General features: G+C 48.1%; 3 protein-coding genes and 1 pseudogene across 4 annotated transcripts; all 4 read left to right on the plus strand.

Moving 5' to 3' along the window:
* Window positions 1–51047: 51047 nt before the first annotated feature.
* Window positions 51048–52282, plus strand: LOC149334082 (uncharacterized; annotated as a pseudogene).
* Window positions 52283–60700: 8418 nt separating this feature from the next.
* LOC149334083 (uncharacterized) lies at window positions 60701–70498 on the plus strand. Of its 2 annotated transcripts, none has more exons than XM_089555008.1 (2): window positions 60701–62526; window positions 68391–70498. In XM_089555008.1, the coding sequence occupies exon 1, from the start codon at window positions 61844–61846 to the stop codon at window positions 62504–62506; it is 663 nt and encodes a 220-aa protein (XP_089411134.1). In that variant the 5' UTR covers window positions 60701–61843; the 3' UTR covers window positions 62507–62526; window positions 68391–70498. The 2 variants fall into 2 exon arrangements, with proteins under 2 accessions (XP_089411134.1, XP_089411133.1); XM_089555007.1 differs by having other exon boundaries at window positions 60701–62443.
* A 6117-nt stretch (window positions 70499–76615) lies between these two features.
* On the plus strand, window positions 76616–91081 carry LOC149334084 (dermonecrotic toxin SPH-like). The gene is made up of 3 exons (XM_089557857.1): window positions 76616–76849; window positions 85082–85322; window positions 89282–91081. The coding sequence occupies exons 1-3, from the start codon at window positions 76654–76656 to the stop codon at window positions 89406–89408; spliced, it is 564 nt and encodes a 187-aa protein (XP_089413983.1). The 5' UTR covers window positions 76616–76653; the 3' UTR covers window positions 89409–91081.
* A 2118-nt stretch (window positions 91082–93199) lies between these two features.
* On the plus strand, window positions 93200–107214 carry LOC149334085 (dermonecrotic toxin SPH-like). Its single transcript, XM_089557858.1, has 5 exons — window positions 93200–93238; window positions 94745–94940; window positions 96860–96985; window positions 98777–99017; window positions 107088–107214. Exons 1-5 carry the CDS (start codon window positions 93200–93202, stop codon window positions 107212–107214), a joined length of 729 nt encoding a protein of 242 aa, XP_089413984.1.
* Window positions 107215–144179: the final 36965 nt, after the last annotated feature.

A 144179-nucleotide genomic window follows, 5' to 3' on the forward strand; every position in this document is an offset into this window, starting at 1 on the left:
ACCCTCCCTTCGACAATATTATCATTACCTCGCTTCTCTTTGCCTGACGTCTTCTGCTCCCTTTTTGTCTGCTAACGTTGACTTTTTCGTTTCATTTTTAAAAGGCATTCTGGGCTGCCCTCAACATAGTTCCAAGACTGTGCGTTAGCCTCAATGTTCCCGCCCTATATTTAAACACCAGGATTATAAAACTGCTGTATATTTACTTCGTGGTGAATACTCGTCAGTAGCGTTTCGTTAGCTAGGGTGGACGAAGGATCATGCAGATGTACTGTAAAATTCTTTTAGGGCAAAATTCTTTTAGAGCAAAATTCTTTTTGGGATTCCATAGTGACCGCCGTGCTCAACAGTGAAGGTGTTGAAATCTCAACTAGAAAGTACGTCATGCATGCAGACATAACCTCACCACGAATATTAAGTATGCGTTAGCGTGCACGGTCCAGATACATTGGTTTGGAATAGACAAATACATAGGGTCGAAAGTTCATTCAGAATACAGCAGTCTCCGATTTTAATATGACGTTGCGTTCCTAGGTGGCCAGCAACAAAAATGGCAGACAAAGAGCGAGGGTGACCTGATGAGCTAGTTATGAAAATCAATAAGGAAATATTTGTGTGCCTCAATTCTGCATGAAGTATTCATTCGAAATATTGAAGAGCTGGTAGCGAACGGCCCATTTTTTGATCCGGTACATTTTAGGTTTGTGTATTTTTAACAGCAAACAAAAAGTTTTCTAGGCTAAAAAATTGGCATGTAAGTGCAAGTTGCCCCGTCGTGATGTTAAGACGTCTCCAGCACAGATTTCAGAAACTCAGTTACGGCAAGCTGCTATAAAGAGGCTACTGGCTAATCCTGCGGTGCAGGATAGTCCCTTAACCTTAGCTTCTTGAAAATTAGCGTGCCGTAGCAGGATCCAAGACCACGCGGTTCAACTTAGTCTTATCGTCATCGTTTGCCTTCAAAACACATAAAATTTATTGATGTTCCACCTACCACGAAGCATTCTAACGTGCATACACCCTCCTAGCGTTCAGAAGCACCGCTGCTTTTCGTCCCGCATCGTTTCCGTGTGGCCTTTCGCGCGCCATGCACTGGGCTACTTCAAGTGTTAGTGACGCAGACACACCGTTCAGAAAATTTCCTCTTACGGTAACTATAAACACGAGTAGACATAGTCCTTATACTGTATGCCAAAATATGCAGAATGACATTCCCTCATTGGCATAGTGTGAATTTGCACAGACCTTATATGCTTTGAAGGCACACTTTTAACCTGAACGTTGTAAATACCATGGTTGTATTGTAGAAAAAATACGAAGCTTCGACATGGGTGGTGTTGTTAAGTAGGGCGTAATTGACATGCATGAACTTACCTATCAGCTGTGACCATCCGCAACACTGCTTGCCAGAAGCAGTGTGTGTTCTACTTGCTTGCAGGAAGACGTGACGTACGACTCGCGTGGCAGTGCGGCGTGTAAACATTATAAACCTAGTGTAAATGAAATTAGGGACATACATTCTCAAAAACCATTTTTTTATTTGATATGCATTCACCCTATTCAGGAGAATGCTAGCAGGGCTGTCAAGGTAGATTCGGAAACGCCACGCGCACTTCGCATTCACAGGAGGCGGTAAAACGCTACGAAAGGTAAGCGCGAAGAATTTGAATTCTGTCTTTTCATCTTCTCAGTTACACTTCGATAGAATAAATCTAGTGCCGCCGCGGTGGCTCAGCGGTTATGGTGCTCGGCTGCTGACCCGAAAGACGCGGGTTCGATCCCGGCCGCGGCGGCTGGAATTTCTTTGGAGGAAAAATTCTAGAGGCCCGTGTACTGTGCGATGTCAGTGCACGTTAAAGAACCCCAGGTGGTCGAAATTTCCGGAGCCCTTCACTACGGCGTCTCTCATAGCCTCAGTCGCTTTGGGACGTTAAACCGCATAAACCAAACCAAACCAGAATAAATCTCAGCCATGCCTGTGCACATTACGTAGCAGCTTTCGCCAACCTGCTTTAGGGGCGGCTCGTCATTACATGAATGGTATTCTGGAGCTCCATTCCCGCACTTTCTTCCAAAACCGTCTGCGTCTACCAGCATGTAGCTTTATAGAATGTCATATTGGTGCAACACCCCCCACCCCCTCCTTTCGGACTTGTTATCTTGCAGCAACGTGAGTCAGGGAGTGATTTGAAGAGGGAAGAGGGAAGGCACGCGCTTGTCTACTGGTGGTTAACCACCACGCCCACTGCCGGCGTACCGGTAGAAGTAGTGAGGGGAGGGGGAGAAGTGAGAGGCTAGAAGAGGAGCGCGCCGCCACATCGAGAATGTCTCTTGACACACGCCGACCCCTCAGACCTGGAAACGGTCGTGGAGACCAGGCACCTCCATATAGGTCAGTAGGACCTGGAGAATTTTTGTGGAATGGTATCCTCTGAGGAAAAGATCTTGCCTCGAGGAGCATGGTAGTCCCAGGAGGCGGAGGGCTCCCGTCAAGTTGATTGTTTGTGAAGAAAAGGCCGGGCACTCACACAGAAGATGCTCCAAGGTCTCCTGAGGACTGTTGCAGTAGCTGCAGGCCGGAGAAGGGGCGAGGTCCAGGCCGTGAAGTAGTGATCCCGTGTTGGTAGTGCCCACTCGTAGATTCAAGAGGATGATCCTCTCCTGGCAGCTGCCACCGGAAGAAGGGAGTGGTCGTGGTGGGTGCCCCCCAGCGACCCTCGGGTCCGGGTGGTCAAAAAGTAGGTGGTGGTCGATGATGAACCTGGCCAGGTCTAGGGGACACGGTGCCATTGAGAGTGGCGTAAAGGGGCTGTGCCCTTCCTGTGCAAGGGCATCTGCTGGCTCGTTGCCTGGTATTCCGGTGTGGTCTCGGACCGAGCAGAGTTGGATGGTGGTCCCTCTACGGACGATGGCATCCGGCCTGGCTGCGAGCCGCTTCGCGATTGGTGTTCCCCTGCTCTCTGCTAGAGTTGGAGGGCCATTCTGGTGTCCGACCAGACTGCTGCCACACGGACTTCAGGTCTGTCCTCCAGGATATCGGCAGCCAGGTCAATGCCTGCCAGTTCAGCTCTTGTGGAAGAAGCCACGAAGCGCAGCCTGGAATTTCTACTGCTGCGGAGGGAGGGTGCAGCGCAGGCTGCTGCGGCAGATGGAGAGGACCCAGACAGCATAAAAGCCATATTTGTTAGGTGTACTGCTCCGGCGAACTGGTCGCGCTGGAGCGCGGCCGCTTCTTGACGGAGGCCGGCGGCTGGGGTGCTCTGTCTGGTACGGAATCTAGGGAGGGAGAGCTGTAGCTTGTAAAGATGGCCCTGGTCTGGACGGGATGGGGGAGGGGAGGGATACTGCCTCGGGTTGTCTCCCTACCAGTTCGAAGTTCCCGGCCACCTGGCTCATGCGGGAACGCTGCCTGCTGAGGAAGCGGTCAAGGCCCGGGCGACCATCTGTAGCATTGTTGAGGCGCTCGACATGATGCAAAGCCCTTGTGCCTAGAGAGGAGTTTCATGGACCAGGAGCCGGCCTCTGCCAGGTTGGTAGCCACAGGTGAAGTGCGGGGGAGTCCAGGCAGAGGCGGATAGTGGCCCGCTGCTTCCTCTCAATGGCCAGGTAGTGGGCCTCAGTGATCTGGACAATTGAGAGGGCATACTGCGCAGTCGATGGTAATCACAATTTATACTCCTCACCGACAAATGCGTCTGCAGGTTATGTTGAGGTCTGTCCGCTCCCTGCAAAAAATGTCTCGTTGACGCCACGCACCAAGGAGTGCGCCTTTAGTGCGGTGGTATTAATGTCTTGTTCTCAAAAAATCTGCCGTCCGTCTGGCTGGCCGTGTCAGGGAAGTTTCCCATAAATCACAGTGGCCCACGGTGATTGACTTGGTGAGGTCCGGTGATATTCTGACGTCATCGCAACCAGCTCACCATGGCAGGAGGCAACCTTGCAGCCTGATGGTGTCAAACCTGCCAATCGCGCAAAGTGGTAATTAAACTGATGATGGTCTAGAAGGGTTTCATGAAATTGTGAAGTCGGCCCAGTTGATGGTTGGGAGGTCGAGATGTAATCACAACATGCCTCCCGTCGCAGGCGTCAAAAGGCCCGCTCTTTTATGGGCACCTACTCAGACCCTTAGGGTAGGCTGGCGAAAAAAATAATTTATATACATTGAAACAATTTCGGCGAAAAGAAAAGAGTACTCTACACAATCACCATTTCCGTATATGTGGGTGTGTAAGCAGATTTTAGGCGAGAGAAGGGGAGAATTTGTGCGAGAGAGAGATCTAGTCCGACCATGTTGTGCGCTGGAGTGTAGATAAAGCGTCACCCATGTTTTTTTTCTCCATAATGATGCTGGTATCAGCATGAAATCGGGAATGCAATGTTTACTCCACAAAAAGCAGTATAGTAATCGGGATGCTCCATTCTTCTTTGTAGCAGCAGCTCACGTTTTCTCGTTATAAATATGGGTGCTGAATATCTTTTCGAGTTCGACCTTCCAGCTCTCTAATGTCTGCAAAGTTCTTAGTAATTGTGGCAGACATACTAACCTTTTTGACGGAAAGAATACCTTCCTCAGCTTTTCACTCTTCTCTCAAGAGCTCATAGTCGCGCCCGTTGTGAACGACCCCATCCATTCTCAAGCGTTTTCGAAGAGAACGCAGTGGTAGATATAGGGCTCACAGTGCTGTTGGAGCAGTATTGGAGAGGGCGCGTCAAGCGACTTCACATACGGGGCAATGATAGTTTACTGTGAAGTACCTGCTCCAGATGTCACGAATGAAGGACAGCACAGCCTGGAAGAAAGACGGCGGTAATAGCCATGTTTACGTCAACATGATAGCTGTCTCTTCGCTTCGCGTCACGATATCTTTCCAGCGCATCACATTCACATCAACGAAAAGCGTACCCAACGTAATCGCGGGAAGTTTTATTTCTCAAGGTCGCGTTCCACTAACGTGCGAAAGGGAATTACCTCTGATTACCAAGCATACAGCGTAAGTACTGTGCCCAGGGTGGCACAAGACAAATTTCGGCTGCTGGGTGCAGAGTAGCAATGACAACATTATTTGGCACCAGTGCTACGCAGTACGTGACACAGGTGCCCGGCATCATATCACCCTTATAGGTAGCGTTTTGCCTCAGATCTTCTCATTCAGCCGACTCCCAATAATGTCTGAATCGACGACGTCATTATGTGGCAAGGAAAGGTAGCACACGACAGGAAAAACGTTCATGTGTATGCTCCAGCAGATAGGGTGAGGCCTAAATATTTTGCTCACTCTTCTTTCTTACGATCGCCGCACAAGTCCTCAGCCATGAAATAAAATGCGTTAGACTGAGCGCGCTGCGCCGACATAATTTATGATATTCCCTTGAAGGAAAGACTGTATCAAAAGGTGACCTTATTATCAAACTTGATGCCCTAAACGGACTCGAAACTTGTTTTTGCATTCCCCTTTCATCTCAAAAATGTGTGCTGTCTCATTATAATTTTCTTGCAGGAAATGTGCAAGGGATCACTTTTTCTATTCGCTCTTTACGCCATTGGAGCACAGGCTCGTATGAGCAGTGAAGACTACAATCCGGTCGAACCGGACAGTGATCCCAAATACTCCAGGATGGCAGATTTCGCTCTTATAAAAGAACCCCAAAGTGTCGGCGGAACATACCTCACCGTGCTTAGGTTGGAGTACGTCCAAGAGCAGGTATTTGCTTCCAACGATTTCGAAAGCTTTGTTTCCCTGTTACAAAACCTACTGCCGCGGTGGAGCTATATTGTAATTTTATGAGTGAATTTCGCCGGAAATGCTGGCAGCACAATCCAAACGGTTTCCTAAATCCGCTCTAGAGCGTTTACAAGAAAGTTTACTCTAGAAGTTTACAAGAAATGAAGTTAATGTAGTGATCTGTCGTGGCTAATTGAAATGTTCTGAGATTAATTTAGGAATGCAAAAAACAAAATGCGGAAAACCTGGTCGCTGGTTTATGATTTCAGAGGTACGAATGGAAACACATATGACACTACCTATATTTGCGTACATTTCGGCGCTGATCCTTTAGTACTGCTGATTCATTCAACAAGTACATTTGCCAGGTGTCAGGCATCGCTCCAATATGAGTACCAGCCACGAAATCCTTCGGAGAATATTCGGAATAATCGGAGAATGTCTACACTTTTTACCATCAAATACAGCACGTCAACAGGCATTGACCGCATTTCTGCTCCTAAGCTTTGTCTGCGATAGGTCCGCAATTATTCATTGTTTATGTTAATGATAGCTATAAAGCCGTATAAAACCATAAGCATCATCATCATCATCAGCCTGACTGCCCCCATATTTTTTATTGGCCCTGTCGTTTGCCAGCTGCGACCACTGTATCCCCTCAAAGTTTTTAATTTCATTCGACCAGCTAACTTTCTGGCACCCCCTGCTACACTTGCCTTCTCTTGGAATCCACTCCTTTATAGTTAAGGATGAGCGCTTATCTTGCCCTTGCATGGCATGCACGCCGAAGCTCATTTGTTCCTTTTCATTTCGACTAGAATGTCAAAAACCCGCGTTTGTTCTCCTACGCACTCCGCCCTTCCGACCCCGTAACGTTACAAATATCATATTACTTTCAATAGCTCGCTGCGTTGCCCTTAACATAAGCTGAACCCGTTTCGTTAGACTCCACTTTTGTGCCCCATACGTGAGCAAAGCTAAGATCTTTTGTGTACTTTTCTCTTGAGGGATATTGGTAAACTGCCATTCATGACCTGAGAGAACCAACTATGTGCGCCTCACCCCATTCTTATTCTTCTAGTTAATTTCCGCTTATGACAAAGATCAGCGGCCACTACCTTCCCTAAGCAGACATACCACTTACACACATCGCACCCACTACATACTCTTACCACTTCAAGCTCCTCGCTATCTGCTGTGAACTGCTATTCCCTTGCTATACTGTTGAACATTGCTGCCATTTTTGAGTACCATTCTTTCAGTATGCTAATCATAGTTTTTCGCGTGCATCAAATTAATTCGATAAAATGTACCTCTGCAACCTGCGGCGTTGAAAATATATGTTGGTTCAAAGCTGATCACACTGTTTTTCCATGCGCCAAAATATTTCAAGGCAATGTCCGATCTGCAATCTGCCGTGTTAAAAATATAGATTGGTTGAAAGGTATGCTAATAGATCTAAATAAGGCTGCTTGTTTTCGTGCACGTGGGCCATGACAGGAATCTACTGGCGGCATACCCTTCATGAAAAGATACACAAAGGTAGCAGCGCATCGATCTCAGTATGTCTCAATGGAGCATCGGTTTATCTTTTGTTTACAAGATTGGACGTTGCAAAGCGACTCAGGCTGTAAGGACCTCCGCAGTGGAGGGCTCCAGATAACTCTAACCACCTGACGTTTTTTAACGTGCATTGACATGGTATAGTGCACTGGCCTCTAGCATTCTGCGTCATTGAAATATGACCGCCGCTACGGGGCCCAACCTCTCAATTCGGGACAGCAGCCGAGAACATTTAGTGAGCCGCCGCACCTGCCTTACAAATGTATCGTTGGATCACTCGGCTAATGTGTGACGCACACATGACTGTGGGCGCATTGTCTTGTAGGCGTAGAGCATGAGATGCAGTAAAAATGCTATTAAAATGGTTTGGTTTTGGAGGGTTTCGCGCACAAAAGGTACTCAGGCTATGAGGGACGTCGTAGTGGAGGGCGGTGTAAATTTCGCCCACCTGGGGTTCTTTACCGTGCACTGACATCGCGCAGTACACGGGCCTCTAGAATTTTGCCCCCGTCGAAATTCGCCTGCCGCGGCCGGAATCGACCCGCGTCTCTAGGGTTAGCAGCCGAGCGCCATAACCACTGAGCCACCACGGCGGCTGTTAAGATATGAATTCTGGACAATATTGCTGCTTGTTTGCAGCTAAAATGCTTCGTTCAAAAAAAGCAAATTGCCCGTTCAGTTTAAAGCAGGTGGAAAAAAGCGATCAGAGGGCCATAGTCATAAGAGAGTTTACTTTTGTATCAAGTGGTTAAATGGAATTCGGCAGTCGCATTTGGATGAAGGCGAAACGCAACAGGGGCCTGTGTTCTCTGCACTATAAGTGCATGTGAAAGGTCCCCGCGTTGTCGAAATTATTCCGGAACACTCCGCTACTGCTCCTGTTTCTTCGTTTCTTCTTTCACTCCAAACTTTCATCCTTCCATTACGGAGCCGTTAGGGCGTCCACCGTGGTGGTAGGCACTTACTGCCCCGTTCCTTTTGCCTAAACCTGTTTTCTTTCTCGTGCCATAAACGCCCAGTGGTTAAAAGTTGAATACTATTCAAAAACTACCAGCAAATCAGTAAGTCATCAAAAGCTTAATGGCGGCAATGCTCCCTTTGACGCATACCTAGAGTCACCGAGAGCTTTAATAGTATTGAAAAACGACTTTGATATGTATATGACTAGTAATGAAAAAAATTCGGGGGGGGGGGGCACTTTTTTGACCTATAGTGCGGTGAGGCAAAAGCCTTAAGCGCGGTGTTGCTGCTTGTGTCACTAATGCGCTGTTAGGCTTCGGCTCTAAAAGTTTAACGCGACAGCGTCTTGAAACGCTGCCAGGGAGTTCATACAACGCCATCGCCCATTCGGTTCTACGCCTTGCTCGTCGGTAAATGGGTTTTTGAGGAAAGGAAATTTATTTGTCTCGCATATCTCGGTGGACACCTAAACCTCGCCGTAACGGGAAGGGAGGAAGATGGGAGTGAACGCAGAAACCGTATTCACTAGACGCGCCTTTGTTCATTCGAAACCATCGTGCTGGCATGGCGGAGTGGTTACGTTGCTTGTCTCGCACTGCAGAGACCCTGGTTCGATTCCCCGACTGGACCAATTTCTTCCTCGGTTTTATTTGTTTTTCTGGTCTTGGTAGAAAGGTTGGTTAGGCTAATTGGTTAATTTAGTAACTCAGTAAACTCAGTCCCACTTACTTGGAGCACCACTATACCATCCCTTTAATTGGTTGCATGGTTACTAGCCAAAGTACAATTGGCCCTGTTTGAAATTCGCGCACTGTGACATCATGACTATTTCGACCAATTGAAAAGCGTAACATTGCTGTCGACAACTCCTGCTTACAACGATGAGGCATTAAAGGCTTCCGCCTTAAAAAGAGAGGTAACATCTCCCATCAAATCAAATAGGCCACCATGCTTGGCACTGCTATAGCTGGAAGCCACCTCCGGCTGTTATTTTTGGTAGAAAATTTTAGTTAACAGTTAACACGAACGCTTTAGATATATGTATAAACTCTGCCGAATCATAAATTTACATTACGTGTTTCTTCTCTGCACTAATAAAAGCATAAACAGAAAAACAAACGCGATGGCTTTTCTACTCGCCATATTCGTTTATAGCTGCACGAATGTTGAAGTCCTTGGCGAATTTTCTCTGAGGAACCCTACGCCCATGATGAGACCACTGCGTTGGCAGTTAATGAAAATTATTGAAATTACGTGAAAGGTTCTCTTTAGCAAATTACTCCACACCGCACATGGTGCATCAATCAAATGAAGCATGTTCATTGATCTACACGTGAAAATTGTCAATGTTCTGTGAGCTTGCCGCAAAGAAACAATTATTCTGGTGTGTTTCGCCAGTGACTACGGTCTATGTTCCGCAACATATTCGCCAGCATACTGAAGTAGACTGCTGCTAGCAGCATAAATCGACATATCTCCAGTGATTTCTACAAATTAAGAGGTTGTGGTGGTGGCGCTGCTACAGTGGCCGGCGCGGCGAAGATGACGACGGTGTGGAGTGCACGTGGTGTGTAGGGGGACGTGGCAGTGTGTTCGAACGCCACGGTTGTGACTGGGTCGGCTGCGGGAGACCCGTGTGTGCGTGTGTGGTGTGCCGCAGTGATGTGACGGCTTCGGGCCGCCATCTCGCCAGTGCCAGCCTTGGCGAGGTGCAGCGACGCGACGACATCGGTTCGCCACCTTCGTGACCACCGCCTCGCTTGGGCAATCACCGTCCAGTGTCGCCGGGCAGAGCAGCGCTCCGGACCAGCGACTCTGCCGTGTCCTTGGACCCACTTCGAACCGTGAGTGGCACAGGACATTTGTGGCCGAGCAGGCTTTGGGCCATTGACTGGAACGCCGTCGTGCTCCGTACGAGTCCCGCCTGCCTGTGTGCACACTCATCGGGGTTTGGGTGTTGATGCGCAGCGACATATAAAGGTGTCATATCTAACGGGCACATTGGTGCCTTCTTTGACGGGCGCGGCGAACCACCATAGAGGTGCAGTTAAACTTCTAGCCTCACGCTTGAAACATGGCAGCGACTGTTCACCCGCATCAGAGGTTCACCCGTATCTCTTCAACGAATTGATATTGCTGTAATCCTAAAGAAAACTAGATTAATAGTAGCTGTGTTCTAAGTGACATAAGTTATCGATATCCACTCACAAAGTGAACAAGGCAGAGAAAAGCCTCAAGGTGGCTCGCTGAGCGACTTCGTGTAGCATATCTTCAACAATCAGCGCTAGAAGACATGGACTGAGAAAAGGGGACACAGAACAGTGCAGTGTGTGTGTGTTCCTTGCTTTAAGTGCATGTATTTTAGCGCTGGTGTTTGAAGATAGCCTCGGGGTTCTTGCCAATGTTTCAACAAGAGCACGTCTTCTAATGCATAGAGAACAACGCCAAGGACATATCGCGAAATTCCTGAGGCCCTATATCTTGCACAAAAAAGTGCAGCTTTACAGAATTTAGACCATAAATTACAGTTCAGTTGAGTTTATATCTCTTTCAAAAATGATAGAGGGAAGTATGACAAATGGCGGTAGGCCTGACGAGGTCACAGTTCACTAGTACAGTTTACAGCAGTGCGCAACGCAGAAAATTAATGCTAACAGGGCATTATAGCAAAAACGACATACCACAACATACAACATTGTTGCATAAGAGATAATACAAGTATGAATATAAAGTAATTTGTATAGTTACGCCGAACTGTAAACATGGCCAAAAAAGACAAAAGAATCATGACATCAATCTGAGATGACAACCAACGCATTCTCTAAAACCTAAAGAAATGGGGCATTTTTTTTTTGTTTTAGCGTGTATTAATTGCTTTTTCATATTTATTTTTTTTATTTGCTCATACAGAGACGAAACACGAAACATAGTGACGGGTTGCTGAGAGCAGCGGGAATCTGGTAATTGAGCTTTGCTTCTTGGAAATTGCCTGGTTTTAGGGACCCGAATTCTGTGTTGCCTGGGGGAGGGGGGGGGGTGTGGAGGTATTTAGTAGCAGGTATTTAGTGCGCCTAGAGTCTAGCGCACCGGTACGCCGCTGCGGGTAGGCGCTCACAGCCAGCGCCTTGGTGTCTGCTGTCAAGTCGAAAAAAATGGAAGTGAGTGGCGCGTTCTTTGTTCTAAGCATGGGCACGGTCAGTTAATTTGCAAATGCATGCCGAGGTGCTTCTCGCTTCTTTGCGCTCCGTTTCCACCCTGTGATGCCCGCCAGGAGCGGCTCCACCTGAGAGATGACTGACCACAGCAATTTATGCCAGCAGGTGACCTTGCTATATCTGCTTGGTAGCGAACTCTGCGCTAGCCCATCAGTACGTGCGTGGTCATTGTCACCAGGTCGTTTCTTTTTCTCCAGGTTGTTGAAGGAACGAAATACCAGGTGCAATTCGAAGCAGCTTTGACTAACTGTACTGATTATTACACTCCTTCTAAATGTCCGGCGATAACTAACCAGGTAAGTTATGGCTAAGCACAAGAAAAGTTTGTAAAGCCTCCTTGAAGCCTCCAGAGTTCTCAGTCAGATTGTTTGTTGGCATATTTGCCGCTTTTCAGCAATCAACGGGATTATGTGGATGGCAAATTCACATAATTTGGTTGTTTTTCAGCGTTTGCTTTCAGTTTATATCTCCTAACATGTCAAGACGGAGACTAAGGTTGCGCATTTTGCAATAAATATCAATTTTAGCGAAGAATCAAGCGGCATCCACACGCAAGAGGCGAAAATACGAGGTGAAAATACGCGCTCGCAAAAAAATGAAGAGAAGATACACACAGCCATAAAAATAAGACAGCTTTAATTGATTCCGAGCGAGTTGAGCACTCTGCTTAACCCTCTGCGCTAATCAGCTATCCATTATATGCGGGAGTATTTTGGGCTTCCCAAATTGTGGTGACACTAGGCAACTTGAGGAAAGCCGTGCCAGGGATTGCAGCGCGAATATCTATTACAACGAGAAGAAAAAAAAATTGCAGGTCGCTTGTGAAGGAAGCGTAACCATAACACCGCAGTTGTCCAAGATTACGCGAGATAGCAGAGCGAGGAATATTTTGCAATAGGATTAAGTACGAATATTGTCTGGACTTCCAACGTTGTTCACTAACTTATCGGCAATTATTATTTTGCTTATTCTATAATTAGGTCCTGTTCGCGCTCTCTTCTTTAAAAGATATGCATAGCACATTAATGCTGACCATTGTAATTTGTAGGGTTTTTAGGGCGCAACGACTACCTCATTACAAAATCTCAAGAACCAGGACGTGCTTAACATTCAAATAAATAAATTTTAAGATGGGGCTTTATTCAAAGGGACTGGGAAGACAGAAGCAGTGGCGAAAACAGTCTGAGTTCAGCCTGGTTCCGGTCGGACATACGTTGCGATAGCAATACGGCTGTAGAGGAGGGCCAGCCACGTCTTTGCCATGAGTGCGCGTCTTCTTCTTTACAATCACCCCACAAGGAGAAGAGGGGTCATCCTGGCGGCTTATGCCGACGGTAAGATGGCGGGGTTGGAGTAAGGCTTGAGGCGCTGGACACGAACCGTCTCGCGGCCGCGGCGGCGGAGATAGGAAGGCGGCATGTGGGGTTGTCAGATCCGGATCATGAGAGGGAAATAACTAGAAGAATAAGAATGGGGTGGAGCGCATATGGCAGGTTCTCTCAGATCATTAATGGCAGGTTACAAGTATCCCCCAAGACAAAAGTATGCAACAGCTGTATCTTACCGGTACTCACCTATGGGGCAGAAACGTGGTGGCTAACAAAGAGGGTTCAGCTTAAGAACAACGCAGCGAGCTATGGAAATAGAAATGATGGGTGTAACGTTTATAGATCGGAAGCGGTGGAGTGGGTGAGGGAACAAACGCGGGTTAATGATATCCTAGTTGAAATCAAGAGGAAGAAATGGGCTTGGGCAGCGCATGTAATGCGAAGGCCAGATAAGCGCTGGTCCTTAAGGGTAACGGAGTGGATTCGAAGAGAAGGTAAGCGTAGTTATGGACGGCAGAAAGTTAGGTGGGTGGATGAGACTAAGAAGTTTGTGGGGATACAGTGGCCGCAAATGGCAAAGGACAGGGTTAATTGGAAAGCCATGGGAGAGGCCTTTGCCCTGCAGTGGGCGTAGTCAGGCTGATGATGACGATGATTATTATGATGATGAGGGGTTTTAGCAGTAAATAATACACAAAGACAGTTCCGGGGTTCGATGACGTAATTAACAGGAGGTGTGAGCTCCAGGACGCGGTAGGGGCTGCGATTCTGGGTGGCGAGACGTTTTGAGGACAGGCCAGGAGTACTCACATTCCATTGGATTGTGGTATCCAGAGCCACGAAAAAATGCCACGAGAGAAGGGCGAAGTTGTGCGAGCCTCGTAGTGGCGAATTTTATGGCGAGACGGGTTGTCAGTCGTGAGTTAGCGGGCAATTTGGCAACAATCTTCTCTGTGATGCGCGGATTCGGAAGCAGAGGTACATTCGAAGACGTCAGACTGGTAGGGCAGAATTGTATCTATTGTAGCAGACGGATGTCGGTCGTAAAGAAGAAAGGAGAGAAGCCGGCAGAGGACTATTCAGCAGTATTATATGCATAAGTCACACAATGAAGGACAAGACCACAATTTGAGTGGAGGAATGCGACGTATATAGAGAGCACGTCCACGTGGGTGCAGTTAAATCGTTCGGTGAGGCCGTTGTTTTGCAGATGATAGGCGGAGGAGCTTCGATGAGATATGTTGCATTGGCAGAGCAGCGCTTTGACGACATTGGAGAAAAAGGCGCGTCCGCGGTCGCTAAGCAGTTCGCGAGGTGCACCGTAACGAAGGACGAACCACTGTAAAAGAAAGGAGGCAACGTCTGCCGCTATGGCAGACGGAAGGGCAACGCTTTATGATCCACAGCAACGACTGCAAAACGGCTGCGGCCGCAGTGTACGGAAGTGTGCCGTAAAAATCAACGCCGATGCGGTCGTAAGGGGTGGTGGGCAAATGAGCGGCCGCAAGTCTCCAAAAGAACAATGAGATGCCTTTCGACGTCGACAGGAAAGGCACGAGCGTAGGTATTTAAGTACGAAGGTGTACATGCCGTGCCAGTAGTAGCGGGTGTATGTCTTGAAATCTGCAGCGTGACCGCACTGTGGTACGGCGTGGAAATCGGCGCATACTGGCGCACGCAAGCGGCGAGGAATAACGAGAAACGACTTGCGGCCGTTTGACCCGCAGTTCCGGCGATATATGAGATTTTCACGAACCGCGAAGTCGGAAGCATGGCGGCGGAGAGAACGTGATTGAGGATCAGTCGTGCAGATATAGACAAAATCAAATAAGGGATCCAGGGGTCGATACGTTGCTCTGCGGGAATATCGCTTCTGTCAAGCGGCGGCGGGGAGGCGTTAGTGGTGGAAAGGCTGGCGATATCGGCTGGAATGCGGCAGCGGGAGAGGGCAGCAGCGTCTTGATGCTTACGGCCAGAGCGATAGATCACGCGGGTGTTGTATTCCTGCAGACGAAGAGCCCACCGGCGAAGGCGGCCGGATGGGTGTTTCAAGGAGGAAAGCCAACAAAAGGCACGATGGTCCGCTACAATGTCAATAGAGCGGCCGTAGAGGTAAGGGCGGAATTTGGCAAAAGCCCATACGATGGCCAAGCACTCTTTTCCAGTGACGGGGTAATCAGATTCAGCCTTCGTAAGTAAGCGGCTGGCATAGCCAACGATGTACTCATAATAACCAGAGATGTGCAGGACGAGTACGGCGCCGAAGCCTGCACCACTGGCGTCCATGTGAACCTTGGTAGGAGCGGTCGAGTCAAATTGCCACAGTATAGGCGGTACTTTGAAGCGGCGGCGCAAGGTGTTATAGGCATCCTCGCACGCCGGACACCACAACAATAAATCGGAACTTCGGATACGTGTGTTGGATGGGTAGCAATGGAGCCATAGTCGCGAAACCGCCGAAATTAAGAGCACTGACCTACGAAGCTGTGCAGGTCTTTGATAGAAAGATTTGGAAAGGCAGCCACTGCACGACGTTTGGCGGCCTCGGGACAAACGCCTCCCTTGGAGACAACGTGGCCAAAGATAAACAGCTGACGCGCAGCAAAACGTCATTTCTTGACATTGAGTTGCAGGCTGGCGTCAGAGAGGCAGGTCAAAACGTGCTTCATGCGGATTATATGTTTGTCACAATCGGGGGAAAAGACGACAATGACGTCGAGGTAACATAGGCACATCCTCCACTTGATGCCAAAAAATGGTGTCCGTCATCCCTTCGAAGGTTGCAGTGGCATTACAAAGGCCGAACGGCATCGCGGTAAATTCATACAATTCGTTGGTGGTCACAAAAGCCGTTTTGGGTATATCAGCCACGTCCATGAAAACCTGCCAGTACCCAGAACGTAACTCGAGAGGGGAAAAGTGCTCTGCGCGTTGCAAACAGTCCAGAGCGTCGACTATGGCTGAGAGCGGGTAGACATCCTTCCCCGTAATCTTATTAAGACAGCAGTAATCGACATAGAAGCGTATGGAGCCATACTTCTTTTTCAAGAAGGCAACAGGCGCTGCCCGAAGGCTACTTGAGGGTTAAATGACGCCGTTTCGAGGCACTTGGTCCAACTGCTCCTCAAGAGTCTGGCATTCTGTTGCAGACACACGACAGGGGCGCTGCCACAGTGGCGCGTGGGCGCCAGTGTCGATGCGAAGGGTTACAGTAGTTCGGCCCAAGGAAGTGGGGTAAGCGTGGAATGAAAAGTGGAACCGATAAGGTAGATTCAGAAGCTATGTTCTGCGCGGCTGAGGTAGGTTGGCGTTGATGAACCGTAAAAACGATTTGGTAGAAGAGGGATCGGGCGTACAGGCAGGTGAGCTGGACGCGTTCATGGCGAGGTGCGGCGTATCGTCGGTCTCCTCGCTTATGGGCAGGGATGCAATGGGCTGCACACTGCAGAGCCATTCACCAAGGCGCAGAGCGTTAGGGTAAGAAAACTGGTTAGAGGCCAAAAGTGTCCAAGTACCACTTGCGCTGCAAATAAGTATGGGCTAGTCTAAAGGGGATAGTATCGGCGCTTAGAGAGTCGAAATACAGGGGAACAAGAACGGAAGAGCATGGGGGAATGTCGATGTCTTCGGCGGCGAAGGCTTTAAGAAAGGAAGCGGAAGAAGTAGCGTCCAGTAACAGGTTAGGTAGAGAAGAAAACCTGACTTCCGCTCGAGCATAGTCGATTATAGCTAGATGGAGGACGGGAAATCGCAGCCCGAAATAACAGCATGCGAGCAGGAAGGTAGAACGACGAATTCTGTCGGGCACAGGGAGTCCTGAATCACCACTCAAGCGGCACACGCTGCGGACGGCTTGAGGCGCTCAGCGCTGGGAGTGCGCAGTGCGACTGCAGCAATCGGCGTCGTTATCTTCTTCAACGAGGGACAAAAGTTTTCATCCATAACATAAATCTCAGAACCGGTGTTCACAAGCGCTATGTCAGACATGCTCTGGACAGAAACTTCGATCAGGTTAGCAGGTGATATGTGAGGCCCTGTGAAGTTCGACGGGGATGCAGTTCTCCGCCTCAGGAACTGCGGCACCTAGTTTTCTTCCTGAGGAGTATTGCGGCGACGTCGCTTAGGAGAGACGGAGCGGACCCTCAGCGTAGGTGAACGGTGCCTTGAAAGGGGCGAACTGACAGGAGAAAAAGAATGAGTGGATAGCGGCTCAGCAGGCCCGGTGTATTGACACTTGGAAGGCCAGTACGCGGCAGCCTGAGAAGGGGGAGCGTAGACTGGGAGATGACGACGGCAAAGTCGTGCCACATGACCAGGCAAGCCGCAAGTGTAGCAAATAAGTTGTCGATGGTGCGCCAGGGCACGCTTATTCGCGGATCCCGTCGAAGAGTAGGAACCGCGATCTCGCGCAAGTACTGGATGCAAAGGATAGGCAGGCGGTCTAGGGCCAGCGACGACATCCGGGTAAATAAGCGGAGCGGCGACAGGTGGCGGCAGATAGCCGACGACATCGGCGTATGGCGGTGTAGCGAGAACAGAGGGTGGCGGATGGGCTGGCGGAAGAGCCTCGGAAACCTGCTCTTAGCATGTCGAAAGGTGGGAGCCAAATATGGAGCTCGCTAGAAGAAAGAGCTGACGCGCCATTTCATCACGAACAGCCGCCGCGGTGGCTCAGTTGTTATGGCGCTCGGCTGCTGATCCGAAAGACACGGGTTCGATCCAGGCCGTGGTGGTTAAAATTCGGTGGATGCGAAATTTTAGAGGCCCGTTTACTGTGCGAGGTCAGTGACGTTAAAGGGACCCTGAAAAGCTCTTTGCCAAGGTTAGCAAAAGCCCACGAGAGATCGGTATTCCATCACTTGTCGCCGCACCGCAAAAATTGTTAAGCGAACTCCATCAACACCGAAGATATCGCCGATTAAAAATGATGTTCCTCCTCTCCCCCACATACCACCCTCAACTCATACACGCTGGGCTCGCTCCGAAAAAAAAAAAGAAAAGACGGGCCGATGCTCCGCCCATGCATACGTCAGGCAATGGCGCTCTGCTTGTTTACTTCCGGTGGTCGCAGACACATGTGCGAAAGTGAGTGCGATTCACTGCGGTGCGCTGTTGCGAACGGCGTCGCAACGTCCGATCGCAGCTCGTCGCCTGCGTGCAACTTGCTAGATGTCAACGACGAGCCGCGCGCGGCAGACGCAACGACGGGAAGCGGGAGCCAAAGCGAGCACGGAGAGCGGCAGCGTCGTGATGACGTACAGCGCGCTCCTCAGGGCGCTCGGGGCCGAGCCACACCGGGCCGGCCTGCCAGCCTTGATGCCGGCCGCCGGCGAGTGAAAAACGCGCTAGTATTGTTTGTTCACGTTTATAGCAAGCCCTGGGATAGATGCATGTCAAAAATGCATCACTTCTGACGGTCGTTGGCCAATACCGAGCTGATCGTACAAGTGATGAATGCGATACTAGCAAATTTCATCCCATATCCGCTTTGGCGCTGCTGCGGCGCTTCGCCTGCCGCCTGCTAGCTCCGTTGCTGAAGGCGTCGTGGAAATCGAATATATATTCTATTATGGGACGAGTTTGCAGTAAAGCGATGTGAAGAGTAGGCCTTTTGATATAGCGCAAGCGACTTCCGAAGCGCCGTCAGCGATGCGAAACCATTAGGCCTAGCGACGACTAGGGCAGCCTGGGACCAGCGCGCAGTTCGTCGCCCGGCGTTGCCGCAGTCGGTGTCGTTGCCGAAAGATCCACTTTTTAACAGACATGTTGTCATTGCTCGAATCTAGAAAGCATCATCTCTGGTAGAATGGCTGTTTTGTATTTCCTTGTGCGAATGTCAAGTACACCGAGCATGCCGGCCGGCCGACCGGCCTGGATCAGGTCTGCCGGCGTCATAAAAAATGAGCTAAAGAGTGTTGTTGACGTAAATAATAAACCCTAGGCAAGAAATGTGAAAATGTGTCATTTTTGAGGATCGCTGACCAATACTGAGCTGCTGGTAAAGGTAACAACTGTGATACGAGCAAATTTCTGGCCACAACCGCCTTGCAACTGCCGCTGGCCTGACGTTGGGGTCCGGCTCGCCTGGCGCCCGCTCGCTTCGCGGCTGAAGGCGTCGCGAAAAGTGACCATACTATTACTTTATTGTAAGATGATGCTGTTGACTGTAAAGCGATGTGTACAGTAAGCCTTTTATTATAGCTCAGGCGACTTCCGAAGCGCCGGCCGCTGCCTCTTCGACGCGAAACGAGCTGTAGGCCTAGCGACGACCACGACAGCCAGGCAGCAGCAGAGCTCGTCGCTCGGAGAGCCCGCGAGCGGTGCCGTTGCCGAAAGCTCCCAACATAAGCAGGCATGCTTTGTCGCTGCTCGAGTATAGCTGGCAGTCTTTCTGATGACGATCGGTGCCGCGCCGTTCAAGTTTTCGCACATCTGTCTCCTGATTGCTGCTCGAACAGCATGGATCCGGAGCTCGAAGCGCGGCTGCGTGCAGCCAGCGCTGAGATGGGCTTCGAGCCTTTCAGTACACGCCATACCGAGACCCACAAGGCGACGACAGCAGCGATATATATAATTCTAGTACACTATAGCAGCGACTCGTCGGCGCAGCTAGGAAACTCGCAAAGGCGGGCGCCAAGATTCGACGAAAACACATGCTTTTGTGAGCAGACGGATTTCCTTCTTTACCGGAAGTACCACATTAATTTCAAGAAATGCGCTGGATTCTTACGTCTGTATACGTCTGCTTTAAAAAAAAATAATAAGCAATCAATAAAATAATATTTCAAGGAGCATCAGTGCTCAGTTTCAAGTGAAATGTTGCAAAAATTGCGCGTGACGTCAATTGGCAGAGCCAATGAGAAGGGTCGCCCAGTCCATGGCCAAGGCTGCCCAGTTTACGTCAAGTGGTAGGGGCGGGTAAAAACGCGCGGTGAGGTGTCGCCCTAATCGGCTGTGAGCGGCAAGTTTGAAAAATTGTTTGTAAATTATTGGTTCCACGCGCAGCTTTCTGAATCAGACTAGAATACTCGCAGAGACCACCTCTACAGAGTTGTTGCAATAAAATATGATCGAAGAAACCATTTCAGGGTCCCTTTAAATAACCCCAGATGGTCGTAATTTTCGGACCGCGTCACTACGGCGTCTCTCATAGGCTGAGTCGCTTTGGGACGTTAAACCCCATAAACCGAACCAACTTCCATGCACTCATTCGTTTTCGAAAGTTGGTTTTTGTGAGAATTATCCTTTCTTTTTCCATCCCTACAACGCTGGTCTAACCAAGACATCAGCGATGCCATAGTTCTATGCAAAGATTACACACTGCCACACTGGGCCAGGATCATTGGTGAAACACCTGGAGTAGGCGTTTTCCGAAGCTCTTTGCTGCAGTATAAGTAAAGCTCTATCTCCGATCGGCCTGATTAACTGCAGTTGCGAGGCAGTCGCTCTCTTTTCATCTTACCCGACGCTTAGCGAATGCCAACACGAACCAGTAATGAACGTCAGACTTCAAAAGAAAGCATCAGTGTTGGTGTGGTTTATGGGTGTTTCATGTCCCAAAGCAGCTCACGCTATGAGTGACGCCGTAGTGGAGGGCTCCGGAAATTTCGACCACCTGGGGTTCTTTAACGTGCACTGACGTCGCACAGTACACAGGCCTCTATAATTCCGCCTTTTATAGAAATTCGATTGCCGCCACCGGTATCGAGCACAATTAATTGCTAGTATGGTGGCAATGAAAAAGCATTAGAAATAGTGGAGCCTTGAACGGTATCGACTGGTGGCGCTTTGGAGATTCAAGTCACTCTTCTTGAAAGCCGCCTGCTTCCTGCCGTGATTTGAAGAAGGTTATCATTAACGCACAATGCTTGGTGCCATTATTTCGCTCAAGTCAGTGGTCATTAACCGGGCTAGTTACGTCACTGCCCGTCTGGTGACGTCTCATACTTCTAGCCAACGGGATTTTTCCGCTCTCTTAGTGGCACTGATGATGTCACTGCCCGTCAGCCAACCAGGAGCTTTTTGCATGACGCCGAGTTTTTGCTCTGGTGAAGGGTTTTTGCTGTAGCGTGAAATTTTTTTTCCCGTCAGGGGCAAATGAATTTAGTATTCTACGTTTTGGTCAGATCGAGGTAAAAATAAAAGTGACGCATCTGTGAAGGGCGAATGTGTATTCCATGTGTGACCGAGGAGTTGTATTTTTTTCTGTTTTTCAGCCCCAAAAAGTTTGCACTGCGTATATCTATGAAGAGCTCATGAGCGATAACTGGGAATTGACTAACCTCCTATGCTTTGGAGTAGTTCCAGTTGACGAAAGCGATATTGACTTTTCCTGAAATTGTTCAAGCTATTATCTGCTCTTTGGGAACAGCCTACCCTCCGATGATTCAATTCTGGAATGAATAAATTGTCGCTTGAAAAAGTGAGAAATGGTTGCGCTTTTCTCTTTGATGCCAAAACGTAGTTGTAGCTCTAGGTTTGTGCTACATAACGAACTCCCGTACTTGATATCGCGCCGCCAATCCGACGCACTAAAGAGTAGTGCCGCGGTCCTTCATCTCCCACCACGTGGTGTAGCAAATCCGAAATGCTACCCTCCGCTCTGTCTCTCTGCATTCTTTCTCAACACTTGTCAACCCATGTCTCAATTCCACATGTGCTCTCTCGCACCTGCCACTTCATTCATCCTCCCCCTCAACCAGTAAAATTCATACTCTCCTGCGACCGTCACACTTTTTGAGAACTCTACGGTATGTGGACATCTATGTAAACGCCGCTAGTCCTCTTCCACAGCAGCGACCCGGAAAGGTCGCTGCTGTGGAAGCCCATTCAAAACAACCGGTTCTTGAGTATATACGAGGAGTTGCGAGCACACTGAATTATTCATTGCACGACGCATCAGATATTCCAGGATAACTTGCACTAACCCTGTTACCACTACGTTTATCAAAACACTTCACTTCCAGCTGCAGTAAAGGCATATGATCTCGTGTAAGACGTTTCTAAGGTGCCTTAAAGGGGAAGAAATTTTCTCTCTAGAGCGTATCTCTAGAGGAAGCAAACCTCTATCCCTTTTTCACAACTATCGCCTGTCAACCGGCTGCCTGGCGCAAACCGCTGAGGCACAGGAGCCGCTTTACGCTTCCCTGTGGCCTAAAAGGGAGCGTCGGACATCATTTATTTGTTAAGGTAGGTCAGCCCGTGCGTGGTGCACGTGTATCGGTGCGTAGGTCACTGAGAAGGGACTCAAGGGTTTGATGGCTTAAAACAAGTATTTACTTAAAGGCAGAGACAAACACAAAAAGATAAAAACGAACAGCAGGAGTAGCAAAAACAACTGTACATAACACGAAGCACAAGCAGGAGACGGACAATACAAAAATAAACTTATCCAACTATAGCGAACAGCAATAAGGCGCACAGTGCATTAAAGGAAAGAATATACAAATTGTTAAAGGTAGGAAAAGGAGAAACTCCGGCGGACAATTCACATACGGGGGTCGTGGCGCTGACTCCGGTTCGGGTGGCTGTCGATGCGGCGATGGCTTGACGGCGGCGGGCCTTACGCGATGGAACGCGTATGCCTCGGCGCGGTAATTCGGCCCTCCACGCCATCAGGCACACCACCCTACCTCTTTTGCTGCCGGTTTCCTCCCGACTCCTCAGCTCCCTACAACCCGGACGGGCCGGCAGATAGCACACTTTCTTTCTTCCCCTCATCATCGGGACACTTTTCTCAGCTCGGCTACGACGGGGCAGAGGGGACGCATTAACCCGCGAAGCTTCCTCGGAGCGTCCCGCGGTACAGGAGGGAACGCTAAAGGCTTATGTCTGCCCTGACAGCCGTCGCAGAGTCGGCAGGCCCTCATTCTCCACTTTCAAAAAAACAGCGCACCCGCACCTCCGCCCTTGATTTTTCCACGCTTCCTGGAACTCCAGTGTCGGCTTCGTTCGCCGATGGCCGAGCTCCGAGAGAGACCTTGACGGACCCCCAGCAACAGCCGTGCTACAAGCCTGTTACTGCGCTGTCTGAACGCCCCCCTCTGCTCTCTCCTGATGAGACACATGCCGCTGGTCTGTGACACCCTTCCTTCCAACATCTACGCGATCAAGGTAGCAGTAGCCGAACCGATCTTCCAGAAAAAGTCTTCGGCTGGCACACTGACACGTAAGGATCTAGGTGTGGCTGGGCAATCAAGGAGCGTCACATGCCCGAGGGAGTTACTCTGAACAACTATTCTGACTGATATGTGCACGAAGACTATGTGAAAGACGTAATGAAGTGAAAACGCCGCGCAGGAGCTCTTGACAGCTACTGTAGTTGGACAATGGAGGACCACACAGATCGTGCTACTTCCAGGGTCATGTAGTAATAATGCTTCTCGACTGAATTCCGTACCCAGCGTAATTGTTCGACATCGAGCCTAGAAAATTCCACGTTTTAGAGGCTCTGAGGGAGGCGCTCGGTGGCATTACGAACGAAGGCGCGTTTGATCTGGCGCACACGTAGCTGCAAGATTGAAGTCAGGAACTTTTTTCTTCAGGAATCAAGCCAACCGTGATGTGGAGACAAACCTGCGGTAAAATGCTAAGAACGCGCGATTAATAGTCGTAAAGATCTGCATTTATTACGCTGTCAACAGTATGAATGCATTAGGCAGAAATGCCGAGGGGGTCCTTTGCATGGCAGGAGAGTGAGGCCTCCGGCTCCTACAGGGAGCCGAGCTTCTAGAACCGCCCCCAGGTCAGAGCCAGGTGGACAATCTGCATCGAAAAAGGCGGAGTTGCGGGTGCAGTGACACTCTAGAACAAGCGGCGAGTTCGGAGAGATAAATAGTGCGCTGACAATTAAAAAGTGCCAGAAGATCAAATAATGGAGACCGCTGAATCAGCTGATCAACGCTGGGCCCCAGATTATGCAAAACATTTATAATGCAAGAAACGTTAATATTAGAGAGATCACTACCGAGACATTAAAGCCAGCGAAAATGTGCGTGCGTGCGTGCGCGCGCGCGTGTGCGTGTGTGCGTGCGTGCGTGTGTGTGTGTGTGTGTGTGTGTGTGTGTGTCTGTGTGTTTGTGTGTGTGCGTGTATGTGTGTGTGTGTGAGAGAGAGAGAGAGAGAGACTTCTTTCATGGCGCAAGGGCATCTTCTCTTCTCAAGTTTATCCAAACACCCATTTACAGCCATTTCACCCTGATAAAGCCGAGAGCCAGGCAGGGGAAAGCTTTTTTTAGAAAGAGGACACTCCATATGTCGATGGAACCGTACCATCAGGCCTGTGGTGCTGCCTGATCTCGCTTAATAGAACCGACAACAAACTTCCTCACCAGAGCAGGAATTGGCCTCCCTGGTGTAGTACTTGTCCGCGACCTTCTATGAACAAACCAATTAACCCTCGGCCCTCAGTCCCCAGCGGCTGCGGAGCAGCTGACTGGGAAGGCAGTCAGACCCCTGACGCAGCGGAGGGTGCTAAGAATCGTTGGGTCCAGACAGGCCGCCATTGGAAGCTGAACCTAGCAAAGTTCAACGCGAGAACATCCAGTGACGCTAGTTTAGCTGTGCTGTTGGAGGAATTAGCGGGTATTAATTGGGATGTCATAGGGCTTAGTGAGGTTAGGAGGACAGATGAGGCGTATACAAAAGTAAAGGGTGGGCACGTACTGTGCTATCATGGATTAGGAGACAGACGAGAACTAGGCGTGGGATTCCTCATCAATCTGGATATGGCTGGCAATGTAGAGAAGTTTTATAGTATTAACGAGAGGGTGGCAGCTATCGTACTTAGGATTAATAAGAGGTATAAGCTGAAGGTGGTGCAGGCCTACGCGCTTACATCAAGCCATGATGACCAGATCGTTGACGCCTTTTATGAAGACGTGGAATCGGCGATGACCAAAGTAAAATCACAGTACACTGTACTGATGGGTGACCTCATTGCGATGGTTGGCAAGAAGCAAGCTGGAGACCAGGCGGTAGGTGACTATGGCATAGGTTCAAGGAATAGCAGGGGAGAGTTTGCTGGAGTTCGCAGAAAGAAATAATTTACGGATAATGAATACCTTCCGCCGCAAACGAGCCAACAGGAAGAGGACGTGGAAGAGCCCCAATGGTGAGACTAAATATGAAGCTGACTTCATACTGTGCGCTAACCCTGGCGTCGTGCAGGATGTGGAGGTCCTCGAAGAATGGTAAGGTCTGGTATTAGCTTAGATTTTAAAAGGAAAGCGAGGAACCTAGTGAAGCGGAAGGCTGTTAACGAGTTAGCATTAAGAGGGAAAGTAGAGGAATTCAGGATTTTGCTGCAAAAAAGATTTTCTGCTTTAACTGAAGATGACGACCATAATGTTGAAACAATGAACGAGCGTCTCACAGATATCATTACGGAGTGCGCCGTAGAATTAGGCGGTAGGATAGTTCGACGGGATACCAGGAAACTATCGCAGGAAACTAAAGATCTGATTAAGAAACGGCAAAACAGGAGGACGTCTAACTCCATAGACTGAATACTCGTAGAGCTGTCGATGTTAAGAAATAACGGCGAAGGTAGCCGGCATCAGGAAGTTTAACATGGAGAAAATCGAGCATGCTGTAAAGAGCGGAGGTAGCCTGAAAGCAGCGCAGAGAAAACTAGGCATAGGTAAAAACGAGATTTATGCGATAAGAGACAAAGAGGGGAATGTCATTAGCAGTATGGACAAGATACGTAAAGTAGCCGAAAAGTTTTACACAAATATATACAGTAGCGATTGCAATCAGAATGTTACTGAGAGAGGCTGTAGAGTGCAGCAATAGGACATAATGCCAGTAACGAAGGAGGAAGTACAGAAAGGCCTAAGAGCAATGCAAAAGGGGAAAGCAGCTGGTTAGAATCAGATAACAGCAGATTTGTTGAAGGATGGAGGAGAGATCGTGCTCAAAAAAACTAGCCACACTGAATAGGCAATGCCCTGTGACCTCGAGCGTACCTAGAGCTTCGAAAAACGCTCACGCTATTTTAATTCATTAGAAAGGAGACGTCATGGACTTGAAGAATTACAGGCCCACCAGCTTATTGTATGCTGCCTACAAGGTATTTAGTAAGGTAATCGCTAATATGGTCAGGACAACCTTAGACTTCAATCAGCTAAATTATCAGGCAGGCTTTCGTGAAGGATACTCGACAACAGACCATATTCATGCTATTATTTAGGTGATAGAGAAATGCGCAGAATATAACCAGCCTCTCTATATAGCGCTCATTCATTACGAGAAAGCATTCGACTCAGTAGAAACCTCAACAGTCATGCAGGCATTGAGTAATCATGGTGTAGAAGAGTGTTCCGTGAAAATATTTGAAGATATTAATTACTACTCCACAGCTACCATAGTTCTCCATAAAGTCAGCAATAAAATTCCAATAACGAAAGGTGTCCAGCAGGCAGACACGATCTAGCCTATGGCATTCACTGCCTGTTTACAGGAGGTATTCCAGGGCCTGAAATGGGAGAAGTTGGGGATAAAAGTTCATGGAGAATACCTAAGTAATCGGCGATTCGGTGATGACATTTTCTTGCTAAGTCACTCTGTACATGAACTGCAAAGCTTGACCAATGAATTAGACAGACAGAGCAAAACGGTGGGGCTAAAAATTAACATGCAGAAAACCAAAGTTATGTTCAACAGTTTAGCAAGAGAACAGCAGTTCGCGATTAATGGCGCGATGCTGGAAATAGTAAGAGAATATGTTTATTTAGGGCAAGTAGTGACCGCTGACCCAGATCATGAAATAACTACAAGAATAAAAATGGAGTAGAGCGCATATGGCAGGTTCTCTCAGATCATGAATACCAGTTTACCAATATCTCTCAAGATAAAATATACAACCCCTGTACCTTAGCGGTACTCACCTATGGGGCAGAAACGAGGAGGCTAACAAAGAGGATCCAGCTTAAGTTAAGGACAACGCAGCGAGCTATGGGAAAAAAATGATAGGTGTTACGCTAAGAGATCGGAAGCGGATGGACTGGGTGAGAAAACAAACGTGGGTTAATGACATCCTAGTTGAAATCAAGACGAAGAAGTGGGCTTGGGCAGGGCATTTAATACGAAAGCAAGATAACGGCTGGTCCTTAAAGGTAAATGAGTAGATTCCAAGAGAAGGTAAGCGTAGCAGCGGGCGGCAGAAAGTTAGGTGTGCGGATGTGATTAAGAAATTTGCGGCAATACGGTGGCCGCAACTGGCGAAGTAAAGGGTTAATTGGAGAGGGGAGAGGCCTTTTCTCTGCAATGGGCGTAGTCAGGCTGATGATGATGATTATGATGATAATACACTACAGTTTGTTATATCCGTGCTGGACATTCAGGTTCGTGGTGACTGAGATCAACACACTTGGTTCGCTGCAACCGAGGTACGGACACGAAATTACGTTATATCTCACATAGCATATTTTGTTTCGTTATATGAGAGGGAACACACGAAAGATCATTATATCAGGGGTTGGTTATATTTGAGGTAGCATACTTAGGTTCAGTGTATCCCAGATTCACACACTCAAGTTCATTATATCTGAGGTGGCATACTAAGGTTAGCAATGTCTGAAGTTAACACGCCAAACGTCGTTATACCGTCGTTACAGAAGGTCCGTAGTCAGTAAAACGATACAGTCACCGTCTTAAACAGGAGAGGAAGATGAAAAGTAGATGTAGGTCGCAACTTCAGGTGCTTGACTGAGTGCTGGGTATCACTGTTTCTGCAGAAAAGGTGGGGATAGCTGGACGACACTTGAGGCACAATCGATAACGGGCGAATGGTCTGGAAGAGAGTCGACCGAGAAGATGAGGCAGTGATATCAAAGGCCAACGCCTGCAAATAAAATAGAAGTATGTCGGCCGGCCATAAGGAGACTTGGCAGACTGGCGGCCTATGTTAGAGTATTCTTAATGAGGGTTCAACAGCGCAAACACACACAGACCAAGAAGGCGACAAGACACAGACACCAGCATTAGGAGATTGTTCCCATTGCCCATGTGCGGTGTTTTTTCATGTGTGTATATTGTGACGTGCTTCTTCCTAATGAAAAATCAATTGTAAGTCAGCGCTTTGTGTGTTTATCTGGTCTCCTTCTTGGTCTGTGCGCGTTTGCGCTGTTGAACCATCATTATGAATCTACACCAATAACCCCAATCTGCATTTCTTCTAGAGAATTCTTGTCACGCGACAGCCTCTGTTAAGGAAATGGTCAGGAGGACCTCAGCTGCGAGCGGCTGCAGGGCAGCGGGATCAATGACCTCCGTTCTGGGGGGACGAGTCGCATCATGAGGTGAAGTGGCGGGACGGCACGGTTTGCTGTATCTTCGCACGAAGACATGGCATCTCCATTTGCGAGCCGCATGAAATATGGCGTAGTGCGGCTTTTGACCTGTTCGAAGGGTCGGCTTTCCTTTGTTATAGATTAAACCGCCGTCTTGTTGACGAGGAGGTTAAAGCTGCCTTTGGCACTGCGTATGAGGAAGCGGCCAACCTTATCGTTCTCAGACATGTAGTCGTCAACGTTGACTCAGAGACCACGAAGTTTTTGAACGGTGAGCTCTTCCTTCCAAGCGGGTTGGGCCGACTTTTTTCCACCAAAAGTCGAGGTGTTTCTGCTGCTGTCGTCCCAGCTTGTTAGTTTGTCTTAGTGTGTATCAGTCCATACGGCATCCACGCCCTTGGGTTCTGGACAGTTTCAAAGATGAAAATTTATGCAAAGCACAAAAATCTCTTTTGAAGGAATGCTTTCATGGCCACTACCTTCGTGCACAGTCACGAGTAAAAAAAATGACACGAATGTCTGGCGACCGGAGCTGTGTTGTCTGACCACACGGCGCTGCGCTTCGCCCACCTGCCTATCGGGCCGTTCGCATGCTTGCAGGACAGGGGAGATGACCGGAAGTAACCTTAATTAAGCATGTCAACTCTTCAGCGTCGAAGAGCCGGCCTAACGTCCATGTTTACCTCGGTCATCATAAGCAAAGATGGCTTGTTTTTTTAATGTTTTTTTATGCCCGTGATGTCTTGTCAGAAGAAAGTCGAGGGAACAATAGATGGAACAATAGAGGGAACAGCTCTGCTTTTAGCCAGTATTAAACAAGCTTGGTTTGGTTCATAAGGTTTACCGTCCCAAAGAAATTCAGGCTATGAGGGACGCCGTAGCAAAGGAGGCTCCGGAAATTTCGACCACCTCGGGTTATTTTAGTTGCGCTTCCATCACGTATTTTAGGTATTTTAGTTCCATCACGCAGTCGACAGGCCTTCAGCAATTCGCCTCCATTGAAATGCGAGCGCAGCGACCGGCATCGAACCCACGTCTTTCTTACCAGGATCCGAGCACCATAACCACTGGGCCACCGCGGCGGCCTATTAAACAACCTCGACACACACGCAGAGCTTATTATTTCGACGTAACTAATTCACGCAAGTCACTTTGTTAGGAAGGTGTAGCAAGAAAATTAACAGGAGCGCAGTCCCGTCATTTCGGGAAAAGAAGTCAGTGCGATAGCAGGACCACTATAAAAAAAACAGTTCGAGCCGTCTCTCTGTTATGCGACCGCAAGCACTTCGTTGCAATAATGGCGAGCATAGGCCCCATCGACCCTCACGAGGTTTTGAAAGCGCTCAGGCTAGGAGTAAGGCACGGTGCTTGCTTTGTCAGTAAGCGCCTGGAGCCTGCTCCGTTCCTCTTGAACCGCCTTCCGAAACACATTTCGCGATAATCCGGGCAGCTGCGTTTTAATTAGTCGCATATTAATGATCCTCCAGATATTATCATTGATGTGAAAATCTGCTCCTTTAGGAGGCTGTTGGGCTTGACGCGCCGTCTGCAGCGACGACAGTGGCGCCAGCGGGACTGGGCTACGTGAATAACGGCCGGTTTCAGCACGCTGAGTGTGTGTGTGTATTTGTGTACGCGTTTGCTTGCGGTGTCCCGTTCTGGGAATTGTTTTGGTCGCGCACACGTGCGCCCGCCGGTGGCTCCTTACCCTCTCCTTCGAGGTCGAGAAACGGCCGTCGCCCCCTCCTTCACGGCCGAGAGACACTGCTGGCTAACCTTTGCGGCAGCCTTTGTCGGCGGCTGCTGCGGGGGGGAAGCGTGGCGGCGCAACCAGGGGACGGAGGCCCCTAAATCGGTTGTCGGCGGAAACGCGTCTGTTTGGATTCTCAAGTTCGCTCAAAACCGACAGCGGACCGACAACGAAAGGGAGTCCATCATGGTGCGAAACGGCTCCGACTTGACAGCAAGAATGTGTATATCACCTTAGTTGCCGCCAAAGGACTCCTAATTCCACGGAACGATGGGTGAATAAAATACACAAATCGACCATCTGTGCGTGGGAGGACCGGCGAGAGTGTGAATGTCCCGCCTTTTTGTCACGGGTGGAGGATCGGCGAGAGGGTGATGTTCCGCCCTTTTGTGGGCGGGTTTCGTCAAGAAATGTGATTGGCGATGTTCGAACAACCAAGTTTCCCCAGATAGGTACCTGGGGAATTGAAAATGTATAAAATGTGGCTTCAGTGTGCTTCTAAGGGGGGAGACTCCTGATAACCTGCTATGTAAATAAAATCGTCTATCTTGTCTGGCAGTAACCGGCTGCATCTTATTCCGCACGTTGCTGGAGAGAAGAACAACTTCGGAGACCATCCCGAGGTAAGAACCACAGGCTATGGCAGCGTCTGGATGTAGAGCTCTTCAAGCAGCTGCCGCCAACGCGTGAAAAAAAAAACTGCTATTACACCCTGCAAGCAAGCATTCGTGTTTGCATTAAGGTAATAAAAATGAATAAAGCGCTGCAGAAAATGTAATAAAGCATGCGGATTAATTCTGTCCGTTTTAATGCCTTTTTTACCATAAAATTGCATCAAAACCATTGGCCAGTTCGAAAACGTGACTTTTATTCCTTTTTAGCGCATTGTCAAATTAGATGGAAAGGTTCATATAGGAACAACACACGGTTATTACTTCAGCAAAATTGGAATGAGGGCTAATATGCTGGCGGTATGTTCTCTATTGCTGCTCAGAAGACGACGAGCAACAACTTACGCGTGCGTGCGCGCAGAAAGGATACGGCCATAGAGCTAATATACCAACTCTAGAGTGAAAGCGGCGGCAGCACACCCAAGTAAACCCTCTCCACTTTTTTTATCCGCATGGTAAGACTAAGAAAGGTTCGTTTGAAATTTCAAAGAAAACAGGTGTGTTGAAAGGGCTGTTGCGGCTTCGTTTTTAAAGCAATAATCATGGCGGGAATATCTGTTCTTCAGCGGAATTGTCGCTCTATCTCATCGTCTTTCCCCGATTTACAGCAGCTTATACTTAAACATAGTCCACACATCATTTCAATACAAGAGTCGTGGCTCAATCCTAATCGCCCATTCGAAATTAAAAATTTCTCCGTTTTTAGAAATGATCGCCCCAGCGGCAGGGGTGGGAGCTTACTAACATTGATTTCAACGAAACTGTTTCATCGTGCTAAAGTGTCTCACAAAATTATGCGACCTGATTGTGAGATACTTGCAGTTCAAATCATTATTCCGCAGTGCGCCCCTGTTACGGCGGCAAATATCTACTTCCCCGCAGGTGTCCATAGGACGGATGGGCTCGATGCGTTACTGCGCAACAACAGAAGAGTAGTTCAAGCTGGGGACTTCAATTCACATCATGTTATTTGGGGTTTCAGAACAGACTTTAGCGTGCATTTACTTTGGTCTTGGTCAGCAAACGATGTGTGCTGTTACAATACTCACGCCATAACTTACATGAGGGCAAACTCTCGATCAGCTATTGATTTCACGTTAGCTGTTAATGGTACAGCTGTATGTTCCTGGTGTACAGTTGACTGCGGTGCGTCAAGTGACCACTACGCAATCACTTTCACTATTTCGTGCAGTCCAGTCAGGGCGACTGGTTCGGCACAAAAATTTATCAATACTACACTGTTCAAGAACCTTCTTGGTGAGGCCCTCTCGTCTGTTGCCCCCTCCGATAAATATGACGGAAGTCATCAAGTATTAAATTCCGTGTTAGACGCCACTCGGCGAGCAGTCTTTACAGTCCGGTAAAGCGTTAAAAATAAGACTCCTTCGAGCTGGTGGAATGACGACTGCGAAAAAAGCCTATCGTCAAAGGAAAGCCGCACGGAAGAGTCTAGCGCATAACCAGTGCCCAAAGAACTGGATAAATTACAAATTCTTTGCAGCCTCTTTTAAAACAACAATATCTAAGGCTAAGGATGATTACAATGCCAGCCTGAACACTTATTTGTCTAACCCAGTCAACCGGAAGTCTCTCTATAGATTCATGGAACGTACTAATGTGCTGCCCTCTTCTCATATCTCTCAGTCCACAGTATTGCCACCTCGGGACGAAAAAGATCTACTAGAGTCCATAGCTCAAGGCCTTGCTGTGCGTTTTCGTGCTGGCACTACCTTTCCATCAACCCTGTTTCATTTGGTTGGAGACTTCTCTAAGGTATTTTTATCTGATTTAGCGTCCGTAGTTAATTGCCTGCAATCTGCTGCCCCTCGGATTGACGGAGTAACAGTTGGCATGCAGAAAATCCTAATGCAAGACTTTGCCCCGTACCTCTGGCAGATTGTGAACTGGTCTTTGAAAAAAGCCTGGATTCCACAAACTTGGAAAACAGCGAAAATTATTTTATTGCTGAAAGAGCAGGGGAAGGGTTTTGATCTCGACAATATTCGGCCGATTGCTCTCACATCAAATTTCGGTAAGCTTGTAGAGCGGGTAGTTTTCAGCCGCCTCACGAGTCATATTCTGAGTCTTCAAGGATTTAGCGAGGCTCAGATTGGTTTCCGCCGGGGGTGTTCGATTTGGATCGCGCACATAGACTTGAGAGCCGTATTAAGGTTGCTATGAGGCAAAATGAGGTATCTGCTCAGGTTACTTTAGATATTGCAAAGGCTTACGAGAGCGTTGGGCACAGCATTTTGCTTCATAAACTGGCTAATGTACAACATCCTTTGTACCTCTTTGCGTGGATAAGAGAGTTATTAAGGAATAGAGCATTCTTTTGTACTAATGGTACGTTAACTTCTACAACATATGCCCAGACTAGAGGTGTCCCACAAGGCTCCGTTCTTTCACCGTTATTGTTTAACATACTAATTCGTGATAACCCTATTCACCCAGCCGTCAAAGCCTATGTGTATGCGGATGATATTGCTTTTTTCGCTTCTGCCAAAGACATTCATATCCTGTACCACTTACTGCAAGAGTATTTAAATGCTCTGGAAGTTTGGCTAGACAGCCTAAAGAAAACTTTAAATGTCAACAAGTGTGCCTTCCTTGTTTTCCCACAGGCAACCCCTCTTTACTTCTCTCTGTCGTATCACTCTATCGTGATCCCGCATGTTGATTCAACAAAATACTTGGGTATAATATATGACCCACATTTAGACTGGCGGCCACACATTAGAAGCATTACGCTTAAGGGTGAGCGTGCCCTTGGCCGGTTGGTCAGGATCAGCAACAAAAAATTCGGTATGCGACGAGACACTCTACTACTTCTTTATAAGACATATGTACGACCAATCCTTGAATTCGGCTCCGTTCTCTTTTCTGGGTGTCCCAAGTACAAGCGTGAACCCCTGTTTGTTATGGTGCGACGCGCTCTGCGCCTTTGCCTAGGTCTGCCTAGATCAGTAGCTAATGCTGTGTTGTACATGGAGGCGCGGATACTTGATCTCAATTCCCAGTTTGAGCTCATCACTGTGCGGACATTTTTAAGGTCTTTGGAGCCTGTTCCTGGATTGGCTAATCCTATATTTACAACGAACCCAACTCTCTTCTTTGGTACTCCCTGGCCTCGGTATAAGCTCCCTCAGGTGGTGTTCACTAATTCCATGCTGTCAAATATTTCTGTATCAATGAGACCTTTAGTACTAGTCAACCACAGGCGGGCTGATACGGAAGTCTTCTTTGACAACACCCTCCCAAGGAATGCTAAGAACCTGCCACCAATATGTTAAATGGGCTCATAGAGGAGTACCTAGAGAGTTCTCCTAACCATATTGCCGTTTATACAGATGCCTCCTAGCAAAATGAAAAGGCAGCTATTCGCATTTACTCAAGGGCTCTTGATTGGAGCTACTCATTTCGGGCCCCTGACTATACCCCTATTCTTGTAGCTGAGTTTCTGGCCATTGAGTTGGCCTTAATAAGGATTCCCCGCAGTATCACTCGGGTTATTATACTCGCAGACAACCTTTCTGTTTTGGCAGCGCTCGAAAACTCGAGGGATACTCCTATGAGCCGTTCCCTTCAATTTTTATTCCTCCACATGTTACAGAAGTACGCTTTCACTGGGTACCTGGGCACAGTGGCATTGTTTCTAATGAGAGGGCTGATTTTTTAGAAAAGTCTGCCCTTGATGGACCTATTGTCCCTTTCGTCTCAAATACTGTTTACTTGACTCTAGAACGCTTTCAGCGATTCCTGCGTCTCCAAATCTTTAGCCTGGAATACCTGGAATTTCCTTGGAGCGTGCGGATCTGCAGTTCGAGGCAATGTGAGGTGTCCATGACCCTTTTTCGCTGCACGGCTACCACGGCTAAATCTTTATTTATGCCAATCGGGGTGTTCGACATCCAACCTTTGTGAATCTTGTGGCGAAATTGAGTCTATAGAACATTTTTTCCTCTCTTGCCGGCGGCTCGCTGCTCTCCGTAGAATTTACTTGGAGATCCCTCTCGCTCGGCTTGGGCTTCCTCTATCTATTCTGATTCTCTTATCCTTCGGGGCAAGCGCCAAGTGATATGCCCTGAAACCAGTTTGCGATTATATTCCCGATTATATAATTTCATCTGGTAGATTCTTTTTCTAGAATGTGAATTCACAACTTTTCCTTCTCCGTATTTTTGGTGTGTAGAAATTCTCGCTCTGCGTCCCCAAAATTTTAAATATACTCCATTCCCTGTACATGAGAGCGTTTGTATCCGCTATGTACCCTGGCCAATCCCCCGCCGTGGGTATGTGCCATTAAGCCTGATGACATCATCATCATCATCATCATCATCATCGATGCTGGTTGGTTGGTGGGTTATTGGGGTTTAACGTCCCAAAGTGACTCAGGCTATGAGGGACGCCGTAGTGAAGGGCTCCGGAAATCTCGAACACCTGGGGTTCTTTAACGTGCACTGACATCTCACAGCACACGGACCTCTATGCATCCAGAATTGCAGTAGGCGCCGTTCTCGAGCACCACGTCTCTAGTTTTGCAGCCTCTAGGCTTTTTATGCGAAGCATATTGCTAGAGCTACCACTAGCGCCGTCGCCATGGGACCCCCACGTGACACCGTGACGTCACACCACGTGACATCGGATGAGAGAGCCGGCCTCCACCTCGCGCCGTCGCCGTGGGACCCCTAGCCGTCACACCCGCGCATTCCCGCGCATTTCGAACGCGCGTTCACACTCGGTGTAGGTGAAACGCTCGCTCCACCGGGCACGCAGACGCGGCTTCCGTGGCAATCCAGGCGCTCACCCAACGCGCGTCTCGGGGTTAGTCGGCGTTCCGCTGTAGCCATGCCGTTGTCTTCCCCCACGACGAACGCTTCTAGTGGTTGTATTAAATTGACCAAGTATTCAACCAAGGAAAGCCATGTATTACCAAGCCTAGCCACTAATATGCTTCGCATTCCCCAGGCTTAGCCATGCTGAGCCTCAGCAATTTTTTTCTCACAGAAACTGAACCTACCTGTGGTTAAATACAGTACCTTCGGTCGAGAACTCGTCGCGGTGTACCTCGCTATCAAGCAATTTGGCCACTACCTGGAGGGCCGGCACTTTGACCTCGTCACAGGCCATAAGCCCTTGGGGTTTGCCTTACAACGCAATCACAGCGTCTACACTGCACGCGGGATCCGCCATCTGTCTTATCACCGAGTTTGCAATATATCTCCTTCACGTTCATTAGCGGCAGAATGCTACTGCAAATGCACTTTCCCGTGTCGGTGCCATGGCGTCCGCATCAGCAGTGTATAGTCGGTGACAAAAGTCTCCGGACCACGTGTTCTTCAAACGAAGCTTATAGCTCCACTATCACACAGCGGCTGGAGACCGCACTTGTGGACATGAAAGAACAAAAATTTAAATTTTAACTTCACAAGTGTAGTTATTCTCCAGCCGCCTACTAATAACAAAGTTATCGACTTCGTTAGAGGAACACGTCGTCCTAAGACTTTTGTCCGCGACTGTACATGGAGGGGCTAGCGGCTGCACTTGCGGAGCGACCTATAGCTGCATCACCTTCGATCCTTACACACGTCCCTGTCCTTCGTTGAATATCCGCTGCCGTTTTCCTCTAGCTTCACTACCTGCGAGACACCCACTGGTGCCTCGCGCCCATGCATACCTTCGGATTCCGTCGCGCCTTTTTTTGAAAAACTGCACAACATGAGCCACCCTGGTGTTCGTGCGGCGTAGAAGCTGGTCATATCTCGCTTTCGTTGGCCAAACTTCAATGCCGATATCCCTGGCTGAGCACAAACCTGCCTTCATTGCCAGCGTGTTCACCGGTATACCGCCACGCCTGCCTCTCCTTTTCGGTCTTCCGAAGTGAGATTTTCTCACGTCCACGTAGACCTTGTCGGACTGCTCCCGTCATCACATAGGGCCTCTTATCTGCTCACATGCGCGGACCATTTCACCCGCTAGCCATAGGCATTGCCCGTTGCTGACACTACGGCAGAGACAGTTGTTTCGGCCCTCATGGCTGGCTGGCTATCTCATTTCGGTTGCTCGTTTGTCCTCACCACCGACCGCGCCAGCCAGTTTCAATCGGCCCTGCTCACCGCCCTTCCAAGCGTACTGGGCGGCCGCCACATCCATACGACCGCCTACCTTCGTTCGGCTGATGGCATCGTGGAAGGCCTTTATCGCCCACTGAAGGCCGCCTTTATCACTCATCAGCCAAGGAACACTGGCCTGACCACCTTTCCCTCGTCCCCCTAGGCACACGCTCAGGATTGACGGTTGACCTAGGTTGCTCTTCTGCTGAAGCTAGTCTATGGTGGTCTCCTGCGCCTCCCTAGGGAATTCTCTCCTGCGTCCTTCTCGTGCATTAAGTATGCTTCCATCTACCTCCGTGGCTTGCGCAACGAATTTCGACACATTACTCCTCCTCTCCCTGCTGCCCGTAACCTTCAGTCCTTGTTTGTCAGCCAGGATCGGGACTCCTCAAGCCGTGTCTTCGTCCGCGGTGACCCCGTCCGTCGCGCGCTCTCTCTCCGGGCATTTCCCACGGGACCCGACGCCGACCAGGACACTGATTTCAATCCGATTTGTAGCGCCACCGCTTCGGCACGCGGAAGACGACGAAGCGGTGGGCACGCGCAGGAGAACGCCGGCTCGCGCAGAAGAGAACGCTCTGGAGATTGCATTTGATAACATTTTCCCATCGAATGCCAAGCTCCAGCCCTTTCCTCTCCTTCTCGGTTTGTTACAGGACCACCTAAGATCCTTTCCTTTTCATATTCTCATTGCTACCGATGCCTCGCAGGATCGTGAAAAGGCAGGTGTGGGCATTTTTTCACCTGCATTGGGATGGTCCTTTTCTCTCCGTCTCCCTGACTTCACTCCAATTTATCTGGCCGAATTATTAGCTGTCATTCTAGCCTTACGTAAATTAGATCCTGCCGTTTCCAAAGTCATGGTTATGACGGACTCTCTATCTATTTGCTTTTCATTATCATCACCCTCTGAGTCTCGGGCATTACGCCTCTTTAAGCAGCTGATCCCGCTTCATCTAAATTCGGTGAGGTTGCTTTGGGTACCGGGTCACGTGGGCATTCAGTTAAATGAGGTTGCTGATTCATTAGCAAGGGCCTCTCTCTGTGGCCCAATAATTGCTGTCGTGCCAACCTGCGCATATACAGCTGCGGTGAGGTTTCGCAGTTACACAATATTTCAGGAATTTTCAGCCTCGGCGCTTACTTCATCCCCCGAATACAAGCATCTTCTGCACCCTTGGAGCAGCAAAGACTGGAGTTCGCGCAGACTGGAGGTCTCTTTCACGCGTTTGCGATGCCGAGTTCCTCTGCTTAATTTCTACCTTCACAGATCTGTTCTGGCGGTTTCTCCACTGTGTCCATTTTGTGCCGAGCCTGAGACAGTGGATCACTTCCTGCTGTTCTGCCGCCGATTCTGTTCTTTGAGGAGGCGCCTATTAGAAAATCCGTTTCACCAGCTGGGTCTGCCTGTGTCCACTGAGGTTGTTCTTTCCTTTGGCGCTACTTCGCTTGGACGAAGCAACAGGAGTGCGCGCTGTGCAGTTCAAAAATTTCTTTTAGAAACACAGCGACTCCCATGCTAATATTATATTTTTTTTTCTATTTGTTTTCATTTTTCTGATTATCAAACTTTTAATTTATTATTATTATCATTATTATTTTTTCTGTCTCAAATTTGCACATAATGCCGTCCTCCCATCTTCGATCTCCCTGCTAACAGGTCCCCTTTCGTTGCGTCGTCCAATCTGTCAGCCTATACCCTATTAATACTCCTTTACCTCTAAAACTCTTAATCATTCAAACAGTTCACCGCCTGTGTCTTGGCCACTCCCCCGTAGTGGTTATGTGCCATTCTACTTGAGGCCAACCAACCAACCAACTTCGGCCTCGCCGGACGCTGCCGCCGCTGCTTTGTCGCTACCTCTTCTCAGGCAGCCTCAAATAAACGTGGCCGTGGTCGCCTCCTGGGCGACCTCAACACTGGCCTCCACATCGTGGTGACCCGGAGAGCCGCGCCTTCTATCCCAGCGGCGTCCCAGCATGGCAGGCTGGTAAGACCTGGATTTCAACCCCCCGCTTCCAGCGTTCCGGCCTGCAGGCGTCGGCGGGTGGTTCGCCCAACTGGAGGCTGCGATGTACTTGAACGGCATTACCATCCAGCCGTTTAAACACGCAGTCCTTTGCGACATTCTCCCGCCTGACCTTCTCTGCCGACTCGCCTGCCCTGCCTCGAGATGCCGGCCCTACGACGAGTTGCGCGCTGCCGTCCTCGTCTACTACGGCGCATCATACTACCCGCTGCCGCTCCATCATGAGGCGGACTCACTTTCGCCACCGCCAGCGCCTGCGCCCGCACTGCGCCCGCAAACAGCACGCCGCAACCGTCACTGGCCAGTACTCTTCCGCCCCAGTCCAGCGTCTCCGGCCCAGTTGCTTTAACAACGACCGCACCATCGAATTCCTGCCCTCTCGCCAAAGACCTGGCTCAAGACGAGTGGCAGCCACCCGAGCTTCTCGACCCTTCACGTCTGCGGCTGTGGCCGTTCCGCCCGCACAGCCCTGTAGTTTGGTTTCTGGAAGTGGACGCTCAGCTACACGTGAACGGCGTCCGATCACAGATCTGGCGGTACCTCCTCGTGAAAAGCGAGTTGCCCACCGATCTCTTTTCCCAGCTTGACCTTCCGCCGCCGGGTGAATACCCTTACGACGACTTGAGGGACGCCTTCTTCAAGTTTTTCGGCGCAAACCTTCCCCGTTCTGCATCCCACATGGTACAACAAGCTTCGGCTCTAGTCGCCGATCCACGTGCGAGCACCCGTCCCACGGCTCCTGCCCAGCCCTGCTTGCCAGCTGTGGTGCCTGCCTTGGGACCACCACCAGAAGAGGTCTCTCTCGACACGTACCCCACCTCTTCGGAAAGTAACCCGACCTGCGGCGCAGCCCCGCTCCTCGATACATGTTCGCCTGTCCCCTCATACCTCTCCCCGGTGAGCCCATCTGTCCTTCCTGTCGCGGGGCACGCATGCACGCCACACCAGGACCCTGTCGCTGCTAGTGCGCAACCCGCAATGCTTCCGACGGCTCTCTGGTCATCTGGCGGCTTCGCAAGTGACTCTGCCTCTGCGACAAACGAGACAGTCGCCGAAGGTGGCATGCATGCGACATGGACGCGCCTCAGCGGGCCCCCTCCAGCACCGCCTGTCGTAGCAGCACCAGCGCACCCCGTTCCTTCCGACGCTCACGTGCCGGATTTGCGCCCTAATCCTCCATCCACCGCTGCCACTACCCAAGCAGCCCCGGCTTTCAAATCAGATGGCAGCCGCCCGTTGCTCGCTCCGCCTACGCCTGCCTTGCCGTTTCTTCGCCGCCTCGAGCGCCTGCGCCGTCGCCTCCGCTACTACCGCTGCTGTTGCCACAGGCGGCATCGTCTACCACACCCGCTGCGGCGACGCACTAAACACGCTTCCAAATCTGAACGCTGGTGTATCTTCAGGCCATCATCGAGCGCGCTGTCAGCCCTACCACTTGCCCCCAAGACTTGTTCCCGGCCATCCCATGGACGTATCTTGGATTACTTTTCATGTCTGCTGCCCCTGTCCTCACCATCCGCTTTCTGGCTCCCTCGCCCGTTGCGGAGCAGCCAGACTCGACCGCCTGAGCTTTGTTCTCCAGCCTGACTGCCTTCCCGGACTACCGACCTGAACTCACCGGCCTTTCGTTCCCAGTTTATATTTTTCTTTTGTTCCACCCTCTCCTCTCGTGTTTTCTGTCCCTTTCGCACAAACCGGACGTTCGTGGTGAGTGGGGGCCTCTGTAGCGCCACCGCTTCGGCACGCGGAAGACGACGAAGCGGTGGGCACGCGCAGGAGAACGCCGGCCCGCGCAGAAGAGAACGCTCTGGACTTCGGCCTCGCCGGACGCTGCCGCCGCTGCTCTGTCGCTGCCTCTTCTCAGGCAGCCTCAAATAAACGTGGCCGTGGTCGCCTCCTGGGCGACCTCAACACTGGCCTCCACAGATTTATACTTTTGAAGAAATATGCGAGTATTACAAATCCACGTACCAAACTCTTCCCACCCCGTGCAAAGGGCGGGGGAAGGCCATCGAGCGGGTGCTCCTGCGCCTGCTCACTAACACGATGTTGTGCCCGGCAATTCTACAACATTTCGATCCTCAATTCGACGGGCGGTGCTCGCACTGTGGGGAGGTGTCTGACACTTACCACATGGTGTGGGCCGGCCAGCAGAACCCATCCCTACCCCCTATCCCAAACCCCACCCGAGAGGACTGGGAGGCGAACCAGTCCGGTTGCTGCACCCTCGAGGCCAAAAGGGCCTTAACGCAGCGCGCCCGGGCTGCGGCAAACGCCAATGGGGTACCTGACTAGGCATCCCACCTAATGGTAAGGGCGTGACCCTTCAAGTCACGACCCCCAACACCTCTCTCTATGATTTAATAAATGTTTTCACCACCACCACTAACGCCGGCCTACGATGGATCGTTCCACGTGCTCTATCGTGCCACAAAGACCTTTACTCTCGTCAGTAACGTCCGCGAAGACGTCGTGTCTGCTGACAGACTAAAACCAGCCTACATTGCCGCTTCTCCACCCGTGGTCTCTTCAATCACTCTCGCTTCGTCTGTGCCCCACAGAAGTGCGGCATCCTTTTAACGTGTCCGCTGCGCACACCCTGTGGCGTCCGCTCTACAGGGGGGGTTGCAGGCCACGGCACAGCGCCGGACCAGGAAGAAGGGTTCGCGCTAGGCCACCGCACTATGAGCAGCGAAATAAAAAAATTGGCAGTGGCTTAGGTCAGCTATGCAAGGATATACGTAGAGAAAGCTAAGGCGCGCTGTTCGCCTTTTTCCTGGGCGGTTTGTTGCCTCTTCATATCGTACCGATGTCGATTTCGTGTCTCCTTCGGCGTAACAGACTTGTCGCCGTCCATACTGCCGCCTCAACTGCATCTATGGTTGCGGCGCACGCGAGCTCTCCTTTTCAATCCTCCGACATGTTACCAGGCATGCGACACAGCTGGCGAAGCGAGCGGAGGCGAGCGCAACGACGAGGCAAGCGGTGAGACGTCAAACTAAAAGGCGGCGGCGGCTCCGCAGCGAGGATCGCGGTGTGACGTCATGCCAGATGGCGCGGTGAGCGCGCGGCGTCCGCCGCCTGCGGCGATTGCTAGGCAACGGCTCAAGGTAGGTCTCTGTGCCTCCTTGGAGCATCGCCACAGCGAAATCGCAAGTTCGTGGCCAATGTAGCTTTCGGTACAAAAACTTCCGACGATTACGTAACTCCCTCATGCGAAATTTGAGCGCAGCTAATCAGCTGTTCCAGCTTTTCGATAGAGTGAGGCAGAGAATTCGAGCAAGACATTTGTCGACAATTACAGACAACTTGTTGTTTTTCACACATATTCATTCTTCAAGAAACACTCCACTAACAGTTCTTGACTGTCATGAAGGAAGCTTTGTGGTCGGAGAAATAGATGGATATATGCTCGACCTGCCGCACAAATGGCTGGTTCTCAAAGTCGAGGTCTATGCAAGGATTTCGTAAGGTTGTCACAGCCATGGGCGTCGTTACGAGCGAGAGAAACGGGATGTTCTCCCCCATAAGTGGTAAAAAATTCCGGTTAGTCTTTATATGTATATTGAAGTCCCCACCCATCGTGCCACCCTGGCAGGGGGCAGTTAATGGTTGATCGGCATAGTTCTCTCACCGTTGTCAGCGCTAACGCATGCAGCCCACATCTCTCTCCCATCATCCCACGTACCTATAAGCACGATTCAGGAGTCAACTGACCCAGGGAGCCAGTTATTCTCACGTCCTTTACTTAAAATGGTCGGAGTGCAAAACGTTGTCCACGCGAACGACAATGAACGCAATAAACGCCGAATGTCTATGGCTTCAGCGCCGCGTTTCTGGCACAACGGTGTCAATGCCAACGCAAGCAGCGCACATTTTTTACCACCGCCACGTAGCTTAAAGCACGATTGAAGTGTCCACTGTTCCAAGAGGGCAGTATATGCGCCTTCCCTCTGCTTTCCAAGCTCCTCCCCCATTGGTTTCGCTGCTTAAAATGCGACTAATACCCCTGTCAAGCGGGCAAGTTAAGTGTACTTACGGGGAGTGCGCTTTGGCATCCCGAGTGACACTTTGGGCTACGCGGTGCTAAACGAGAAAGCAAAGTGCACTCAGTAAAAAAAATAATTGTGATAGAAAATGAGCGGAATTTCTGAACAGGCCGATGGAAAATAAAAATACTCATAATATTTGATTGCTTAACGTGATAGCGCAAATAAAACGAGGCTCAACAGTTTTTAACGATGAAAAAAAAAATGAAAATAGCAGAAAAGTCAAGACCAGCCCAGACTATCCAGAATTTCGACAACAAACAAGATGGCGGCGGGCAGCGATGTTGCATCTGATCACGTTTACTTGCTTTGTTGCTTCGCTTGTAGCTATAACCAACGAATTTTTTCTGAAAACAGTGTTATAACACGTAAAATAAAGTTGTGAGTATTTTTATGCATTATAAATTTTGTACCATTGAAACCGCTGGCGTCGAGGCTACGCACTCGGCCAGCAAAGTGTGGTCCGTGAACGCACTCCTAGCGGAGTGCACTTTCCCGCGAGTGACACTCCACTTGCGTCGTTTAGATGCGGCAAAGTGTACTTACAGCGAAGTACACTCTCCGTAAGTGCACTTAACTTTCCCGCTTGACAGGGGTATAAGGTGTCCACTGCTGGTTACAAGGGACAACGCCGACGGCGACGCCGCGAAACGCAGAAAAGGACGCCAAATAACTGAGCTCTAAAAGAGCTCAACACTCAACTCAGTCGGTGCTGGTTCTTCCTCCACTTAGCTGAAGCACTCCAGTCCATCTTTTGTAGGCATGATCATGTCTGCTGATGTTGTAATCATGGAAATCTGGAAAGATTTCGTTGTCTTTCATACCGGCGTACAAGGAAGTCTCAGTTGCAGTATTCACTATCCTGAGGAAAGGAATAGAGGACATCAGAAAATGAATGCTAGAGCGTTGGATAGCAGAAGTAAGAGTATGCATTGCCTAGGTACAGTGAGACTAAAGTGATCGAATCAGGATGTGGTCATACGTGTATGGTTGTTTGTCCAATCGATGTTTACGAAACGCCACTTAAAAGGACCTTAATTCTGACTTTGCAGACTGGGTTAGCTGCCTTGTAGGTTCGTGTGTGAGAGGAGAAAAATCGTCGCTTATTCAACACTAAAATCTGTCAATTTTCGCCCATTTAAAATGATGTTCTGTTTGTGTATAAAGAATGTTGCCTGCTGTATGGTTGGTCTGTGCCTATCAGATATAAATCTCCCTTGTCTATGAACCTTTTAAAATTAGGAAGTACCAATAGAAAATTTTAACGGTTCTCAACAAAGCGCGATGATTTTTCCTGATTTGTGCATCGATGACTTGTACATCGTCGATGCCAAACAAAAGACAGTTATTTCGGCGCAATCTTTTTTCACCGTCACCCCACCTTGAGTAAATGGAAGGAAGCTAGGAAGAAATATCTCGCCTTTGTTAACTACAAAACAATCAGGCCTATCAAGCGATAATGTTGTTTGCAACGCTGCCGCACTCAACGTCAGCTTTTTATTTCATTAAGTGTAGCTTGGCCAGCATTAAATGTATAGTTAGTTCCCTTAAGGTGCATTAAAAGGCCAAAAATTCCTTTCAGCTTCACGCGGCAGTTATAGTAGGATGGCACAATAAAATAAGTGAATTTGAGATTTCAAAGAGAGTACACGCTTCAGTGCATGAAAAGAATACCCATGACATGACATCGAAAATAGGCAATAATCACTGCTGTCCATCCGTGTAGAGTATTCTAAATAACTAACTTGCAAAATCCGCAGCACTCCAATTCCAAGACGGTCGCAATGCCGTGTTCTGCAACGTTTCTAGCTATCCGGAGTTACCCAGCAGCTCGTCTATTCCTTTTATTCGAGAAAAGTTTTATCTTAACAACGGAAGATAAGCACTCTATATATAAACGTTGACTCATGCAACAGCCTTGACAAAACCCTGCTCTGAAAAGCCTTATGTTATCTTGCGCTAGAGTGGCCATCAGCGACTGTACTTTTACAAGCGTGGCTTTTGACGCCAGCACACTGAAAATTTGTGCGCGACTTGGTTCCACCGGTCGTTGCGGCTTCATTTCGTTTCGTTTCTTTTCGCAGACTGCCAAGGGCCACTGAGAACGTCTGCTGAAGCCGAGTGTATTCTTAGCATTTTTTTCCGGACGGCGATTGAAGCCGTGGTGGTGCTCCAACGTTGCGGAATCCGGGTCCACGAGCAACAATGCTGTGGACTTTACTCACTCTTGCTGCCGCCGTCGATCTGGTAAGTCGAAAATTATTTCGAGGGCGTGCTAGGCAATGGTGACGCATATTTGTTCCGCACACGGGTGGAAGTCTTAGAGCAAACTTACATTACTTTTTACATTACTAGAGCATTTACATTACTAGTTTTAATTCATTATTACGTGTATTTTGTTCAAATTCCTGTGCCATATTTTTATGCTTGTATCGCCCCCCCCCCCCCCTATGTAATACCCTCGCACGAGGGCCCTTAAGGGTATTGTAAATAAATAAAATAAATAAACTTCCTTCTCCATTCAGTAGGCCGTCCGAGAGCCGCTCTCTCTCGAGTGAATTTTATAGCGACATGGCAAAAAGATCGAACTTCCTATGCGTGACATCATAGCCAACATGATGCGCATCGAGTGGAATATTTTAGCGAGCTATTGGTGGTTTTTTCGATATCGCAGATCGCAAACTCAAGATTGAAATCGCAGACTAGTCCGAGAACGATCGAGGCACGTGAAACCACATTCTTTGCTGCTTTGCCTGACTGGTTCGCTAGCACATTCCGACGTGGTTACCACAGTTTCGCGGCGGAAATGTTTTCTAGGAACACGTGCAACATAAAGTTTTCCGTTTTAGAGATACAGAAAGGTCGCGGAGCCTCACAATGTGAATTTTTTGGTGCCTGCATTGCAGAGGAAGCGTGGGAACAGGGAATTCTTTCAGACTGTAACGGAACGCTTCAAAGGCCATGGCTGCGCAGTTCTTATAAGGCACTGGGAATACGTTTTTTTTAAAAAAAGGCAATTTACCACATGGCTAAAGGGAATATTTCAAGTGCGAAGAACTTCGTGCATAACTTAGTAATTACAAACCCTCTTTGCGGCATGCGCAAATGACGATACAGTGCTCTATTACCCACGCAGAGAAAAATAACGGGACACTAGGAAAGGGAGGGGCGGGGTAGCGTAGGCTACCCAACGATTTCTTTCGGTCCCATTCGATTGGGATTTTTATTGCGAAAGGAATGCTACTCCCAAGAACGGCATTTCGCGTAGCGGCGGCCACTTTGCACGTCAGACCTTTACAATGACCCCTGACGTCACACCATGCCTAGTTACGTCACAGCGTGACGTCGTACCAGGAGGAGAGGCGGGCTACCAACAGTGCTGCCAACCTCCAGAGCCACCTCTCCCCCAATTTGCAACCAAAAATTTCCTAGACTTCCCTAGATACAAAACTAGTGTTGAATTGTGAAAAAATGTATATTTATGCCTAGTTCAGTAGCAAGTTTTATCATGCAGCTAACCTATTACCAGACGTTGATAAGCAAATTAGCTGTAAATTTGAAATGACGGATCTAAAGTGAAGAACTTCTTAATGAAGCTACAAGATAAATCGTAGCGCCCTTTGGAAATTATAAATTAAAGGCTCTATATCGTGTCTGTGTTTTTTTTTCTTCTCTGTACGCAAGATATTAGTAAACATGCATCGGCATGTGGAAGTAACTGAATTTTTTCCCCTCATGTTCTGTCAATTTAGGGTTCAGACGAAGGATACCACGTACAAAATACCTTGAGGTCGCTTGAGTAGTGTACGGAAACTGCGATATAAAATCTGCTTGTTCATTTGCTGCGATTGCTCTTGAGCGTGGCTTACCTAACAGTCTGATTCAATTAAAACCATGAAGTGATTTTTGAAGCTTTCATTTGCCTCATGCGACCTCAACTCACTTCGTTCGCCGCGGCGGAGCTGGGAATTATGGTTTATTTTTTTGGAGGTTCTACCGTCCTAAAGCGACCCAGACAATGAGGGATGAAATAATGAAAGGCTCCGGGAATTTGTGATGTTATAGCGTGACGTCATACCAGGAGCGAGAGACGGGCTACCTACGTCACTACGTGTTCATACGTCAGCACATTGAGAGGGGCGCTGTCGGCTGGAGACGCCGCGCCGACATGTTTTGGTGCTCCGCATCAGCTCCCGCGAACTTGATCGGCAACGGAAGATATTGAAGGCGAAGGACTATGACACTTCAAGAGCCGTTTGCCGGAGCAACGGAACTTCGAAGGGATACAAGTTTTTGATGGTAGGCCCGTTTTCATGATTTTATCGCCATTTCTGTGCGGCGTCGTAGGAGCCGAGCGCTAAGCCTAGCGTTCGACCAACCATCGCAACGTGGTCGGGGACTCCCCGACGCACGCAAGATACCGGAGCTGGCCGAGGTGGCAATTGATGAGAAGGAACGAGAGGAGGATTGCGTGGAGATGACGGCGCCAGAAGATGAAGCAGAAAAGTCAGGTTTTCAAACCGGCTGGTTTAAACGAGAAGGCAAAAGGTATATACCGGATGAAGATGGCGGCAACAGAAATGCGCAGCAGCAACCTAGCCTAGGAAAATTCAAGCCCAAACTAGGGAAGAAGCTGGCGGAGAAAGCGGTGGAAAAGAAAATAATAGACCTACCAAAAGGGGCTATAAAGCTGCTCCTCAGACCGAGCGGCGGCATAACGGCGAAGTGGGGGAACGTGGAAGAATTTGAAGTTGCGAACGCACTAGCGCAAGAAGCAGGGGTGGATCCGAAGGTGCTTATGAAGGAAGACATGGTTTCGATAAACATGACACAACAAACCATCTTCGTTGCATCAGCAAGCGAGGACAGGGCTGTGAAGTACCAAGACGCCAAGAAACTGACAATCAGAGGGAAGACGGTGGAAGTAAACAACCATGCACCGATGCCGGACGGCGCGGGCAAGGGAGTCATACACGGAATTCCTATGAGCATGAGTATGGATCTAATCAGGGAAACATTGGACTGTGACGCGAACCCGCCGATATTGGGCGTAAGGAGACTCGGGGACTCCGGCTCCCTGCTGATTCTCTTCGAGGGAAGCGAGGTGCCTTGGCGGTGAAGTGTCTGGGATCTTTCAAGAAGTGCTGGTTGTACAAGAAGAAGCTAGAAGTGTGCGTGACATGCGGCATACTGGGACACCGAGCTGATGTATGCCCAGACCCAAAAAAACTGAAGTGCCGAGGCTGCGGCAAGGAGAATCCGGAGCAGGGACACACGTGCATCCCCATATGCCAGCTGTGCGAGGGAGCCCACATGCTGGGCGACAGCAAGTGTAGGAAGATGTATAGGAAGCCGTTCGTGGCGACGAAAGACGCAGCTAGACGAGAAGATGGGAAAGACGGAGCAGCGCAGGCCAAGGACGGGCCCAAGGGAAGGTCCAGATCCGGGACGCCCTCGAGATCCGAGTCCGGGGCGAGACTCACGGACAAGAAGGAGTTCCCGAGCCTGCCGTCCAGGGAGGACCCGAGAAAGCGGTAAGCTTCGCGAGCAAGGTCACCCAGGCTAACCCAGAAACAGTAGCGCTGAGGAAGGAAAATGCAGAGTTAAAAGCGAAGATAGGGAAACAAGAGGCAGAATTAAAGAGGCAAGGAACGAAAATTGCGGAGCTGAGGAAAATGATAGAAGAATTAGTAAACAATAAGCCGAGGTCGGTGGCGCCTCCCACGCAAGCGGCAGTGCGAAAATTGCCGGAGGCGAAACCGGAGATAGAAGAAGCAGAGGAGAAAATGGGTACGCAGGTGGTTAGACCCACTTCGATAAAGCGAAAGGCGCCCGAGTCCGACACCCTTGTGACGCTGGAGAGGAAGCTAACGAGTAAATCTGGAAGCAAAATTGATAGGCTGGAAATGCAGATGCAGGAAGTGAATGGGTTCAATGGACAAGATCCTAGCGGCGTTAAACGGCCTCACTGAGAGGATGGCGAATATGGAGAGTGTAGTTTTTTCCAACAATGGACAGGAATCAAAGTAAGAAAGAGAACGCCACCATTTGGCAATGGAATTGCCGAGGGTACCGACGGAAGCGAGCGCTATTACAGCACCACGTCCAACATTTAGAAGACAAACCAATTGCTATAGCGCTGCAGGAAACTGGGGGACATCAGGTAAAACTGGCCGGATACCAAAGATTCTATAGCGATAGGGGTGAAAATGCAGAGTGGCCACGCTGGTGAAAAGGAATATAGCAACCCTAGAGCATGAAGTGAGTACGGGGGACAAAGAAGCGGTAAGGCTAGAAATGATTACGGGACGCAAGAGAGCAAAAAGCATATTTCTGCTTAACATCTACAGCAACCCGAATCAGAAGAAAATGAAATTGGGAACGATATTTAGAAAAGCCATCAAACTGGCCGGCCAGAGGCCGTTGGTGATCGTGGGGGACTTTAACGCGGCACACCAGGAATGGGGGTACGCGAGGCAAGATCCGAAGGGCAGACATCTCCTTGAGGAGTCCCAAAATCTCGGACTTACCTTGCATACCGACCCATGTGCGCCCACTAGAGTAGGTAGCAGTGTAAGTAGAGACACCGCGCCGGACCTCACCTTCAGTAAAAATGCAGGCAGGGTAGAATGGGCAAACACCAGAGAAAATCTGGGTAGTGACCACTTCATCGTAGCTACGAAGCTGGGAGAAGGAATCAAGCTACGGAAACTCAAACAGGCGAGAATAGTGGAGTGGGACAAATTCCGGGAGATTCGCAGAAGCCACAAAGCTAAGGAAATCGGAGACATAGGAGACTGGGCAAAACAGCTGAGGGAAGATGCCAGGGACGCGGAAGCAGTAGCTGAAGGGGAAGATGCACCGGAGATAATGGATAGCAAGCTAATGAGCATGTGGAAGGAGAAGGAAAGGCTCGAGAAGAGACTTAAGTCTCAAAAATGGAACAGAAATTTAAGGCGTTCGTTAGCCAGACACACCAAGGAAATGGAAACGTATGCTATTAAACTAAACGAGCAAAATTGGCACGGCAGGTGCGACGAAATGGAAAGGGGCATGAGCCTAGCAAAGACGTGGAATATATTGCGGCATCTCCTCGACCCGGGAAAATCTAAACATGAAGCGAGCGCTAACCAAGTGAAAGCGAGACACGCTTTCCAGGGGACGGACAAACAGCTGATGGACAGGCTCAGGGACATTTACATAGGGGACGCGACAGAAGTACGACAGACAGAATATGAAGGAGCGGAAAATGAAGATCTAGACGCGCACATTACGGTAGCGGAGATCAGAGCAGCTATCGCTGAGCTAAAAACTCGCTCGGCCCCTGGCCCGGATAAAATATTCAATGTCATGCTCAGGAATCTAGACAACGACTCGATAGATGCAATTGCGCGGTACATGAACAAAGTATGGACGGAAGGTAAATTGCCAGAGGAATGGAAGCAGGCAGAGGTTGTTCTCATCCCCAAGCCGGGAAAAGAACCAAAATTGGAAAACCTAAGACCGATCTCGCTGACGTCTTGCGTGGGGAAACTCATGGAGCACGTAGTGCAAACGAGGTTAACGAGATACATGGAAGATGGAAACCTATGGCCGCACGAGATGGTGGGCTTTAGACCTAAGCTCAGCACGCAGGATGTAATGCTCAGACTCAAACATGACATTGTAGACAAGAAAGGATTAGACGCCAAGGTGATCCTAGGTCTTGACCTCTTGAAGGCCTTCGACAACGTCCTACACGAGGCGGTGCTCAGAGGTCTGGAGCAGGTAAACGTGGGCAAGAGAACATACGAGTACATCAAGGACTTTCTCCAAGGGAGGAAGGCGGTGATTAAATTCCACGACGCAGAGTCCCCCGGCATAAGGCTGGGCAGCAAAGGTACCCCGCAAGGCGCCGTACTGTCCCCCTTCTTATTCAACATAGCGATGAGAGGTCTCCCGGCCATGCTGAACCAGATCCCTGATCTAAAATTCAGCATGTAGGCGGACGACATAAACGTGTGGATGAATAACGGAAGCGACGCGGGAATTGAGTGGAGTCTTCAAAGGGCAGCAGACCTAGCGGTGAAGTACGCGGCCGAAAGAGGCCTGGCGTGCTCACCGCAGAAGTCGGAGCTCTTCGTGTACAATAGCGACAGCAGGAACAAGAGAGACGTAGAAATTAAAGCGGTGGTGGGAGGCCTGGAGGTGCCCAGGGTCGAGGAAATGAGGATCCTAGGCATGTTTATCAACAAGAAAGGCAACAACACCAATACCATAAAGAAATTAGCCACATATGCAGACCAAGTGGTAGGCATATTCAGGAGGGTAGCGGTAAAAGGGCGAGGACTAAAAGAAAGGAATCTCCTGAGAATGTCGCAGGCGCACGTAATAAGTCGGATCTGCTACGCGACGCCGTACCTAAACATGAATAAGGCAGAAATAGAGAAGGTAGACAGAATATTGAGGAAATGCACCAAGCGAGCTCTGGGACTTCCGATATCTACGTCGACGGAGCGGCTTGAAAAAATGGGGGTACACAACAGATGGGTTGAGCTGGCAGAGGGAGTGAGAATATCCCAATTAGAACGGCTCGGCCAGTCTGAAACGGGCAGGACAATACTCGAATGGGTAGGAATCCGGCCAGAAAGTAGCACGCACAAGATGGTAAACATCCCAGCATGAATCAGGGCCAAGATATGCGTCCCACCTATGCCGCGGAACATGCACCCCGTGTATAACAAGGAAAGGCGAGAACATAGGGCTATGGCCTACGAGAGGAAGATGAAGGAGCGACCGGCAGACCAGGTGGAGTACGTAGACGCGGCGTGCGGACAGCACGGGGCGGCTGTATCCGCTGTGGTCTACGGGGCAGGAGTACCAACGGTAGCGGCTTCGAGCCGCACGAGAGATGCCAATGCGGCGGAAGAGTTGGCGATAGCGCTCGCTTGCGTCGTTACCAAGGCCACGACGATTTTAAGTGACAGCAAAACTGCAGTAAGAAACTTCGCGAAAGGAAGAATCTAGGAAGAGGCCAAACACGTCCTCGAGGCGAGGCCGATAGAACGTAACATAGAGATAATATGGATCCCAGCGCATGAGTCTATTGCAGGAAATGAGGCTGCACACGAGCTTACCCGAGCTCTCTATCACCGGGCGGCCGCAGAGCAGCCCTCCCGCATAGATATAAAAGATAGCCTAATTTCATACCACGAGACCTCGGAACATTATAAGCTGAGCAGGAGGGTCTATCCGCCGCCCGACCGTTCCCTCGCAAAAGAGGAGGCAATTGCGTGGAGAAGATTGCAAGGGGGGAATCATATAAGCCCCTTCTGGGTATACATAACAATCTCCAAAGAGGAGAAAGACCAATATTGTATAACGTGCGGGGAGAGAGGCACTCTCGACCATGTCATATGGGAATGTGCTGGAAGCCCGGGCGCCGAGGAAAAGATAGAAGATAGAGAAGCCTGGGTGACCTTGCTGCGGAGCGAGGACCCCGCTAAGCAGCAACAAGCCATCCGCCTGGCGGCTGAGGCCGTGAAGCGACAATGTGTCTTCACCAGACGTTAGTTTGCGAGGCTCCTAAGTAGGGCTCCCTTAGGCCTGCGTGCCGGGGGGTCCAAAAAGGAGTCTCATTTCGGTGGAAATAAACGTTTTGATGATGATGATGACGGGCTACCAACTCGGCACGTCCGGTAACGGCGGCCGCTTGGCACGGTGCGCCGCGCTCCTCTCGCTAGAGGCGCTAGTGACGTTATAGCGTGGCGTCATACCAGGAGCGAGAGACGGGCTACCAACTCGGCACGTCCGGTAACGGCGGCCGCTTGGCACGGTGCGCCGCTCTCCTCCCGCTAGAGGCGCTAGTGACGTCATACCAGGAGCGAGAGACGGGCGATACTCTAAAAAAAAGGTGTGATCTTAGTCTTTTTGGGGGGTAAATCACTTGTCGCTGAGCTGACACCTTTTTGGGGGTAAGGTTACGCTGTTTCTTCGAGACTAAGCATTTATGCTCTTGCACATAGTGTAATGTTACGCTCTAATAGCCTAAACTTGCACTGACATAAGGGGAGTAACTTTCAACCAGTAAGGTATAACATTATGCCTTTCTAAGAGGGGTAAGTGTTAGTCTGAGGAAAGCATAAACATATCCTAGCTTGACAGGTGCAAGTTTGCACCTTTAGCAGGTAAATTTATGCTACACCAAGAAGTGCAAAATTACTTTGCCAATGACTAAACTTATACCGTCATAAACAGAGCAAAGTTTGCACCCCTGGGGTTCAAGATTATACCCTTAAATGATGAATAAAGTTACCCTTCTAGTGGCACAAGGTAATGCTCTACTGCAAAGAGTGTCTATGCACTATTCGGTGCTGTATTTATACTGCCCGCCCAAGAGTATTATTACCCTTCTGTAGCGTAAACCTGTCCACAGAATGCAGGACTAAAGTTGACCCATATGGTATAAGCCGTAGACTTTCGGGAAATGCAAGCAGTGTAAAAATGTTCTGACGAATCTTTCCTGTGAGATAGTCTGTGTCATCTTGTATTCAGGTACAGGTACGACTGCAGAATGCACACAAAGGATTCATCAAACAATTTGAGAAAGAAACGTACCGTCGTATTTATTTTGCCACATGCTACACCATACGACAGCAATGAGCCTGGCAGTCTTCTTTGAGCAGGTGGGGGCAGTGTGCACCATGCGTTTCACCTGGCCAGAGAAGAAAACATTGAGAAATTTTAAAACGACAAACCTCAGTACGACGTGGCCATGGGCTTAGTTAATTCAGGACTAAAAATGAAAAATGCATAAAAGGCAGGGATAAAGGGAGACGCATGAAAGTAACGCCACAAGTGCAGGCCTCTGTTTGTTGATGAGAACCGAAATGAGAAACTGTATGCAGGAAAAACAAAACATGTCCTAAATGACAACTACTTAATCATCTCACATATGCTGACATAATCACAAGCGTACTGGCTTCTCAAGAAAAAACTAATGCTGTGGCCAACAAAACGAAAAAACACTAAGGAATCAGAAAAATCTGGAATATTGTTCCCAGCGTCAGGGTCAAGCTGCAACCCCCGAATGCAGAAATGTAGCTTGGCTCGAACTTGACTTGTGCTGCTCTCAAGACGGCTTCATCGTGTGCCATAAACCTTACTCTACTTGGAAGGCGACCTCCGCTCTTACTTGGCTTGACCGAAGGCGGCCGAATCCCGGATGCCAGACTAGTGAGGGGGGGGGGGGGGGGGGGGGCGTGTCACGAAAAAAAAACACGTGCGCGAAATGGAGGTTACTAAAAACGCGAAAAAAATGAAATACAATTGCTCCCTCGAAGCAATTCAGAACCATGCAGCGCGTTTTATTTCTCTTGACTACAACCGTCATTCCAGCGTAACAAGCATCAAGTTATCTATATCTCTAACAAGTTTACAGACACGTAGGGATATCGCACTTCTTTGCTTACTACAGAAACTAATATACAGTCGTCACGCGTCCACACTGCCACTTACACGCCCAATGCGCACTTCACGTCGCCTACATAATAATCTTACCTTCCAACGTCTATTCGGCCGAACACTCGCGTTTAATTCTTCTGCTTTGCCACGTGCTATCAAGTGTTGGAATGGCCTTCCGGATTGCATTGCTACCATACGTGACCCATTAATGTTCAAAAACGAATTGACCACCTTTATGCATCCATGATATTGTACATAAATTGTGTTCGTATGTGTAATCAAATTCATGCAGTGCCGCTGTTTGTTTGCTGTTTTTTTCCTCTCTGTCAATATATTACGGTTTTCTTCAACTACGGTGATATAATTGTTTGCAGTCCAATGTATTTAATATTGTTTAGTCTTGTTCTTTAAATTTTTTACCATATTTTGTCTGCTAAATATTGTAACCCCTCCCCTCACACAATGTTCCAAGTGTGGAACCTGTGAGGGATTTGTATAAATAAATAAATAAATTAATAAATAAATAATAAATCCTTGCCTCCATTCTCATGCGTTTAATTCTCCATATTTAAAGTGGTTACGGTTTCATGCAGCCCTTGCTAATATAGCTCTGATCTCTGATGCCACTATATGTTTTGTTCCTTAAAGAGAAGTGCAGGTGAGATGATTATCTGAGCATCAATGAGTGACACCACCAGCTGTAATTTTCAGTGTGTTCAGCTTTCCCTATACTACTATAAATTTGAGTGTACCGTTTTTGGAAAAGAAGGAAAAGCTTCGGGCTAAACGTGAAATAATAGCAAGGTCAACTTACACATCTAAAGATTTGTCTTCACTAATGTGGTAATGAGGTAACATCATACACACAAAAGTATATGGGCCACATTATCATAAAGGTAACTTTTATTCCCATCCATATCCTGTTTCATACTGCATCTCTACATTATGCCTGTGCAAAAAGCTTTGGTTATGGACCGGCCTTCACTGAAAGGTTACATTAACTATCCAAGCAGCATAAAACAATCTCCTTCTATAGCACTGTTTTCACCTGAGCAAATTGCAAACCTCGATTTATAGATAGTTATGCTTCATCCAATGCTTGCATCATATGCAGCAGCAGCAATTCTCATGAATTAAATTTTGCAGGCACAGTACAATGCAACATTTATATAACTTCTTTTCAGATGCCTAGCGTAATGAAACTGTAAGCACTGACGACAGCATGCAAGTATTGTTATTGAAACAGTTGCCTTTCATATCTGCTGTCACGTGCAGGCACGTGAATTTAATTAAATTTTATGTTCACTACAATCTGAAATAAAACTAATATGGGTTCATGTGAGTTATCAGAAATTATTCGCGTCTGTAACAGTACCTTCCCACTCAAAAAAAAAGTGTGAAGAGTGCAAAGAACGTTAACAGCCTCGCACAGTTGCTTATCACATTAAGAAGCATGATTTTTCCAGCAACATGAATTGTACGCAGCACCCCTCAAACTTATTCAATATGAAATCTTTCCCTACTTTTGAAGTCCAGCCTGCTTTTGCCGAAAAAAAACTGTATTGTTACTTCACACAATAAAAAGAGGCCACAATTATCTAAATCATTATTCAAAAATTCTTTCACAACTAAGCCTTTGAAAACATTGAACAGCTCGAAAATCTGTAAAAGAATGGCTGCAGCTGCACAACACAGTACACTTTGTTCATTGATTGACATCAAGCAATGATGATCTTGCAACAATGTCACAATTACATAATAACATACATACCACACAAATCTACTCTCGACCAGTTGTGCAGTTTTGAAGAAGCCATGTTGGACTTCGGTGCTAGGAGTGACAGTGCTTGCACAACTTTGCATCCCTTCTTGTGCCAGGTGCACTCCAATAGAGGCATCATTGATAGCATTAGTGTAACAGTGATAACTTATATGTTCATTAAACCACATAATGGTCTCACACATGCTCAAAAACAGCAGAAATATGTTGAAAATGAGAAACTACAACTTTTCAATCCAAATTTTATCCATTACAGCACTTGCCGTAAGAGGCGTAATTGACTCAGTGCAGTAGTTCATACCAGACAGCTGCTGGCACAGGAAGCCTTGACAAACTTCTACAACACAATGGCTGAGTACCAGTGAATTGTCACTAAGTGGAATATAATTAACATATTTTCTAACAACAGTAATTCAAGAAAGAACAGAGAACTCTACTGTTACTGCTGATGAGACTGACAATATTCATAACGGGACAGGCGCTGTTTTTTTTCTTTGGTAAAACTTAGGCTACAGCGCCTGTCCTGTCCGGTCTTGCATGTCTTCTTTTTTTCGGGTTCCATAGCACTATGGTAATCTGTCGACAAAAAATAATGCCCAACAATGACCAAAAACCAACTAGACCAGACCAAAATCTGTATTGTTCAGAACAAAAAAAAGCTTAGAGACTAGCATATTCTCCAATTCAACCTCTCAGAGGGACATCAAACTTAGTCTCACTCTAATCTCACAACTGAACTAAGAGTACACAAGAGCATAAAAAGAGGTGACATAGACTGTACACTTTCATGATCTGATGTTTGGTCACCAACTAGCCGAGACCTTTTCACAAGAAAACAAAATTAACAAATCTACTTTTCACCATTAGTCCTCAGCCTGAGTGAACAGCAAGTTGCATATCAACTAAACACCATTGAAACGCTCACCTTGCCATTCCAGTGCACTAAAACTGCTGGCATGATAAGTCACGCTGTGGGTTAGCAAAGAATATTGCAAGCTGTGTGCGAAAATGACCGCATGCTAGGAAACGCAGAGCACAAATGAGCTGCTAATTTCTTGCCTATCAATATTTGACGTTTACTGTTTAATCGTTCGCTTTCTAATCCATGGTAAAAAACAAAATTCGCCAAAAATGCGACCTGGCAGGAGGAGTCATCTTGTAGCGCTAAAATTATAACAGGATTACTGTCCAATGAGAATCACATACAGTGCTACAGTAAATGTGAGCACTGCGCGCAGTACGTGTCACAGAAGCGCGCCCCTTTCGGAACGGAGACTGTGCTTTGGACTTACCTGACTGAATGGTCGTGAGCAGTGATAAATAGGTTGCCTCGACGAGACGAGCGGGAATGTTCTTGCGCCCAGGAGCCGAAGTATCAGAGCCTGCAGCGAAAGAAAGCATGGGAAAGATGCTTGCACATTGAGCCGCTGCGGTCGTGCTTTGTACACGAATCGGCACCCTCCGACCGCCTAGCGACCGGCTCAAAACAAGAAATAGCAACAAGTAGCGGCTCGCGCGCACAATCCATGATAAAGCATCTTTACAGAATACACCATAATTTAATGGCAGGAAACAACCCGTATAACTAAACGAAAAGGTCACTTACTTGTACGGTTGAAATTTGGCGCGAAGAATCCGTACGATGAGCTGCGCCGCGACGACATGGCGTTCGCTGTTTCTTCCAGGCGTTCACTCTTTCGCGAAGATGTCGCCCACTGCAGCGTCACACATCGATGAAGCGTGCACGATGAAGTAATCGCAGAGCACAAGCGAACACAAACGCACACGGGCCACACAGCCCAAAATGAGGAACGCGCGCCCTGAATCGCACGCAGGACACCCTGCAACAACTACGACGAGCGTCACGCGCAAACAGCAGCTTCGTCTTCGACTCTAGGGGAGGAAACAGCCAACCCAAATAGACAGGCACGTGACCGAAAATGAGAAGAAAAAAACTACAAGCCACTGCCATTGCTTCGCGCCTGCTTTTGTTCGGCGAGGCGACTCGCTTCACCTCTTTCGCTTTTCTCCGCTGACTGAGGGGATGTCATTATTCTCACCAGTGTTCCAAGGTCATGCCGCCCGCGTGCGGGGCAACAGCCTTCGGAGCTTGCAATGTGCGGGGAGAATGGGTGCGCCGCTCCGGCCATGTGGTACTAATTTTTACGCACTCTCCGCGTGCTCACAGCTCTTGCGTTCTCGGGTACAACGAGCGCCTTGCAGTATGCGTTTGAAATATTTAGTGCAGCCGGCTATTACGCAGATGCTGCCGTAAATCTGCGGTGTATGCAACAGAATAGTTTTGAGAGCAGTGGAACGTACGTTCTCGTCAGCTCTCATTTACTGCCGCATGCGGAAGGCACTGCGAAATAAATATCAATAAACTGCTCTTCCTGCACTTCTAAGTCATTCATAGAACTGGCTAAAAAAGCGATGTAAATGCTAGAGCATTACTGATTCCTCGTCAGATACAATAACAGTTTGCAATATTGATATGACATTTCAGCTTTCTTTTTGCTTACATGGCCGCACGTGTTAGGAGAATCCGAAGAAACCGAGTGACCAGAAGTTTGAGGCAAACAAATGGCATTCACGACATTTTTTTTGGCGCAGAAGAGGGTTTCAAACGACAGTCGACCACTGCTGATGTAGCAGTTATCATCGCTCGAGCGTACGCGAAGTTTCCGAAATATTTTTAAATATGGGTCAACTGAGCAAACATTGAGCACTGCCAGTGCTATGCCCGCCCAAGCACCAGTTAAGACCCTTAAACCGAAGGGGGGATTCGGACGATTCCGTCTATTATACGCGTTTTCATTTTATTCACTATAGGCAACTACTACCGCTGAATTTATTTATTTTTTGTTAAAGAACGGTTCATCAGTGCGATACGAGGTCTGCTAGAAAAGTATCCGCCGCGGTGGCTCAGTAGTTATGGTGCTCGGCTGCTGACCCGAAAGACGCGGGTTCGAACCCGGCCGCGGCGGTTGAATTTCTTTGGAGGAGAAATTCCAGAGGCCCGTGTACTGTGCGATGTCAGTGCACGTTAAAGAACCCCAGGTGGTCGAAATTTCCGGAGCCCTCCACTACGGCGTCTCTCATAGCCTCAGTCGCTTTGGGACGTTAAACCCCACAAACCAAACCAAAAGTATCCGACTTTGTTTTTTTTTACGAACACCTGATCGATTTGAAACAAGCACGCTTGCACCAGCCTACCTTGAACCTTCGTGCGCATGCACAAATTTTTTCTCGCCTGCCGATAGCGTCAGTCACTGGCACGCAGCGTTTGAGTGAGGCAGTGCGCAGTGCTCTCGTCGGTTTTTTATTGCAAGGAAAATGGCGGAGCGACATGAGCACCGCTACTGCATCAAATTTTGCCAGACAGAGCGGGACAGAACAAGAACAATTCTGCGCTGTTACTTGAAACGGAGCCACCGCGGCGGGCTTTCAATCCTGTACAAGTCGCGGGGATTTTCTCTGCAAAGACAGTGGGAGCGAAAAAGGGCTCATTGTTCTCGTCCAAGTGTACGCCCGATTAAAAAGTCATCTTGATATATTTAAACAGCGCCTGAGTTATACCATTAACAAGTACGCACAAAAAAACACCTAAGGGCATCGTTTTTTCAATTATAATTACTGATGCAACGAAAACTGCAAACTTTTCAACTTATTTTTTAAGATGCAGCATGACAAATTGACATTCTCTGGGACTTGCTTATGTGATCACCTTGTTTTACCAATCGCTCAGCTGTACATGACCCTTCATCGTGCATCTCATTGCCTTAAATTATCTGCAAAGTGGGCGTGAGATAGCGCAGCAGACAGCGACTGATTTCATCATGTCACGCTTGTTCTTCAGCACCCTCGAGAAAAGTGACTGGCTCGCATGAGTTTGTCATTATTGAAAAATAAATGCGACTTTATTGTGAAATTTGAAAGTAAACATTACTACACCTAGGCCAATCTGAAGAGCAATCTTTCCTAACGCTGCAATAATGGATCAAGTGAGGCGGCCTGCTTATAGCCTCAAAATCGCCAATAGGCAACGTGCGATCTAACAACAATCTCAAAGCAATACCACACACCCTAGCGAGAGCAGCAGGTATGTGTGGACGCACCCGCAGTGAAGTCACTCGATGAACTAAATGTAAAGGCAACCTTTCAGGAATACCGCCCGTCTTCCTTGCACATTCTGTTGAAGGTCGACATTCGCATTGGCAGAATGCAATACCATGTTTTCGCTGCGCTTTTTTCTCGTTGTTTTATGCCTTCTCCACAGGGCACAACCCAGAGGGGCATGCAGTGACCAATGCGATACGTAGCCCGATCACTGCGGAGAGTGCTAGTTGAGCTCTGTGTACTAGATGGCGCTACATTTAGATTATTAAGATCTTTCAACCAGTCGCGGCCTTCCACTCCATCTTTCAGCGGTTATAATCAGGAGCTTAAAAGAGGACGCCACACGTTGCATGAGTCAGTGAAAAGAACCACATCGACTGCACCTAGGCAAAGAATGTTATCAGCCAAAAGGAGTGCATCAAACAGTTCAGATTGTATCCGTTTATTAAGGCGGAAGCCTTTAATGTCTCACCGTTCTAAGCAGCAGTTGTCGACAAAAATGTCACGCTTTTCAATTGGTCGAAACGGTTGCGACGTCACAGTGCGCGAATTTCAAATGGGGCCAGTTGTACTTTGGCTAGTAGCCATGCAACCAATTGAAGGGATCGTATAGTGATGCTCTGAGTAAGTGGGACTCAGCTCAGTTAATTGCTTAATTGCCCAATTAGCCTGATTAACTTTTCTAGACAGGCCATATCAATAAATAAAAACGAGTAGGAAATTGGTCGAGCTCAGGAATCGAACCCCGGTCTTCGGAGTGCGAGACGAGCATGCTATCCACTCCGCCATGCCAGCTTTTTTTTTCTTTTTTGCCTGGCTTTGGCTCATGACATTGCACAACAAAAATACACATAACGCTATATACATACGACACTGTCGTGATCAGCCAGCCCGAGACTGGCTTCGTCAGCTTAAAATTCCCGCAACATACACCACGGCTCTAGTCTTGAGAGCCACTCGGGAGGCTCCGCCGCTGCTTTTTGGATTGAAAGAAACCAGTCCACGCTTTCCCAAAAATAAATTCGGGCCGGTCGTGCGTCTTTGTCACAATGGTAGCCTGCCATTATGGAGCGCCATATACAGTGGAGGCCCAAGAGCATTATGAGATCAAAAGGTGCCCCATCCTCATTATCAGTGCTTAAATAGCGAATTCCGTGCGCGTCAAGTGGTAGCTCTTACTTTATGGTCCTTTGGACGCAGGATCATGAGCTCCGGCGTAGCGGCGATAGCGGCACTTGCTGGCCGCGGAAACAGGTTAGCTGCCGACGCAGATCAGGAATACGAAATTGTTTTGCCTACCTTGCCTACAGGACGTGTTGTTCTTAACACGGTGTTTCTTCACGGAGACGTGAGAGCGAGGCCCTACAGGGTGGAAGATTTTCGGGATGCCCTGGCCAACGCTGGTGCGCTCCCCGACGTCGTGGCGTTGGGGGCGTATCAGATTAACCACGTTTGGGCGGTGACGATGAGCACCTCAGAAGCTGCGAAGAAACTTGCTGCCTGCAAAGAGCTACAAGTGAAAGGGCGCCGGTGCATTATTTTCGACCCTGAAGATCAGCAGGTAAAGCTGCGCCTGCATTGGATGCTTCACGGTATGGCGGACGACGACATCCGGACCGCTTTCGCGGCGTTCGGCAACGTGACGGAGGTGACGCGGGAGCGTTGACGTGTCCAAGGCTTGAAGGAGAAAGGCTCGACCACCAGGACCGTGCTACTGAAGTTGAAGCCGGGAATAAAGGTGGATGATTTGGCACACCAGGTCCGAGTAGCCGGTGAGCTGGCCCTCGTTGTTGTCCCTGGGCGACCGATGCAGTGCCTGCGTTGCCACGGCACGGGTCACGTTCGCCGCGACTGCAAGGTGCCCAGGTGTTCCCTGTGCAGGCGCTACGGACACGTGGACGCGGACTGCGTCCGTACCTACGCGTCAGCTACCTGGCTCGGAAAGGCGAACGACACTGCGGAATTCATGGACATCGCTGAGGCGGAGGAAGCAGCCACTGGTACGGACGAGGCAGGCAAGTCGGCTTCCACACATGCGACGTCTGGGACTCCCAGTGACGACACCAAAGCGGCCGAAGAACCAGAGAGCCAACAGCCGACGGGAGGCTCCCTCGGCGTCTCTAACGAGACGTCAGAGAACGGGGCGTGCCCATCAGAGCCCGTAGTCGTCGAGGGAAAGGACCTGAACGAGGACCACCACGAGAATACCGGCGCCCGCACAACAAGCGTCACGCCCCCCCTTAACACCCCGGCGAAGCGTCCCCATGACCAGGCCAGCCCCGAAGGGGACATAGTGGTAGCACCCGGTGTCGAGGAGCCCCCTGCAAAGACGACTCAAGCCCGGCGTTCGTCGTTACGGCCACGCCCAAACCATGCGGCTGACAAACGGTACTCCTCCGCAGGCAAGGTCCTACTCGAGCAGACTGATGTTCTTGCGCCGGATGATACCGGCGGCAACAGTGGCGTCTAGCGGCGCGCTAGACGTGGAAGGTAAGCACCATGGTGTTGGTTCCTTTCTCTTGCGTAAAAATGGCTCCCGCCTCCGCCTTTAGAGTCACTACATTGAATGTGAGGGGCCTGGCGGCAAGGAACAAACAAGGTCAGGTGTACCGACTTATTACGGAGCGCGAGATAGATGTATTGGCCGTGCAGGAGACGAAAGTGGACGGCAACGAAGGAACCGACAGCATGGTGCGACGTTTCACGACTAGATTTTATGCTGTCGACAGTCAAGCAGTGGGAACATCGGCTGGCTGCGTGCTTTTTGTAAAGATGCCGGGGCTAGAGGTGCAGGCTTATTTTTCGTGTGTGTATGGCCGGTGTACTGTGCTTGATTTTTGTCTTAACGGCAATGAGTGGCGCATTGTTACTGTGTACGCGCCGAATGTGGTTGAGGAAAGGGTTGCCTTTTTCCAAATCCTCCAAGAGCGCCTTTGTACGCAGAGGCTGGTCATTGTATTAGGCGACTTCAATTGTGTTCTTAATGCGCGCGATAGGTCAAACATCCGGGGGTTTCGAGAAAGGAGCACTGAAGTGTTGATGCGAATGATCGAGAACGGAAACCTTGAGGATGTGGCTGAACTTATTGAGGGTGCGCGGACAGTGCAGTTCACTCATTTCCAGGGCTCAAGCCATGCACGGCTGGACCGCATTTACGCATCAGTCGACCTTGCCCCTGATTGCAACCATTATGAAGTTGTGGGAGTCTCCTTCTCAGACCACTGTTTAGTTGAGTGCTGCCTGGGAAGTGTGAACTGAAGCAAGGCGTTTTCGTGGGAAATGTGGAAGCTAAACAACACGCTTCTTCAAGACGAAATCTACTGCAGAGCAGTAAAGGATGAAATAGAGAAAATAAACCCGCGCAAGAACCTGAATATTTGGCAACAGTGGGAGCTAAGTAAAGAATCTTTAAAAATCAAAGCAATAGAAAGGGCGACATGTATCCGTTATAAGGAAAAACAAGACGAAGCTGAGCTAAGGGCACTGCTTCAAACGCTGATGAAGCAGGAATGCAAAGAGCCTGGGAAATGGATAGATGTCAGGAAAACAAAACAAAAGATAGAGCTTATGGAACAACGGCGTTATAGCGGAGCACTAGTGAGGGCAAGGGCGGAAGACACAGCTGCTGGCGAAGCGCCATCGAAACGTGCTCTTGGTCTAGAAAAAGCGCGCGCTGAAAGAAATTACATCGATAAAATAGAATGAGGGGGTATCTTATCGGCAGACACTGACCACATCAAAGAAGCCTTTAATGAATACTACCAGAGGCTATTTTCATCGACTCCTGTAGACGCAGTAGCCTTTACGCATCAGTTTCTTGGTGCAATGACACGGCTTGACGAAGAAAGCAAAAAGTAAATGGAACTAGCAATAACTCACAGCGAGGTAGAGCACGCGATAGATCAGTTAAACCTAGGAAAATCACCAGGACCAGATAGATTCAGTGCGGCATTTTATAAAGAATTTAAGCACGAAATTGCCCCAGTGCTGTGTACAATTTTCAATGAAGCCTATCAAATAAACGTATTGCCTCCGTCTTTTGGGATCTCCCATACAGTGCTCATACCTAAAACGGATGATATAGAGAAATTACAATTGGTTACAGCGTATCGACCCATAGCACTCACTAATGTGGACTAAAAAATTTTTATGAAGGTATTGGCGCGAAGTCTGTAGACAGTGATATCGGATATTGTTGGACCCCACCAGACATGTGGAATCAAAGGGCGCTCAATTTTTTCCAACATTCACAAAGCGCGCAGTGTGCATGAAAGCTGTGACGACATCAATGGGCAAGTAGCGATGCTTCAGATTGATCTCGAAAAGGCATTTGATTGTGTTTCCCATGAAATTTTGTTTACCGTTTTAGACCATGTGAACGTCGGTTCAGTTATCCGTAAGGCTGTAGCCCTGGCGTATCGAAACTGGACGACAAGACTGATTGTTAACAAGAGTCTGGGGGCCCCCATTAGCGTGCAGCGTTCGGTGCGTCAGGGCTGCCCCTTCAGCCCTCTCTTGTTTTGTATTTACATCGAAACGCTGTGCAAGAAAATCATAGAAAACAATAGTGTTAATGGCTTTAGGTTACAAGCAGCTGAAGTTAAGCTGCTGGCCTATGCAGATAGCGTTGCAGTATTTACGGTTGATCAGGGGAGCATAAGTGAAGCTGTCGGGTGTGTACGCGCGTTCAGCGAAGTCACAGGTAGCGGGGTTAACTGGTCCAAGTGGTGGTGGTGGTGAAAACTTTTAATTTCTGAAATAGAGTTTGGGAGCCACAGAGTGGCCACGCTACATGGTCGGCGTCCCTAGTCCGGGACACCGCATGACAATGCCCCGTCTCTAGCCCGTTTCACCAGAGCCCTTTGGGACTCAAGCGAGGAGCAGTTGAGAAGGGCAGTCTCCCATGCCTCTCTGGAAGGGGTAGGGGAAGGGGGGAGGTGGGGATTTTGAGTACATGCCCACACCATGTGGAAGATATCACAGGTCTCCCCACAGTGTGGACATCGCCCATCCGTGTTAGGATCGTAATGCTTTAAGATTGCAGGACAGAGTAGAGTACCTGTCTGCAGGCGCCTTAAAGTTCGCTCCTCCGTCTTACTCAGCCCCTTTGCAGGGGCCGGGAAAAGGCGGTGGATGTCGCTATAATGCGTTATAATTTCCTTGAATCGCAGCAGCGGCTGGTTAGTCTCCGAGCCAGAAGAGCTGGGATGAGGAGCCCGGTGAGTAAGCGCTCGGGCAGCCGCGTCAGCGGCCTCATTACCTCGTAAGCCCTGGTGGCCAGGAGCCCAAATGATTCTTTTGGGTGTTGGATCAGTGGCAGTCCGTCTTAGAATGCAAGCAGCTAAGGGGGAGATCTCCCCTGCCAAGTAATGATCACATGCTTTTCGGGAGTCCGTAATGATGATTCTCGAATTGGCGTGGGCGGCAGCAAGCGCTATCGCTACTTCCTCGGCTCGCATTGAATTCGGGGCTCGAAAAGAGAGTCCATCAACGTGCATTTCCTGGTGAACGACAGCGGCCGTGTAAAATCCCGTGGGCGATGGGCCTGCTACGTCTACATAATATACACCGGGTCGGGAGCCGTGTTGTCTCTCAAGAGCCCGAGCCCGCGCTTGTCGCCTGTTTACGTGCATGTCGGTGTCCATGTTACGGGGGAGCGGGGAGACCCAGAGCATATGGCGCCACAGTACTGGGATACGCTCCGCCTCCTCTGGAGTGCAGTCGTGTTGGATGTGTAAGCGGTTTAGCAGGCGGCGCCCAGGGGCCGTCTGCATGAGCCGCGTGTATTGGTTCACGAGGTGGGCCTCCCGCAGCTCCTGGTAGGAGTTTAGCACCCCCAATGCCTTGAGTTTGGCATTAGAGGTAGTCACCGGGAGATCCAGGGCTCGCTTAGTTGCCTTGCGGATGACAGCGTCTATTCGCGCCTCGTCTTGCTTAGTAGTGCGGAGATATGGCACGGCGTAGAGGATCCGGCTAGTCACGAAGGCATAGACGAGCCGAAGCGCGTCCCTGCCCCGCAGACCGCCCCGCTTGTTGGAAACGCGGCGGATCATGCGCCCTACCTGTTCGCCTACTCTCTTGAGTTTCAGAATGGTGGAGTCCGGTCTGAGTCTGTGATGAATGAAAAGGCCCAGAATACGGAGCTCCTCCACCTCTCTAATAGGACCTCCTGACAGAGAGATGTGAATTGCTGTCCTATCCTTTGGGTTCGCTCTGACATGCAAAAGCTCTGATTTCGCTGGAGCACATTGGAGCCCACAGTCAATGGCATACGCATCGACTATGGAAGCGGCCTGCTGCCTTGGGCTCTGCCATGGATGGTGGCCATCCCACCCGGACCATTTCGCCAACGTACCGTGGGCGACGACCCCGGGCAAGTATTTGGGCGTTCCGCTCGATGCTTATCGCGATAGCGAGGTGTATTGGAAAGAGCAAACTAAAGACGCACGTGACCGAGCTGGGAAATATAAAGGAAGGAAGGAAGGGAAAACTTTATTTACACTAATGGCTTCTCCTGCGGTTTGGGGGCATCTTCAGAGACGTCTTGGTTCTACCCCCAGGAGCCTTCTCTGTCGAAGTCGTCCGCCTCTAATCAGTGGTCGGTTGCCCTCAGTCCAGGGCTCCGCTGGCCACTGCCGCCCATTGAGCTCGTTGTACCAGACCTTGTTGGTCTTCGCAGCGGTCGCTGGACAGCAGTCTCCCACTGCTCCTCACTCGGGTTTTGTATTTTGGGGACCACGTCTATGTTTTGGCAGGCCCATGTGATGTGGTATAGTGTAGGTTTTTCGTCGCACCAGGGACATTTGTTCGTGTATATCGTAGGGTGCATTTTGTTTAGTATATGTAGGTTTGGGAAAGCGCCTGTTTGTAATTGTCTCAAAGTGACAGCTTCCTCTCTGCTGAGAGATATGTGCGGTGGGGGATATCGCATTCTTCTGCCTCTATAGTTTTGTAGTATGGCCGAGTATTCCCTGGGTGCTGGCGCGAGTTCCGCGGTCTCGTCGGAAGCTCGGAAAGTAATGTATCCTAGAGCTATCCTGTCGGCCTCTCGGTTCCCTGCCACCCCCGTGTGCCCCGGTACCCACACAATTTTGTGTCGGATCTTGTCGTTTTGTTCTTCCCGGTTTTTAATTCTGTCACTCGCTGCGAGGAGTATACGGAGCGCCTGACGACCTATCCTGCCATTCATGTAATTTCGGCAGGCTGTTTGAGAGTTCGTAAGTATTGTTAGTGGCCGCCCGGTTCTATAGCCCTCCGCCACCGCTAGAGCAATGGCTACTTCCTCAGACTCTGCAGCTGTGCAGCCTCGGGGAGACGCGCTGGTCATTTCGCGTAAAGACGAATCGACCACCGCCGCTACAGCGATTTTGGTATCTCCTCCTCTCCAAGACGCGTCTGTATACACGGTCGTGGCTTGAGGAGCGTATGTTTTCTCGATGAATTCGGCCCTCGCTTCTCTTCTGCCTCGATGGAGGTTGGGATCCATGTTTTTTGGTATTGGCGCTACCTTGAGGGTCTTGCGAAGCTCGTCGGGAATCGTTGCCGTCCTCGACATTTCTCACATCTGCTCGCGGTATCCGAGCCTCTGCAGGAGCGCTCTTCCTGTCTTTGTTTGCAACAGCCTGAGTTTTTGCGACTCAAGCTGCGCCTCTCGTAGCTCCTCAAAGGTGTTGTGTAATCCCAGGGCCATGAGTTCTTCTGTAGACGTGTTGCGTGGTAGTCGGAGCGCTGTCTTATACGCTTTGCGTAGCAGGGCATCCGCTTGTTGTATGTCATTTTTGTTGAGGCACTGGTAGGATAGGCTGTACGTGATTCGACTAACTACTAGGCTTCTGACTAGTTTTAGTGTGTCTTCTTCACGCATGCCATGTCGCCTGTTGGTGATGCGGGTGATCTGCAATCTCCGCCATGCCAGCTCGATGGTTTGGAATGAACAAAGGCGCGTCTAGTGAATACGGTGTCTTGGCTCACTCCCATCCTCTTCCCTTCCCTTCCGGCGAGGTTTAGGTGTCCACCGAGATATGAGCGACAGATACATTTCCTTTCCTCAAAAACCAATTTACCGACGAGCGAGGCGTAGAACCGAATGGGCGATGGCGTTCTATGGACTCCCTGGCAGCGTTGCAAGACGCTGTCGCGTTCCACTCTTAGAGGCGAAGCTTAAAATCTTAACCACACATCAGTGACCGCACTTTAGGTCAAAAAAGTGCCACCCTGAATTTTGCGGGTGTCCACCAAGATATGTGAGACGGTTACTGCGTAATTTCCTTTCCTCAAATACAATTTTCATTGTCTTCATTACGGGCCATCTTTGTCTTTCTTCTTTCACTCCCACTTCATCCCTTCCTCTACAGTGCGGTTCAGGTGTCCACCGAGATGACAGAGAATTACTGCGCCATTTCTTTTCCTCAAAAAGCGTTGCGTTCAAAGGGCAAGGCATCGCGCCGAACGGGTGGTGGCGTTCCGTGGACTCCCTGGCAGCGCTACAACATGCTGTCGCGTTCCACTCCTAAAGGCGAAGCTTAAGCGTCATTAATTAGCGGTCAATTAGTATTTAGTCATTAATCAGTAATTAGTCACTGATTAGTAATTTGTCATTTCTCGTCATCAATTATGTGTGACGTCATCCGGTGGTGACGTCACCAGTGCCACAGAGGCAGTCAAAGTGGTGCGGAAAACGCTTTCGCCTGAACGCACTTTAGACAGTCAAAGTGCCCCCTGAATTTTTCCAGTTTTCGTTACCGATACTGACGGCGGCAAATCAAAAGCAATCATTACGACTGCTTGACAAGCCTCGCCTCCGCTACAGCAGGGCAGTTCAGTAAGGACTAAGAATGGTCAGTTCACTACAGAGACATAAGAATTCCAGGCAGACGGAAGGGCAAGATGTATTGTAAAAAATCAAGACTAAATTTGACAAAAGAAAATGCACGTGCAGTACACATCGTTTATAGTTTATACACATTCTAACACATTGTAGGACTTAGTTTACATACGGATTCCGTAAATGAGAGCCAGACAAACGGTACAGCATTTCATAAAATGGCGTATTTAACTATTTTGCAAGCATATAGTACAGTGCGGAAACGCTATAGAAACGCTTTTCAACCGTGTTAAGGAGTGCGTAATTTGTTGTCGCTTCGTGTACTGCGTCTGATGCCTTGCAAGTGCTAAATCGTTAGAATGTATTTGCCATTTCTCGCTTATTTTCTTTTGCAGAAAGATCCAAACCAGTTGTCGAACATTGCGTTTATGGGTATTATTTTCTATTGTAGACAGCAGGAATGTGATGGCGCCTCATATGGCACGTTGGTGATTGCACGAAGTGATCTTTTCTGTAAAATTAGAAGCTTCTGGATGTTGGATGCTTCCTAAGACAAGGAAGCAGCACGATGTATACATAAGAAAAGAAGAAAGCGCTACAAAGGTGCAGGTTTGTGTTCATCCCCCAAATATACTTATTACGCGAAATTATTCCGATCGATCTCTAAAGGCCTATCCAGATTTTGCAGGCGTGGGTATGCCAGGACATAGTTGCGGGAAGCACCACACCAAGAGATGTGAACGTTTTCACATATTCAGTGCGAGTGTTCACAAAATACATGGTCTGTTCTGAAAGTAGTAGGACTCATTTTTTTAAACAAAATTTATTCAAGAGAATGGTACAAACGATTACAATTTTTCAAGGTAGCACCCTTCCGCACCTACACGCTGCTGCCAATGAGTTTTACAATTTGCGTACGCCTCCAGGAACGCCTGGACCGGAATGCTGTTTAGCTCCCTCGTCACGGCCTGTCTAACCACCTCTACCGATCAGTGATGTTTGCCCTCGAGCGTCAATTTTATTCTCGGGAATAGAATAAAGTCTGGCGGGGCCCCGTCGAGGCTGAAGGGGGGCTGAGGCGGCGTTGCCGCCTTGTGCTGGGCAAAAAAATCGGGGTCCTCATTCACATGATGAAGAAGATCCTACCGGTTGGCCTTTTCCTCCTCTGACTACACTCCCGGCACCAACTTCGCGCACGCTTTCCTCATGGATACGTTTTCTGTCACGATCTCAAAAACTTGGGTTTGAGGAATGCTCAAGTCATCAGCAATCATTCTGATACTCATACTACGATCACTGTTAAGTAAATATTCCACTCGCTAAACATTTTCGTTGGTCTTGCTGGTCAAAGTGCGTCTTAAGCGGTCGTCTTCCTCCACTCTTTCCTAACCTTCTCGGAAAAGCTTGTGCCACTCAAAAAACACCTGATCTACCCATGGAAGCGTCACCGTAGGCCTCCTTAAGCATGTTGTGAGTCTCTTTGCCCGTTTTATTAAGATTTACTCAAAATTTGATCGCGTATCGCTGATCCAGTAAACGCTCGACGATTCTGCGTGACGAGACGTTTCGACAGGGGTTCACAGTACAAGCGACCTCCTCTCTTCAACGGCCGAGAGCCGACTGCCGATTTCCGCCAGCATTCCCAATAGGGAAGCGCACCTGAAGTTTGCTGCCACTGCACCAGCGCCACTTCTCCCCTGCCGGTCATTTTGGCGTTTCCGTCCGGGCACGTCGCGGGCGGAGCGTATTGAGCCAGCAGCCTGTCGACTGGTATGCGCGTGCTGCTCGCGCAGCTGTCATTCTCTCTTTCATTGTGAGCACGCGCCGTCCTGCGCGGGCGCACAAAAGTGTTGTTGCCGCTCGCTGTGAATTCCGCGACGTTCTAAGAGTGGAGAAACTTGTTGTGTCTGGGGCTGTCACAATAGTTCTCTGAACATCGACGGCCAAGGACTGCCCGTGGAATTCTACAGATTTCCTGGAGATGTCCTACATTCTTGGGGGAAAAAATTTAATATTGGAAAATAGTAACGTACAGTAACGGAAATATTGAAGGTAATGGTCCACCCTTTCTATATGCTGCAAAATCTTAAATATTTTTCATCGCTCGTATCGAGCAGTTGACGATAGGAAAAACGTTAAAACGAAAAAAAAATGCAAGCCTATCGATGGGAGGTTGCTATAGTGAAATCTTCCAGTATATGAAAAAAAAAATGCGTTCATACACTTTTTCCTATTAAAAAGTGTTTTTGTCCGGTGTATGAAATGGATGAGAACGAGAAACGGCAGGGCTCGATAACTGCTATGGGCAGGGTGAAGTAAGCTTTTGCCTGTTGCTAAACACGTTTGGCATGTTGCACGCGTAATATTATTTCTGAGCAGTTTTTGTTGTAATTCACTAAGCATGCAGTGTTTAGTAAAGCTCGCGCTAACGAAACTCCTTTCTTTTGCCATTTTTTATTTTGACGACTGACAACAGCTAGCGGCATTATGCAGACGCGTGTGAGGCAAGGTCAGTGATCGCCTCAATGTTCCGACTTGTGACGCCTGGCTCAATTTTCGAAGTTGCTTTACATGTAAAAAATTTCTAAAAACAAAAATAATCAAAATGTTTGCTTGCACATGAATGAGCGTTTGCATATGAGCGATGGCTCTGCAAATAAATTGGGGATGCGCGTGCGCTGTAATCGGCATTAAAATAAATATACCAACCGCTTATCTCCGTTGTAGCGATTGACCAAACTAGAGCATTTTTTCTCTTTGCCGTATATAGCAAGAAGCTGGTAGGCGCATTTCCTGAGTGTTTTCGTTTTTGTCCTCAGCCTCGCGTGTCGCCTTAAGTCCACTTTATTTTAAGTTAAAATAAAAATTATTTCCATTATTTTTCAGCGAAACACGTAACAAATTCCTTATTATTTGGCCAACAAACCTGCATGCATCTAACTGCTCAGCCACCCAACGAAATTAAGCATCTTGCGAAGATGGCTGCGCCAAAAAAAAAATGGTATTTACCTCGAATTCCACGTCTTAAATGACCTCGTCATTTACTTGCGATACACATTTCGCCGTTACGGTACCGACTTTTTCGTCAACAATCTGCTTCACGTAGTGGGTCTGATCCACTAGCAGTTCATTTTTCAAGTTTGCGCAGCGAAAAAAAAAATTCACTGTCCACTATCTGAGAGCGTACTGCCGCGACAGAAACAAATGCCAACAGCGCAGTGCCTAGGCGCTCCGCTGTTGGAATTTATTTTCGTCACGCTTATACTTGGCTCGCAACACAAATACGCTGGAGACATCCGTGATACAATAATGTACCACTCTAGCGTCTTTTTGTTACTACCGAGATAAAAACGCATTGAAGATAAATTCCGCCTGCGCAGCGCGTGGGCGCCATGCAGTCCGCATTTTTTTCTAGCGCCCCTGTACATTTTGCTAATCCTCTGAAGCTCGTCAGCGTTCAAGCACGAGGGAAAAAGCTCGCGACTGCACAAAGAGATTTGCAGGCTGGCCAACACGTGCAAAGTACGTGCAGAACTGGCTTTTTTTCAGGAGAAAGCGCGCTGCTCGCGCAGCTACTCAATGGGAGGGAGACCGGTTTGCCCGGACAATAGTGCGGAGTCGGCCGGAGAGGGCGCTTTTCAGTGGCGTCCGCAGCGCCCCCCTGCGAAGCTGCGGTCCCCTATATCCCCCTTCAACGATCCTGCACGCGCAGACCACCTCTCGTCCGCCCGTTCACCCAGGAAAAAACCAGTCCTACTACTTTCAGAACAGACCCTGTATATAAGTGGCAAGCAGGTCTTGTGTTGCACCTTTGGATGGAATTATAAAGATGAGCCGCCGCGGTGGCTCAGTGGCTATGGTGCTCGGCTGCTGGCCCGAAAGACGTGGGTTCGATCCCGGCCGCGGCGGTTGAATTTCTTTGGAGGAGAAATTCGAGGCCCGTGTACTGTGCGATGTCACTGCACGTTAAAGAACCCCAGGTGGTCGAAATTTCCGGAGCCCTCCGCTACGGCGTCTCTCATAGCCTCAGTCGCTTTGGGACGTTAAACCCCATAAACCAGCCATAAACCAACCAATTATAAAGATGTTGTTTTTCTTTACTGTTAAGGACTTGTTTCATGGCCAATCAAATGATAGCGCTGCGACCGTACTTGCGGTGTTTGTTAGTTCCATGATATCGGGCGAGAAAAAGAATTGCTGGCGATTACGCTACTTCCTAATGCGAAACTTGAGCGCAGCTAATCAGCTTTTCCAGCCTTTCGATAGATTGAGGCAAATAATTCGAGCAAGACATCTATACGATTTCAGCAGCGCGAACACGGTTAGGAAAAAACAGACAGAAGGAGGACAGGACAGAGCGCTGAACTATCAACTTTATTTCAAGAATGCCCAAGACCCCGCTCTTAACTACACACGCCACAGAAATGCCCACCTGGGAGATTTATCTAAGCACAACACAATCAGAGCGCGAATGAGTATATTATCACTTTTTCCCGGGTTATCAAGGATACAAAGAGCATGAATGCTAACTCATGCTCTTTTCCTAACCGTGTTCGCGCTGCTGAAATCGCATGGATTCCCACCAACTAGCCCGCCAGATTGTGTTATTCAACACATGTATGTACAATTACACATAACTTGTTATTTTTCACACATATTCCTTCTTCAACTATCGCCGCAGGCCGGGCTGACAGCGTCATGAGCCTCCGGGATATGAACGTTTGAGTACAGTGGGACCGTGTGGGGGACCGAGGACCTATTTGTCCAAAACTCTCCTGTAGCAAATAAACATTTCTCCACGACCATCCACAAACATTTTTTATTGTCAGAAGGAAGCTTTGTGGCCGGAGAAATAAATGGATATATGCTCGACTAGCTGCACCAATTCCTGGTTCTCAGAGTGGAAAGAAATGTGTTAGTGATTCTTCCATAACCTTGACACAAGCCGCAATAGCACAACAAAAAGCGATAGAGGTACTGCGACACGTGCTTCATTGTGGTAAATCATGGACATAGCAGGCGGTCAGAATGTAGAAACGGACAACTGCCTCATGGCTTAACAAACAGGTCTGAGTTCGCGCTGCGGTTGTTTCCTGTGTTTCTTCGTCTGTAATTTGTGTTATGGAGCAGCGCCCTGTGACCAAGTTATGATAATGCATTGAATCGACCCACTTTTGTTACTTTATTTGATTTTGTACGCTTTTACTTGTAGCAAGCAGGTACTATCGTGCTCAGGGTAAGGTGCAACGCGTAACATCTGGTAGAAGCTCAGTTACGAAGCAGCGCCAGCCCACTCTTACTGGAAAATTATTCAACCAGAATTAATGCACAGAGCAAAGTTTATCGAACGTTTGTGCAAATTTGGTGTTTTGTGTGAAGCAGCATTCATTCTGAATAAACCGAAATCTACAGGTGGTTCGCACTGCACATGTTGAAAGTAAATCTGAGCGCGATTACATGTGTAAATATGGCTTTGCACGAATAAACGACACCGCCTATCAGTGGTTATGAAAACTTTTTGTAGAATGTACAATATTCGCAGCCCCTAATATTTAGCACAATTTCACCAGTGTATTGACTGGCAGATATGTTCTGCCGTTCAGATCCAGATAAGTGCTAAAGTTCTTTCATGCCATGTTCAGTGAACCCTCCCATTAAATTTTATGGTTTACGGTTTAGAGATTTTAGCGTCCCCATGTGACACAGGCTATGAGGGGCGCCGTAGTGAAGGGCTCCGGAAATTTCACCACCTGGGGTTCTTTAACGTGCACATACAATGTACAGCACACGGGCCTCGGCGTACAGCGTCTCGGTGCAGAGCCAAACATTGCAATCAGAACTGCATTATTTTTGCTCCGCTGCAGGACAAATTAGCATTAGACAGCATTAATAAGCTGCAGCATCGTTGGTAACGCACGGACAACGCATGAACGCCAGTCGAACTGTTATAATAATTTATAGCCGCATAAATCTAAATGATCCTGTCTGATTTTTTTAGCTCAAAGTTGCATCGTGTCGACAAAGCATGCAGCGAAATTGAGGTATATAAGGCCTTGTAACACGCTAGGAATGGCGTATTATTACAAATTGATTCATGTCCTCATTATAACTGATACCTCATTTGGTCACTGTGGCACATACGCTGCGTGACGTCCTTTTGGTGCCCGAGAAGCACGTTCCGTAATAGCAGAAGCATTTAAAAACTCGGCGGAACAAGCTTGCTCATGGGTAGTTGCACTCTGTCACATCGTAATACAGGACATATATGTGACGCTAGAATGTTCAGGATCACAGGAAACGTTTTTTAAAACAGGTTCACTTAATTTTGATGTTGTCAAATATTGACGTGCAAAAGCACCTGACAGACGCTAGCGCGGCGCTAGCCCCGGCCACCATTGCAAGCTTTTTTTCCCTGGCAAAATGGCCACAGCCGTATTCACCCGTTCGCTCTGGCGTTCATGTAGAATTGGTAATTTAGTTGGCCGTCATCCACATGTGTGCGTTGCCCTATGTCCTGGCGTAAAATGTCCTAGTCTTGCCTCCCTCCTCGTGTTCTGGTGAGAAGAGCTGTGGTAGGGGAATTCGCCGACTACGCGGCACCTGTAGCCCTTGCAATGCATTGTTGCACGGAAGTGCTGCACAGATTTTTCGCACTGTGATGGTAGTGTGAGCGCAGGTACCAGTTCACGGAGGCGCCATGTGCACTAATGCACAAAGACCACGTTCTCCAATATGTGGGCCGCTGATATCAAGTCCGCTTGCTCCTGGCCTAGTAATGCCACCAACAGTGCCTAACAGGACGCTTCATCGCCGGCAAGCTACACGAACTTACGAACTATCTGAAATGTTCACTAAGTTGCTTTTTACCTGACCAGGATTAAGACAGATATTCTGAACTGTATCGGTCCTCTCCTATGTGCGCACTCTCAGCAGTCCCTATGGGCTGTTTACCATCCGGTCCCAGCGAGCACGTTATTGAAGTCTCCTTACCGATGTGTTTGGTATGTATTTCCAGTATCCTGCGCTGGTGATGTGTGTTATGTCTTTCACACAGCAAATGCTACAGTCCGGCCTTGTGTGAAACGAGACAGTATACGCGAAGCAGGTGAAGCAGTAGACTTGCCCTGAGGCTGATACACAGAAGAAAAAGAAGAAAAAACGGAACGCAGGTGTCTCCTCTTGCCTCTAAATAGACGTTTCAGACGCTCTAACCTGAAAGCTAAAATCCTTTGTGCAATAAATGGGTTTTAAGGTCCTTAAGACATATATGTAGCGTGGAAAATGATGAAATAAATGCTTAAGTGCTAGACTCCCTCTACAAAAAAATTTGAGCCGGGCTTTTATTGTAGAAAGTTCCACTAACAAGAGATCAAAGAAACATCTAAACAGAGGAAACTTTGAAACGAAAAATTGTGGGCCAATTTGATACGCGTTGTTAGATAGAGGCTGTCACACTTATTGCAACGAACAAAGGACCTTGGACGCCATCCGGTTATACTTGAAGTGTTTATTCACAACTGACCTCATTTTGATGTCTTGCAGAGCCAGCGGGGCATAATTGTCTCTCAAAAACATATAGCCTCCTCTGTAACAAACCTTTTTTTATTTCGCTCTAAAACATTTTTATGTGAACGATGTCTGTGGGCAGAGTAGGAGATGTTTGCGCTGTCGTATACTACTGTCCGAAAGAAGAAACAGGCATTACAATTAAAAGAAGTTGAACCGGGCTTTCGCCGCTCTTCCAGGCACATGCCGCGGACGAATACCGTAGGCCCGTGTACGTGTTCGGACACATGGCCAACAGCCTTGAGGAGTTCGACGACTTCTTGGCGCAGGGAGCGAATGCCATAGAAGCGGACGTGATTTTCGCCCCCAACGGCACGCCACTCAAGTTCTACCATGGCCCTGGCTGCGACTACGGCCGAGACTGTGAGCGCAAGACGCGCATAGATGAGTACCTCTCCTACGTCAAGCAGGCAGTCAGCGCAGGTACGGGACACACTTCGCCCTATTTTACTCTCTTTGTAGACATCGCCCAAGGCACTTGGCATCTGTCTCATAGGCAACTTCTAGAACAAACGTAAATACTGTACTAACTCTCGGAGAAATAGGACATTTACATTGATAACAACCTTTCTATTGAAGCAACATCGCACGGAAGACGCACTTAGTCAACACGAATTATATCTCAGAAACAGTGGTAACACTACGACTTAATTTCTGAAGATGTATATTTTAACTAAAATTTTTAAATATATTTTGTTACGGCTCTAAGGCATAACGAAATAATCGCCCAAGTCTCACGCTCATGGTTGACCTAGATCCAGCTCTTCTTCACCGAATTCTTTTCTTTGCCGTATTTCTTCCCCGTCTACGGAAAAAGCTGCACATGTCCCGATTTATGCTGTAATTTCACGTTAAAGATTTCAAGAATCCTCTTGAAGTAAAGGCCGCCGCGGCGGCTCTATGGTTATGGCACTCGGCTGCTGCCCGAAAGACGAGGGTTCGATTCTGGCCGCGGCGGTCGAATTTCGATGGAAGCGAAATTCTACAGGCCTGTGTACTGTACGATGCCAGTGCACGTTAAAGAACCCCAGAGGGTCGAAATTTCCGGAGCCCTTAATACAGCGTCCCTCATAGCCTGAGTTTCTTTGGGACGTTAAACCCCATAAACCAAACCTCTCGCAATAGTGCTTTGGAAAAAAGAGATACAATTCCCTCGCCTCGGGTGTGCTTCTTTATGGAGCTGTATTTAACGGTCAGTGAAGCGAACATTTTGTGAGACATTATTAGATTCTGCCCGGTTTGTGTCATGACCTCAGGTGACATTTTTTGTCAATGTTTGGCGTGTACTTGAAAAGTCGAGACATGGTTGTATGGTTGTAGTTATATGCATTTCCGCACATTTTCATTTTTTTATTACCATCGTAAAGATTCTTCATCTACTTATTTACAGCAATGCCTGCCACCCGTCAGTGGCCTCCTTTCTTTCCAGGTCGCCTACTAAGTGGGACATCAACACTTGCGCCACAGCAAACCAGCAGGCCTCTACGCAGACGTATGCGAAAGCTAACTGCTGTTAAAGTATCGTGCCTACAGATTTCGTTGTCGCCTGCCTGGCACGGAGCTTGGCTCTAAAAGCCAGCGCCGGAGCGGGCCACGAGCAAGGTGCCGCAGTGCCGAGAAGAGAGATTTGGCGCCACTGAAAACACCGCCCCCCGTCAACCCTTCCACACACACAGTGGCGTGAAAGAGAAAAAGTGAGAACAAAGCTATGCAAAAAAGCTGTACCGGTGCCGTTGTGCAAGATAAGCGGAAATGTGTCTCTGCGGAATTGAGGTTCTGTCCAGGCAGGCAAGAACCTGACGTTCAGCCTGACGTTCAGACTACCAAGCTTTACACCCAAGGAAGCTTCGTCGCTCAGGGCCGAGTGCGGGTTCCAGGTTGTATTAAGGTGACACTGGAGGCTTCGCGAGAAAGCCTGGCGATGCGAGTGGTGTGACTTTTCGGCGGCAGAGAGCCAACGAAGCTGGCGAAAACGCGAAGCGTGGCGCGTACCTCTCACCTGAAGAATTGCAGCCGCGCTGTTATTGAGCTGTGTGGCGTGGCATACGCCTGCACACTCAGAGCAGCCGCTGCGTACGACGCGGAAGGCAGTAGTGCTGATGTAGGGGCGTTATGCGTAGGAGATGGCAACTGAAAGGCCTGCGTAGCGAATATAGCGCAGGTGGGCAGATGGACGAATGCGCACATGACGGTGCCCAAAGGAGCGTCGAATCCTTTGAGCCCTAGTGTCTTGAGTAGCCGGGGAGTTCTTGGAGGAGAATGTCAGGTGATGCACATTGGAAGCGGGAAAACAGCAGAAAGGTGGGCATATGCACAGCAGGGATCACTTCAAGATTTCCTCTGTGCTTTGGCACCTCGAGGCCGGAGAAACAACGTTTTCCAGGAGGTGCATCGAGTCGCCAGCTCCTGCATCGTCATCGGTATCTAGTGGCCCGCATTTCACGATGTTCGCAGTTCACTCTTCCGAGACGTATCTCGTAGGGATGGCTGAGGCAGCACTCAGTGGCCTAGAAGTGTCGAGGTGTATATTGGAAGCGAAAGTTGCAGTCGGAACCTCAGTGTCGACCTGCCGGAGTATGTGGTACGTAAGTCTTAGTGCGAGTGTACGGACCCCCGTAGGTCGTCAGAAGGGTGCTGACTGATGAGCGGACCGTTGAACATCTGCTCAGCATGGTCAGCTGCGCTTAAGGACAGCTGCTTGCTTAACAGACTATGTGACCCCGTTGTGTGCTATGATGGCCTCCAGCTAAACGAATCTACCTCAGATGCCGCGTGGCAGGAAGTGTGGCATTGGCGAGTGCAATGGCGACTGGGGGTTTAAGAGACACGCTTCTAGATTGAAGGTCTCCAACGGGTCACCATCTGAATAAACCGAGGGCCTCGGCGACGCCGGGTGGTTAGACCGTCCCCATTCAGCACGTCCGTATCGCCTCGCCGCAGTACATGGGACTTGTTTCCTACAAAATGCGCAGCACCTCCGACAGGCGCAGTAAGCAGCTGCAGCACCAGCGCTGTGTTTGTACTGTATTTTATTTTACGCGGTGTGTGCAGCATCAGAAGCCGGTGCTGCCGCGTGCCATGAACAAGGCGGCCCAGAGCCACTGCACGTCTATACCTGTGCGAATGCCTTTTCATATGAAGCACCGCACGAGCAATAGGGAAAGACAGGGAGGAGGCATCGCGACTACCCTGCTGGTGCTGAGATAGAGTGTGGCCATAACTACGGTCGTGCGGCTCACGAAAGGCAGTAAATGAAAGTGTGTAAGCGGGGCTCCTGTCAGGTGATGAAAAAAGCACCACAGACACTATATAGTGCTTACGTGTGAAAAGGCGTAAGCCTGCCCGCTCACTTTGTGAATGCAGTCGCCGCACGCTCCCGCTTGATGTAACCCGATGCCACGCAGCTGGCAATTCTACCTCTGCATGGCTCGACATAGCCGCCTCCGCGAGGCTGCCGCACCCCTTTTGATCTGCGCGCTAACTTCATGAAGGCAGTCGCCGAAGTATCGCGGCCCGTCTTAAGGGTGTGACGCAATCGCCAATGGGTAAAAACCCGTATGTGCAGAATTGCTCTTTCTCTACTTAACATTCATAGATCCCTGTGTGTCCTCATACCACTACTAGCGCAGTAGTGAAGTGGTTAAGCGGTGCGCCACTGCCCTGTAATGACAGGTGCGGCCGCCGGTGGAATTTGTGCGTCCAGGTTGCTATTCCCAAGCAAATTCGCTTGACCACTCATTAATTTAACCGCCACCTGCCAGGGTGCATAAGTGCACCCTGGTGCGCGCGCGCGCACGCACACGCACGCACACGCACGCACACACACAGGCAGAGGTTTTGCTCCATGGGGCTATTAAGGCTTACGCCTTGAAAGAAATTTAGGAATCTGGGGAACGTCAATACGTTCTTCATGTGCTCTGATAGCGCTTAGAAAGTGAGATCTAAATCTTTTATCAAGATAAAAATTGCGCACAAATAAGTTTGTTCTGCAAGCATGAGCAAGGCGTAACGCGGTCAGACAAGCACTGGGTTAGGCGAGCCCAAATGCTACCGTAAAAACTACTGTGTGCATTGGTGGAGTGCATATCCATCTCAAGTTGAGAAATAAGGCTTTGGAATCGCTCGGCCAGAAAACTAGTAGTGGCGGCAAAGGCAGTATATTGAAAAAACGGCTTCTGAAGGGGCCTTCGCACAGCCCTCATCACTATAGGAGTTCAATGAAGAAACACTACTAATACAGCGGTGAGAGTGACCGCAAACGCATGCAGTTAATAGCGGTTTTTCTTGGAGTCTTAGTAATTCGCCAAAGAGGACCGCTATGTGCAGGTCATATTGTACGCCATCCATAAGAAACGTGTGCCGTCTAATACGTATGCACCTCTTTTCCACTAGATTTTACTGCGAACCAGCGCCTTCTTTTATTTCGTCTTTTCTTCCTTTTGCTCAGCACAATATGGAGACGGAGTTAGCCACCTCGTCTCACTTTCATTTCCAATAAAGTTTAGAGATAATAACGTTCTCACTTACTTTTGCCTTGTCAGTTAAGCTACCGTTCACAAAAAGTCAACTGCTCTCAGTCGATCCACACGTTCATCCTTCATTCTTGTGTTTATTTTTTCTACAGAAGGAGGAAATCACAGCGACAAAATGCTCCTCTTTTACGTTGACATCAAAACGGAAAACCTACGCGGAAGAAAAGCGAAATACGATGCCGGCACGAGTCTCGCTGCAAACCTCATGCAGCACTTGTGGAGTCAAGGCAAGCCAACCACTCTCAGTCTTAGGTGGTCGCAAAGCCCTTCCGCTACCTGTTTGACGCACTTGATGCTCATTTACGAAACATTCCTCGCGCTCTGAGATGGTTTTGAGGGTATCACCATTTGATAATCAGCTATATAATCAGAACAATCTCTACACTGCGTAACGGCCTCCATCGCTGATAGGTGGACGAACGCCTTGTATTTAGCAATTTATGCAGTGTGGGCTGAAACCACCCTGTATATAAGGCGCTCCGTTTTCGGGTAAAATCAGGGTCTCCCAATTCTTGCACATGACCTCAATTTTAGTGTAGTATAGTTGTTCTGGGTACAAAGGTGAAGGTTTCATAAAGAAACAAGCGCATCTCATGCACTTATTTGTATAACGGCCATTTAAATTAGCTGATGTTCAATTTATCCGGCCATTGTAGCTTTTTATCCACGCATGGTTTAATTCGCGGAACACTTTAAAATCTTGAAGGAAGAGGCAAGAACACAGGCAAAAAACGAAAGACTAGTGCAATAATTGGTTGACACATTCACACTGGCTCGTATATTGTTTGTTTGTTTTCATCCCTATGTGCCTTTGCTGGCAGTATTGCATCAGTCAGATAACGCTGCCCTGTTCCAAATGTATTGGTTGTTGTAAATGGCTTCCGTGATTTAGTATGTTTCCACTTGCCTAGGTGCCGAGGAAGGAATGTCTAATAGAAGCATGCAAGTTCTTCACAAGGATAGTAATGTACGCGAAGAAGCAGTTACAATGACAAAACAAGAAATACCTTACGTGGAAACCCACGGTCCAGAGACAAGGAAAATGTCGTTAATAGAAAAAAAAAAGATGAGTGAGATTTGTAGAGAAGCCTGAGTCTGCAGGCCAACGTTTTAACGAGAGGAGTTATCCGTGAATTGGCAAGTGAGGGATAGGCCCTTCAATATGAGGATGAGGGTCGAGGTTGGAGAGGAGTCAGACCCTACAGCAGGATGATGGTAAGGTAGTGAGCACGATCTTGCAGAAGCTTTCAGCCACACATGTTCGCTGCGACTGCTGGTTGCGAAGACACGAAGCAGGGTTGAACTGAAAAACACATAGAAAAGCAGCAACAGCAGTACAGGACGCGACCCAAGCTTTAAAAGCCATAACCACAAGAAGGTGGAACCGGACAGAAAAACGTGCCATGTGTTAAAGCCAGAAGTTTGAGGAAAATGTGGTCGAAACACTAAGGAGAAACAGAAAGTAGATTGAGGTTGAAAGTAACCTCGCCCGCTCCACTAAAGTACCGCAAATACCGCAAAGTACAATAAAATAATAGCCGCTAACAAAAAGGTGCCATGTAGCTTTTTAATTAACTAAGCAGCAACCGGCCAAGGGCAAAGTCCGGGCCTGGCGCTGCGAGGGGGTAAAGAAGGGAAGCGAAGGAGGGAGGGAGTGCTCTGGCGAAATGACGCGCACCATGGATCATGCAAGCGCCGCATACTGCGGTCAGGCATGAACGGATGTAGTCACCGCTGCCTTTAACTGACGGGCAGAGATCGAAGAGTGCATACACCTTTTGTTCCAGGATCACGGCTGTGACGAAATGCATGTCCTAGATTCCAAGTTTCCTTTTAAAAGTTTTCCACTGCAGGTTCTAATATGGTAAATTTGTGTATTGAAGCCCTGGCAGTATTTTCTATCTGTTCGGGATTTGAAGTCCAGTTCGATAATGATTACATAATCAAAGCTATGAACGGTTAACTAGAATGCTCGAAATTTGCGTTCCAGAGATGATATACTGTATCAAAGCGCTGACCACTATGGTTCTTGAAGGATTATCTCTCTCATCGATATATTAACTCTAGCAAAAACTTTATGTAATAGGTAGCTGACATTAGACGACTCGCATTGAAAGCTAGCGTTTACATTGAAATTTAATTTACTTGCCGATCTTCTACGTTTTCGCATTATCAGACGACTTCAAGCGATCTTGGTTTCCTTTTGCAGTTCCCCGAAGTCGCATGGTAAACGTGTTATTATCGATCTACAACGTGGATGACAAGGACGTCCTCCGAGGGGCACTCGATGCGCTGTCGACGCATGATAACCACTCCGACTTTTTCGACCATGTGGGTAAGATTAGTTATTTCCGCCTCATTGCATGACTGCTACTTCTCTCCATCTTCATAATGAGAAGACAGAGAGGTAGAGAAAGTTACCATGATAAGGGTGTTATCGCGTGTTCCTATGTTCACCAGGAGTTCACACTGTAAATATAAAGAAAAAAAACTTCAGCACGGGGCTCCCACTGACCAAAAACCGAATAGCGTTTCGTAGGAGGAACAACGGATCGGGCAGATTGTAGGTGTTAGGTGGACCGGGAAGTACGAAAATACGTTGTACGGCAGATGGCGTTTAGTGTTCCTAACAAAAGGGACATGTGATTAAGTCAGCAATGAGGCATCTAACACTCCTTCGTCTGTCGCTGCGATTTTTCTGCTGTGCTCGATGCATTAAGGAAGGAAGGTGCCATGCGTCTGTGTTTGATTTCTCAGAAAGCTCTTCCACTTACAGTTTACTGAGAAAAGCTTTATAAGTTGTTCTGGCGAGATCTTTTTCGTATGCTTGTTCTTGCTGCCAATGAACGGCCGTAGATCTTCCTTACAGTATAGATCAACATTAGCACCAGAGCATTTCCTTGAAAGTGAAATATTCTCTTTTCAGAATAACAACAGGAATTGTACATTGTTGCTAGTAGATATGGTTTTGAAACATGCAGGCCATGGTAGCATAATGGCATGACTTAGCGATGCCTTTGCAACCAACGCATAGAAATTTCTTTTGTGACCACAACGCAAAAAAAAACTTGAGTCCGGAAAAATAAAGACAAAACCATGAACCGACATTCGCCTTGCGTGACTACGGTTTGTAGTTTTGCTACTTGCTGCGCAGTTACATTGAGATAACAGAGACGGGAAAGACTGAAAGGCTTACAATACGCTCAACTTGCATGTCGCTGTTTACTTCCTGCGTCAACACTCTGCTCCTCTTCAACTCAGGCAAATAGCATCTTAAGGTGTATCCAACACAGGAACGAGGACAAAAGCAGGCATATGGCGCGTATACTGCCAGCGAAGTACATTTGAGGCTTTTCTTCATATTACACAATAAATAGTAATAGTGAGGCAATAATCCCGGTTCTAAGTCAATGAATTCAAGCTAAAAGTTAACGAAACAGTCGATCGTCTTGGTTTTGCCGTGCTTCCTCTGAGAAATTTTATTGAGACAGCGCATCACAAGCGTGAAAACGATGAATAGATTGATCAATAATGCCTCAAAGTTGATTACAGCACCAGAGAGCTGTTAACCACTACACATCCAAGCACACCTGATATTAGTGGCACGTTCAACAGCGCACCTAATTTTCCGCACACGGCCTCACGGTAGATCTCAGACCATGATCCGGAAATAAGGAACTCATGGCCAAGACTGATGGAGGGTCGTTTTTTACCCTAATTCGCGTGAACTTAACTAGACGACTTTGCGAGTTAAAAGCGCAAAAATACGGATTGCATCATGGTCTGCGCATAGTAGCGCACCCTAACCTAGTAACCGCCACGCGCTGACTTTTTTACTTGTTGCTGTTCCGACTTTAGCCAACTTAAGTGCCCTCTGAAGAGAGCACTGCTGGAGGTAATGCGCGCACATTTTAAAGCACGCATCACTCCTGCGCCTCACACAGCTTACTGAATGCTTGGTTCATTCGGATGCTGACTTTACAGTGAAAGCGCTTGAATGTGGTACGCTGGCTGTATATCCGCTGATGCGATATACTTAGCTAAGCGGGAAAAAAAAATGCCCCTTTAAAGAAAATATCTTCTACACAGTCTACGACCCCATACAATACCTACACTACCACAGGTTTCAACGTCAGCGGAAACATTTTACTGTCTACCATTGCGAAGACATACGAGGAGCTCGGAGTGACTCGCCACCGCTGGCAAGGGGACGGCACCAACAACCGCTTCATTGACACCTACCCGACGTTCCGGATGTCCTCCGTCACGGGTCGGCGGTCGCACGACACTTCGGCCCACAACTACGTGGACAAGGCGTACGTCTGGACGGCCGACAGCACCTACACGATTCGGAGATTTTTCAGGTAAGAATTCTTGCATACCATTCGACTTCGCTGTTCGTAAGCGGCTGTAAGGCCGCTACGAGACTGTCCTCTGCTGAACACGAGATGAGGGACCCTTAATTAAAGTTGCGTTCGTTCGAAAGCGATTGAAAGAAATAAAAATCGACCTTGCCGATAGATACTGGCTCATCCCAAGTAAAACTATATGGAGAAATAATTAGCAAACCTTTGCGGCACCTTTCCTTGTGCAACACGCAGAATTAGGGCCTAGAAGATATATTTCATATTGGCAGTGGCCTTTGTTAATCTCTCCGTCTGTACTAGAGCACTCGCTTAAACATCTACAGCAAATGGCCACTTGTGTCATAGTTGTGAAGGTCATTCTTGGTGCATATTTTCGACAGGGCTCTCGCAAGGGGCAGGTTTAAGAGGAATACAGTTAACGAATTAAGTTGGCGGTCTAAAGTATTTCCAACTTAATTTATTATTTCTTGCACTCCTCGTTTTCCCCGTATTAATGACCGGGCAAAAGTCGCCCCCCCCCCAAAAAAAAAAAAGTTATTAAGAGCTAAACAAAGCTAAACAAGTTCTAATATGCTAGCGCATCATTTCAAAAGCATTCAGCTTAACCAGTTAAATCATGAGCAGGAAATGCCCACGAACAGCTTTTTCAAATATCAATATTCATAGACAGTAAATGATTTGAAAGAACGCATTTTCAAACTCAGCTTCAGATTTACGTAGCCAGTGCGACAAGAAAAGGAATAAACCATTTTTCTGTATTTCGGAGAGGATATATAAGTCGGTATAGTTCCCGTGCCGTAAGTTAATTCTAGAAACTTTCGATTTTCATATTGCAGGGATTTTTTGTACCTCGTTGGCTAGTGACATTCATTCAACCTGTGGACTGGTATGATCTGGTAGTGTAAAAACTGGTGATCGGCAGGGGCATAGTAATCAACAAAGGCTATGTAACACACGATTTTTTTTTTGAAGTACATAGATCTTGCGTATATCAGTTTCTGTTATAGTGCCCCAAACAACAAAAAAACAGTAGTTATTCGGTTAGATTCCGCAGCCGTATAAGACATATCTTTTTTTTAAAATGGTAGGCCACCAAAACAGAACAATTTCCCATCTCTCAATTCAGTCTAACGATGAAATAGTGGAATGTACCTGGAATTCCCCGGCTTGCAGAATGCACGATGTTGCAGAGCCGCTCAGCTTGCAATCCAAAAAAGAACCACGCCTTGATATCGTCACAATTCCTTTCTGAAAGCCGTCACTTTGAGCCATACCACGAGTTTGACTTTCCCTCTTTATTTAGCGTACAAGCCCTACGCTATTAGTGAAAGTAGTCTTTCTGAATAGACCATGATACCTTATAAAAAGAGGGGAGCTTGAAGACGCTCTCGCACTATTTTTACGGCTATTTTCCGCAGCTGTTTTTCCAATCCACTTCGCTGTAAAGCTAGCACTTTCCAAGAGAGCACTGCGGCAAACAGTGTAGCCGCAGTAAAACCAGTGCGCGTATTCCGGCACCTAGCCGCATGCTTTACCTGTCCGGCGGTCAGCTTCCTATGCTCTTAAAGCGATTCACCATTCACGCCTTCTTCTCTTACTTCCCTTACCGGGCGCCTCAACTAAGCTCCGTTATTATCTAATCATTAGTTACCGCGTGTTTGTTCCTCGAGCATTAGTTCCGTCTCAGAAGGCTCACCACAGCTCTGTATCGACTGGACACCGGAACTCGCTCAATAAACCTCGTCTCAAAGTCCTAAATGTCGTACTTGATACGTTAAGCTTTTATTCGGTCGTGCTTCAGTGAATCATGTCATTTGTAATGTTCCACCTCTTGAAGCACAGTGCTATCGTCCCTAAGTTCAAAGCTTCCGTAGGCTGGGCTTCCTGGGTTAACCTGTCGGTTAAGTTGTTACTTCTTAACTTCGCAGCAAAAGAAGACATTTTCCAGGAAACATAGACGTCAGTGAAACTGCACACTGCAATGACAAAAGCTGCCTGTAAACACTCTGTTGAGGGCAGCATAAATGTGCCGTCTACGTTGTCGTTGTGAGTACGTGTGTGCTGTGCGCGAGACCCTTTAGCTGTCTCACGTGTCCGCGGGTTCGCCCGTTTCTCTTCTTCAATCTCAGCAGTGTGCATGGTCTTCACGTCTGCTATCGCGCCATTAGGAGCCGCCAGCACCAACCGCTTCAGTTACGGCTAGACGATGCACTCCCCTCGCCGTTCCTTAGCGCTTTTCGAGCTTCACGTAGCGGCGCGCCCACGCAGTTACTTCCCAAGAAGCACAGGTTCCCAAGAAGCACAGGTAACTGAAGCGGTTGGTGCTGGCGGCTCCCAATGGCGCGAGAGCAGACATGAAGACCATGCACACTGCTGAGATTGAAGAAGAGAAACGGGCGAACCCGCGGACAAAAAAGATCAAAAAAAAGATTGAGGCCATCCTTATGTAATCAGCAATCTTTATGTATCCTGTAATATTTATGTATCCTGTAATCTTTATGTATCCTGATCTTTATGTACTCTGTAATCTTTATATAATCTGCATGTAATCCGCCCATCCCTCATGTAATGCCCCACAACCGGGGCCTTTGAGGTAATAAATAAATAAATAAATAAGTAATTGGCCCAATATTGTAAATGTGTTGGCAACTATCGGTCCTACAAAGGACCAGAGTGAAACCATCCATGTGCAATATTGGGCCAATTACCTCTGCTGCTTGAGTTCTTCATGTTTGGCAGCGCGTTCAGCGTTCTTCGCGGCTTTCTGAAATTATCGCAACGTATCATTCACACACTTTTCTTCTGCCTCAGTTACGCATTCAGTCGCATATATTTTGGCGTGCAGCTACGCATAAAGCTGCAATTAACGACACAGCCGAGCCTTCACGAGCAAGCCCAGCCTCCGGAAGCTTTGATCTTAGGGACAAACAATCACGGCGGCGGCAGTTTACTGTGTTGAAAGTGGTGCGCCCGTTGCAACTTGCAGCGGAAGGCACTGCGGTGATGACTTAGTTGCTCGCCCCGCCGTAGACAGAAGCTGCTGTTTTCACCGATATTCTGGTATTGTTTGCGATAAAGCGGCTGTGAAAGGGGCTCTGCAAAAAGAAGCGATGCTCCTGGTATGCTAAAGTATGCCCCTTCACGTATGAGCCCAACCAAGAATTTTTTTAATGCTTATTGTAGAAGCCGAGATATCTGCAGTAAAAACTTGAATTGCAGCGTCCTAGCGCCTTTGCCTCTCCCATCATCAGTTTTTCTCGCTCAAAGGTCGACGCTTGCGGGTATTCCTCGAGGGGCGGAGCTTTTTGGCCAGTCGGAGTGACGCTCCTGACTGGTCGCGGCAATGGTAGCTGCGTGACACCTGGAAGAATTTAACCAATCGCATTCTCTGAACAGAATTACGCAACAAAGTGTGACGGAGCAGGACGTGAGCATAAAAATGCAGCCGGAAAGGACTCGCCAACTTTCTGGTGCGATTGTGCATTCTCTGCTGCGTGTAGAAGTGTATAACTTGGCTCATGTGTTCACAACTATAAAATGCACTGATTCAGCCAGTTTATGTCCTTTCCTCGAAAGATGTTACAGAGCCCATTTAATTTCCATCGTTGTTTTCACCTCCGGTTAAGGCTAATGTTTACCTGGGTTTACTTTTAAATCATTTCATGCTTAAAATGCTACACTACTCTGCGCAGGCATCTCCTGTAACCTGCACCTACCATTCCCCAAAAACATTCTGCCGATAATAACAGTCCACTTTAAAAAGCCGCTGCATGCACACATCCACTAAGGGAACAAAAACGGTGACATGGAGCACGCATTCTCTTCTACAAATATGATTTATTAAGAGGCTTTTAGAAAGAAATGAAAGGAACAAACGGAAGTACCTTTAATGCTGTCGCAGAGTACGCTTAAGGACCGGTCAAGTGCCATCAAATATTTTTTGCTTTCTTTTGCAGAAAAGGCATCGATGGCATTGTGACGAATTTTCCTGGCAATGCTTTGAAAGTTCTCAAGGAAGAGGAATTTTCCGGAAGTCTTAGACTGGCAGATATCCGAGACGACCCCTGGAGACGTATTGTTTGAGAGACGACCTGACAAGCACGCTTGGAGAAAAACTTGCTTCGTGATTCTTTTTCAAGCTTTTATACGCTGTCGGGATAAATCTCTGTATACGATATTATTTTTATTTCATCAGTAAGTAACTAGATCCTGGACTAAGAGCCGCTCAATCAGCATGACATGGATTCAGAACACGGCTATATTAAAGAAAGAGTTAACAACCAAGAAATAATGCAGCAAGACAAAATATAATTCATTCACTCGTATGAAAACGTGATTGATGATGTAATAACTATTGTAATCGAAAACTGCACAAGACATTTGAATCATACTGCTCCAAAACTATTAAATAAAAGAAGAAGGCCTGTAACAGTGGCACAAAAATTATTAGGCTAATCTACATCATGCAGTGCGAGATCTTTGTGCCCCGAAGCCATTGAAGTGCTACAACGTCGAAAAAATTCAATGGCCACAGCTATTGAAAGCTGATTTCTTTCCTGAGGTCTGTGTTCAAAAGCGCTGCTTCTCTCATCAGAGAGAGACACGACGGCATGTATTTTGTACAAGCGCCAAAATCAAGGAAGTGTCTACAGCTAGTTATGGAGATTACGCCTAGTATAACAAATGCTTTAAGAGTCCTTTATTTTGTTGTACTGACATATAGTCCGCACTAAATATTGTAAGTAGTGAACTCTTTTCAGCGATATCCAATAGGAATTTGTTACCCACTGACATCAAGTTATGCCACACCTCATGCTCATAAATCGCGGAAGATATGTTTTCTGACTGCATGCATTGTCATAGGACTATTCATTATTATTTATTTTTATTTATTTTTAACGGATTACTTTCTCTTTCGAATTGCGCCTCCGCAGTGGCTCAGTGGTTTCGGTGCTCGGCTATTGACCCGAAATACGTGTGTTTAAACCCAGCCGTGGCGGTCGCATTCCAATGGAGTCAAAATGCCAAAATCCTGCGTACTGTGCGATGTCCGTGCATGTTAAAAAATCCCAGGTTGTAAAATTTCCGGAGCCCTTGACTGCGCCTCCCTGATAGCCTGAGCCGCTTTTGGACGGTAAACCACACCAAGCACCCAACGTTTACTGCTCCTATTTTGCTTTCCATTTCTGTTATTACGGGCGTATTCTAGTGATCTACAGTCGAGCCCACTTATAACGCAGTTATAACGAGCTCTCGGTTAATGCTAACGACAGTGGAGCGGCCGTCAAAATATGTATTACGGCAATTGCGCTGCGTTTCAGATATAACGGACAACCGCGGCCGCACAACTCTGTTAGAGTGAACGCGAAGACGCCGTACGCTCGACCCCACTGTCGACAAATTTCCCTTACCACCGTCGCGGCAGGCGCGGCGCGCCACCGCCCTCTGTTTGTAATTATTTATTTTAATAACTCATTACGTACGCGTTGTTAACTAATTTACGTGCTAGGTCTTTGCACTTTTTATTGTGAAAGCAATACTTCGCCAGGTTTGAGCTCGTCGCGTAGCTCACAATCTGTGGTGGCCACGTTTGACCTTGAAGAGCGTTCGTTCAGCCACGCTCCGCGAGCAGTTTGCTCGATTAAAGAAAACTGTGTCGAGGCTGGGATCCAACCACGGCCTTTGGCATATAAAGCGCAGACGCCACCACTCCGCCACGTAGGCTCAGCGTTTGGGCATGATTAAAGGCTCACCTAGTGAAGGCATGGGTCTCATAAATAGAATGAAAGAAATAAAGAAATAAAACTAAGAAAAGAAAAAGTAAAAAGTAACAAAAACCAAAACGAAAAAAATAAAGTATACATTCAAAACAAAGTAAAATATGAAAAATAAAAAACAGCACCAGGAAACACTTTCGCCATACATCGATGGCATTCGAGTGATATCGGTTAAGCAATTAGCCTAATTTCTAGTCAGACCAATTAAATAAAAAATAACACGGAATAGGAAATTCGTCGAGTGCGGGAATCGAACCAGGGTCTCCGGAGTGCGTGACAATTAAGCATCGCTACACACAGTACCTTCGTCTGGCTGGCACGGAAACCGGACGTTATATACTGGATTCTCTGGGAATTCGGATACCCGCACACACTACAGACATCATCTCTCTCCCTCGCCACATAGACACCGCGCTTATCCTCAAACCCCTTCCTAAGAATGTCCACCCTGAATACCATCAATCCCTCCGAGTCGCACGAGCCAAAGCTCTCCATAAAGAATATGACACTTCAGAGGACGTGCGCTGGGTGGACGCCGCGTGTGGTCCAGACCGTTCAGTAGCTGTGGCTTACCATCCAGCAGCCCCCCTCTTACCCATTTCATAGACTCCCCTTGTACCCCGGAAGAAGCAGAGGAAGCAGCTATAGCACTAGCCATTGCCGAAACCAATGCGGCTTATATAGTTAGCTACTCAAAAACATCCTCTCAACTTCGCCCTCGGACGCGTCCATCCCCCCGCGTGGCAGATATTGAAAATGTGCACCCTAAATTCCGACAGGCGTATTGAGCTCGTGTGGGCGCCGGCTCACTCTGGCAATCCTGGAAATGAGGCGGCCGATAACATAGCCCGAAGACTTATTTGGCGGGCAAATGGCGACCCCAGCCGGGATTTCTCGAGGGAGCGGGCACACACGTCCTCAGAACTGACTCAACAAGCACGCCTTGCCCGTCGACTCTATCTCCCTCCCCACCCCCACCTATCACACTCCCAACAAATCCTCTGGAGGCGACTGCAGACCCGAACTCTTCCTACCCCTCAGCTTCTATCCTACTTCCACCATGTTTCCCCACAGTGCACTCTCTGCGGAGAATCGAACGCCACCCTGGACCGCATCCTCTTCGGCTGCCCTGCCGATCCTCCTCCGCAGGGACAGCCCGTCATCGGTACATGGGAGGAATGGGAGGCCCTCCTTGTGTCGCAGGACCCGGACGCTGCAACTTCGCTGTGTGAACCGGGGTGCCAGTGCCATGGCCCTACGTGACCTGGACACATGCGCGTAATGTGAGGGCTGTGCGGTGGCCCTGAGATCTTGCACGGTCCAAACTCGCTTGCGTAATGACGTTTTCCATCCATCCATCCATCCATCCACGCCGGCTATTTGTTTTTATTCCCTGGCTTTGACACATAATATTCCACAAAACAAACAATAAACAAAGCACACTAAACGCTATGTACAGGTGCCGTGAAAAGTAAATGGAAGGCCATATTAGCGTAAAATTTAATCATAGCCCGCTCAATTCATGCATCCTTGAATAGATATGTGCAGAGTAATTGTGATTGTGCGAATTGCACTGTGCACCAACAAACAAGGGCCATTATGCTTTAGCTTTAAAACAATTGTTTTGACAAAATCGTCTTACATCGGAAGGGTGCTGACTGATGAGCGGAGCGTTCAAAATCTGCTCAGCATGGTCAGCCGCGCTTAAGGACAGCTGCTTGCTTAATAGACTATGTTACCCCGTTGTGTGCTATGATGGCCTCCAGCTAAACAAACCTACCTCAGGTGCCGCGTGGCATGAAGTGTGGGATCGGCGAGTGCCATGGCGACTGGGGGTTTAAGAGACACGCTTCTAGATTGAAGGTCTCCAACGGGTCACCATCTGAATAAACCAAGGGCCTCGGCGACGCCGGGTGGTTACACCACCCCATTCATCACGTCCGTATCGCCTCGCCGCAGTACATGGGACTTGTTTCCTACAAAATGCACAGCACCTCCGACAGGCGCAGTAAGCAGCTGCAGCACCAGCGCTGTGTTTGTACTGTATTTTATTTTACGCGGTGTGTGCAGCATCAGAACCCGGTGCTGCCGAGTGCCATGAACAAGGCGGCCCAGAGCCACTGCACGTCTATACCTGTGCGAATGCCTTTTCATATGAAGCATCGCACGAGCAATAGGGAAAGACAGGGAGGAGGTATCGCGACTACCCCGCTGGTGCTGAGATAGCGTGTGGCCATAACTGCGGTCGTGCGGCTCACGAAAGGCAGTAAATGAAAGTGTGTTAGCGGGGCTCCTGTCAGGTGATGAAAAAAGCAAGCATAGACAGTATATAGTGCTTACGTGTGAAAAGGCGTAAGCCTGCCCGCTCACTTTGTGAATGCAGTCGCCGCACGCTCCCGCTTGATGTAACCCGTTGCCACGCAGCTGGCAATTCTACCTCTGCATGGCTCGACATAGCCGCCTCCGCGAGGCTGGCGCACCTCTTTTGATCTGCGCGCTAACTTCATGAAGGCAGTCGCCGAAGTATCGCGGCCCGCCTTAAGGGTGTGACGCAATCGCCAATGGGTAAAAACCCGTATGTGCAGAATTGCTCTTTCTCTACTTAACATTCATAGATCCCTGTGTGTCCTCATACCACTACTAGCGCAGTAATGAAGTGGTTAAGCGGTGCGCCACCGCCCTGTAATGACAGGTGCGGCCGCCGGTGGAATTTGTGCGTCCAGGTTACTATTCCCAAGCAAATTCGCTTGACCACTCATTAATTTAACCGCCACCTGCCAGAGTGCATAAGTGCACCATAGTGCGCGCGCGCGCACGCACACGCACGCACGCACACACACGCACACACACACACACACACACATACACACGCACGCACGCACGCGCACACACGCACGCACACACACAGAGAGAGGTTTTGCTCCATGGGCTATTAAGGCTTACGCCTTGAAAGAAATTTGGGAATCTGGGGAACGTCAATACGTTCTTCATGTGCTCTGATAGCGCGTAGAAAGTGAAATCTAAATCTTTTATCAAGATAAAAATTGCGCACAAATAAGTTGGTTCTGCAAGCATGAACAAGGCGTAACGCGGTCAGACAAGCACTGGTTTAGGCGAGCCCAAATGCTACCGTAAAAACTACTGTGCGCATTGGTGGAGTGCATATCCATCTCAAGTTGAGAAATAAGGCTTTGGAATCGCTCGGCCAGAAAACTAGTAGTGGCGGCAAAGGCAGTATATTGAAAAAACGGCTTCTGAAGGGGCCTTCGCACAGCCCTCATCACTATAGGAGTTCAATGAAGAAACACTACTAATAGAGCGGTGAGAGTGACCGCAAACGCATGCAGATAATAGCGGTTTTTCTTGGAGTCTTAGTAATTCGCCAAAGAGGACCGCTATGTGCAGGTGATATTGTACGCCATCCATAAGAAACGTGTGCCGTCTAATACGTATGCACCTCTTTTCCACTAGATTTTACTGCGAACCAGCGCCTTCTTTTATTTAGTCTTTTCTTCCTTTTGCTCAGCACAATATGGAGACGGAGTTAGCCACCTCGTCTCACTTTCATTTCCAATAAAGTTTATAGATAATAACGTTCTCACTTACTTTTGCCGTGTCAGTTAAGGTACCGTTCACAAAAAGTCAACTGCTCCCAGTCGATCCACACGTTCATCCTTCATTCTTGTGTTTATTTTTTCTACAGAAGGAGGAAATCACAGCGACAAAATGCTCCTCTTTTGCGTTGACATCAAAACGGTAAACCTCCGCGGAAGAAAAGCGAAATACGATGCCGGCACGAGTCTCGCTGCAAACCTCATGCAGCACTTGTGGAGTCAAGGCAAGCCAGCCACTCTCAGTCTTAGGTGGTCGCAAAGCCCTTCCGCTACCTGTTTGACGCACTTGATGCTCATTTACGAAACATTCCTCGCGCTCTGAGATGGTTTTGAGGGCATCACCATTTGATATCAGCTATATAATCAGAACAATCTCTACACTGCGTAACGGCCTCCATCGCTGATAGGTGGACGAACGCCTTGTATTTAGCAATTTATGCAGTGTGGGCTGAAACCACCCTGTATATAAGGCGCTCCGTTTTCGGGTAAAATCCGGGTCTCCCAATTCATGCATCATGACCTCAATTTTAGTGTAGTATAGTTGTTCTGGGTACAAAGATGAAGGTTTCATAAAGAAACAAGCGCATCTCATGCACTTATTTGTATAACGGCCATTTAAATTAGCTGATATTAAGTTTATCCGGCCATTGTCGCTTTTTATCCTGGCATGGTTTTATACACGGACAACTTCAAAATCTTGAAGGGAGAAGAAAGAACACACGCACGAAACACAGGACTAGTGCAATCATTGGGAGGTACATTCGCAAAGGCTCGTATATCGTTTTGTTTGTTTTTATTCCTTCGTGCCTTTACTGGCATTATTGCAGCCGTCAGATAACGCTACCCTGTTCCAAATATATGGGTTGTTGTAAATGGCTTCCGTAATTAAATATGTTTCCACTTGCCTAGGTGCCGAGGCAGGAATGCCTAATAGAAGCATGCAAGTGCTCCACAAGGATAGTAATGTACGCGAAGAAACAGTTACAATGACAAAACAAGAAATACCTTACGTGGAGATCCACGGTTCAGAGACAAGAAGGAAAATGTCCTTAATAGAAAATAAAAGATGAATGAGATTTTTAGAGAAGCCTGAGTCTGCAGGCCAACGTTTCGACGAGAGGAGTTATCTGTCAATTGGCAAGTGAGGTATAGGCCCTTCAATACGAGGATGAGGGTCGAGTTTGGAGAGGAGTGAGACCCTACAGCAGGATGGTGGTAAGGTAGTGAGCACGATCTTGCAGAAGCTTTCAGCCACGCATGTTCGCTGCGACTGCTGGTTGCGAAGACACGAAGCAGGGTTGAACTGAAAAACACATAGTAGAAAAGCAGCAACAGCAGTACAGTATGCAACCTAAGCTTTAAAAGCCATAACCCTAGAAAGTGGAACGGGACAGAAAAATGTGTCATGTGGTAAAGCCAGAAGCTTGAGGAAAATGTGGTCGAAACATCAAGGATAAACAATAAAATAATAGCCGCTAACAAAAAGGTACCATGTAGCTGTTTAATTAACTAAGCAGCAACCGGCCAAGGGCAAAGTCCGGGCCTGGCGCTGCGAAGGGGTAAAGAAGGGAAGCGAAGGAGGGAGGGAGTGCTCTGGCGAAATGACGCGCACCAGGAATCATGCAAACGCCGCAGACTGCGGTCAGCCATGAACGAATGCAGTCACCGCTCCCTTAAACAGACGAGCAGAGATCGAAGAGTGCATACACCTTTTGTTCCAGGATCACGGCTGTGACGACATGCATGTCCTAGGTTCCAAGTTTCCTTTTAAAAGTTTTCCACTGCAGGTTCTAATGTGGTAAATTTCTGTATTGAGGCCCTGGCAGTATTTTCTCTCTGTTTGGGATTTGAAGTCCCATTCGATTATAATTACATAATCAAAGCTATGATCGGTTAACTAAAATGCTCGAAATTTGCGTTCCAGAGATGATACACTGTGTCAAAACGCTGTCCACTGTGGTTCTTGATGGATGATCTGTCTCACCGATATATTAACTCTAGCAAAAATTTTATGTAATAGGTAGCTGACATTAGACGACTCGCAGTTAAAGCTAGCGTTTACATTGAAATTAAATTTACTTGCCGATCTTCTACGTTTTCGCATTATCAGACGACTTCAAGCGAGATTGGTTTCCTTTTGCAGTTCCCCCAAGCCGCATGGTAAACGTGTTATTGTCGGTCTTCAACGTGGATGACAAGGACGTCTTCAGAGGGGCACTCGATGTGCTGTCGACGCATGATAACCACTCTGACTTTCTCGACCATGTGGGTAAGATTAGTTATTTCTGCCTCATTGTATGAGTGCTACCTCTCTACATCTTCATAATGAGAAGACCGAGAGGTAGAGAAAGTTACCAAGATAAGGATGTTATCGCATGTTGCTATGTTCACTAGGAGTTCACACTGTAAATATAAAGAAAAAAAACTTCAGCACGGGGCTCCCACTGACCAAAAAGCGAATAGCGTTTCGTAAGAGGAACAACGGATCGGGCTGATTGTAGGTGTTAGGTGGACCGGGAAGTACGAAAATACGTTGTACGGCAGATGGCGTTTAGTGTTCCTAACAAAAGGGACATGTGATTCTGTCAGCAATGAGGCATCTAACACTCCTTAGGCTGTCGCTGCGATTTTTCTGCTGTGCTCGATGCATTAAGGAAGCGACGGTGCCATGCATCTGCGTTTGTTTTCTCAGAGAGCTCTTCCACTTATATTATACTGAGAAAGGTCTGATAACTTGTTCTCGTGAGATCCTTTTTCATATGCTTGATCTTGCTGCCAATGAACGGCCGTAGATATTCTGTGCAGTACAGATCAACATTAGCATCGGGGTATTTCCTTGAAACTGAAATTTTCTCTTTTCTGAATAACAACATGAATTCTACATTGTTGCTAGTAGATATGGTTTTGAAATATGCAGGCCATGGTAGCATAACGGCATGACTTAGAGATGCCTTTGCAACCATGGCATAGAAATTTCTTTTGTGACTACAATGCAAAAAAAAAAACTTGAGTCCGGAAAAATAAAGACAAAACCATGAACCGACATTCGCCTTGCGTGACTACGGTTTGTAGTTTTGCTACTTGCTGCGCAGTTACATTGAGATAACAGAGACGGGAAAGACTGAAAGGCTTACAATACGCTCAACATGCATGTCGCTGTTTACTTCCTGCGTCAACACTCTGCTCCTCTTCAACTCAGGCAAATAGCATCTTAAGGTGTACCCAACACAGGAACCAGGACAAAAGCAGGCATATGGCGCGTACACTGCCACCGAAGTACATTTGAGGCTTTTCTTCATATTACACAATAAATAGTAATAGTGAGGCAATAATCCCGGTTCTAAGTCAATGAATTCAAGGTAAAAGTTAACGAAACCGTCGATCGTCTTGGTTTCGCCGTGCTCCCTCCGAGAAATTTTATTGAGACAGCGCATCACAAGCGTGAAAACGACGAATACATTTATCTATAATGCCTCAAAGTTGATTACCGGACCAGAGAGCTGTTAACCACTACACATCCATGCACACGTGATATTAGTGGCACGCGCAACAGCGCACCTAATTTTCCGCATATGGCCTCACGATAGATCTCAGACCATGATCCGGAGATAAGGAACTCATGGCTCAGACGGATGGAGGGTCGTTTTTTACCCTAATTCTCGTGCACATAACGAGACGACTTTGCGAGTTAAAAGCACAAAAATACGGATTGCATCATGGTCTGTGCATAGTAGCGCACCCTAACCTAATAACCGCCACGCGCTGACTTTTTTACTTGTGGCTGTTCCGACTTTAGCCAACTTAAGTGCCCTCTGAAGAGAGCACTGCTGGAGGTAATGCGCGCACATTTTAAAGGACGCATCACTCCTGCGCTTCACACAGCTTACTGAATGCTTGGTTCATTCGGATGCTGACTTTACAGTGAAAGCGCTTGAATGTGGTACGCTGGCTGCATATCCGCTGATGCGATATATTTAGTTAAGCGGGGAAAAAAAATGGCCCTTTAAGCAAATATCTTCTACACAGTCTACGACCTCATACAATGCATATACTGCCACAGGTTTCGACGTCAGCGGAAACATTTTACTGACTACGATTGGGAAGATATACGAGGAGCTCGGAGTGACTCGCCACCGCTGCCAAGGGGACGGCACCAACAACCGCTTCATTGACATCTACCCGACGTTCCGGATGTCCTCCGTCACGGCTCGGCGGTCGCGCGACACTTCGGCCCACAATTACGTGGACAAGGCATACGTCTGGACGGCCGACAGCACCTACAGGATTCGGAGATTTTTCAGGTAAGAATTCTTTCCTACCATTCGACTTCGCTGTTCGTAAGCGGCTGTAAGGCCGCTACGAGACTGTCCTCTGCTGAACACGAGATGAGGGACCCTTAATTAAAGTTGCGTTCGTTCGAAAGCGATTGAAAGAAATAAAAATCGACCTTGCCGATAGATACTGGCTCATCCCAAGTAAAACTATATGGAGAAATAATTAGCAAACCTTTACGCCAGCTTTCCTTGCGCAACACGCAGAACTAGGGCCTAGAAGATATATTTCATATTGCCAGTGGCCTTTGTTAATCTCTCCGTCTGTACTAGAGCACTCGCTTAAACATCTACAGCAAATGGCCACTTGTGTCATAGTTCTGAAGGGCATTCTTAGTGCATATTTTCAACAGAGCTCTCGCAAGCAGCAGGTTTAAGAGGAATTCAGTTAACGAATTTAGTTGGCGGCCTAAAGTATTTCCAACTTAATTTATTATTTCTTGCACTCCTCGTTTTCCCCGCATTAATGACCGGAGAAAAAGTCCCCCCCTCCCCCCAAAAAAAACTCTTATTAAGAGCTAAACAAAGCTAAACAAGTACTAATATGCTAGCGCATCATTTAAATGCATTCAGCTTAACCAGTTAAATCCGGAGCAGGAAATGCCCACAAGTAGCTTTTTCGAATATCAATATTCATAGACAGTAAATGATTTCGCAAGAACGCATTTTCAAACTCAGCTTCAGATTTACGTAGCCAGTGCGACAAGAAAAGTAATAAACCATTTTTCTGTATTTCGGAGAGGTTATATAAGTCGGTATAGTTCCCGTGCCGTAAGTTAATTCTAGAAACTTTCGATTTTCATATTGCAGGGATTTTTTGTACCTCGTTGGCGAGTGACATTCATGCAACCTGTGGACTGGTACAATCTGGTGGTCTAAAATTTGGTGATCGGCAGGGGAATAGTAATCAACAATGGCTATGTAAGACTCCTTTTTTTTTGAAGTACATAGATCTTGCGCATATCAGTTTGTGTTAAAGTACCCCAAACAACAAAAAAACAGTAGTTCGTCGGTTTGTTTCCTCAGCCGTATAAGACATATCTTTTTTTAAAACGGTAGGCCACCAAAACAGAACACGTTCCCATCTTTCAATTCAGTCTAACGATGAAATAGTGGAATGTACCTGGAATTCCCCTGCTTGCAGAAAGCACGATGTTGCCGAGCCACTCAGCTTGCAACCCAAAAAAGAAACACACCTTGATATCGTCACAATTTCTTTCTGAAAGCCGTCACTTCGAGCTATGCCACGAGTTTGACTTTTCCTCTTTATTTAGCGTACAAGCCCTACGCTTTTAGTAAAAGTAGTCTTTCTGAATGGAACATGATAACTTATAAAAAGATGGGAGCTTCAAGATGCTCTCGAGCTATTTTTACGGCTATTTTCCGCAGCTGTTTTTGCAATCCACTTCGCTGTAAAGCTAGCACTGTCCAACAGAGCACTGCGTCAAACAGTGTAGCCGCAGTAAAACCCGTGCGCATATTCCGGCACATAGCCGCATGCTTTACCTGTCGGGCGGTCAGCTTCCTATGCTCTTAAAGCGATTCACCATTCACGCCTTCTTCTCTTACTTCCCTTTCCGGGCGCCTCAACTAAGCTCCGTTATTATCTAATCATTAGTTACCGCGTGTTTGTTCCTCGAGCATTAGTTCCGTCATCAGAAGGCTCACCACAGCTCTCTGTATCGACTGGACACCGGAACTCGCTCAATGAACCTCGTCTCAAAGTCGTAAATGTCGTACTTGATGCGTTAAGCTTTTATTCGGTCGTGCTTCAGTGAATCATGTTATTTGTAATGTTCCACCGTTTCTTGAAGCACAGTGCTATCGCCCCTAAATTCTAAGCTTCCGTAGGCTGCGCTTCCTGGGTTAACCTGTCGGTTAAGTTGTTATTATTTCTTAACTTCGCAGCAAAAGAAAACATTTTACAGTAAACATATACGTCAGTGAAGCTGCAGACTGCAATGACAAAAGCTGCCTGTAAACACTCTCTTGAGGGCAGCATAAATGTGCCGTCTACGTTGTCGTTGTGAGTTCGTGCGAGCACACAATGCATTCCAGCAAAGGTGTAGCAGATATAGTCGGGCATATAGACCGTTTACAGAGAGCAATTTTCTTTGTACTCGACAGATGGCGCCACTAGGAGGTCCGCCACTTCTGGCCTTCGAAGCCAGCGTTAGCAGCACCAGCGTGCAGTGCGAAACGCTGCTGCGCAGCTTGTGTAGGAACGTGAAGTGACTCTTAACAACCCAGCTGTGATACGGATGTCATGCGTATTATTGAATTAATTTACCTGTAAATGAATTGTGCTGTTTGTTGAATTAATATCTACAGCAAATATCTCTGTGCTGCAGTGCCGAAAAATAGACGCGCTTCTTACATAAAGGAAACCGCTACACAATTGGCGCCGTTCTTGGATTATCTGTCTTGCGAGTTCATGCTGCTTCCAAACAGAACAGAACGATAATGTGTTGTTCCACGGAAAAATAAACATCACAAACGCCGCGCACCAGTTTGTTTCAGCGCCAGCATTAGCTGCGAGAATAGCAGAACATCAGTACATGCCTGTCACGTTTCTCACCGTTGACAAACACTGATCCAATACATCGAATGATCGGTGCTTCCATGGCGTCGGCACAGGGCTCACTAAACTGTCATCCGTACTTAACGGTAGCACGGTGGAAGCGGCAGCTGAGCTTTTGTAGAAGTCCTCAAGGAATGCGCTTTTACATGCAATTCTTTCGCCCAGTGCAAATCTCTACAGAAGTGCGCTAATGCATGGGACAGCGGTGAAATTTATCATAACCAGACATTGCATTTTTCCGCTTATTCGGCTGTCTACCTCTGCGGGGCTGAACTCCGGAGCAGTTTTACTTTGCGTGAGAGCATAGTCGAAGGTCGACGAGCTTTAGAAAGAGTCCACGAAGAACATCCATACTCTTTCTTTGGAAGCCGGAATGTTAACGGAGGATAAAGTATTGGATTGGATTGGAAAACGTTTATTGTCAGCACTGAGCCCTAGTGCGCATTATACTAGGTGGCTTCGAGCCCATGGCTCTTGGCGACCTTGTGAGCCCACTCAGTGGCCCGGACTTGCGTCAACGGGTCTGAGCTGGCCAGTATAGCCTCCCACCGCTCTAGAGAAGGGACTGGTAGTAGGTCCGCCGGTGGCGGCGCCTTTTTGCAGCTCCATAAAGTGTGGTCATATCCGGCTATCTCGCCGCATTGTTTGGAAGTAGCGTTGTATTGTGTTGGATACATGTGTGCTAGTCTCGACGGGCTAAAGAAGGCTCGCGTCTGGAGCCGACGCCACGTTACCTCCTGGCTTTTGTCGAGCTTTTTGTCTGGTGGCGGATAGATCCTCCTTTCCAGTTTAAACTGATTGGTGTATTCGTGAAATGATATGAATGCATCTCTCGTGAAATTTGGGGACTCAACCCGGCTCACTGCTCGGCTGACATAACCTCGAGCTATACTGTGAGCCAACTCGTTTCCCCTGTTCCCCGAGTGTGCCGGCACCCATAGTAGTTCCACCTCTCTTTGGTCCCAGTCTTTATCTCTTAGGATTCGTTCTGCCTCCTGGGAGATCATACCCCGCGCAAAATTGTTGATAGCCACCTTGTAGTCGCTAATTATGGTGACTGCTTTGGTGCTGGCCATTGCCATGGCGATAGCCGCCTCCTCGGCTGTCCCTGAGTTTTTTGTTTTGACCGAACTGGCCGTTAATGTTTCACCCGAGTCGTTCACGGCCACGACCACAAAGGAGTCGCCTCCTTCGTATTCCGCCGCGTCTACATAGGTTGTGTATTCCGAGCCTTCGAGCTTGGCTTCAAGGGCCTTTGCTCTGGCTCTCCTCCTGCCTTCATGAAAAGCAGGGTGCATGTTTTTTGGAAGTGGTTTAATAGTGAGTAATTTTCTAACTTTGGTCTGTAATTTTGCCTGCGCGTTTCTTTCCGGAATTCTATCATGTAATCCTAGGTTGCTCAGGATCTTTCTCCCCGGGGGTGAGGTCGCAAACCTCCTTAATTGCGCAAATATATGTGCCTCGCATAGTTCCGTGGTGGTGTTGTAGATCCCCAGTTTAAGAAGTCTTTCCGTAGGAGTGTAGTGGGGCAGCCCCAATGCTGCTTTATAAGCCTGCCTTATGATCCCATCTATTTTGTTCTGTTCCGCCAGCCCTAGCTTGAGGTAGGGAACGGCGTAAACTATTCTGCTTATCACGAAAGCCTGAACCATTCGGCAGAGATCTTTCTCTTTGACTCCCCGTCTTTTGTTAGCTATTCGCCTTATGAGCCTGGTTGTCATGGTAATTGTGGACTTAAGCCTGTTTATTGTCTCTGTGTTCTTTCTATTGTCCTGTATTATAAGTCCTAGGACCCTGATTTTGTCAACTCTGGCTACCGGAGTCTCATTTACCAGTACGTGAATGTCTCCTGCGTTGGTATCGCGTTTCCTAGCCCCGCGGATCACCAGAAGTTCGGATTTGCTTGGCGAGCATTTTAGTCCTGCCCATTCCGCGTAATCCTGGACAATATCGATCGCGTGTTGGAGATTTTGTTCTATTTCCCCATCGTTTCCTGTATGCGTCCATATTGTTATGTCATCCGCATATAGCGTATGGTTTATACCTTCGACAGTCTTCAATAGCGGCGGTAGGTTCTTCAACGCCAGGTTGAATAAGAAAGGAGAGAGCACTGAGCCCTGCGGAGTTCTCTTGTCTCTTAGCTTAATAGTTTCTGACTGGATGTCTCCTAGATTTATTTCTGCGGTTCTGCCGGTTAGAAAATCCCTTACGTAATCGTAGGTCCGCTTTCCAGGGGCAATCTCCGCCAGATTAGTTAGTATGACCTCGTGTTTGACGTTATCGAAGGCTTTATGTAGGTCTAGGCTCAGTATAGTTTTGGCGCTCCCTTTGTTCGGCGGGTCTATGATGTCTGCTTTGAGCTGGAGCATGACGTCCTGCGTGGACAACTTGCTCCTGAAGCCTAGCATCGTTTCAGGAAGTACCTCCCTTTCCTCTGCGTATTCCTGGAGTCTGTTTAATATGACATGTTCCATCAGCTTCCCCAGGCAGGACGTTAGCGATATCGGCCTGAGGTTGCCCACTTCAAGTTTCTTCCCGGGTTTTGGAATAAAGATTACTTTGGCATGTTTCCATTGTGAAGGTAGACTACCTCGTTTCCATACCTCATTTAGGTAATCTGTGACTGCCGTGACCGAGACTAGATCTAGGTTCCTTAGCATTTAGTTGGTTACCCCATCTGCCCCCGCTGCCGACGTGGTTCTTAGTTGACTCATTGCTCTCCATACCTCCGCTATCGAGATGTCCTCATCTAGCTGTGTGTTCTCTGCTCCTTGGTAAGCTGGAGATGAACCCCCTTTGTCTGTGTTAAGGTACCTGCTCTTCAGTTCCTCTATTAGGTCCGCGGCTGTTCCCTGGTATTTGTGAATCAATCGTTTAAGCTGCCCTTGTGCCGCCGACTTTGTTTGTCCTGGGTCTAGTAAGTGGCGAAGAAGATGCCACGTGTTCTTGCACCCTAGCTTTCCATTCATTTCATCGCAAATTTGTCCCCAGTGTTGACGCTGAAGCTCGTTTGTGTAGTCTTCTATCTGTTTTTCGAGTGTCAATATTCTCTTCTTTAGCCTTCTATTGTGTTTCTGTTTTTTCCACCTCTTAAAGAGGCTCTCGTGGGCTTCCCACATGTGGGCCAGCCTCGAGTCTGTGATGTCATGTTCGGTGGTTGGGGTCTGTCTAGTGTGACTGTTTACGTCTCTTTTCAGTGTCTCAACCCATTGATTTAGATCCGATATCTCCCTCGGAGCGGTTCTGTCCCGGACTTTTCGGAGGGTGTCCCAGTCTGTCAGCTTCGTTTCGCGCAGCTTCCCCTTCATCGGCCTGGTTTGTGCAAAGTAAATATCAGAATAATCGGTGGCGATCGCACGCACGCGGACGTTCGGTTGTAAGACGCGTGCAGTGCTGAGCAGCGAGCGTTCTTGATAGCGGTGAGCACATATTCCTCCATTCGGCAAAAATATCGAGCTCTAAAACGCAACCTTTAAGGCATTGGCCCGCTTTTAATCGGCAGTTACAAAAGTTTTGCAGTACACCAATAGTGTTAGAAGGTGAACTGACTGAATAAATATGAACGCGCAGGTAGCTGACCGCGGTCTGTTGACACATTCGAGCCGATGCGGGCAGTCTGAAAGGGGCGAGTGAATGATTTGGTTGAAGTAAACATTTTTCACCACCAACACGTTCTGTGCGGACTCACACGAAGATTTTCTGCCGTCTGGCAGCTCGTTATCCACAGCGAGAGCCGAAGGAGAGTCTTGCAGCCGGGCACCAGCGCACCGGCAGCCGTCGAAGCGAGAAGGCCCGAAGGCCGGCGATGGCGGAATGGCCACGTGACCAAATGTGGCAGCGCCCATGCTCCCGCGCTGTTAAGCGTCTATAGATTTGAAAGACATCGTGCTGTGGGCGAGATCCTTTAGCTGTCTCACGAGTCCACGGGTTCGCCCGTTTTTCTTCTTCAAACTCAGCAGTGTGCATGGTCTTCACGTCTGCTCTCGCGCCACTAGGAGCCGCCAGCACCAACCCGCTTCAGTTCCGGCTAGACAATGCACTCCTCCCGCCGTTCCTTAGCGCTTTTCGAGGTTCACGTCGCGGCGCGGCCAGGCAGTTACTTCCCAAGTAGCACAGCTGATTGGCCCAATATTGTAAATGTGTTGGCAAATAACGTTCCTACAAAGCACCAGAGTGAAAGTATCCATACGCAATATTGGGCCAATTACCTCTGCTGCTTCGGTTCTTCATGTTTGGCAGCGCGTTCAGCTTTCTTCGCGGCTTTCTGAAATTACCGACACGTATCATTCACACACTTTTCTTCTGCCTCAGGGACGCATTCAGCAGCTTTATGCAGCTACGCATAAAGCTGCAATTAACGACACAGCCGAGCCTTCACGAGCAAGCCCAGCCTCCGGAAGCTTTGATCTTAGGGACAAACAATCACGGCACCGGCGGTTTACTGTATTGAAAGTGGTGAGCCCGTTGCAACTTGTAGCGGAAAACACTGGGCGATAACTTCGTCGCTCACCCCGCCGGAGACTGAAGCTGCTCTGTTTTCACCGACATTCCTGTAATTTGTTGCTGAAGCGGCTCAGAACGGCGCTCTGCACAAAGGAGCTGCGTTCCTGGGATTTTAGAGGACGCCGCTTCACGTATGACCCCAACCAAGGATTTTTTGTTAATGGTTTTTGTAGAATCTGAGTTATCTGCATTCAAAATTTGAATTTCAGCGTCTTCGCGCCTTTGCCTCTCCCCTCGTCAGTTTTTCACGCTCAAAGGTCGGCGCTTGCGCGTATTCCCCTAGGGGCGGAGCTTCCAGACCCCCCGGAGCGACGCTCCTGATCGGTCGCGGCAACAGCAGCTGCGTGACGCCTGAAAGAATTTAACCAATCGCATTATCTCAACAGAATTACGCAGCAACGTGTGATGGAGCAGAACGTGAGTATGAAAATGTCGCCGGAAAAGACTTGGCAACCTTCGGGGGTGATTGTGCATTCTGTGCTGCATGTAGAAGTGTATTGTTTGGCTCATGTGTTCACGACTAGAAAATGCATTGATTGAGCCACTTTATGTCCTTTCCTCAAAAGGTATTTAAGAGCCCATTTTAGTTCCGGCGTTGTTTTGACCTCTGTTTAAGGTCAATGTTTGCCTGGGTATGCTGACATTGAGAGCTGAAATCATTTCATGCTTAAAATGCTCCACCATTCTGCGCAAGCATCTCGTGAAACCTGCACTTACCATTCCCCAAAACATTCTCCTAATAATAACAGTCCACTTTAAAAAGCCGCTTCATGCACACATCCACTAAGGGAACAAAAACGGTGACATGGAGCACGCATTCTCTTCTACAAATATGATTTATTAAGAGGCTTTTAGAAAGAAATGAAAGGAACAAACGGAAGTACCTTTAATGCTGTCGCAGAGTACGCTTAAGGACCGGTCAAGTGCCATCAAATATTTTTTGCTTTCTTTTGCAGAAAAGGCATCGATGGCATTGTGACGAATTTTCCTGGCAATGCTTTGAAAGTTCTCAAGGAAGAAGAATTTTCCGGAACTCTTAGGCTCGCAGATAGCCGAGATGATCCCTGGAGACGTATTGTTTGAGAGCCGAGCTCACAAGCGCACTTGGGGAAAAACTTTCTTCGTGATTCTTTTTCAAGCTTCTCTACGCTGTCGCGATAAATTCAACAAAGCGCACAAACATTTTTCCGTTTTGAAGCGAATGTCAAAAAACGGCGGCCTTTCGCCGCGATGCAAATCAGACCAATCTCTGTATTCAATATTATTCATTTTATTCCATCAGTAAGTAACTAGATCCTGGACTACGACCCGCTGAATCAGCCTGACATGGATTCAGAACACGGCTCTATGACAGAAACAGTTAACAGCAGCATATACTTCCAAGAAATAATGCAGCAAGAGAAAATTTAATTGGTTCAGTCGTACTGAAATGTGATTGATGTTGTAATAACCAATGTAATCAAAAACTGCACAAGACATTTCTATCATGCTGCTCTAAAAATATTAAATAAAAGAAGGCCTGTAACAATGGCACAAAATTATTAGGGTAATCTACATCATGGAGTGCGAGATCTTTGTGCCCTGAACCCATTGAAGTGCTAAAACGCAGAAGAAGTTGAACGATCACAGCTATTGAAAAGTGATTTGTTTCCTGAGGCCTCTGTTCAAAAGCCCTGCTTCTCTCATCAGAGAGAGACACGACGGCGTGTATTTTGTGCAAGCACCAAAATCAAGGAAGTGTCTACAGCTAGTTATGGGGATTACGCCTAGTAAAACAATAAATGCTTTAAGAGTCCTTTATTTTGTTTTACTGACATATAGTCTGCACTAAATATTGTAAGTAGTGAACTCTTTTCAGCGATATCCTATAGGAATTTGTTACCCACTGACATCAAGTTATGCCACACCTCATGCTCATCAATCGCGGAAGATATGATTTCTGACTGCATGCATTGTCGTAGGACTATTTAATTTTTTATTTACTTTTCACGGATTACTTTCTTTTTCGGATTTCGCCTCCGCTGTGGCTCAGTGGTTTCAGTGCTCGGATACTGGCGCGAAAGACGTGTGTTTAAACCCAGGAGTGGCGGTCGCATTCCAACGGAGTCCAAAATGCTAAAATCCTGTGTACTGTGCGATGCCAGTGCATGTTAAAAAAATACCAAGTTGTAAAAATTTCCGCAGCCCTTCACTGCGCCTCCCTCGTAGCTTGAGCCGCTTTTGGACGGTAAACCGCATCAAGCAACCAACGTTTACTGTTCCTATTTTGCTTTCTATTTCTGTTATTCCGGATGTATTCTAGTGATCTACAGTCGAGGCCATTTATAACGCTGTTATAACGAACTCTCGGTTACTGCTAACGAGGGTGGAGCTGCCGTCAAAATGTATTACGGCAATGACGCTGCGTCTCAGATATAACCAACAACCGTGGCTGCACAACTCAGAGCGAACGCGAAGGCGCGTATACTCGACCCCGCTGTCGAAAAATTTCAATTACCACCGGCGCGGCAGGCGCGGCGCGCCACCGCCTGTGTTCCTAATTATTTATTTTATCGCTTTTAATAACTAATTACGTACGCGTTGTTAACTAATTTACTTAAAAGGTCTTCGCACTTTTTATTGCGAAAGCAACACTACGCCAGGTTTCAGCTCGTTGTGTAGGTCACGGTCGGTGGTGGCCACGTTCGACCTTAAAGAGCGTTGCTTCAGCCACGCTCCGCCAAATGGCAGCGCCGTCGGCACGCGGTGCGGCAGCGGCGCCCAGCAGTTGTCGAGGCTGGGAATCGAACCAGGGCCTTTGGCATTTGAAGCGGAAGACACTACCACTCCGCCACGAAGGCTCAGGGTTTCGGCATGAATAAAGGCTCATCTAATGAATGCATGGGTCTCATAAATAGAATGAGAGAAATAAAAATAAAAATAAGAACAGAAAATAAAAAGTTACAACAACTAAAACAAACAAAAATAACAATACAGTGACAACAAAGTAAAATATGAAAAATAGAAAACAGCGCACCAGGAAAGCTTCGCCTTACATCGATGGCATTCGAATGATATCGGTTAAGCAATTAGCCTAATTTCTAGTCAGACCACATAAATAAACAATAACGCCCAATAAGAAACTCCTTGAGTTCGGGAATCGAACCAGGGTCTCCGGACTGCTTGACAAGCACGCTAACCACTCCTCCACGCCAGCTATTTTGTTTATTGCCTGGCTTTGACACATAACATTCAACGAAACAAACAATAAACAAAGCACACTAAACGCTATGTACAGGTGCCGTCAAAGGTAAATTTAAGGCAATATTAACGAAAAAGTTTAATCATTGCCCGCTCAATTCATGCATCCTTGAATACATATGTGCAGACTAATTGTGATTGTGCGAATTGCACTGTGCACCAACAAACATGGACCATTATGCTTTAGATTTAAATAAATTGCATTTTTTTGACAAAGTCGCCTTCCATTTACTTTTGATGGCGACTGTTCATACACATGCCACTGTCGTGGTCAACCAGCATGAATATGGTTTCGTCAGATTAAAATTCATGCAAATTGCACAGCGTCTCTAGTCTCTACAGCCAATCCGGAGGTTCCGCAGCGGCTCCCTGGATGGCCAGAAACCAGTCCAAGCTTTCCCGGTAGTAACTTCGGGCAGGAGGTCATTCCACTTCCTGACGCAATAGCGGACAGTTGCACGATCATGGGCTTCCAAGGAGCAGCGATAGCGGCCGTTGCAGGCCGCGGAAGCAGGTTTAAAACCGACAAAGATAAGGAATACGAGATCGTTCTGCCTACCCTGCCCACTGGCCGTGTCGTTTTAAACAGTGTTTCTGCACGGTCACGTGCGTGTGAGGCCCTACAGGGTCGAGGACTTCCAAGACGCCCGCGCGAACCTTGGTGCGCTCCCCGACGTTGTGGCGTTATAAGGGCATACCAGATAAACACTGTGTGGGCGGTTACGTTCAGTAGCGCGGATGCCGCAAAGAGACTGGCCGCCTTGAAGGAGCTCGAAGAGAAGTGACGCCGCTGCATCGTCTTCGACCCGGAAGAGGACCAGGTGAAGTTGCGCCTGCATTGGATGCTACATGCCGTCGCCGACGAGGACATCCGTACGGCATTCGCGGCTTTTGGCAACGTTACCGAGGTCACCCGGGAGCCTTGGCGCGTCGCCGGTACGAAGTAGAAGGGGTCACCACGAGGACCGTGCTCCTAAAGATGAAGCCAGACATGAAGGTGGACGACCTGCCCCACCAGGTTCGAGTCGCTGGTGAGTTGGCTCTCGTGGTGGTACCCGGGCGGCGGATGCAGTGTCTGCGTTGCGTCGGCACGGGGCACGTTCACCGCGATGACAAGGTGCCCAGGTGTTCTAAGTGCCGACGCTATGGACACTCGGAGGCTGACTGCGTTCGTACCTACGCGTCGGCTACCGGGTGCGTAGCGGCGAGCGACTCCGCAGAACTTATGCACATCGTCGAAGCGGAGGAGGCAGCGAGCAGTGCTGACGACGCGGAAAAATCGAGCTCGATAGTTTGGAATGAACAAACGCGCGTCTAGTGAATACGGTGTCTTCGTTCACTCCCGTCTTCCTCCCTTCCCGTTACGGCGATGTTCAGGTGTCCACCGAGATATGCGAGACAGGTATATTTCCTTTCCTCAAAAACCAATTTACCAACGAGCAAGGCGTACAGCTGAACGGGCGATGGCGTTCTCTAGAATCCTTGGCAGCATGGCGGAATGGTCACGTGACCAAATATGGCGGCGCCTATGCTCCCGCGCTGCAAAGCTTCTATAAATGCGCGCTTGCCATGGCGTGAATGCTTTGCTATGCACTCCTCTAAGGGGAAGCTGCAGCGACAGGAAGAAGCGAGAAAGCGACAATGTGCACAAGAGATGCCAGAACAGCGTGATTAACATCGTGCAAAGCGTCGTGCTAAGAATGCAGCTTGGTGACAACGTTCTACCTCGCAGAGTGGTTCCACGTCATCGGTCACCGATGCATCTCAACACCTGACTGCTCAGGAACGCCCCAGTGCTACCAGGCGAAGGCAAGGCGCCGAAGAATGACCAGAAGAACGCGCGCACCATTGCTAACGGAATTTACCCAGGTTAACCAGAGCTAAACTACTGCCCATTTTTTTTATTGCCCCCCTCGTCAACAGTGCACTTGCACCGTTCCGTCTGGCAGTGCTTAAACTTCGAAAAATCAGCAGTCCTTTCGAACCAGACGTTCATGGCGAGTTTGTGTCGCATCTGATGTCCGTCAAACGAGAGGGGCGAGCGGCGTGTGGCGGCTCTCACCGCTCCCTGGATAGCCGGCGCGAATCGGTCCCAAATAGCGATGGATACCCGCGCGGCCTGGCGCCTTCGTGAGCGCTCATCGTTCGAAGAAAGATGACATTTCGCTTCGAGAGCTCCCCGCCGCCCCCTCCCACCGTGGGGGAGGGGGGGGGGGTGTCTTATGAAGACGGCCGCGGCGGGGTGCTGCGAAAGAATTATCGGTACTAACGACCCCGCGTGCACCACGGATACCTTAGGGAGTGAAATCACAGATTGCAGGAAAATTGTACCATAGAGGCAGTGGATCTTGTCTTTGACCAATGCAGGGTAATGCGTCTAGTACGCCGAAGTTGTGGCACATCTCTTCAAAACGCAGGAGCAGCGGTCTGATAGCTAGCGGTTTGTTGTTAAACAATGTTCTTGGTGGGCACTTTCTGTCTATTTGGTGACATAAGTGTTTAGGTAGTGAACGGATTTTTAAACCGTATAAACACGTGAGCATCGTTCTTCTGTCTGTTAGTGATGGTTCGTTAGTTTCTACACAAAGATTATTGATGGGCGAACTCCGGTATGCACTAGTGAAAAGACGCTAGCTTAAATTATGTAATGGGTTTAGTCGTTTCAGGTACGATGGCCTCGCTGACCCATATACTATACATCCAAAATGCAGTGATGTGAGCAATACAGAGCGATGAATTTGTAAAAGGCGTGTCCTATCAGAACCCCACCGTTTTCCGGAGAGTACTTTAAATATATCACGGGATCGTGGGCTGGGGGAGTGGAGGCGGCCTTGAATGTAGTTTTGAAAAAAAAAACCAATGAATTTGAACGTATGCCGCATTGAAGGACTCTTCTTGTAGGGTCGGAGTGAACACCCCTTAGGAGGTTGTGGCCTACCCAAGAAGTATAGAGGAAGCTAATGGACTCAATGGCGCCTAATGACAGATTGATTTCTTTGCACACACTGACCTACAAGGCATGCCAGCGCACTTCCACAATCAAGACTCCCCTACGCTGCAGCCAAGCAGCCCCTACGCTGAGCCTCAGTGCCCAAGCAACGCCATTAACCTTGCCTTCATCAAACCCTTCTGTCTCATCACAACTGTTCAATAAATTTTCCACCCTTTCCAGTAGGCTACAAGAACTTGGGGAGTATTTGCGCACTTTGGCTTGATCGATAAGTCGTGAACAGAAGTGCTTATTTGGCTTTATTGACTTCCTGAAGTGCTACTCTTGTAAGTGTGGCTCGGTGGGTATTGCTTCTCTATCGTACTATAAAAGGGCCCTTTTGATTACAGTTTCACTGAATCCATGAATTCTAATGTATAAGCAATTAAGCAATCGGTGACGGCGTTGTCGCCACGCTTCTCAGCACAGAAACCGCAGTTCTGACCTTTTGGCAGGAAAACATCCCATGCATAGCTGCAAATAAGTCGATTGGTGCGCATGATATTTAGGCCATTCAATGTACACTAAATGTGCTTTTACTTGAATATTGTTTTGTTGGTTGCCAACAAAGCGCGTCACGCGATGAATAGGCGGCAGGAGTCGCGCATTACATGGACACTCGAACGCTACCCCTTCTTCTGAGTGCAGTTATTCCAACTTTCTCCTCAGCCGCTCCCAGGAATTAGTACGCAACGGCACCGATCGGTAAAAACGAGCGCAACGCCAGTGTCTGGTGTTGAATCTGGAAGTTTCTTTCTTTGGAAGGATAGTCCACTTATACGGAAATAGAGAAAGGCCACACCTGGGCCGCTTCAAGTGAGCGTCACTAATAGTAAACTTTTTAGTCATACTCTCCGCTTGGCCTCTCCGCAGAAACAGATTTCGCAGGGCAACAAGAGTGCGGGGTCATTGGTTTGTAAACCATTCATATATACCACAGAACCCTACAGTAATCGCAGATGCTTTCCAGCAGGGCACCGTTCGGTGAATAGTGCACTTTTGCAGCATCTCTCGCGACCTCCATCGCCGATGCGCTCATAAATATTTTTTAGTCATACAGTACCAAGTCACACAAGGGCGTTCAAGCAGTGATGTAGGCGTTACCGAAAAAAAGTAACTAAATACGTTACTCCTTACGCTAAGAAAAAAGAACGCGTTACCGCCCTACGTTACCTACAAACAAATGTAACGCGTTACCGTTACCGTTACCGAAAAAAAAAGTATCGCACGTTACTTTGCTGTTACTCCATGGCCATAAATTTGTATCAGTGCGTCTTCGCTGTAACTGTAACCTTTAACTCGTCTTCTCTGCAATGCTTGTTTTCCACCCAAAAGATCTCAAACCCTGACGACACGCTCATATTCTTCAAGCGAATAGAAACTCCTGATGGTCGCACTCTGCTTGCAACAGAGTCTAGGCAGGAAAAGGAGGGAGGCCGTCCTAAGTTACAGTGCTGTGCGGAGTGCGTATTCCTTGTTCTGGCTAGGGGAGGACGGGAGGGGGGGGGGGGTATGACTCTGGCGGGAGAAAAGGAGAAAGTTGGAGCGATAGTGTTGTTCAGCAGAAAATTTTTAGAAAGTTTAGTGTGAGGTAGCTCACTACCGCCGGCACAGGAATTAACAAAGGCCCATTTACTTTTTTCCTCTACCTCGGTGCTACAGCCAGTTGACTGCAATCACGTTTTCTGTGCTGTACCATTGTACTCTTTCGACGGCTCTCTTTGGGCCATCTTGGAGTAAAATGGCGACATTCCTGAGTCTACTCAGAAGAGGGAACTCCGTCCACAACGAATGCGCGACTGTCGCCTGCGAACGAGACCATTTGGCTGGAAAACAAGCTTACGGAGAAACTGACTTACAGATTTCTGCAAATGGTTCATTGGTGGCTCGGCACGCGTCCACTCTTTAGAGAGTTGTGTATGTGAGTGGTTTGGGGGTGAAGTCAAGTCTGCGAATGCGTGTTCGTGTTTTTTTTTCTTTAGTTTAGAGCGTCGTGAAGGGCAGGTGTTTTCTGGCATGCATGCGAGCCGCAACAAGGGTCGTCGAGAGCACCCATAGATTTTGTTTACTTTCAACATCATTTTCGGCGTTTTTTTTCTGAAAAAAAGGTGGACGGGACAATTGAAATAAAAAGTAACTAGTAACGTGACACCACACGTTAACGGAAAATGTTAACGCAAGTACGTTACCCGTTACAGTTCCGAAATGGTAACGAGTACGTTACTAAGTTACCGAAAAAAGTAACGCGTTACCGGTAACGCCGTTACTTGTAACGCGTTACCGACAACACTGCGTTCAAGGTCCCGATGAGCTAGTCGTGCGCGCCTAGGAGATTGCATAATGATCGAAATAACTTCTCTGCTTGTTGTTGTTGCCTGAGTGCCATGGCAAAATGCCCTGTATTTATCATGCGGCGCCCTTTCTCTTTGTCCACTGCTATTTTGGCTGTCCTCTACACAGTGATAGCTGACCAACATCTTCCATTGCCCTCGGATGTTGGTCACCTGCATCCTAATATGATGGCAGCACTCCAAGCCTCCTCGCGATCCAAAGCGCACCGCATCATAGTCCATTCGCCAGTGATGGCAACGCAACTTCGTATGCTGTCAAACCATTTACCTGTTCCTGTCAGGTACCTAAGAGGCACCCCGCTACAACTTCTCAGGGAGTTCGTGCCTGCACCTGACTCCAGTCCACGCGATTGGTACGAACAGTTTTCTACGGACCGGCTCCTGTTTGTCCCATGGTACTGGAATCTCACCGAAGCCACGAGACAAACACTGAAAAGGCAAGCCCACGACTATTTTACACTACGCCTGTTGGTCTTTGGCGACTTACACGAGCAAACGCTAAGTGAATTCGACAATGAAGGCCTCTGTCGCATAACCAGCGTGACTCCGCAAGGTTTCAGCGTTCCCGCCAATGACTTCATGAGGTGCGACATAAGAAAGTACTGCGCATCAGCTTCGGAGCTCATCGGGGAAACAGTTCTTGATAGACACTTTCCCTCCGGAAATAATTATGTGGCGACTATCGGAATGACCGGTGCCCAATTCAGTGACCACCCGGAAGGTACAGAGACGCGTACAGGGCACTAAATAACACACTCATCCTGCATGATAAGCGAGCAGACTTTGAACTCTCCCCCCTGCCGGCCAAGAATTCCGAACTTTGGCGCTTTTCAATATACGCCTACTACTTTCCTGCGGAGATGTGCATTTTCAGTCGAAGCGAAGTGACCGTTCTCATATCGTTCATAGATTCCTGGATGTCGGCACTGTGGTTTGGAGTCAACCTCATACTACTCAGCACCTCCAGTCTGCTCTTGTTCCCCCGTATGCATTTCTCGCCTGCTCGTCTCCTATTCTTCCTAGTCTGCTCACTTCTTGGGCGATGCCCTCCCGACACCGTTGGCAACGCTGCGCCCTATCGATGCGGCGTCCTGGCTGTATGGACTGTGGCGATGTTTTTCCTCGGAAACTATGTGCATAGTACCGTCATTGCAATAGAAAGCGTTCCTGCCCTGTCCAGCGGCCCGACAAGCATGGAAAAGCTCAAGGCAAACCTGGCGACGGGTTCGGTCAAGCCTTGCCTCACGATATACTGGTGGGGAGAGTGGGAGCTTTACTTCGGTAACCGAGAACAAACCATCGACGACTTCCTTATGAAATTCATGGCTCGCTGCCGCGGTGGTTGCCTGAGTCTTATGTCGGTGTCTTGGTGCTACGAAAGCGCCCGGGACGGAAGACACGTGTCTATCTGCAGCGAGGAGGAAACCCTCGCAGCCTCCAGATACAGCCTTCTGCCAGGAGGCCATTGCGGCTTGCTCCATCGGCCATCCTACATACTGAAGTGTCACCCGCTGCGGTAGGCAAACAACTTCAATTTCACTCACTGCTTCTTAATAGACTGCAGGTAGGAACTACCACGTTAGAAAACATGCGCTGACATTCAGCAAGGGCACTCATTATTGCCCTAATATAGGTGCACTGTGTAATGCCATAAGTGCCGCAGTACACAGCGCATGAGATATTACGAGAAAGTGACGCTTGGTGCGCAGTGTGATCAAGGGCCTTGTGGGTTTCTTCGGTTTTTACACCACTAGATGTTAACGAGAAGTTTCGAGTCAGAGGGCCTCCTGTCGCCACCCTCACCAAAACGCGTCTGTGCAGCCGAGCGCGTAAGGGGTGACGGAGGGCTGGATGGACCACAGACCGTTAATTTGCTACATCTGTCTTTGCGTAATCATTATGAGGGGCACCTATTAACACGAGTGCCCCAATGCAACAGTGTAAATCCTCTGTGAGGGCTTGCTTTCGGTGATTAGTACAGCAAAAAGTAGCTGCAGAGCACTCTTTCGTGATTCGTTACGTACGCAGGTAGGCCTGAAGTAGATGTTTATGAAACAGATTACGACCGAGGTAGAAAAAAAAACTTCAAAAAATGAAGCGAAATTTATCATTAGATGTAGTGTTACTGATGAAAACAAGCAAGAAATGTAGTATATGACGTAATCGTTAAAGCGTACACGAATACTGAATTGAAGGAAAATAAATGACATGTGCAGAAACCAGATGTTAGCTATGAGAAGCAGTGCTGCAATCTTATGTTCCATTTTCATAAAACAGTAAGTTCGGAGGGATCACAGAACTATCGGTAACAAAAGTGGTGTCAAAGAAACATATATCCTGCTTGTGAGTAAAGAGGAAGTGATTACACGCCCGGGATACGATAGGAGCCGATCTAAAAATGCACATGTAATTGTACAAAAGTTGGAGGGGTATTTACTCTTACTTTGAGGAACGAACGTACACGACGATATATACATAACTCGCGCTTACATGTTTAGCATCACAGCTGTGAAGCCGCCTACAGCCTATCCTGAGACATTAGACCACGATACTGTCGTTGAGAAAATTTCCACAATCCCGGTGCGGAACTCTCATCGTTGACGCATTGTAGTAACTGCATAAGCGACTGCTGTATTTGCTCCTTGCATCATAGTCAGATTGCTACATCAAAAATGATACTAATAACTCCATTAGGCGACAATTTTCAGATATCATATTGAGCTACCAATTCAGCACGCTGGCTCTGTACTCAACCTTGGCTCGGTGGATTGAAAAATAACTCCCGAATTATCTTTTACTGCTCTAATTTCCAACAAGGGTGTTTCGCTTATGCCGTCGAAACCTCGTCACGAATTTATTCTTTTTTCCCCTAAAAGCTAAGGTGATTCCTAACACGTTACAGGCTTCAGCATCGCCGAATACTGCGCACCGTAGCTGAAGCTCGGCTCGCAGTACGCCACCGGAAGCCTTCATCTCCAACAAGCCATAAGGTCAGCGATGGTGTGACCACAATCGCCGTGTTCTTCGCTGTGTATAGTGTTGGCTGCGCCCTGGCACTTATTTCGCTTTTCTTCGAAATTCTGTGGAAGCAATGTTGTACAAAAAAGCACTAAGGAGGCGGAGATATCCTCTTAAGCGGTGAAAAAATTGTCGAGAAACTTAAAAAATGACATCCGTTGAAGGAATTCACACTACCCGTTAATATCAATATAAGGCCACTTTTCACTGTGTGTCCAGTAATTTTTGCGATAATACGGAAATGTGTACATGTACTGCCTTTATTGTTTCAACGTGGCTCCTCCTGGGTTTGAAGCATATGCATAGCTTGCAATACTTTTGATTCGTTTCCGTACTGTGATTCAGTTATTGTTAGTAATTAGGGTAACTGTATATTTTTCTATGCTTATGATAGTTCTCAGCGTTAACGCTTATTATCTCGTTGCTAAAAAATGTGCCGGCGCCGACCGAACAGCCCGCCGCCGTGCACGCAGCGTCTGTACACACCGGGTCAACCCCCCGGCAGCCAACGCCATAACCTCCCAATTCCACTCGAATCCGAGGCAGATGGTGCTCTGCAGGCACTCCCGTGTGGCCAGAACATTTGCGCTAACATGTTAACTGTGTGTCTACCTCTCCGCTATCAATGGGGGGAACACTTTTCAGATGACCTCTGATGGCTGGAGACAATCAACATGAGTTCTGGTGCTGGTCGATGGAATGTCATGGCCACACGAGAATGCCCGGGAGTGTGTCATCTGCATACTGCGCGGGTGAAAATGCACCTTCCACCTACGAGCCCAAAATCTACAGTACAAACTGTACTTTCGAGCACCATCCGTTAATGAGAAGTAAAAGCAACGGAGGGTTGAATTGTTTGGACCGGCATAGACTAAGCGGACGGAAAAAGAATTAGGGCGTCGAATTTTAACAACCAAATGGGTAATCGGTCACCGACCATTTAGGTTAAACGATCGATAGTTAATCAATTGATTGATGATTATTCAATTTAGTCAGAAAAAATAAGTGACCGATAATTATTCAGTTAACCAATAACCAGTCATTTGAAAGTTAAATAATCATACCTTGGATAATCATTTGGTCGATAATTAATCAACTAATCTATATTTAATAATAAGAGAGGCAAAGAGTGGCGACGAATGCCGAGGGGGCTTCATTTCTTTCGCATTCTCCCAGTGCGGGTGACCGCAGTGATCTCGAATTTTTTCACTTTGCTTTCTGCGAGATACGTACTCAAGAAGTTTACATTACCATCCGTAACTCACAAGGGTGGCTAATCGCCCTAGTTTGCGCACGTGCGTCATTTAGGAAGAACTGCTTATTTAAAAAGGGCAGAGGAAGAGAGGGACAAGAACTAGCCCTTTTTCTCATTTATTCAGTGAAACCGATGCGCGTTTTAGGCACGTCCCCATGTGTACAGAGAGAGCATCAGAAAGAACGCAAGGGATAGATTGCTAGGTCGTATCAAGATGCACAAACTGTGCTTTTTGTTGATAACGAGAATGGCGGTGAACGGGTCCAGTTTATCCGAAGTTATGGCATCTTTTAGTGCGAAGATTGCGTTGTCTATGGCTTCCCGCTGGCTTCGAGCAAGAAGTACGTGGGACAGACTAGGCGCCGCCTCAACAAGCGGCTTCACAAGCACAACACCAGTGTCAGAAATTCGACTGGGACTAGTCTGGTCTTTCGCTCCTAAAAGTGCGTATCACTGGAAGCAGTCGAGACCCAGTGACGCAAGACCTCACTGAAGCTCGAGAAAGCGTCACGTGTGGGTTTCGCTGAATAAGTCGGAATTAGCGAACATCCTTCTCTCTGATTGATGGTCATCCTAGAATAATGGTCATTCGTAATACCAGAGGAGTGATAATTTTTGACACCCAAAAGTGAACTCATTTTTATAGGCCTAACAGCGCCCACTACACGACAAAGGTCTCTCCTATATCTCTCCAAATAACCCTTTCCTCTACCATCTGCGGCCACCCTATCCCTGCAAACTTTTAATCTCTTCCACCCGCCAAACTTTCTGCTGCGCATTGCTACGCTTGCTTTCTCTTGGAATCCCGTCCGTTACCCTTCCGACCATCGGTTATCTCGCCTTCGCATTACAGGCTCTTCTCAAACCCATTTTTTTTTCACCTAAAATATCATCAACTCTCGTTTGTTCTCTGACAAAGTCCGGATTTTTTCAGTCTCTTAACGATGCACTTACCATTTTCCTTTTCATAGCTCACTGCGTGCTCCTCAATTCACGTCGAACCCTTTTCGCTAGCCTCCACGTTTGCCTCATAGATGTGTACTCGTAAGATGCAGCTGTTATAAACTTTTTTCTTCAGGGATATTACTAAACTGCTGTTCGTAGTTTGAGAGAACCTGCTAAATGCGGCCCACCCCATTCATATTCGTCTGTAGGTATATCACTCACGTGATCCAGATCTGCAGTCGCTACATAGGGATTCCCTAATCACTTCCAGCGCCTCGCTGCCAACTGTAAACTGGAGTTTACTTCCGAAACTGTTAAAATTACTTGCGTGTAATCTATATTAATTTTAGACACACAGTCCTCCTCTGCCTATCTAAGTCATTCGTCATCCTGTTAAATTCATCCCCTGACTGACTTAGCAAGGCAGAGCCTCAAGCTCTTATCTTAAACTGATCTCTATCCAGGCCCCTGAATACCTTTTGTAAATATGCCGTGAATAGCATTGGCGAGATCTTCACTAACTGCTTAGCAGCATTTCTTGTTGCAATTTCATGGAGGGTTATGGTGGCTGTGCAATCGTTATAGACATCTTTTAGTATTTTACATAAGGCCCATCTACACCGTGACCCGGTAACGCCTTCATAACAGCTGGAGGCATGACTTGTCTGCAGCCTTCCAGCGACTTGTCTCCAGACACCAGCGCTTGTCTCCATTGTCCAGTCTGCCTGTCGTGTTCCTTAGCCATATTTTTTTTACATCATATGCGATGTCAGTGCACGTTAAAGAACCCCAGGTGGTCGAAATTTCCGGAGCCCTCCACTACGGCGTCTCTGATAGCATCAGCCGCTTTGGTACGTTAAACCCCATAAACCAACCAACCAACATTCACCAACTTGCCCAACTTTGGCTCTTGTTTTCTTTACTTTCCCCTTCGTTACCACCTCGTCGTCCAGCTACAGAAAGCATGACTGCCACTTCAGAGCAGCTAAAACTGTCTCCATCATGCGTTGAAACGTGGCCTTAGCGGAGCAAAGCCCAAACGCCGGCACCTTAAATTCGTACAGACCGTCGGGTGTCAAAAAAGCCGTTTTCTTGCAGTGTTGCTCGTCCACCTCGATCTGCCAATATCCGTTTTTCAGATAGAAGGAAGAGAAAAACCTGGCGTCTCGGAGTCGGTCAAGCGCACCATCGATCCTGGGGAGTGGGTTTACATCCTTTTTAGTAACATAATTCATTTCCTGTAATCAACGCAGAATCGCAACGTGTGGCCTTTCTTTTGCACCAGGACCACCGGCGGCGCCCACAGACTTGTTGACGGCTGTACAACATCGTCTCAAGCATTTCATCGACTTGCGTTCTAATAGCCTCCCGCTCTTTAGGCGAAACACGGTATGGACACTGGCAATGGAGTGGCCTGGCCGAATTGGTGATGATGTGATGCTTGGCTACCAGCGTACATTCCACCTTGGAGCTCGTCGCGAAGCAATCTTTAAAATCAAGTAGCAGCGACGACAGAAGGTTCTCCTGATAAGGTGAAAAACCCGGGTGGACTGTAACCTTCTGAAGGGCGTTACGCGGTGTGGCATCGTAGCGAAGATTCATCTCTACGTGGCACAGATTCGGCAACCCATCCACGTCTGTGGAGAAAGGCGACGGCCGTTCCCTTGGCGACGTGCTGAATTTCATTGGTGAAATTCGTCAGAAACACTGTCGCACAGCCGCCATTCCGTTCGACAAGACCGCCCGCGGTAGCCACTTCCTTCTCGAGCAACAGCGAAGGGTGACTGTCCGACCTTCGTAGTCGTGAAGCAAGACGTTCCTCACTAACACCAGCACACTGGACCGTGGAGGCAGCATTGCATCCTTTTCGACAATACGCAGAGCGTTCACTCCTGGGTCTTCTGCGTCACACTACGCCACGGCTTGCTTCGTCGAAAATGCGACTCTCGCGTCGTGTAGGTCGGTCACAGCACCGTTTTCTTGTAGAAAGTCGAGGCTCAGGGTCAAATCTCTGGTCACTCGCGCGAGATGACGAATTCACCGACGTAGACGAAACCGCGAATGCCAACTCGGGCTATGTACCTTCCGGCCGGGTTAATGAGGTGACCTCCAGCCGTGCGAATGCTAGGGCACAACCATGGCGTCAAAACTTTGCTCAATTCCTGGGCGAGGGCGTGGCTCATCACTGAATATTCTGCACCAGTATCAAGTAAAGCGATCGCGTCAGTTCCGTCAGTTGTTACACACAAATCAGAAATAGCGAGCCAGATACTGTCGCTACCCTGCCCCTGTCAGAAATCAGTGTAACGGTATATCGGCGGAGGAGGACCTTCAGTTTTCCCGACACCAGTGGCCTTACCTCCAGAGGTCGCTGGTGTTAGTTTTCCGGACGCGGACTCGGCGAGCGACGGCCACCAAAGCTACTCTGGCGGCCAGGGCTGGAATCGCGATAGCGGAGAGGCGAAGGCTAACGGGACTGGCGCCTTCCAGAGTAGACGGATGCGTACTTGGGTCTGTCATCGAACCGGAGTGGCGCTTCGGGGACAGGAGGTTCCTGCGCAACCTGTCGCAACTCGTCCCTGACGACTTCGGTCAGCGCTGCCAGCGACGCAGGTGCAACCTGGGGCAGAAGGATCGTTCAACTTCCTCCCGGACAACTCAGCAAATTAGTTCGCGCAAGGTGTCTGCACTGCCGCCGAGACACGACGAAAAGCCTGCGGGTAATATGCTGTTGATGTCCCGATTGTACTGGCGGGCCCGTTATTGCAGCGCCGTCTCCATCGTGGTCGCCTTGGCAAGAAATTCCGCCACCGTACGGGGTGGGCTGCGCACGAGGCCCGCGAACAGCTCCTGTTTAGCCCCACGGATGAGATGGCGCAGCTTCTTCTCCTCGGTCATGTTGGGGTCGGCTCCCTTGAAAAGACGGGCCATGTCTTCGGTGTACATATACACAGTTTCGTTCGTGCGCTGATTTCGGGATTGCAGCGCAGCTTCAGCCTTCTCCCGGCGGTCAGCGTTGGGGAACGTGGCCAGCAGACACCGGCAAAACGTCTCCCAGGTGGGAAGGGTAGCCTCTGGGTTTTCAAACCACGTCCGGGCAGACTCTTCGAGGTCAAAGTAGACGTTATTGAGCTTGCGCTCGTCGCACCAGCCGTTGTAGCGGGCGATCCGTTCGAAGTTCTCCAGCCAATCCTCAGCGTCTTCCAACAAGTCACCGTGAAAATATGGCGGTGTTCGGGGTGGCTGGCAGAGGATCGGCGCCAGGGGCCTGGTGTCAATGGCCATAGCAGTGGGACTCGACCGTCGTGGCTGCGTCGTCCTTGTTGGAAGGGGAAGGGGCCCAAATTCAGGCGACTCTCCGCGGAGACGGTGAATGAGGCGCTGATGGACCAGTGTGAGTTCCATTTTTATCTCGTAGGCGTACGCAGGTCGACAAGCACACCCTGCAAATCCACCAAATATGTAACAGTTGTTACACAGAAAGCGAACTGCAGCGGCTGAACGAGGGCACCGAGAGCTGAACAAGGAAACGAGGGCCCTAGAAAACGGACCTACACTTCAGCGTCGTCTACTTCTACCGATAGCGCTCTCTTTCTCCTTCTACCTCTAACCAACGTGTCAAAATGCTCCACATTTTGTAGTGGTTTGCTTTCCACCTCAATTGATGTTTTCAGGGCACAAGGCCACACTGTGTGACAGGTGAATGTGGCGAATCTACCACGTGGGAACTGCCGCATCCCTGGAAATCTCACGACAGGCCATTACGACTATGTGAACCGCGTGGACCCTCCGTAATACTGCTGTTAATAGGACGGAATTTATTTGTCTCAAAGGCGGTTTGGTCAAAGAGCGAGATGGCAGAACATGCTCTGGTGAACAGAACGTGCGCTGAAAGTCTCATTTTGCAAGAAATTTATCCAACAGAAGCTCAGCACCAGGTCCAAAGAAAGCTTGTTCGTATCGAACCACGTATTGAACCGCGCATTTCTTTCATACTAGGCACATGCTCAAACCAGCGAGCCATGAAGCGAACGGGCATTAAGCCTGTTCTATGATTAAGGAGGTAAGCGGTGTATTGTGTTCGAGCGAGTGGTGATGAAAGCGAGGAGCGCATCAACGCACATGCGTTGAAGCGCAATAACTTTACCTTTCGCGAACTTAAACACCTGGTATGCAGGAACTTGACAGTCAATATTAATTGCTTGACCCCATCACCATATGGCCACCTGGCCTCGGTTGAAGTCGCAGCCTATCTCACCAGAAATGTTTGAAAAAAAGTCTATAGAGGAATTACAGAGGCGGGAACACCGTTACGTACATTCCTTGTCAATTTATGTTGTGTATCGTGCTTGCAACTTTGCAATAAACCACTCATCTTATTTTCATCCAAATCAAAAGATGCAGCAATGACCGCGATGTTCGCCCAAGCTGATCATTGGATAGCGAAGCTTGTTAGCATATTCGCCATCTTTTGTGTGACTGACTTGATCTTGATATTTGACTTAGTTTGGTGAGGTTTAACGTATCAAAGCGACTGAAATTGTGAGGGACGCCGTAGTGGACGCGTACCGGTAATTTCGAACACACGGAGTTTTTTAACGTGCTCTTGCATCACAGAATAGACAGGCCAGTAGCATTTCGGTTCCATCAAAATGCGACGCCGGAGTCGAGCCTGCGCGTTTACCGTCAGCAGCCGAGCGCCTTAACTTCTTAGCCATGGCTGAGCTTGAAGGCGAATTAGTACTAATAATAGCTACAAATAAAAAAAATAAGTAGGAGAGGCATCGACCTAATTAGGTTAGACTCAACATTAGGGAAGAGCCTGCAAGACAGACGACGATGCACTTTTCACCTCCGCGGTTATTGAAAGAAAAAATCGTACGTGAATGAAGCTGCAGGAGTCTCTGCTTCTGTGCAACATGGGATAACACCCGAATGATCCGATGCACGAAACATCTCTTGTGATAGAGCAGCATCACTTTATTGAAACATTTTTGGGAATAACAACAAACCTGATGTGTGCGGTAAATGAATGTCGTAAAAGTTTCAGAAGCTTAGTTACTGCGAGGTACAGTGCATAAAACTACAGAGCTCCAGTAGTGCACGTTTCTCTTGTGTGGAATGAATGAACGCCGGCATATGAATTGATAACAACCTGCAGTTGGAAGGAAGAAGCAGCCACAAGCATTAGTCATACCAAGACTGCCTAAAATATGCGCTTTTTTGTGCTCTAGGTGCTGATGGTGGATGACAGGAATAGCAATATAGGAATACCAATTCCGGGTACGTCGACGATCCGCCCTATCACTGCTTACACTTCGTGACGTCATATAACAAGCGCTCCCGCAGTGAATGTTGACCCGTAGTAGCTGTAGCCCATAGCACAATGCGGTCATGTGACACCGCAGTAAACACACAAATAGCGCGACACCTTCTTGTGCGGAATCCCTGCATTCACGTAGGAGTTATCACAGGCCACACTGACGCCAAACCATTTAGCGGGGCAAGAGATCGCGAAGTCAAGCTTCAGTCTCGCAATGGCCCAGCTCTTTGTGCACCCGAAGCAGCTGTCAACAAAGTGGAACCACAGCTTCCCACTCTACAGGCAGGCAGAGCGAAAGCCCCTCGATGTATAAGTCAGCACTCAGCAGTAAGTTCGCCTGAAGCTCCAGCAACGACTTGTTTCAAATATTAGAGACGATGATCTATTCGCCATCATTAGACAGATAATCGAGTGGCATATTGCCTCCGTAAGCAACGCACTGAGATCCTTTGCTCTGATTAGCGTAGTCGTATATCTGCAGTGTCACTATCAGTGCTACAAGAATATCGAAATACAATATTAGCCTCACTAAAAGGCCAGATTTCTACGAGTCGAAGTAAACACTCCTTGAGTGGCTCCGACCTCCCAGAAAGGTTCATTAAAATAGTCAACGCTAATCAGTTGAATTACAAAACAACCTATACTTGTCGATTTACCTACGAAGGCATGAAAGCCTTTTTTTGTTTCAAGCACAAAAACAACAACCACGAGTGCCAGTACACGACGCCATTAGACTCCTTAATTGTTAGCAGCGCTTACACTGCACACCAGCGCCCCATCAACACCACTACGATGTTCTGCCGTAAACCCTTCTCTACACAGCCTTCAACTCAGCGCTGTAAACACTGTCTATCCAGCAGTCTGCACGTGTTCAGGGTGTTTTTGCGCAGTTACATTCATACCATCGATGTGTGCTGTTTTATTTTAATCGATAACAGAAAAATAGACCTATTTTTTATTTTGATTGACTCCTTTGAGTGCTTACCGACCACTGTGCTCACTGTAGTTCATCTCTTGGCGTGCCGCTTCGCTATCGCCTTGTTAATAGACCTTGTGAGTATTGCGCTGTGTTGGGTTTAGTGGCGCATATGCGGCTAACTCTGTCATACGCCAAGCACAAGCTATAGAAAATTGATCTTCTAGGATTTTCTAAAAAGTGCAAACCAACGATAGCGTAAAGGGACTAAAAAGTTATTTGGTACTACCCACTGAAGGCAACGGGAAAATAATTTGAAATGGCTAATGGTAAAACTTTAAATAAGGTCAGAAACTTCAGCAGACTTGCTTGGCTCCAAAAGGACCTCCAGGCTGTCAGCCAATGAAATAGGAACCTCAGCCTTTTTCTCAGGAATGAGAAAGCGGTGAGTGGTTTCAAAAAGAAGTGAGACCGTGGCCTATATTTTACAGCTCATCAAGAAAACTATCTTCCCTTAAAAGCTAAAAACCTAAGGTATGTCAACGATCGCATTATCGCCTAAGAGCGGCAATGGATGAAAAGGGATGTGTAGATTAGAAAATTGTGCACTTTTGCTTAGTTTTTCAAGTTTCAGCATGAGAGTACAATAATGGTTTAGTCTGAGCTCTTCTCCACATCATTCAAACAGAGGTTTGTCTTGCTTCGTCATTAAGAAGCTGTGTTTCAGGTGTGTGTGTCCTGTGCGGAGACGACATACAATCACTTCTATTAAACACTCGTGGTGCACACAGGTCTCCCATTTGTGAGGAAAGGCTTTTACAGAAAGCAGCATATTGTTTATTTCTCTTGTCTACAGCTTTGCCTTAAGTTTAGTGTGTATTATTTTCATGCAAAATGAATAGGGCATGCTTACTTTCTTGATTTTGGGCTGCGAGCTTCTGCAGCACACAGGTCGGCTCTTTCATTAGCATATATTCCGATGTGGCTCGGAACCCAGCAGAATTTTATCATGTGCCCCTGTGTTGTGGTATTTTCTTTCTATGTATTGTGTTTCCTAGAAACGGTTCGACAGCGTTCTGGACATTACTGTCATGGGCAGGCTAACTGAATCTGTGTATATTATGCTGTTTTCAATACAGTTGTTTATTATGCTGCCCATAGCTGCAGAGACAGCATAACATTCGGCAGTAAAAATGAAAGCACAGTTTCGCAGTTTTATTATTTTGTGCCATTTCCTCCCATTGGTTTAGTTTGATTGTTTGAGGTTTAACGTCCCAAAGCAACTCAGGCTATGCGGGACGTCGTAGTGAAGAGCTCCGGAAGTTTCGACCACCTGCGGATCCTTTACGTGCACTGACATCGCACAGTACACAGGAATTGCGAGCTTCCAACATAATCTGTTGTCTTCGAAACGTCAGTGTAAAATTCTGTGTGATTCACATATGGTTCTTGTTGAGAGAAGTTTTCCTGTAATGTGCGTTCGTGTGCTGTTTTTTTCCAAAAGGATGTTATTGTAAAGACACACACAGCGGGAAGGCTGTACGATGGGGGCTGTGGGTCGTGCCTTGAGGCTACATAAGGACGAGTATCCAGTATTTCCTTGTTTTGGAAAATCTATTCCGAGCGGAGGAGCAGAGGTCTGACTGACTGGGTTTGTTGTTGAACAGTGTTCTGGAGATGCACTTTCTACCTATGGGCTGACACACATGTCGCGGCAGTTAACGGATTTTCAGGACATAAGAGCATGTGAACGTAGTTTTTCTATCTTTAAGGGAGGGTTCATTGATTTCGGCTAAGAGACTATTTATGGGGATGTTCTGTACGCGCCAGTTGAGAAATGTAAACCAAGCTTATGCACAGGGTCCAGTTGCTTTAGATACGATAGCATCGCAGGTCCACACACACCGCCTCCATTGTCTAGGGTAGAGCCTCATACTGCCCGCAAGGTTTCTGAAAGACATGTTTTATCAGATCAACTGCGTTTCCTTTACTGTAAGTAATACTCAGGGATAGGGAAGCTTTCTTTTTGACGATGTTTAAGGGTGGCAGGAATGTGAGGTTTTGACTAATGTGATGCCGAAAACTTTGGTCTTATTTTACTGGAAATATAATTTCATATAAGTGCATGCTGGGATCAATCTGAAAGCCTCTTTTAAGCGAGAAAAAAAACTTTTTTGTGGAGAGAACCTAAACTCGTTACTGTCTGACCAAATTGCAACTCTGTTTATTGTCAGTTGTATCTGCCGCTCATAACTTGATAGGCTGGAGGACGTTCACGCTATTTGAAGATCATCTACATACAGGGAATACATCATAGACATTTGAATCATCTTAGCTATGGAACTGATATTCACGACAAACTTAAACACACTCCTGGGGTACCCAATTCTCTGGCCGAATTTCTTGGACAGGGTGGAACCCAGGCGTACATGAAAAGAGCGGAGAGAGAAAATCTTTTTACGTACTTCAGCATCCTTCCACGAGGTCCGCTATATCGCGGAGAATGCCAACCCTCCAGGTGGTGTCGTACGTCTTTTCCATATCAAAGAAAAGTGCTATACTGTGCTGTTTATGTATAAATGATTTTCTGGATGTATTTTCAAGGCGGATGAGATGGACAGTTGTTGAACAAGATTTTTCTAAAATCCACATTGGTGGACGTCAACAAGTTACTTGATCAGAGAAAAAACCTCACCCTAATGTTCACAGCGCTGATAAACGAGTTAGCGAGGCGGCTTGTAAGGATTATGGGCCTGCAGCTTCTAGGCGGGTCGGTGGTTCTCTAGGTTTCAAGAATGGTGCAATAACAGCATATTTCCGCGCTTCAGGTATTATTCCTGCCATTCATATTTTGTTAAACATCTCAAAAGTGCATCTACACAGGACTGGAAAGATGTGGCAGCATTTCATAACAAATTTTGTCAGGGACAGACGCAGTCCGCTTGAAGACAGTAATACCGCTGTTTATTTCATGAACTCTGATTAAATTACTGCATGGTTTGTCTGTGCTGCCACTTGTTGGAAGTCTTTATTTATCCGCTGTGTTTGCTTGCTCCAGTATAGTTCCTTGTGCACCAGGGACTGCAAGACAAGGAATTCTGAAAGGGGAGAAGCTGCCATTAAGGTTACGAACTTGCTCCACGTTTTCTCGATGTGATGGTGCTGTTTAGAGATAATACTTAGGTACTCCGTGAAGTTTTCTCCGCATTGCGACGAATATGTCGTACATTTGCACGCGCATTTTTAAAATTTATTACGTTATCAGCAGCTGGATAGCTGCCAAAAATTCCTCGAGCTTTATTCTGTTTCGTTTTTGCTTTCCTATAATGTTGGTTGTATCAAACCTTTTGAATTTAGCGTACAGCTCCCGAAGACTGAGTAATGGCTAGGCGCGCGGAAGTTTTAATACATGATTAACACATGTAATAATTATTTCGTTGAGTTCGTCCGCACTAAGATCATCTGAAACAATTTTCTCTACTGTTGCCTTTTTCTTGAAATAGCGCCCAGTTATCTACGCGGAGATTCCAACGATCTGGTTTGCTTGAATGAGCGATGATGGTGGTGGCAAGTGAATTACTATAAGAAATTGATTTCTGCAGATCTTGGAAAGCAGTATGTGGGTTTCCCTGTGTTTAGGAGGCGGGCATTTTGAAGAGGATAAAATCTTGTAAAATAGGACCTCTAGTGTCGGTCTGTTCACTTCATCAAAAATGAGAGTGATCATTAAAATCTTCAACGACAAAATGTGGCTACGGTAGCTGTTTAAAAACTGCTTCTAGATCATGAACTGCTACTACTAAGTGCGGCTCGAAGTGTATGGAACACTGATCTAATAGTGAATTTTGACAGAGCAAGGGTATCTGCGGCCCAAGAGCGGGACGACACAAGGTATTTTCATTTGCTCATGGTGGGGTCGAAAACGCATTTCGCAAGTCTTACACCCTGAATATGCTGAGCTCCAGGCCAGGGGAAGCTTGTAGCATTTGTATCACCGGTGGGTACCCGGCAGCACTTGGGAGGGAACCCCGCACCTTCCCCATCCATGGCACACACTGTAATTGTTTTGAAATGTAGGACAGTGACTGCAGCTGCTTCATATGTGGTTTTAAACTTGACTTTCCGAGTTGCAATGCCACTCTGTGCTGTAATCGTGACACCTCCAGAGATCATACTTGAGCGCTCTCTGACACAGAAAAGACTTTATATTTCCATAAAAAGTTGTTATGATGAGGTCCTAAGTTCATTTCCGATAAGCATTATGGCACGGCAGAAAATGAGCTTAACGTCCTTTATATGACTGTAGTTCTTCAACCTTTCTTAGTAGTTCCAACGAATAAAGAATGCCATTTTTACTGCTGATGGGGGGATACGGTTAAAAACCCAGGATCCCAGTGGACTGAGACTTGTAATCTCAATTTTTGGTTTCCTGGCACGCTCAGCTAAGCTGTGCCACCTATGCAATGTGGATCTGCTGGGGATTGTGTCCATTGTCTCACTGGAGGCGCTGGAGTGCCGCGAACATGCCGCGGCGTTGTCAGATGTAGACCTTCCCCGATGTGGGGAAGTTTTGTGGGCTGCCGACTCGAGGGTTGGAGAGCCCTTTTCGAGAGATGGCAGGGTGGACTTCGCCATGTCTTCCGGGGTCGATGATGGCCCTGCCACGGGCTATCCGTGTGTGGCCTGGGGAGGTGCCCAAGACTGGTTGGTGTCCCGCCCCGTCGCACTACATAGGATAATTTTGTTGTTGCACTGAGGAAAACGTGACAATGGCATGAGAGAGTCGTTGAAGTGCTCCTCTCAATGATATGTGTTCCTTTGTTTTAAGGTAATTACTTCTTTTTCAGTTTTCTATGTTGGGCAGGAACTTGAGGAAGAGGCGTGATCTTCACAGTGCGCGCAGCACGGTGCTGCATCACATTTCTCTGAGTCGTGTTCATGTGAAGGGCATTTCGCGCATGTTCTGCTACCACGGCAAATCTCTGAGCGATGCCCGTACCTCTGGCAGTTTTAACATCGTCGCGGCTTCGTGATGTAGTGGCGAAGATATATTTTTATTTAGTCGACTTCAATTTCTTCGGGAAGTGTACTCGGGTTAAAAGTGAGGACACGATGTCTTGTGTCTATTTGCTTGTGTTCTGTCCTGATTTTGATGCGATACAGATCGATGAGATTTTGGTGCTTGAGACCATCAGCATTTTTTTGTTAGGTTAGTTTGACGGAGTCGGCCTCAGAGATTAAACCCCACACTGTGTTTAGGGAGCTTTGTGCAGTTATTGACACCGGGGTTTAATCAAGAGATGTTACAGGGGATAATGTTGAGCACTGCCTTTAAGCTCCAATAGGAGGTCACCGCTAGGCTTTTCTTTAGTTTGTTACGCGTCATTAAACACTGTCAGGAAACTCAAAACTAGGATAACTTTTGCAATCGCCGACTGCGTTATGGCAGCGCTTCTCTGTACACCGGTGAAAGTTATGAGATTTTGGTACGCAAACTCTCCTACAGCGTTAGAAGCAATATTGCGAGTGGACCACTCGATATTTAGACTCTGTAATGTCCACTGCGTCTGCTCTTAGTTGACTGGTCTTCCGTGATCGTCTACAGATCTCATCACGCGAGTCTTAAATTAGGAAGCCGCTTGTTATCGCCCTGCTAATGGACCATGTCAGTAAACTTTCAATGAGCGCATGAATTAAAAAGCTGGAAAAATAAGCAATAAGTGACTGCGTTGTGAAAGCGTTTCTCTGTACAGAGGTGAATGTTTTGACATTTGGCGCTCACGTTCTCCGAGAGGGCGTTAGAAGCAATATTGACGAGTGGTCCACTCGATATTTAGACGCCGTAATGTCCACTAGGCTCGCTTATAGTTCAGTGGTCCTCCTTGGTAACCTATACCCCATATCACGCGAGCATTAAACTAGGAAGGCCCTTCTCTATCGCCCGGTTAATGGATCGTGTTAGTAAACTTTCAATGAGCGCATGATTTGACAAGTTTGAAAAAGTAAGCAATCGGTGGCTGCGTTGTGACAGCGCTTCTATGTACGCAGGAGACTGTTTTGATATTTGTCACGAAAACTCTCTTAAAGCGTCAGAAGCAATATCAGCGAGTGGTCCACTCGATATTTAGACGCTGCAATATCCACTGGGTCCGCTTTTTGTTCACTGGTCCTCCGTGGTCGTCTACAGACCTCATCACGCGACTCTTAAATTAGGAAGAAGCTTCTCTATCGCCATGCTAATGGACCTTGTCAGTTCACATTCAGTGAGCGCATGAATTAAAAAGCTGAGAAAAATAAGCAATAGGTGACTGGGTAGTGAAAGCGCTTCTCTGTACACAGGTGAATTTTTTGACATTTTGGCGCTCAAGTTGTCGGAGAGGGCATTAGAAGCAATACTTCCGAGTGGTCAGCTGGGTATTTAGACGCTGAAATGCCCACTTAATCCGCTTTTAGCTGACTAGTCCTACTTGGTTCTCTTCAGCGCACATCACGCTAGTCTTGAACTAGAAAGCCGCAGTAGCGCAATACATTGGTTTTCAAAGAGCACTCTTTCCTCTATGCTCAGTTCCTCCAACTCTCTCTGCAGAGGCCCTCAGACGTTACTACGCAGCGTCGCCGATAACTACCAGACGAGGGAAGAACCAGTCACTGCTACCGCATAGGGTCGCTTCTTTGTTTGGAAGTATACTCCCATTTTACAGCACTACAGAAAGGCCAGACGTTGCTCACGTATAGTATCGTTGCTATAGCTGCTCACGTATAGTACGAAAGCGCAAGGGAATCTGACCTGCTTTCTCGAAAGCACTGCACCCTGTATGATATTCACGTTCATTATATCTTGTGACCTCCCCCGGCGGAGCGCTGGTATGGTTTTTCAGTAATACAGCAATTATTCCTGTGAAGGTGTTCTGGCCCCTAGCTGCATCCTTCTCATAAAATAAGGTAGTGACTTAGCGTAATTATCCGCGGCGTACTTTGCAATGGGGCGCAGTTTCTCTGGTATCGCCACGTTCTTTGCCGTCCTATTCACAGCGATAGCTCACGGACATCTTCCAGTGCGTTCGGATGTTATTAACCTACAACCGAAGATGCTGGAAGTACTCCAAGCCTCCGTACTTTCCAAAGCACCGCGCTTCATAATCCATTCGCCAATGATGAAACCGCAGCTTCACACTCTTTCAAAGCATTTACCTGTTCCTGTCAGTTACCTCAGCGGCACCCCGCAAATAGACAGGGTGTTTCCGCCGTACGGTGCCACCCGAATAGGCGAATGGCTCGAAGTGTATTGTGCGGAACGGCTCATTTTTGCCTCATTGTACTGGAATCTCACCGTAGCCACGAGAGCAGAACTGCAAAGAGTAGCGAGGGATTTCCACGCAGTGCGCCTGTTCGTCTTTGGCGACTCCCACGAGCAAATGCTTAATGAGTTCGAAAATAAAGGCCTCTGTCGAGTGACCACCGTGACTCCGCAAAGCTACAGCGTTCCCGCCAATCACTTCAATAACTGCGACATCAGGAAGGACTACGAATCAGCTTCGGAGCTCTTCCTAGCGACACCGTTTCAAAATGATCTTCCAACCGGAAAATATTACGTGGCTGCTGTCGGAATGACCAATGCCCAAATCAATGACCACCCGGAAAGTATGGCCCTATTAGACGCATACAGAACGAAAAATAACACAGTTGATGTTATCACGGGTGTTTACAGTCACGAGGAGGTGCAAGAAAAGCGAGCAGACTTTGAACTCACTTCCGGCACGCCCACGTTTTTCGGATTTTGCTTCTTTTCAGGAGACGCTTACTACTCTCCGGCTCAGTTGTGCATATTCAGCCGACGCGAAGTCACTGTTCGTATGTCGTTTATCGATTCGTGGATCTCAGCGCTGTTGTTTGCAGTCATCACGTCCTTATTAGCGGCATCCATTGTTTTGGTCCTCTGGCTTCGCAGTCTGCTTTTGTTCCCCCGCCTCCATTTCTCGCCGGCTCGTCTCCTCCTCTTCCTCGTCTGCTCACTCCTTGGGCGATGCCCTCCCGACACCGTTGGAAACGCTGCGCCCTATCGAAGCGCCGTCCTGGCAGTCTGGACAGTGACGATGTTTTTCCTCGGAAACTATGTGCAGACCACGATCACCGCCATTGAGAGCGTCCCCGCTCTGTCAAGTGGTCCAACAAGCATCGAAAAGCTCAAGCTTAACTTAGCGACAGGCTCAGTTATGCCTTGCTTCACGCTGTACTGGTTTGCAGAGGTTACGCTTTACCTCCTTAACCGTCAGCGAAACGGCGGCAACATCATTATGGAAACCTTATCACGCTGTGGCCTCAATTGCGGGAGTCGTACCTCGACGTCTGTGTGCTACGGAAAGGCCCGAGACGGAGGACACGTGGCGCTGTCGATATGCAGCCAGGACGAAATCCTGGCCGCCTCAAAATGGAATCTGCTGCCCGGAGATGATTGCGGGTTGGTACATCGGCCGTCTTATATGCTGAAGTCTCACCCTTCAAGGTATGGAAACATATTCATATCGATTTCCATATTTTTGCAGATTTTTGTATGACTTGCGTGACCGAAGATATGAGGACTGAGTTCTTCACATATTCCCCACGGACTCTGCCTTGACGTGCGCAACTAAAATACATCAGGCTGATTAGCACCGGTTTTCCTCATTATCGGTTGCGCATTTTTTTTTCTATAGCTTATGGTTGGGAGCGCTCCCGTGCAGTCGTGAGAGTGCGATAGTGGAAGTCCTCTACGAAGGCGCGGAATAAGAATGTAGTAGGGCAAAACTATAACACAGAGTGTATTTTTTGCGTGACTTACGGCGTACGCAGGTGCCAGGAACTAACAATTAATTAATAATTAATAGTTAATAATTACTAATTAGAAATTATATTTATGAACGATGTTACAGAAACTCAAAGGAAATTTATTAAGAGTCAGGGAATGCAAACTCTGCAGTGACATGTTTTGAACGGATACCCAGGCGACGACTCTGTATTGTCTTTTTTATTGTCGCGAAAGGACATCGATGGCCAGAAAGGGCCATCGCAGAAGATTTTGATTGGGAAACCTCTGCTTCACTAGCAAACCTGGAAAAGGCGATGTTTGCCTGAAGCCTGCACCGCCAGCCAATTTTTTTTTTCCTCTACACGAGCTAGCATCGGAAACCCAAACATTTCACGGGAAAAATGCCGAGCCCTAGCCCACAGAAAAGCTTATAGTTATTGTATCAATTGCGGATACCCGGCGGCGGTAGGCATCGAAACACGCATCTAGCGCATGCAAGGTGGATGCCGAAAAAAGCAGGCCACCCGCTTTAGTAAACGGCTACCCCAATACACATTTAACCGTACAGAAACTGTAGGGTCCTTTGTCCAGCCTTTGAGCCGCAAACGTAGATGACGGTTATTATTACTCGTGCTCAAAAATCCAAAACTATTGTTATCAAGGATGCGCAGCATCCTTGCGCTTATCCTACGGCATTACAGCTCAGAATATTCACCGAGAAAACTGTTCACGTCTTGGTAAAACCATTTGATAGTTAATTATTGGCGATGAACGCCTCAAAGACACTCAGGCTATCAGGGACGACATACGGACGGGTTCCGGAAATTTAAGACACTTTGGGATCTTTAAAGTGCAATGACATCGTACAGTACACAGGCCTCTAGATTTTCTTCTCCGCGGAAATGCGACCGTCGCGGCCGGGATTGAACCCCTTCCTTCGGGTCAGTTTCCGAGTGTCATAACGGCTGGGCCCCCGCGGCGGCTGTGTGGGTGACATTTACATGGTGCCGAAAGTGCGCCAGATAATACGGTTTTTGATGCTTGCAACGCTGTTCTACGAGCGCTGAAAAGATTATGTTTATTGCTCAGTAAAGAGGTAATTCCGACATTTTCAATTAACTCTCTCCTGAATTCACTAAAATGGTTGTTCAGGTAAACTTAGCTGTGTGCATAAAAAAGTTATAGTCCATTTTTCTTCGAATTCTTGGCTTTCTATACGAAGCGGCAAAAACTTTTTTCTCGTCGCGAGTTTCATTCATGTCTTTGAAAATTGTTTGCGCATTTTCTTTTTTTCAAAGGTCCCGTATTGCTAAATTCATTACAGGGTCCAGCACCGCCGAATGCTGCGCACCGTACATGAAGCCGGCCTCGCAGTGCGGCACCGGAAACTCTCGCCTCCTCCAAGTCCTCCAAGCCTTGACGTCATTGAAGGTCCGAGCACCATCCCCGTGTACTTCGCTGTATATGTTGCTGGCTGCGCCTTAGCATTTTTGTCGCTTTCCATCGAAATTTTGTTGAATCACCGTTCAGAAAAAAATGATTGATGTTACATGGTTTGCCGCTTAAGCGCAAGAAAAAAACCTATCCAGCATCCCAATCGACCACATCCGTATTTCACTATGTCTTATATTAACCACGTATCGTTACTTTTCACCTCGTGTTCGGTAAATGCTGCCCTGCCAGAAAATGTACACACTGCAATTATTCACACAGCATTGTTAAAGAATGCAGCGCGAACAAACAAGGACAAAGGAAAAAGTGGACAGGACTTAGTTTGTTCTTGTTTTTTCGCGCTGCAGACTTTAACCATGATCACTGACCAACAAGGCCAAACAGCCACTTCAGTTCACACAGAATGGCTCCAGCTTAACGTGGAGCATATGCCAAGCTCACTTTGCTGTGAATGTGTGCATGTACTGTTCCTTTACTTACTATTAGGGATTAAGGTCACCTCCCGTTTTGGAGCGCAGCTCTTAAGCGATCGATTTCGGGTTGAGCCGCATCGCTACCCTCCGTGTAACCGAGCCAAAGCATCAATAAATAAATAAACATCAACATTGCTGTGACTAGGGTGCCGCTCACTGTCCGGCTTCGCTGACCACTGCACTTACGTACAAGGCCATAGCCACATTTTGCTTCCTCATTGCATACAAATTAATTCCGCTGAGCTGCCAAATGCTTTACATACGCATATAAATCGGCAATGCAGACGCACATTTTCATGTCTTGATACACTGCACGTGCTCATGAAAATTGCGGGAGATATGCACATATTTTCGGAGTACGCAACCAATCAGGCGGGCAGCCCTGCGCAGCACGAACAGGAGCACTGTTCACTGAATGGAGACTTGGATGAACCAAGTGGCTCTACTTGTCGATTCATCGTGCGGCTCTTCCACAGGCAAACAACTCCAATCAGCAATCACATATCGGGCAGAATCTCGGAGTCTTTCAGGACGGGAAAGAACCTCACAGTGTAAGGCGACATCTCGAAATTCTTCATGATATTCCGCGTAAGTATGTCCCGTGGAAGCATTCCATTACGACACCACTCAAAGCAATGCACAGTTGACCGACCTCGGCAAACAAGTCCTATTCACGTAAAGCCACTCTTTGACGGGTAGAGTCGAAGTGTGGAGTTTAAAAAAGGGAGATTTTGGAGCATGTTCAATACCTATTCGATGAGGTCGATTCATTACACCCGAATCCGTGAAAATAAAAAAGGTCCCCGATACACGGGCACACAGAATACATACTCTACTACAACTGTTTTTATCTGGCAGTTCTACAGGTCAAAAAATACCTCAACCAGAAGCGAACTGTCAGCAAATCAAAGATATCAGCGACCTCCTTCAGAAGACCCCCTAAAGCTCGCTCACTGCCATGACTAGGCGGAGCAAAGAGATAAGGCAGGCGAAAACTGAGTCGGATTCTATGCACCGCTAGCAGAAAGGAGTAGCTTTTGAGGAATAAAAACCGTGAAGCAAGCTGTTCAAGAGGAGACTGAACTACGACAACCCACCAGACCCGATAGAAACAAATTGCCTCGACGCATACAACGCCAAAGAAGCGTCGCGAAGAGTCCTCGCAATGCTTATACTTTCTTCCTTGCACAGCGCATCATATGCATTACATACACAATCTCTGCAACCAAGAAAATTCTGCAAACTTGTGCCGGAGCAAAAATTGAGGGCTCCCAACTCATTCACCCCTCCGTTTGGCGCCTCACGGAGAGAATTTATGGCTCCCAGTAAGACCCGTTATTGCTGACCTGATGAAGGGGAACCCCAGATACTGTGCGAAAAAATTCGCAGTGACTTAGCTCAACTATGCGATGATATACGCATTCAGATCTGTCGTTCCCGCTTTGTTACATTCAGTAACTCCGATCACGTGGTTGTCTTTTGGCGAGCCTTGACGTCCTTGGAAGACGGCTCACCCAACTGGGCCAAAGCACGACGCTGCAACAGCTCCGCGTCCTGACATCGCCTCTTGGCTGAGCGTTCTACTCGCTCCTCAGGCGTTTCCGCTGTACTCTTGGTCTTTCACCGATCGTTCTTCCTTTTCCCGACAGCCAGTTCCCAGGCCGCAACCTCAGGTTCGGACCAATTGAGCTTATCCTGTTTGTGAAGCCGCTCAACAGCTGCCTTCTCCATGGCAATGACTCTCCGCTACTGCATCACACCAGCCAAATACTCACTCAGCAACGCGTTCCCTTCCCTTGCGCGTGCGCAGTAAGGCTCACCTACTATGACACTGGGCTCCTCGCACGTGCGCACACCTGGCAAGGCGAGTGGTGTCTGTTTCGTGGTGGTCACGCAGCTGCGAGGAGCGCGGCGCGGCACACCAGCCCTGGCGTCGCTCGGCTTCTCGCGCATGCGCACAAGTGGCCTTTCAGATGTTGAGCGAAATGGCGAAACTGTGGGTAGTGTAGCTCTCGCTACAAAAGAATCCGTGTTAGTGCCACAGAAACGACTACATTTCTCTCCGCAATAACCCAGCCAGAATGCATCAGATTTTTCATTATTTAGAGCCGCGCCAAAGACGGCAGAGAATTGCGGTGCTAAATGCAAAGCTTCTGGCAAACTATTTTTGTCTCAACCAAAAAGGACGACGTCATCAGCATAGGCTAAAACTCTAATTTCCGACTGATCAAGTGATAATCCTCGAATACCTTGGGCTCGGATGATACTAAGGCAGGAGGGTTGGAGACATAAAGGAAATAACCGAGGTGATAACTGGCAAGCCTGCCGGAGCGACGATATTAGTGGAATTGGTTTGGTAAATTCATGGATTACGTCAACCTTGCATGGGATTGTTTGCAGCATAATCTAAAGCCCTTAAGCAATACATCCCCAAGGTTTGCACGTTTTAAAGCAGCAAGCAAGAACTCATGACACAAAACGTCTTATCAAACGCCTTCGCAAGATCAGTCTGAATTAAAGCAACCTCATCGGCCTGATCTGTTACCGACTCGAACACCGAACGCGAGATATGTATATGGGTTTCGATACTGTGGACTCGAATCCTGCATGCTTGATGCCAGCCAATTAAATCCACGGCCACAAGCAGGAAGCGGAAAGAAGGAATTTTTGCTAATATTTTAAAGCCTTCATTGCACAGTGAAATTGGTTGGTACCCTTTGATAGTCCTCTACCGGCTCTTTTGTTGTGCTTTTCGAAATGAGTATGGTATCACCCACCAGCGTAAAAAGTGGCAGGCAAAAAGCCACTATTCGAAATTGGAAATGGGCTCCTTCCGCTCTGCAGGGGCAGAAGCCTCCTGGGCCGGATGGCATCACTTGCTGATTCACAACGTTTTCGCTTTGCTTGGCGCCTGTCTTGTTGGAAGTCTTCAGTGTTGCTTACGATGTTGAACACGTTATGAAGGCTGAGTGGCGTGAACGGAATAAAAGTGCACCTTTTAAAATGCGATCAGGTCTCAGTTTGTAAACTGTCTCTGTGTACTCATGCATACACGAGTACTAATGAGTATGCTAATTATAAAACGAGAATAGATAAGAATCGTGTTCTGCCCTATCAAGCATTTAAATTGATTGACATTAGCTATGGCAAAACATAGCCATCTATGTTGTAGAGTTTGAAGTAAATGCAATTAGCTTGCCTTCTGGTAGGATAGGTGGTGTTAAGACCGTATTGGGTTTTTAGGTTGGGTTTATGGAGTTATGTGTTCCAAAGCTACTCAAGCTATGAGGGACAACGTGGTGGAGGAAAGATTGGAAAACTGGTGTGATGAAAGGAGACGATGCAGTAACTGTCTCACATATATTAATGGACATCCGACGCGCTCCACAAGGGAATTGATAAAGGAGAGAGTAAAATACGAAAGGAAAAACGAGGTACCATCAAGGAGGTCTACGGAATAATTTCGACCACCTTGGGATCTTTAACATGCACTGACATCGCTCAGCACCCCGCCATCTTTGGCGTTTCACCTCCAGCGAAACGCGTCCGCCGCGGTAAGGCTCGAACAAGGGAATTCCCGCTCACTAGACGAGCCCCTTAACCACTGAGCCACCAAGGCGCGTATCATAAGGCCGACGCCACTGTCTTCCCATCCAGCCACAGCGCGTCGTGCTCGCTACCCACGGCAATGAGGGGAGTCCACGAATTTGACGACATCGAAACCCATGCCGCCACGCCGGGAATGTCTACCCCCCCCCCCCCCACTCCGGAGGGGGGACTACCGCGCGGGACGCCGTAGGAGGACCCATATTCAAACTCGTATACCAACAGGACGACACGAGACGTGACTGGAGCCTACCCGATGGCCACCCCATGGTTCAGGAAGATGTACGCATGCAAAAATAATTCGAACCAGTAACGGAAGCAGAAGCGCACACAGCTGCAGAAAGATCACGACCCGCACCCTCGTCAAATTACCGAGGCTGCCGCATTATGAATACAAAGTGGTAATGCGTTCACATGGAGAGGTGGCGGCGCATAACAACTAAAGTAGGTCCCTACTTCCTGCTGTGCAATTCAAGCTCAGACGCCAATTAACCCACGATGCCAGGGTCAAAGTCAAGCCGAAGCAAAACATCGCTATTCTGAGCACCCCGGATCCGGACCTCACTGAACAGGTATGTAACACCCAAGCAATCAATCTAGGATGAAAGGAATATTGAATGAATTCTTATGGAGGCTCACTACACAACTCATGTAAAGGCTTCATCACAGGCGCCTTACCGATACCATCAGAAGAGGAATTACTAAACTGCATGGAAACATATGCGCTACAAATAAACGTCATTAAACGAGGCCTTTCGGCGCAAAGCGGGCATGTCTATATAGTATTGAAGGCAAAGCAGTACTACAGTTTGTCTACCACAGCGGTATAGAATACATGATCAAACCATTCCGACCAGGGATGTAGGTTTGGGGATGCTGCCTCAAAACAGGACACCCTGCTGGCACTTGCCTTACTCTGCAGAAGAAAAGACCTGGTAGATATGCGGAATACGTAATCATCCACCAGGACACGTTGATTGCAAAAGCACTGCATCGTCTGCGACACATCCAACCACTCCACCATTATGGCGAGCTGCCCTGCAAGACAGAAAAATTATCCCAAAAGAAGGAAAGAGACAGGAGAAACTAATGAGGCCGTAATTCGACGCCATCCATATGGGGACACTGCTGCACACAGCACTCTTCTAGATGTGCAGAAGAAGCAAAATATTGCGCAGAAGCACAAGACTGAGCCAGAGCAAAGGAGTCAGCATCGATGCAGGACTGAGCATCGGCCCAAACATAACCAAGCCCAAGTGGACCGGGAGGAGAACCGCAAAAATATAGCAAATGTGCAATACTTCCCATGAAAGTGAATCAGAACAATGATCCAAACAAGGCACTGACCGTCCATCCAAAGAAGCGTTGGAACCGAAGCACAGAAGAATCGCCACCCCTTCGTCTGCTGGGGAAGGAGGATCCAGTGCATACCACGACCGCGCACACCCCTTTCGATCACTCCAGGGAGACCGACAACCCGGAACCGTCGCGCAAACAAGATAGCAAAAACCACAACGAAATTGAGAGTTTGGACGCCGTGAACGCCGGATATGAAACTTTGGAACACGATTTCGCACAACTTCAACCCCTTCGGTTTCGCAGCGTTAACAAGATAGATGCCACGGAGCCGCTGGCCTCCACTTCGAACGCCAGTGATTCCGCAGCCCACATCCAGGAGACCCAGGAGACGCAGTTACTCCGGAACGCTACACCCGAGTGAGGAGCCGCCCCTGGTAAAGATGGTGAGCAGTCCGTCCAAGCAGCGTCCACTAAAAACCCTTATACAACCTCTGACCCCGCATTACGCCTCAAGAGGCTGTAAAGCAATACATAGGTTCCGCTGAACTTCGCTCAGAAATCACTAGCATAATCAACACTGTAGCTGTGGAACAACTCGGAGCGATGCAGCAAGAGCTCATACATGACCACGCGCAGTTACATTCCATGACTGACAGGCTAGAAGCTACAATCAACACACGCTTAGAAAAACATGAAACCGGCATCAACAGGCTTTTCTAACTTGTACCTCATAAGGAATTGCATCGCAAGCAGCGCGCAGTTCAATCCGCCGCCTGTCCTCATCCTGTATCTCCAGACGTGCAACATGACACCGAACAAAAGCACGCAGAAAGATCGGCGGCGACACCGGCCCACTACATCAAGGAAAACAATTATAGGGCAAAGGAACGACGAAAACAAGCGGCACTAGCAGCATATATCGCAAGCTCCCCTTATCCCCCACCATGTCATCGCTTGCAAGAGACGGAAGCAGATTGCATTCACATCCGCGGTTATTAAACGGCAGCATTTGCGCCACGTATAGCAGTCCTTACACTCGCATCCATGCCCGTGCTAGACCGCACACCAACAAACACGCCCGACAGCAAGAGCACACAATATACTGCAAAAGAGCTGAGCTCACCTGGGCACACATACGGCCTTACTATTCCTAACATACACAGCAATCCCAAAGGTAAAGTCAGAGTTATTCCGGGCATCCTAGACTCCTTTCGTTCTTGAAAGCTCCTTATGGAGGGTGATTTTAATGCATGCCAGACGCACTGGAGATACACCTTGGATACCCCCAAGCGTAACCTCCTTTCTACTGCAATGGCTGATTACACCCTTGGCCTGATCACAAACCCCACCGTGCCCACTGGCATTGCCACAAATCTCACCCGCGACACCACACCGGATCTCACAATGGCCACACCGAACATAATCCTTAAATCTCACATGGTGATCCAAGAAAGCCTTTGGAGTGACCACTCTCCAGTCTCCACTACTACTGCTTACAATTCCAAGATTTCAATCCTCGTTCTCAGTTTCTCACTGACTGGGATGAATTGCGCTCATACTTGCCAGCTCATTCAACCGAACCCCGTACTGTCGCCGACCGGACAGACCGCCTAGTGGATGCCATCCAGGCGAACAGCAAACGCATTAAAAAATACTCCTACAGCACCGCAGGTTTATCCGCATCTGACTCATCTATGGGAGGCCCAACAAGAACTTCTCAAGTACTGGTGTCACCAGCGACACAATCAAACTGAGACTCCGCAGAGCCGCTCTCACTCAGTAGCCAGAAGAATACGCGAACACGCTAACCCGCGCAAACTGGGCAACCATTTGAAACGACCTCATGGATACATTAAGCACTGAACGCACTTTGCCCTCCTACGCCCTCTCTTAGATCCAAAAACAAATATATCTCAGAAGCAAGTAACCACACAACGTCTAATACAACTACACCTAGAAAAGGGCACCGACGTAATTGCTCAACTACGGGACGCCTATGCGCCCACTACCATTCAATGAGCAGATCCGCACAATCTACCTCCACCTAACCCAGAACTTGTTGCCGAGATCACCTTAAACCAAGCCATCGAGCAATCTTTAGTATTTGCCGCTCGACGGACCCGGGGTCGGATGGCACGCTGGGACGCTCCCATCCGCCTGGACCCATGCGAGCAAGCTATTTATACCTAAACCGTGCAAACCCCTCACCCTTCAAAATTTGCGCCCCATCTCCTGAACGAGCTGTCTCGGCAAGGTCTAGGAGCATCTCACTTTCAATCACCTGCAACCGTTCATAGAAACAGTAGGCTTTCTCTCCAACGTTCAATTCGGCTCCAATCCAAAGATCTCATCTCAAGACGTACTTCTCGCCCTTAAATAGTGTCCCTTTTACACTA

This window comes from Amblyomma mixtum, chromosome 8 (genome assembly GCF_055824585.1).
Source record: "Amblyomma mixtum isolate Tamu chromosome 8, ASM5582458v1, whole genome shotgun sequence".
Classification (NCBI taxonomy): Eukaryota; Metazoa; Arthropoda; class Arachnida; order Ixodida; family Ixodidae; genus Amblyomma; species Amblyomma mixtum.

Bases quoted from the DNA above. Each gene is read 5' to 3' on its own strand.
- LOC149334083 (XM_089555007.1), top strand. From the start codon at position 61,844: ATGCAGTGCCTGCGTTGCCACGGCACGGGTCACGTTCGCCGCGACTGC. The intron at 62,444-68,390 runs GTCCTACTCGAG...CTTCCTCTACAG, and splicing joins GGTACTCCTCCGCAGGCAAG to TGCGGTTCAGGTGTCCACCG.
- LOC149334084 (XM_089557857.1), top strand. From the start codon at position 76,654: ATGGCCAACAGCCTTGAGGAGTTCGACGACTTCTTGGCGCAGGGAGCG. The intron at 76,850-85,081 runs GTACGGGACACA...ACACTACCACAG, and splicing joins CAAGCAGGCAGTCAGCGCAG to GTTTCAACGTCAGCGGAAAC. The intron at 85,323-89,281 runs GTAAGAATTCTT...TTTCTTTTGCAG, and splicing joins ACGATTCGGAGATTTTTCAG to AAAAGGCATCGATGGCATTG.
- LOC149334085 (XM_089557858.1), top strand. From the start codon at position 93,200: ATGAACAAGGCGGCCCAGAGCCACTGCACGTCTATACCT. The intron at 93,239-94,744 runs GTGCGAATGCCT...GTTCACAAAAAG, and splicing joins GCCACTGCACGTCTATACCT to TCAACTGCTCCCAGTCGATC. The intron at 99,018-107,087 runs GTAAGAATTCTT...TTTCTTTTGCAG, and splicing joins AGGATTCGGAGATTTTTCAG to AAAAGGCATCGATGGCATTG.